The 143,057-nt window shown below is 34.0% G+C and overlaps 13 protein-coding genes across 19 annotated transcripts; 6 read left to right on the forward strand and 7 right to left on the reverse strand.

Moving 5' to 3' along the window:
* Positions 1 to 3,279: 3,279 nt before the first annotated feature.
* LOC25493413 (ATP-dependent zinc metalloprotease FTSH 2, chloroplastic) lies at positions 3,280 to 6,615 on the reverse strand. The gene is made up of 5 exons (XM_013601908.3): positions 6,454 to 6,615; positions 4,961 to 6,148; positions 4,572 to 4,885; positions 4,161 to 4,401; positions 3,280 to 3,814 (listed from the first exon to the last, which is right to left on the reverse strand). The coding sequence occupies exons 2-5, from the start codon at positions 6,146 to 6,148 to the stop codon at positions 3,473 to 3,475; spliced, it is 2,085 nt and encodes a 694-aa protein (XP_013457362.1). The 5' UTR covers positions 6,454 to 6,615; the 3' UTR covers positions 3,280 to 3,472.
* Positions 6,616 to 10,449: 3,834 nt separating this feature from the next.
* Positions 10,450 to 18,764, reverse strand: LOC25493414 (UDP-N-acetylglucosamine diphosphorylase 1). The gene is made up of 16 exons (XM_013601910.3): positions 18,624 to 18,764; positions 18,143 to 18,525; positions 18,011 to 18,065; positions 17,780 to 17,931; positions 16,356 to 16,395; positions 15,468 to 15,560; positions 15,279 to 15,391; positions 15,108 to 15,182; positions 14,281 to 14,320; positions 14,108 to 14,190; positions 13,922 to 13,999; positions 12,408 to 12,551; positions 11,640 to 11,707; positions 11,210 to 11,324; positions 10,947 to 11,103; positions 10,450 to 10,853 (listed from the first exon to the last, which is right to left on the reverse strand). Exons 2-16 carry the CDS (start codon positions 18,308 to 18,310, stop codon positions 10,756 to 10,758), a joined length of 1,479 nt encoding a protein of 492 aa, XP_013457364.1. The 5' UTR covers positions 18,311 to 18,525; positions 18,624 to 18,764; the 3' UTR covers positions 10,450 to 10,755.
* A 5,640-nt stretch (positions 18,765 to 24,404) lies between these two features.
* On the reverse strand, positions 24,405 to 28,589 carry LOC25493415 (SAL1 phosphatase). The gene is made up of 8 exons (XM_024782868.2): positions 28,282 to 28,589; positions 28,103 to 28,178; positions 27,563 to 27,636; positions 27,275 to 27,480; positions 26,966 to 27,176; positions 26,776 to 26,874; positions 26,506 to 26,659; positions 24,405 to 24,887 (listed from the first exon to the last, which is right to left on the reverse strand). The coding sequence occupies exons 1-8, from the start codon at positions 28,555 to 28,557 to the stop codon at positions 24,724 to 24,726; spliced, it is 1,260 nt and encodes a 419-aa protein (XP_024638636.1). The 5' UTR covers positions 28,558 to 28,589; the 3' UTR covers positions 24,405 to 24,723.
* Positions 28,590 to 32,267: 3,678 nt separating this feature from the next.
* LOC25493418 (protein RGF1 INDUCIBLE TRANSCRIPTION FACTOR 1) lies at positions 32,268 to 38,469 on the reverse strand. Its single transcript, XM_013601914.3, has 4 exons — positions 38,102 to 38,469; positions 36,295 to 36,369; positions 36,010 to 36,168; positions 32,268 to 32,758 (listed from the first exon to the last, which is right to left on the reverse strand). Exons 1-4 carry the CDS (start codon positions 38,321 to 38,323, stop codon positions 32,501 to 32,503), a joined length of 714 nt encoding a protein of 237 aa, XP_013457368.1. The 5' UTR covers positions 38,324 to 38,469; the 3' UTR covers positions 32,268 to 32,500.
* A 12,114-nt stretch (positions 38,470 to 50,583) lies between these two features.
* LOC25493421 (uncharacterized) lies at positions 50,584 to 52,969 on the reverse strand. 2 transcript variants are annotated; one of them, XM_024782539.2, is made up of 4 exons: positions 52,358 to 52,969; positions 51,701 to 51,949; positions 51,161 to 51,375; positions 50,584 to 51,008 (listed from the first exon to the last, which is right to left on the reverse strand). In XM_024782539.2, the coding sequence occupies exons 2-4, from the start codon at positions 51,932 to 51,934 to the stop codon at positions 50,921 to 50,923; spliced, it is 537 nt and encodes a 178-aa protein (XP_024638307.1). In that variant the 5' UTR covers positions 51,935 to 51,949; positions 52,358 to 52,969; the 3' UTR covers positions 50,584 to 50,920. The 2 variants fall into 2 exon arrangements, with proteins under 2 accessions (XP_024638307.1, XP_024638306.1); XM_024782538.2 differs by having other exon boundaries at positions 51,701 to 51,918; positions 52,358 to 52,866.
* A 197-nt stretch (positions 52,970 to 53,166) lies between these two features.
* LOC112421307 (pentatricopeptide repeat-containing protein At1g79490, mitochondrial) lies at positions 53,167 to 56,129 on the reverse strand. The gene has a single exon (XM_024782537.2). The coding sequence runs from the start codon at positions 55,965 to 55,967 to the stop codon at positions 53,535 to 53,537; it is 2,433 nt and encodes an 810-aa protein (XP_024638305.1). The 5' UTR covers positions 55,968 to 56,129; the 3' UTR covers positions 53,167 to 53,534.
* Positions 56,130 to 56,146: 17 nt separating this feature from the next.
* Positions 56,147 to 60,189, forward strand: LOC25493422 (thioredoxin O1, mitochondrial). 2 transcript variants are annotated; one of them, XM_013601918.3, is made up of 6 exons: positions 56,148 to 56,476; positions 56,558 to 56,608; positions 57,685 to 57,764; positions 58,201 to 58,245; positions 59,361 to 59,455; positions 59,891 to 60,179. In XM_013601918.3, the coding sequence occupies exons 1-6, from the start codon at positions 56,242 to 56,244 to the stop codon at positions 59,898 to 59,900; spliced, it is 516 nt and encodes a 171-aa protein (XP_013457372.1). In that variant the 5' UTR covers positions 56,148 to 56,241; the 3' UTR covers positions 59,901 to 60,179. The 2 variants fall into 2 exon arrangements, with proteins under 2 accessions (XP_039689632.1, XP_013457372.1); XM_039833698.1 differs by lacking the exon at positions 56,558 to 56,608 and having other exon boundaries at positions 56,147 to 56,476; positions 59,891 to 60,189.
* A 522-nt stretch (positions 60,190 to 60,711) lies between these two features.
* On the forward strand, positions 60,712 to 63,024 carry LOC25493423 (pentatricopeptide repeat-containing protein At5g27110). The gene has a single exon (XM_013601919.2). The coding sequence runs from the start codon at positions 60,712 to 60,714 to the stop codon at positions 63,022 to 63,024; it is 2,313 nt and encodes a 770-aa protein (XP_013457373.2).
* A 5,691-nt stretch (positions 63,025 to 68,715) lies between these two features.
* LOC25493424 (copper-transporting ATPase RAN1) lies at positions 68,716 to 74,596 on the forward strand. Its single transcript, XM_013601920.3, has 9 exons — positions 68,716 to 69,188; positions 69,295 to 69,915; positions 70,365 to 70,794; positions 70,972 to 71,297; positions 71,991 to 72,049; positions 72,156 to 72,498; positions 72,799 to 72,996; positions 73,219 to 73,476; positions 73,955 to 74,596. Exons 1-9 carry the CDS (start codon positions 68,922 to 68,924, stop codon positions 74,429 to 74,431), a joined length of 2,979 nt encoding a protein of 992 aa, XP_013457374.1. The 5' UTR covers positions 68,716 to 68,921; the 3' UTR covers positions 74,432 to 74,596.
* A 3,125-nt stretch (positions 74,597 to 77,721) lies between these two features.
* On the forward strand, positions 77,722 to 78,612 carry LOC25493425 (VQ motif-containing protein 22). The gene has a single exon (XM_013601921.3). The coding sequence runs from the start codon at positions 77,834 to 77,836 to the stop codon at positions 78,335 to 78,337; it is 504 nt and encodes a 167-aa protein (XP_013457375.1). The 5' UTR covers positions 77,722 to 77,833; the 3' UTR covers positions 78,338 to 78,612.
* Positions 78,613 to 79,497: 885 nt separating this feature from the next.
* LOC25493426 (6,7-dimethyl-8-ribityllumazine synthase, chloroplastic) lies at positions 79,498 to 85,250 on the reverse strand. The gene is made up of 9 exons (XM_013601922.3): positions 85,099 to 85,250; positions 84,818 to 84,990; positions 84,141 to 84,256; positions 82,823 to 82,918; positions 81,803 to 81,898; positions 81,585 to 81,663; positions 81,186 to 81,232; positions 81,024 to 81,083; positions 79,498 to 79,879 (listed from the first exon to the last, which is right to left on the reverse strand). The coding sequence occupies exons 2-9, from the start codon at positions 84,969 to 84,971 to the stop codon at positions 79,841 to 79,843; spliced, it is 687 nt and encodes a 228-aa protein (XP_013457376.1). The 5' UTR covers positions 84,972 to 84,990; positions 85,099 to 85,250; the 3' UTR covers positions 79,498 to 79,840.
* Positions 85,251 to 96,595: 11,345 nt separating this feature from the next.
* On the forward strand, positions 96,596 to 114,633 carry LOC25493427 (E3 ubiquitin-protein ligase UPL1). Of its 4 annotated transcripts, none has more exons than XM_024782297.2 (15): positions 96,599 to 96,859; positions 98,514 to 98,609; positions 98,703 to 98,909; positions 99,160 to 107,028; positions 107,124 to 107,435; positions 107,661 to 107,862; positions 107,958 to 108,519; positions 108,699 to 109,830; positions 110,006 to 110,152; positions 111,080 to 111,160; positions 111,340 to 111,565; positions 111,723 to 111,862; positions 113,520 to 113,626; positions 113,744 to 113,912; positions 114,047 to 114,633. In XM_024782297.2, exons 1-14 carry the CDS (start codon positions 96,827 to 96,829, stop codon positions 113,844 to 113,846), a joined length of 11,217 nt encoding a protein of 3,738 aa, XP_024638065.1. In that variant the 5' UTR covers positions 96,599 to 96,826; the 3' UTR covers positions 113,847 to 113,912; positions 114,047 to 114,633. The 4 variants fall into 4 exon arrangements, with proteins under 4 accessions (XP_039689425.1, XP_024638065.1, XP_024638066.1 ...); XM_024782298.2 differs by having other exon boundaries at positions 114,050 to 114,633; XM_024782299.2 differs by having other exon boundaries at positions 107,961 to 108,519.
* Positions 114,634 to 117,934: 3,301 nt separating this feature from the next.
* Positions 117,935 to 135,830, forward strand: LOC25493428 (E3 ubiquitin-protein ligase UPL1). Of its 2 annotated transcripts, none has more exons than XM_013601924.3 (15): positions 117,935 to 118,201; positions 119,640 to 119,735; positions 119,825 to 120,031; positions 120,293 to 128,218; positions 128,307 to 128,618; positions 128,833 to 129,034; positions 129,133 to 129,691; positions 129,870 to 131,007; positions 131,190 to 131,336; positions 132,084 to 132,164; positions 132,353 to 132,578; positions 132,656 to 132,795; positions 134,862 to 134,968; positions 135,070 to 135,237; positions 135,422 to 135,830. In XM_013601924.3, the coding sequence occupies exons 1-14, from the start codon at positions 118,169 to 118,171 to the stop codon at positions 135,170 to 135,172; spliced, it is 11,277 nt and encodes a 3,758-aa protein (XP_013457378.2). In that variant the 5' UTR covers positions 117,935 to 118,168; the 3' UTR covers positions 135,173 to 135,237; positions 135,422 to 135,830. The 2 variants fall into 2 exon arrangements, with proteins under 2 accessions (XP_013457378.2, XP_024637979.2); XM_024782211.2 differs by having other exon boundaries at positions 135,425 to 135,830.
* The last annotated feature ends 7,227 nt before the right edge of the window (positions 135,831 to 143,057 follow it).

Genomic DNA, 143,057 nt, shown 5'->3' on the forward strand with positions numbered 1-143,057 from the left:
TGCTGACGTGTCCAATAACCAGATACTTGGTACTTGAACAATAAAACTGAGAACCAACAGCGTATAAATAGAGTTGGTATACAATTTGTTGGTTTTTTGTAGTAATTTTTTTCATCTACCTTAGTTTCTGTGCATATCATTTTAAAGAGGGAAAGACATACTCCATCCGTTTCAAAATATAATTAAATTTTACTTTTTAAGTTCATACAATTAATGATGTATTATGGACCACATACATCATTAATTGCATGAACCTAAAAAGTGAAATTTGCTTATATTTTGAAATGGAGGGAGTAAGTTGTACTTACGTTATCAATAAATTAAGTTGTTAAAATATCAATCATCTAACAATATCCACCGTCTTGCAAAAACAATATCCATCGCTATTGTTCTATGAAAATGTTTTGTTCTATGAAAATGTTAAGGGTCATGTTAACCAGGCCACAGGTTAAGGAAGTGAAAAGTAGAAATTTTAAATAAAAAAAAACTTTTTAAGCTTTTAATGCAATGATAGTACAACTTTCAATGCAAGATACTATTATAATTAACTCCTTAACCACTGCCCCGGAGTACGGGTTAACATTTCCCAAATATTAATAACGACTCTTAAATCTTAAGAGTTAAAACATTCGATAAGAAGGTTAAAAAAATTTGGAAAATGTGCAAACACTTTTAAACTTTAAAAATTGATTTTTTCCACCTTAAACCTATCACCTATTTCCATCTTTAATTTCTTAACAAGGAGGAGTACCTTTGTTTTATTTCAAACCCACAAGTCATCTACATTTCTATTGGAGTGTATGTCATTTGACATCTATCATCGTTTTATTTTTTTGATACAGTAATCTAGCATTGGTGACATAATTCCAATCACATTTGATCATTCTCACATTAAATTTAAAATAATTCTTCATTATTTTTTAGAAAATACTAACCATTGCCCTGAGAGCAATGGTTAGTAAGACCCTTATTTTTTTGGTACAACCCTTTCTTCATTCTTTAACAAAGAACTTTTATATAGAAAATTACATATTTATAATTAGGACAATTGTTTGACTTCTGACTCAATTCCTTACTATTATACTATATATATCTTAAATAACACTCTTATGTCACTTATGATCCTTTTAGTAAATGAAACTTGTTTTATCATTAACACCAACAAAGCTAACAATTTTCTTAAGAACTAAACAAAACTATAAGACATTTATAATGAGACAGAATGAGTAATATAATTCATTATATTTCTCTAAACCATACTATCTCTACACGGTTTAGTGATGGACACTTTGGTCACTCATTAACGAGTCTTTGAATTCTCATAGTTTTCAATTTCAACCGCAAATTTTGTGCATCCAGGGAATCACACTAGGTTGGTGCAATACAACAAAAGTATGTTCCACGGAAGAATCTGGATCAAGCTAAAGTTCAAGCTGGGGATAAAAGTATAAATAGGAAAAAATGTTTCATTAGTTTTATAAAGTAATAATAATTAAGTTAAGATAGATAAATATCATAAATGAACAGTTATAATGAAACGAAAGGAGTGAATAGTTAGCTGTGTGAAAATAGGTTTTTTCAAGCACTAGTTTCCTTAAATAGACATGGTCAATAAAAAAAATGGCATAAAATATAGTCTACTATTTATCGTACTTTTTGAGAATTACTCTTCTCACTTATCAAATTTCTCTTTTTTCAACTATTTTTGTCTTACAACAGTTGATCGTTCGGCTTTTCAGAGATAGTAAAGTGTCGTTCAACACTTTTAATATTGATTAAACCGGTTTAAAATGTAATTGAACCACTCTAAAAAAATAATGAATGACACTTAAATGCAACTAAAATGTATGTTTATAAGAAATTTGAGAAGTGAGAAGGGAAATTTCCCTTTTTTTTTTTAGGTCTGATATGGGCCTATCCCGTATTATCAAATTGAGTAGCATAAATTCTAGAATTCTCCTCTTTATCCAAACGGTTTTGCTCATTCCCAAAATAAATGTCCAAAATACCTCTACGCATGTTAACTTACGTTGGTGTTAATTTTGCACGACTTAACTCACGCAGCGTGAGTTAAGGCACGCTGAAAAATTAACAATAAAAAACCCAGCGTGAGTTAACTCACGCAGGTTTCTTTTTACAATTCAAAGAAGCCACATCCACATGCTTATTCACAGCCATTATCAGTATCCTTTTTGGTCACAGTATCATCCATCATCAACAACAAGTAACAACACTTCCAAGAAGAAGACAAATTCAAAAAAAAATAATTCAGAAGCTTCAATTTGTTGAACATCCAACAAAAGAATAATAAGAATAAATAATAATTTAACAATTTAGAAGCTTCAATTTCATAGATTTTTGCATCTCATCTCTTTCATACTTAATTTGTTATCAAAATTAATAATTTTAAGACTCAACTCCGATTGTTAAAACTCAACAACATTCTATAATTTGAGAGAAGGAATTATGGAAGAGAGAAGGAAAGGACAAGCCAATAATTTGAGAGATATTATAAGTGGATGAAAAACAAGGGGAAGTTGCAAAAAGAAGAAGAATAGGTGTAGTTGTTGGTAGCTGATGGTAAAAAGAAGAGAAATCTAACTAACGTGAGTTAACTCACGTTGCGTGACTTAAGTCACACTAACATCATACTGGCGTGAGATAATTCACGCTACGTAAGTTAACATGCGCAGGGATATTTTGAATATTTACTTTGGGAATGAACAAAATCGTTTGGGTAAAGAGCAGAATTCTAAATTCTAAGCATATATATATATATATATATATATATATATATAATCAGTATAATTTGTACAAACGATATAAGCTTTTTTTAAGGTATAACTACCTCTTAAATTTTTTGACCAACATGATAATCTATTTTGTAACAAGGCATATAAAGCAGTCATAAATTTATGTCTAAATAAGCTTACAAATTTCAGTATTTATGTAGACCAACATGGTCAAATTATTAAAAATGACAGTGAACATGATTTTAATGACAATGTATAAGCTTTACTATAATAACGATGGCAAAAAAAAAAATGTTTTTATTAACTAAATAGACCGGTCTGGTAGGCTAAAAGACATTCCAAATTACTTAAAACATAGCCATCTTGGTTAAAGAGACTTCTAAAAAGTTTTGGCTTAACTTCAGCTTGAGGTAGGCTATGCCATAAGCTTCTGTAAGTCATCTCGCCTATTCCCATTCCTATTGACCAGTTGCGATTAATGGCTTGTTAGTTGTTACTCGCAACAAATTATACATTATAATAGATGTGTTGGAACAAATTATGGATTTCTGCAATCAAATATGTACTATTTGTATATATTGTATGTTGTCACTATCAACACTATAACAATTAAAATGTAAGATAGAAGCTTGTCATGCACAAATTTGAAGCATAATGGAGACGGTAACTTCGTATTCTGAGATGATACATACATTTTTAAATAACTACATACAGGCCATTCAAACTGGGACTGCTACTGGAGTTGAAGGAGGAACCCGATTTTCAACTGGAATTTCAGTAAACTCTGACAGTAGAGCGCGGAATTCATCTCCACTCAATGTCTCCTTCTCCAGAAGGACTTCCACAATCTTATCAATTGCCTCACGGTTGTTCCTTATCTGTGTCAATGCAATTTCATATGCTTCATCTGACAATCTCTTGACAGCGGTATCAATATCTTCTGCAAGCTTTTCTGACATTGAGTTCCTTGCCATCATTCTCATGATAACATCGCCACTTTGCGCTGACGAGTCCATAAGTGACCAAGGACCAATATCAGACATTCCAAATGTGACTACCATCTGCAAGAGTATCATTAACATTTATCTAGACATCAGAAGAAGATAAGAAAGGAAAATCAAAAGATATTATCGTAAGGAATAGGATCCTTCTAAATCTGCATCATCGTTGTTTCTATTAGAATAATAAAAAAATTAGTTAAAGGCATTGAAGAAATCATATGATTGGATCTTATTGCAAGTCTCACCAATTAATTGTAGTTGTATCTAACAACACAACTTAGACTAATGATAAAATGTTACTAAAATGAAATCAGATTATAAATATGTTAGAATTTTTCATGCCACAAAATAAAAGGAAGAAAAAATAGGAGATATGATGCGGCACAGAATTCTAATGAACAATTACCTGTCTTGCTATACCGGTGATTTGCTGCAAATCACCACCTGCACCAGTTGTAACCTCAGGCTCACCAAAAATAATTTCTTCTGCAGCCCTACCACCTAATCCTCCAACAATTCTTGCAAAGAGTTGTTGTTTTGAGATCAGAGTTGGGTCATCGGAAGGAATGAACCATGTAAGACCCCGAGCTTGACCTCGAGGAACTAATGTCACCTTTTGTACCGCATCATGACCAGGAGTCAAAGTTCTGCAACCAAGTACAAATAGATGTTACAAACCAACTTTGTGGGAATTTTTAGAGTGGAATAGCTTCTAATGTTATGTAACATAATATCATTTAGACCACAAAACCTTGCTTTCATTGCAATGTTACACAATATCTACTTGTGAAAGACGAAATGATAGCTAATTTCTTACCCACAAATGGCATGCCCAACTTCATGATATGCCACTAAACTTTTGCTCTTCCCATCGGTCATTAATGTTCCTTCCATTCCAGCGACAATCCTATCAATAGAATCGTCAATCTCTTTAGGTGAAATCCCTGTCCTTCCTCGCCGACCAGCTAATATAGCAGCTTCATTCAATAGATTTGCAAGATCAGCTCCACTGAAACCAGGTGTTCTCATTGCAATCACTTCAAGAGAAACATCATTATCAAATTTTTTATTGTTAGCATGAACCTTTAGGATTTCGGTCCTTCCCCTTACATCTGGAACATCAACCGATACCTGCAAAAACATTCTGATCAATAATTTAATCATTCATAAACATATAAGGCATTCCGTAAATATTCATATTCATACCTGTCTATCAAATCGGCCTGGTCTCAATAACGCAGAGTCAAGAATGTCGGCCCTGTTAGTTGCAGCAACAACAATGACACCGGTATTACCCTCAAATCCGTCCATTTCTGTCAAAAGTTGGTTGAGGGTCTGTTCTCTTTCGTCATTCCCTCCACCAATTCCAGTCCCTCTTTGTCTTCCAACAGCGTCAATTTCATCAACAAAGACAATGCAAGGAGCATTCTCTTTAGCCTTCTTGAACAAGTCACGGACACGAGAAGCACCAATACCAACAAACATCTCAACAAACTCAGAACCTGATATAGAGAAAAACGGAACACCAGCTTCACCAGCAATAGCCTTGGCTAACAAAGTCTTTCCAGTTCCTGGAGGACCAACAAGAAGAACTCCTTTCGGAATGCGAGCACCAACAGAAGTGAACCTCTCAGGCTTCTTGAGAAATTCAACCACCTCCATAAAATCCTGCTTGGCTTCATCCACCCCAGCAACATCATCAAAAGTCACTCCAGTGTTTGGTTCCATTTGAAACTTGGCTTTAGATTGGCCAAATTGCATAGGAAATCCAGGTCCACCGGGACCTCCCATTCCACCGGACCGCCTCGAGAGAAGAAACAATACACCAATGACAGCAGCAGGGAAAGCAAGATTCCCAATGAGATTAAACAAAAGAGAACCCGAATCTTCTTGAGCATTATGAGCTGCAAAGTCAATGTTCTTTTCCCTGAATTTCTGAAGAAGCTCTTGGCTAAGTCCAGGAAGTTGAACTCGAACACGCTGCAACCTATTTCCCAATTCAGGAGACACGGCCTCAACAATAGCTATGGTTCCATTCTCATATAGATCAACTTTGGTAACTCTATCCTTATCCAAATACTCAAGAAACCTCGAATACGACATTCTGGAGGATGACCCTTGTTCATCAGCAGCATAAGCTGTTCCATTTCCCAATAATGCCGGCAAACCAACACCGACATTTCCAAGCAACAATTTCAGAATCCCCCTTCTTCCTTCCTGCTGATTCTGTTCCAAGGATGCTTTTATGGAAAATGATTTTGATGCCTTATTATTCAAGGATGAAAATCTCCATGATGAAAAGAGATATCTACCATTCAAATCTTTACCAAGAGTAGTTCTATTACTGTTTGTGGATAAAGCATTACCAACAAGACATGCTGATGATGCTGCCATCTGAAACCAAATTATGAAGTCTTAATCTTAATTAACTACAACTAATTCTATGTTTAACAGGAAAATAAATAAATCCAATTGTGGTTGTGAATTAATTTATTATCACACAAATCAACACAGAAAGAAATAATAATATATAAATCTAGAAAGAAAAACATTTTAGATTAAAGGGTCCATAATATACAACTAAAAACAATGAAATTACTAAAAATAATGAAGGAATTGAAAAAAATTAAAGAAAGGTAAAGTAATATAACAGTAAAGTGATAACATGAAGAGCAACGTGAAGAGAAATAAGAACAGACCTTAAAAGTAAAAAGTGAGAGAGGAATGTGTGGAAGGTTTGAACCTCTGAGTGCAGAGGAAGGTGATGATGAAGAAGAGTTGGAGTTAGCAACAAGTGGATTTATGAAGGATTGGGTGTGGCTAGAGGAACACCTACGTGGCTTTCTATTAACGTTTGATTCGTTTTACATCAGTCCTAGATTCATGTCTTTATATTATTTTTTTTCTTCACTTTTCCTTGTATTATCTCCCCATGTTTTACCCCGACTTATTATTATTAGTTTAATTTTTGGGTTTAATTGTGGTGGGTTCACCGTAGACGATCAATTAAAATATTTAAGAACGTCATGTCAATTAATAATTTTAGTTTGTGTGGGCTAAACGTGATAATTCAGAATGTTTTAATTGGTTGTGCGTGCAAAACTGTTTTGTACTTTCAACCCACCACCATTAAACCCTTTATTTTTATATAGGGTTAATTTAAAATTGTTTTACACGTATAATTATTGTTATCACGTCAGTTAATAAATATAGGGAAATGTTAATCCTAATGTCCCGAAGCATTGGTTAAGGACTTTAAATAACAATTTTTATAAAAGCTTGTGTAATAAAGTGTATTGAAAATTGAAAACTTTAACAATTTTAAAGATTAATTACTTAACTTAAAATGTTTAAAAAGTGTCCCGATGGACTTGTTAACAAGACTCATAAATATAAAACAACTTATATTTCAAAAGAAAAAATATAACAATTTATGTAATTTCAAGTTCATTAAATAATATGACAATTAATTGTTGGATGCATGTAAATTAATTTAACATCCACAATGTATACAAATTAAATCCATAGTTATTATGATTTTCTATTTTAAGAGACTATAATATGTCATATGTGTGTAACATGAATTATATTACAAAGAAACCTTACATTAAATGTCTTATTTTATGTGTAATGGACAAGAAGTACTCCAGCTGGAAATTCATCAACATGAAAAAGATCAAGTTTATATTATTTTCAATGAAATTGAGAGTATAAAAAACATAAACCAAACTAATATTAAGACATCATTTCGAGTTGTGCAACAAAAATCAATATGATATATAATAAAAATTTACATATTGTGTGAAAAGATAAATAAATATAACATCTATAGACGCGTATAAGTTTTTGGGTAAATTGCTCGAAGCAGCGTCCTAGTGAAACACGGTTCTGCTAACGAGTGTCTTAAGGATATTCTTTAAGAATTTTTAATTAAGAAAATATTCATTAAAAATGTGTAATACTTCAATTTCTGATGCATCAAATACGCAAATTTTTATAAAAATTTAATATCTAAAGTTCTTAAAGAGTGACATTAGAACTCGTTAGAAAGTTAGAATTTCCCTTAAAAAAAAATAGTTGATCATTTTGCTTAAAATTTTATATAAATTTTTAAGACCACGTTACCATATTTTGATAATATTTTTTAGAACTATATACTTCATAGGCGCTTTTTGCAGGTAGTAATTTTTTTATTGAATTGGAGCACGAACTCTTTAACGTTGTATTTATATCAAATAAAAATTATTAAACAGACTGAAAACTCGAAACCAAAATAAGAAAAAAAAAATGGAAGTGTACACACCCAAGAAAGGTACCTTAGTGCTCAAGAAATATCCAGCACGTTCAAATTAAAATGGAATTTGGAAAAGTTTGACCATATAGGCATCGAAAAATCTCTAACACAAGTGAAGTTCTTGTCTTGATTCAAATTTGAGTGTCATATCATAGTGACGCGTAGCTTTATTTCCGTGGTTGATTGAGTTTGATTATGTGCCGCTCCACTCCAAGAATTAGATTAGACTTTAAACATTTCATTTTCAGTAAAATAAAAACATTGCATTTTATATTTTTACGTGATTATTTGTCAAACTGCATCCCTCATATGGGTAAACCTATAGTTATTCCGAAAGGATTGACTTTGATGTATTGGCATAGAAGAGCTCTATAAATAGACTAATTATACTGTCATGTATTTCATTATTGAATTAATAAATTCACCATTAAATTAAATATCATGTGATTAAGTGATCTAATGGTAAAAAAATAATATTTACGCATGATACAATAACACACTTTTTTATTAACAAAAAAATCGGTATCCGGCCAAAGGACCGACTAATCAAAAGGTTGCTTGAAAACATGCAGAAATTGTGATAAAAAATCAAAATGAGGTGCTTAAATTGGATTAAAAATCAAAATTGGATGGAACAATCCTGGACATGAGAAAAACAGAGTAACGTTTTGCAAAAAGTGAGGAGATAAATACTTATTTTGATCAAGAGGTTTTGAAAGATGAGAGAAGACATTTTTGGTGCATTGAAAATTTTATTTTATTTTAAGGATGTTTTGATCATTTAGGAGTATAATCATGTTTTAAGTGATGTTACTAGAAAATCGTCTAGGTTCACCTACAATTCTAAGTTACACCCCTTGTAAGATTTTAAAAGGTTTAAATTGACTAAATTATTCTTAGCTTTAATTCAAACTTTCATATCTTATATTCTAAAACAGGCAAGTCGTCAATGGTATGAGCGCTTGTCATGTTTACTCTTGGATTTGGGGGTTCAAGCGCGCACATGCTGATCACTCTCTTTTTACTCACATAACTTCATCTTCGTATATGGCTTTACTCATTTATGTAGATGATATTGTCCTTGTGGGTGATCATAAGGCAGAGCTTACCCATCTCAAGCAAATCCTTGACAGTAAACTTTGGTATTAAAGACCTTGGTGTTTTGAAATTTTTGTTGAGTAGGTTGCTCACTCTCCCACAGGAATTTCCATTTGTCAACGACAATATTGTCCTGGCCTCTTGTCTGATTCCGGTGTGCTAGGCAGCAAACCTGCTTCTACACCAATGGAACCTGGATCTCACTTACACAATGATGATGGTCCTCTATTTATAGGCGTTTGGTTGGTAAGTTGTTATCCACGAGGCCGGATATTACCTTTGCTGTCCAGCAACTGTCACAGTTTTTATCTAAAACAACAATCTGCCATCACAAAGCTGCTCATAGAGTTCTACATTACTTGAAGCATTCTCCAGGTCAAGGTATCTTCTTTAGCAGGTCTTCACCTTTGGACTTGCACGGCTATGGTGATTCGTCTTGGGCTGGTTGTCCATTCTCGACGTTTTATTAGTGGCTATTGTTTCTTTCTTGGCAACTCATTAATCACTTGGTGTTCCAAGAAACAAACTACCATTGCCTGTTCTAGTTCTGAAGCTAAATATGCCACCTGTGAATTGCAGTGGCTGCAATACATTCTGACAGATTTACAAATTGAATGCAATAAAACTCCTGTTCTATATTGTGACAGCAGAAGTGCTTTGCACATCGCAGCGAATCCGGTCTTTCATGAACGTACAAAGCACCTTGAAATTGATTGTCATGTAGTAAGAGAGAAATTAACCAATGGAGTAATGAAGCTTCTCCCTCTGTCATCTGCCAATCAAATTGCTGATATGTTCACTAAAGCATTGCTGCCTCAACCATTTTATCATCTCCTCTCCAAGCTTCGATTGCTGAAACATCTACCAATCTTCAACTTGTGACGGGGTAATACATAATACTGATAATAAGGAAGTTAGAGGGGTTACAGAATTAGCTATTACTTGAAACTAATTCTGTTACTACTTGTAACGAACTCAATTGTAAGAGTTAGTATAAACACAGTTTTACATTGTACAGTGAACTATTCTATTCAATACATAGAACCAGAATATTCAATATTCTCTCTTATCCAATGGAGATTGTTTCAGATCATAAGAGAAAGGATTTAAAATGAAACAAGACCTAAATCAAAATAAAATTGCGAATAGCCAAAACATTCAAGTGATTTATATTTACCCCTTCACATGTTTGTCTATTCTATTCAATAAATCATCCGCTTTTAAAATCATATGCCTCAAACCCGTTTTTTTTGTTTCCAATTTCCTTAGGGAGCGAGTAAAATACTATTGACAGTGCAGTATATTCAGGAAATATCAGGAAAATTGGACTGCGGATTTGATTCTGCACGGGCAAATAAATTGTCAATACAAATATGATACATGTACATTGATGAAACAGATTACATTGATACATATCAGGTGATAAAAAATTAAAAGTTAAAAACCAAAAACAAAAAAGCCAATCAAAAACTGATTGGAAAAGATACAGATAATCAGATACATTGATACATGTGAATGATGAGAGGCATACATAAATATATCTTCAGAAATGTATGGGACTGAGAAATCCCTCACTGCAATCGCAACAAGCCACACAAACAGGATAGAACTAGAATGAAATCTCACAAGGTGCGTGAAATGTTCTTCCTCGACATATAGGTTCCAGGTTTTCACCCGCATATGAACAGAGCGGTGACACTTCAACACCTGAATAAGAGGCAACCACGTATCATGAAAGGAAAGGAATAGTTATATAAAATAATAATTTTTCTAATGAAATATGTATGAGAGAGAACATACCTGTTGCATATAAGGGCACTGAATGTGTTAAGAAGCCACCTGCAGCAACTACCCAACGAGTATGAAGTCGAAAAACAAGCATTTTAGCACTATCTGGAGTGTCATAATTGGATCCATTTGCATTTTTTACAGGTGCGAATTCCTCCTCGCGTAATACCTGAACATGGACACATGAAAGAGGGAATAAGAGTAGCATCCTTAACCAAGCATCATGTCAGGAAAAAAATTGCATAGATTCATGTAATAATCAGAATTGTAGTCACCTCAAAAAGTGCAGTTGTAGGAGCATATGGAAATGCATCAAATATAAACTGTTCAAGTTTTAATCCCATTGTATATCCATGTATGGAAGGGATTTTCTTCTCTGCAAGGTGGTAACTGCATATAGAATTGATGTATGGATCATAAGACATTAAGACTATGACATCTGATTAACTAGTGATGTAACTAAAAAAAATTCCTGCAGCAAATTGATTCTTAGCTAGACTTTACTTACCACCCAACCAAACTCCGATTTCCTAGGGTCCCCTTCCCCTAGGTACCGGAGGGTAAACACCAATTTTTTATTTTTTTACTTTTTAGCTTGAATTTGGCTATAAGACAATAAGACTACAAGGTTGCATAATAAATTAATTTCTTAACACGTGGAATTCGGATAACACTGAGAATTGAGAAGCAAGATAGGTCTCTTACATGCTGTCCTTTTCAAGGCCATTTGCTACTTGATTTAGAAAATCCAAAGTAAACATGTGTAAGCAGACCTGAAATCAAAATTTTAATAAGACATCTGGAAGATAACTTACAATGCATACAACAGAAGTGATAGATCAATTTTTCAAATGCAGAGCGAAAAAAAGTTATCGTGGTTTATACATTAATACCCATTCTTATACATGATTACTGATCATTAACAATAGTATTAAAAAAAAGCACCAATAAGAACCGATCATTGTCCCATTAATGGGGTTGGTTAAATAGGTTGATTATCAAGACATGTAACCTGATCTCTTTCTATTTTTGTTTTGGTTGATAAAGCAAATTGAGTTATGGCCTATAAGATATTAAGGTGGCATCGGCAACCACATCAACCACATCGATGGATAGGAAAAGAAGGCCTGAAAGTAGTGTTTGTTTCAGATACTTTATGTATAGAACCTGAAGGCATTATGTAAGATAATAATAAGCAAATTAGATGATCACAAGGTTCCCATAGTTTCTAATTTGCTAACTGGTAATATATGAATAGAATCAAAGCTCCTGTTTGGATCTCACAATGTCACTATCAAAAGTTGATACTAGGTTTCCATTTAACTAGGAAGTGTAGAGTGCTAACTCTTCAACCCCTACCTTTCCATTTTATAAGACCATGTCGAAATTCAAGGGAAATGATCCTTAAATCTCGTACAAAAAAAGTTTGGAAAGCAGAAGACATTAGATGATTGTAAAGAAGAACAGACTAACGTTGCTCCAACAAAAACGAAGACGGCCAGTAGTTTGATTAACTGCAGAAGCTAGTGATGGGTCCAACTCGCTGTATTCAACCACGGTAAGAGGACCACCTTTACCTCTCTGTACAAACACTCCAACCTTTTCTTGCGGGTATGCCTGTCATATCAAATTAATAAGTATAAACTACGAGAGGCACAAAATCTATTAAATTATTGATTAATGTGAACACTACGAAACATGCGCCAAATATTATAGAGACTAAAACCAAATAACAATTGTCAACAAAATAGAAAAGATGACGATGACCAAAAAAAAATTTCATTTTTTTAGGGATCATGAGTTTTTTTTTTTGCAGTGTCCAACACCAAAATGAGTCATATTTGCAAGGAATAAAAAAAATTAAACTTGGAACTAATTAATGGATGCTGCCCTTATGTTTTAGTTTTATCGAATAAATGGATCCCTGAGATCCAGTTTACTTTTCTGATTTATTGCCCAATTTCCTAAATAATTGAATCCTTGAGTTCTACTCCCTCCGGTCTTATTTACAAGAGAAAGTTGACTTTTTAGATACATTGAATAATGTACGTATCTAGTCAAGAACCTAAACCAAATACATAAATTATTTAATGTATCTAAAAAGTAAATTGTTTCTTGTAAATAGGACCGGAGGGAGTATTTTATTTCAGAGTTGTTGCCCAACTGCCTGAATAATTGGATTCCTGAGTTCTAGTTCATTTTCCCGAGTTATGCTTGCAATAATTGCAGTGGTGGGATCATAAGTTGGGATCAAAATTATAATCTACGGAAATATTTAGGATAAAGTTTCTCACACCCTGATGAGGGATGTGAGAGGGGTAGGGAAGAAAAGTGGAGTAAAAGGAGTGCAAGATAAGCTGAACTGAAATATGTAATAAACATCGAATTGTTTGGAAGGGAATATCAAGAACATTCTAATGTGTTATTTTTCTATATAATAGCCAAATGTTGGTAAATTAATAGTTATGTTAGTTTCCAAAGTTTAGACTAGGACAACCTAGTTAGAAACTCCTTCAACATCTCTCAGCTCACCAACCGAACTTCCTACTTACGATATTCTAATATGTTCGTACAGTCTAATCTTCTTTCTGCAGATTTATAGAAGGACGCATAGCATTATATCTGTATAAGAAAAGGAGATTGTGAATGTAGCAACGGTGATCCAATCATTCAGAGAAGAAAACCAAAAGGAGGCATTCCAGCAAAAACAATTCATGCAGAATGATTATCCAACTCTCCCAGCCTATTTGCAGAATCCAATTGCACACAACCATAAGTTCATAACTTAAACTAACAAACAAAGGGTATTCGAACAATTTTCTTTCCTTGCACTGATCAGGAAAATACGGGTCATGGATAACTAGACCTCTCAAATTCAAATATACTCTACAAAGATGATAGTGAGGAAAAGAATAAGGCATGCATATTGTGTTCCTAAACGCATATTTGATTTGTTCTTAGCATGAGAGTGTTAAACAATCGGTTACCTTGCGGACGACTTTTGCTGCAGCAGTGACACCTTTATCAATGAAGTAACCTATAAAAGATGGATCAGCAACTCGAACCTGGTTGACAAGTCCAAGTCAATACTTCCTTAAATAAGAAGTAAGAGATGACCAATAAAACAGATTGATTCAACAATCAAAAGAGGAAAGGAAACAAAGAAAAATCACCAGTGCATTGTCAACTCCATAGCAATCAACATACTTGATTCCTTTTGAGGCCATATCCTCCAATAATTTGGTAGACTTCAGAGCTGAACACGCACAAAAAAATAGTGTTCAAATAGATCCAAACTTCCCCAACCAATATCATATAAATTGTAATAAAGGGCTCATAAAGGTACCTGAATACACTCCACCATTACCGTCAGGAGCTTTTGCTACCTGGTTTCAAAAGTTTAAAATAGTAATCAACCAGACAGAAATCAAATAGGGTCATAAAATATACAATTGGACAGTTCAACTGTAACAAGACAGACATAAAATAAGACAGGCAAAGCTATAAGTTGCGAATAAAGAATCTCATCCTCAGGTACTCATTCCAAATTAGATTATAGATGCTTCGCATGACTCAAAATAATTGGAAAAAATGGGTGAGGCGGAGAAAGAAAACAGAGTTTTTTATTTGCGATTTAATTTCCTATTATTAATGTCTGAATCAGTGATACATGCTGCTTTTTTATTAAAAATAAACAACATTGCACTATCAGAAGCCTAGCACGACCCTAATCATTTCAAGTTATAGACACACGAATGTTGGTTCCTGACAAAAGCAAATTTCTAAACCTTTTTTTAATCATATTCGTTATCTCATAAGATTTATTCTTTAATAAACTAAAAGTTGAAAAGAATAAGCTCCCTGCTGAGTTGGTAGCATGACAAAAGTATGTTAAACAAGTTCTACTAAATAAATCACCATTTGATTTTATACAGTAGTATGTTGTTATTATTCAGCTCTCGACTGCTGAAATATGTTTACCTTATAGAGAGTTCATATCTATGGCTACCAATAATTAGGACTTCAGAAGTTCTCCATCCCATGCTATTTGTTCTCAAAACCCTTTATTTGATTAGAACGTTTAATTACTTACTAGTTTACATTAATTTAAGAAAGCAAATAATGATAAGAAAACTTATTTGGCTTAAGCTCGGTAAAATAATGAGACCTTACCCTATACGGAGTCTCCAAAATAATTCTACCATCCTTGGAAACACACGGGATGGTCCCTTGCCGGAAAAAGGTAACCTATATATTAAAAAAGTGAGCCTAATGTAAGCAAATTAGCAAACTATTGTAAAACAAGTAATACTAATAAAAGAAGAATATTAAAAGACATCTTACTTGTTCTGCGTCAAGACCAAAATATTTATGACTTTCAAAGAATTTGCGTGTTGCCTCATCAGTGAATGGACTAGTCATTATATACCAGTGTATTTGCACCGAAGAAGCAGAACCTGCAATAGACAAACAGATGATGATAACGCATAAAATAAAGCATGAATAACCTGGACCAAGACAAATGAAACTTACTCTCATTTGTAGCATGAGCAGCTAATCTCTGCACACACAAAATCCTCTCTGCTTGAAGTTGAAAAAGTGATTTTCCAGATGGTAGTCCAATATCTAGAAAAAAATATGGAAACACATAAATAAAGATATATTTCATGATTTACTATCAAAGCACTATATAATGACAGAAATATCATACATTCACGATAAAGGAAGGCTTATGCAATCCCCATGAGCTTAGCTCACTTGGTAAGGGATAATGCATATTATATGCAGGGGTCGGGGTTCGAACCCCGGACACCCCACTTATTCTCCTTTAAGGTGAATTTCTCTAGCCGCTAGGCTACTTAACCAAAAAAAAAAAAAAAAGGAAGGCTTATGCAAATGTCAAAGGAATTCAAACTAACCTTCAGCTACTTTGATACAATTTACAAGTCAAATTTAGCATAAACTTTGGCAAGAGATAAGGAAAACAAATTTCAAGCATATTAGAGGAAAGCACTTAGTATTCATGTTTAGAATCAGTAAAAATGTCAGAGTCCTAGTATCAGAAATTTTCAAATGCCTTCTATTTCAACGTGCAAATATTAACTTGCTTGTAACCCATCCATGCCGAACATTCAACAACCACCTTTATGCTTTCAATGATGAGTATATTTTGCTTTCTTTCTAACAAATCGCACTTCGCATTTTTTTAGAAGTAGAAAAGAAATTCATCTATGGCCCAGAAACAAGCATCGGATATCTATCAAATGAAATTACTAATACACTGAGTAATGAATATTGATTATTTATCATAATTTGTTGAGAGCTTAAACAGGCAATAATTATTTTAACATTATACAGAATTTAATAAACTTCCTAGCAGGGAAAATACTTGAGCTTTCAATATCAAGTGAAAATACTCACTGAAACATCCTTTTGGATCTGAACTTCCAAGCCTAGTCCCCTGCATTTATAGTTTTTAGAAAACCATGTCATTCAAGCAAATCCATAATTTCCAAAACTGAAGATGGACTAAGAATACAATCACAAAAATATCTTATTAGCTTATAGCAAACACATACCCCTCTGCAAAATTAGTCATAATTTGATTGCAACAAATTTGTATAATCGTGACAATATTACTGTTTCTAATTATAGCTCATGATATGGGGAGGCAGCCAGGGGCTTAATTTTTTACAGTAAAAACTAAAGACATTATCTTGTAATGTTTTAATTGAGATAGTTAATCTCTCTTTTACAGGGTTCTCACAATCATTTAAATGTGTATTAGCAACTTCAGGAGGGAGATTGCATTAGATACTACTAGTCGATGATGTGGAATGTTTGTGAATGGAATATATTATATATATATTGAAGGAATATGTATATATAATTAAATAAAATAATAACAATATCAACGAAGATGACATTATACAATTTTTGTTGTTTGGTTAAAAACCAAGGAGATAAGAGACAATAGTTATTTCAAAAAAAAAAAACAGAGACAATAGTCGGTAACACCATAGCATAAAGCAACTTTATCTTAATTAATGATTACAATAAACCAAGAGCCAATGCTTTACATCATACCTAGTAGCATACACACACATACAGCAACACATGAAAGCAGATTATGTTAAACTTTTTTATGATTAAAAAAGCATCTGCTTTTACACTCTCACATCTTTACAGCCAATGATGTTGCTTTTTAGGGACAACAAAAACTGAAGATTCCCGAATTCTAACTTGTCTCTATGGAGTAAAAAAATCCCAAAATCAAACAAAAAGTGTAGAATTATAACAAAATAATGCCTATCTAAAAGAGGAAAAAGAAAGAGCAATCATTTTTCATACTGCTTATCTTCTTCTTTTTTTAATGCCCCTGTTAGTATACTAATAAAGTTCAGTTCACATAAAATATTAAACCAAAAAGCATCATTGCATGAATAATACTCCCTACGTTTTAAAAATGAGTGTCGCTCAAAAAAATTTGTTTTAAAATGAATGTCACTTTACATTTTCAATTAAACTTTAATTTTTTTCTCCCAACTTTTCTCTCGCACAATTTTCAATGCAACTTTAATTTTGTCTTTTTCTTGGGTATTTTAGTAAAAGTGTTATCTTTGATGATTATTTCATTTCATTCCTTAATTTATATGCAATTGGCTAAAACAACATTCACTTTAAAACGGAAGGAGTAAGATTCTAAAATATGCTAGTGCCAACGAATAATAATATTATTAAAATCACACATTATTACTGGTATATCATTTTTTATTTTATTTTTTAAAAAAAAGTTGTTACTGTGTTAATCTTCTTCATCGGAAACAATTTGAAAAGACGTGTACCTGGCCACCGGATAAAAGCAAAACAGCGACTTTGCCGTCTGAAATAGCTTTCAATCCCATTTTCCACCATCTTTCTCGTTCCTCTTGGCTTCGTTCTTCCACCTTTGAAACATTGCTCTCCGGCACCGGTTCAATGGCAGCTGCTGGTAGCCCTGGGAGAAAAAAATCATCAATGACGCAACAAAAACAAAATAATCAACATACAACGATTAAATTATAGAAGAATGAAACCTTGAGATCGCAATGAACATCGAATAATCCGGTCGATTCTGGAAAGATCTAAACTCTGCAGAAAACGAAATTGAATTTTCAATGATTGAGACGAAATTGAATTGCAAATCTAATGGTCAGGAATGAACTTACTTCGATGTCCTTGACGAGAAAATCGCGTTCCTCATTGGAGAGTTCATCCCATAGAGAAAAAACGTCTTCCTGACCGTAGTCTTTGAGTCTCTCAAGGAGTGCTTGAGGCGGCGGTGAAGAAACGCCGCCACCGTTGGTTTCAATTATCGCCGTCGATGGTTCTCTCATATCTCTATGTGAAATTGTGATTCGAGATCTCAAAAAATGTGAAATGAATGAGTTTGTTAGATAGAGTGTTGTTGGTGTTAAATTGGTTGATTATGGTGACAGGGGAACAGTGGGGAGGAAGACAAGAATCAAATCACTAACCACCCTCCTTCCTTCCTCAACTTCTCTAATTACCAAAATACCCCCTCCTACTCCTCTTTCTCTTGTTGGCAATGCTGTCATACATAAAATAGAAGAAAAATAAAATCAATCACTCTGTCCGAATACATATACGAAAATAACAGAGCTGATTGGGAACACATTTGTCGGTTACCTGTTTGGTTTTTAACCCATAGCATAGGCTCACCTTTGCACCTTCAACGCGGTTCTTGTTTAAATGATTCTAGCTGAAGCTCTGCGGCAATTATCGATTTTGTTTGGTTGGCTTCACCCTGAAATATTTTGCTCTCTAATTTGTTTAGCTGTGCTTCCATTATATTACAACACACTAATTTCACATCAAATCTTAACCATTCATTAAATGTTTACATTCTTGTTTAAATGATCCAAATTTTAATTTTATATTTTGGTTAATTACTTACCATTTTCGTTATATTTTGCACCAATATCCATTTATGATTTTAGATAAGTTGAAATAATCATTTAAAATGAGATTGAGATGTTTAGTTTTATATATAATTAAAAGTATAATTTGGTCATTACATTCAAAATTAATTTTGATTTAAATTATTCAAGCAAGATCAACCCATAAGAATCACTTTTAAGCGAGTGTATCCAAACATAAACTAATTTGCACTCAACTTACTTTTAGACAAAATCAATTCTTTTAAACTCAATCATATCAAAATTAATTCTCATCGCAGCGAATCCAAACTAGTAAAAAAAGTTGACTGTTTCATTTTGGATAGTATGTTATAGGTTCAGACTTGTTGCAATTTTAATACGCTCAAGACAATATATACGATATCATTATTATACTTCTTCTAGGCTGGCTTTTCAACATTTTAATATTGTGTAATTTTTTTTTTAGGGGAAATATTGTTTGACACTTGTTTCCTCATCTCTTATTTTACGTAATGTGCCCAATGATACTAAAAAATAGTATCTTTATTTCAAGTACCCACTAGGATGGAACATTTTGTATGTCAACACAAGGTTTTTTTTTGAATGATTTGTCAACACAAGGTTGTTTCGTAAGTAAAATACTAAAGTGGAAATTTTTATCCTCAAGCAACCTCATAATACCATAATAATTAAATTTTGACAGTTTACCTTAACATACCCAACCGACCGACCCCGACATATCATAGTAGAGTAACGAAAATCAATGTCACGGAGTTTGGCCTAACCATATATTTCAAATAGATATATATTCCCTAAAAAAAAATAGATATATGGAGATATGGTGCCATTTAATTTGGAAAAGGAGAGTTCTTTCCCAGCATGGAAAAGTTGATCATATTCATTAGATTAAATGAGGAACATATTCCTATCATACTCTCTCAACCACTAGATTATTTTTTTATATTATCTTTCACATGGGTGTGTGGGGACATGAAAGAGAGAGTGTGAAAGATAGTAGTATAAAAAAATAATCTAGTGGTTGAGAGAGTATGATATGAATATTTTCCTCATTTAATCTAATAGACATGATCAACTTTCTCATGGTGGGAAAGAACTCTCCTTTCCCAAATTAAATGGCACCAATAGATATGCTCTTTTGATTTATCAAATATTTTAGCATATTCCAAACTCCATATCTTGTCCCATATCATGACCCACTGACCTAAATTTCCATTACCCATTTCGTTCTCATGCTCTTCTATATCAATGAACATTTTTTATTTGTTTTACACACACGGGTAAGATACTCTCGTTGGACACTGTAAAAGCATAATTCAATTTATATACTATAAGAAAAGAAGAAAAAGCAATTGCAGATATATAGTAATCTTTTACGCATATAAACATCACAATCACAAATGTTTATACATAAAAGGAAAAGCGGAACATTGTATATTTGATACGTCTCATTCTTATATCGTATTCGCAAGAATTAATAGTCGCTTGCATAAATGCATCAACACTTTAGCCACTTGCATCAACACTTCAAGCCAAGCACAACTCTCGCATGTATTAATTTTTGGATTAAGTATATTTCTAGTCTTTACATATTATTACATATTAAAACCTTTGTTTATTTCTTACATAAATTTTATATTTAATCCATGTTTTACTTTTTAGGCTTAATAGGTTATTTGGTCCCTTAAATAATTTTCAATTTTCATTTTGATCCCATATCTAATAAAAATCATGTTTTGGTCCTTTAACTGTCTCTCCGTCTATCAAAAAAATCATGTCTATCAAGTAAATACACTTCCGTTAGTTTTTGCACACATGGACACTCCAACGTGGCAGGTATAAAAGACAAGGATTAGGGTTTAGAGAGAGAATGAGCTGGTTTTGCAAAAAATAGAAAGAGAGAGTGGGATAGGGAGAACGAAAGGTCTGAAGAAGGAAGGAATCGTTGGAGAAGAAGAAGGATCTGCGAAAAGCTTAACAAATTCAAAGATGGCTGCTAAAGACGAATATTTCGCACATGTTGATGAGGTATGTTGTTGTTTTTCGATGATTTCAAAAGTTAGGGTTTGTGTTCCGGTTTAGGGTTTTGAAAAAACTTGAATGTTTCTGGTTTAGGGCTAGGGTTTCATATAAAAATCACTTTTTTAATCGATTTTTAGCATGTTGCAAAAAAGTTGCATGTTTTGGTGGTTTAGGGTTTGTGTTTTGATTTGAACGATTTGAATCTTCTTCTGAATGTCTGTTTGAAGTTTATTGTTTTTTATTTTAACAGTTGGAGGGTCGTTTTGTTTTTGTGCTTCACCATGGGGGGGGGGGGGGGGGGGGGGGGTTGAACATTTCAATCAAGCTGACTATGATGGGATTGAAACCGTACCAGAGTGTGACCCAGATTATTGGAGTTATTTCTCCATGTTTTCAACCTTAAAGCGTCTAGGTTACCCAATGTTGAAGTCCCTTTTTTACTATGACCCTAGTCTACTGATAGAGCTTGTAAGATTGAGATATGACCAAGGTTGTAGAAGGATGAAGCATATTGCTGAAGATTTTGGTAGGGTACACCTCTATGTAGTCCATATTGTAAGAGAGCAACCACAATTAGCACCTCTAAACTCTTTGATTGAGTATCTTATACAAGCTGAGAATGTGGGAGTTGTTGTGGAAGAGATTGTTGAGGAGGAGGAAAATGTGGTGGAGAATGATGGAAATGCAGGGGAATACGTGGGTAATGAGGGTGTTGATGGTGCAGAGTTTGAAGATGTAATGGACTTTGGGGTTGATGAGGGAAATGAGGGAGCTGATGTTAATTCCTGCTAAACATTGGAGTAGGTCACAGTTCAACAATGGTCCATTGTGTGATTCCTTGGTGAATAATATGTCAGAAGCATTCAACTCAACTATCATCATTCCAAGATCAAAACCAGTGGTGTCTATGTGTAAAGACATTAGGGTGTATATGATGGAAAGATGGGAGGCAAACAGAAAGAGAATAGACAGGTATGAGGATGATGTGCTTCCTAACATAAAGAAAAGACTTGCCAGAGAGTCTGCTGAACTTGATGTATTGCCTAAGTGCATGGTCCAATATACCTATAATGGTTGTTTTGATGTATTGCCTTAATGCATACATGTTTTGATGTAATGGAGCATATTATGTTTAATGAATCAAATTCAGTTATATTGCCTGCTTCTTTATACTTATGTTATTGCTTCATACTAAAAATTAATTCATTCAGAATTAATCAAACAAAAAGCATAAACATTCATTCATTCAAAATTCAAAGTGCAAATTCATTCAAATTCAAAATAGAAATTCATTCATTCATTCATTCATTCATTTCAAACACAAGCACTAATCATCATTTCACCCATTCATTCATTACACAACATATCAGTACAGTCCCTAAGTATTTCATAAGCCAATAATCTAACTAATTCAAACACAAGCACTAATCTTGCATAGAAGTACAGTCCCCAACACAAGGCACAACCCAAAACATACTAATCCAAAAATAATGGACATCTTCAACCATCTCCTTGTTTTCTCCAATTCAATCTTCAACTTCAGATTTTTTTTCTCCAGCTTTGAATACACCAAATCCCTATCATCAACTTGTTCTTCATCAAGTAACTTAAAAAATCCACAACCTTTCTCATAATGATTTCTGTAATTTTTGCATCCCTAAAATTTCTTCCCACAATTCGGATTTGTGTAGTCAGTGACAGTGCGAGTTACTGGAGTTTCACCACACTTGCATTCACTCACAACTCTTCTTCTTATGCTTGAACCAACAGACCCAACAGATTGAGACATTTGATTTTTTTCAGAAATTTTCCAAATTTGGGGGAAATGGTGTTTTTTCCAGAAACTTTCGAAAATTGGGGGAAACAAAATTTTGCACCCAAAAATCGAATTAAGAGGATGAAGAAGAACGAAAAAGAAGATTATGTATTGGTTATGGAAAGATTTCGAATTTGGGAGATGAAGAATTTGAATTGGAGAGAAGAGTAGAGGCAAGAACCCTAATATCTCTCTATCTCACTCTCTCTTTCTATTTTTTAAAAACTCAGCTCATTCTCTCTCTAAACCCTAATATTTGCCTTTTATATCTACCACATTGGAGTGTCCACGTGTGCAAAAACTAACGGAAGTGTATTTACTTGATAGCCGAGATTTTTTTGACAGACGGAGACACAGTTAAAGGACCAAAACATGACTTTTATTAGATATGGGACCAAAATGAAAATTGGAAATTATTTAAAGGACCAAATGACCTATTAAGCCTACTTTTTATATGGACAACTTGTTTAGTCCTCTAAAAAAAAAAAACATGAGACGAAAATCCCCCATTTTAAGTAAATTTTTTAATTTACAAATACAAATTATATAAAAACTTAACTTGAAAGATCATTATACTTGATCTATTATTTATTTTTGGATTAATTAAGTTTTTGGTCCCTATAAATATCTGCAGTTTTGTTTTTAGTCCCTATAAAAATAAATCTCATTTTTTAGTCCCTACAAAATTTTCTGTTAGTGTTTTTAGTCCCTGTTAAATTAAAATTTGTTTAATTATGCTTAAACTTCTAAATTTTTGAAAGATTTTTTACATACATGTTCATAACATCGTAAGACACTCTTTTATAAAAAAAATTAGTTTTTAACATGCAATGAATTAAATATGAATTTTTCCAAAAGCCAAATTTTCAAGATTATATCAATGAAAATTTGGACCTAATAATAAAATTTTAAGTTACTTTTTTTTGGAGGAACTTTGTATAATATTCTAAGTAAGTATGTGAATTAAAAGTTTAAGCACAATTAAGCAAATTTTAATTTTACAAGGACTAAAAGTATGTGTTGGTCCCTATTAAATTGAAATTTGTTTGATTATACTTAAAATTTTATATTTTTAAATGATTTTTAACAGACATGTTAAGAACATTATAATAATCTCTTTTATAAAAAATTAGAATTTTTTAACATGTAATGAATTAAATATAATTTTTTTAAAACGTCAAAAATTCAAGATAAAACTAACGAAAATTTGGACCTAAAAATAAAATTTTGAGCTAATTTATTGTGGCGGAACCTTTTATAATGTTTTAAACAAGTATGGAAAAAATCATTAAAAAATTTAAAATTTTAAGCATAATTAAACAAATTTTAATTTAACAGGGACTAAAAACACTAACGGAAAATTTTTTAGGGACTAAAAAGTGTGATTTAATTTTATAGGGATTAAAAACAAAACTGCAGATATTTATAGGGACCAAAAACTTAATTAACCCTTTATTTTTTTACAAGAAATATCCACGGCATAATAAATAATCACTATATTTCAAGTCATATTCAAGAGTTGATAATTGCAAGCTTCAAAGTTACTAGCTACGAATCAAACTTTAGATACATATATTGTCACTGCCAACCTTTCTTTGTTATCCTAATAACACTCAAGAATTTTAAGGTTATTAATTGAACAATATATATTGAAATCACGTCATTTCTGGTAAGTTAATCTAAAAGTGTTAAATATCAAACAAAGTTTGAAATAAAAATATCTATTAATAGAAAAGAAAGTTGGGAGGAAAAAAGTACTTGCAAGAAGAAAAAGGACCTACAACTCAAGCTTAAATTACAAGAATCTTGAAGACAGTACACGCAAAAAGCAGAACAGGCATATGATTTAAATAAAGTGTTGGAGGAAGTCCAGTCATATGCTTAGCTTCATCAGATCGCGTATGAAATGTAGCACAATTGAGAGGAAGGTTCATATAACTGGCTGACAACAAAATGAGGAAGCTCAGTAGTAGAATCATACACTTGACAGATATTACAAGGATGATGCTTTCTCATTGAGTGATTCTTTAACTGCTCTCAAAAGCGAAGGCATCAAGTTCTGGTTTGTAACAATAATACCAGTATCAACATCAAGGAACTTTCCTTTTGAGAAGTCCAAAGGGTTTCCGGCAGCATCTGAGACAATACCTCCAGCTTCTGTAGAAGTACAATTGTCAAAGTTAAACAATCATGTATAAGATTAGAAGTTGAAGACACGGACTTGTTTTTACTGTAGGGAACTCAATATTGCAGCATGTTAACGGAAGACGCAATTTTCTGCTCCAATCTCAAGCATAGAAATATTAACCCTAGGCCTAGCCACATAAATTTCTGCACTATCAGTTTCAATTTATAGCCTGACACTTGTTTTCTTGAAAGCATTTTCTATTTCCCTTCAAGGTGTTAAAATTCATTACTGCAAATCAATTCCAAGACACTAAACTAGCTCCAGAGTCCAGAAAAATAATCACCATAAAGCCACAACAGTTTGGTTCTCTAAATAACCTTCACCACAGATCCTTACTTAAATCATAGAAAACCCATCTACCTTTTGTTTCTAATGATTCAGCATGAATAACATTGTGATCATATATAAAGAAAATGTGCCAAATGGTATATAGTAACTAGTGAAGAAGACATACTGAAGACTTATTGAAAGTTAAATGGAGAGTGGCTCGATTCTGTAAGCAATAATATTATGATGTTTAAGATAACAAAATTCAGGCTTCTAACATAAATTAAAGAAGAACCAATAAGGATTTAGTAATCAACATTTTTGTAAGAGAACAAGTGGAAATGGCTTATAACTTATCAACAAAGAAGGACGAAAAATAGTGTTAACTTCACATAATCACATGTAGAGTTCCTTGGCATCATACTCTAGATTCTTGTAGTCCAATACTACTAAAATCCAGAAAAATAATTTGACAAAGTTGCAGAATGCCTTAAATTATGTAAAGTATAATCTCATAACTACTAGAAAGAAAAAATTAGTTGATCAAAACATTTTTGGGAAAATAATTCGTAAAATATATTCCAAATAACTTAACCTATAACGATTTGAAAAGAGCCTAGATCTTTAGCTACTGAATCCAGCCCATACATAAATCTATACTTTGATGGTCTTGAATCTTGATAAATACCAAAACCCATTTAATTTTATTTTTTTTTAACGTGTTTGAGCGGCTGTGTTATCGCGGCAACCCAACACCTTCTACTGTCACTGCCAGTACTCGACACTATCCGCTGTTTCTTTCGTTGCCAGACACCCTCCATCACTAGTCACTACCACCACTTCCCAACACTCTCCACCACTTCCCTCATTACGATCTGTCACCCTCCACCATCTGTTTCACTGTCCAATAACATCCACCATTTCCGCCACCCGACAGCCTCCATTGTTGTCTCGACTTCCACCGGGCACCATTGCTGCTGTCACCATCCCTTTTCAAACGTGTTCTCACTTCTCAAAACAAATTCATCACACAATTTTTTTACGCTCTCACTTCTAAACAGTAAAACTGTTTTCAAATTACTTTTACCAAACAGAATTCTTTTGGGTTTTTTCAAAACTAATTCTTTAAATTGTTTTTTAGAACATTTTTTCATAACAAGGAGCAAAACCAAACAAGCCCTAAATCTGGTTTGTTATCGTTACTAACTTTAAGTGTTGCTTATAAAGAAAAGATGGGCCAATTTCTTGAACACACTAGCTGAAAGATGGGGTGAAAGGAAACAATTCTTAACCAAAAAGACATGAAAGGAAGAAACGCACCACTCACAACAATACAACCAGCAGCATGATCCCATATTTTTTCACGGTATCCTTTGTTGGGGAAACGCAAATATATAGCCCCATCTCCTCTGGATAGAGCTCCGTATTTTGCCTGGCTGTCAATTCTGACTGGCGGTGCTTTGACGCCGAGTTTCTGTTCATGAAGTGATAATGTTAAAGAAATGTGTGCAGATTAAATCTAAAATTGCAAGAAGTAAAATAAAAATAATGATAAAGGGGGAAAATGGTTGACAATAGAGATAGCATTACTACTGCAATAGTGCTAGACAAGTCATGTGAGGAGTGTGCTGCTTCATAAGATTCAAAAAATGATGCTTCTTCTGGATTGTCAACAGTACTAACATTCACCTGGATGATGATAACAAGACAATTGGTAATAATGCAACTGTCGAGGATATAAGGAAAAGTTTCAAGTAAGAAAACATTCTATGGGCACAACCTTAGTTTGTGTAGTACCATCCAATGCTTGCATATATGTTCCATTGCCAACTTTGGCAAAGAAAAGACACCCAACTTCATTAGAAGAAGAATGCGGTTGATTCGGGCCAATGGTTCCCAGCGGAAGATTTGGACAAGCCAAGACACCCAATACAACTTTCCCTTCATCTAGCAGAGCTAATGCTATGGCATATTGGTCTCCTCTTACAAAACTATAATGGCATCAGACACGCAAGAGCTACTCAGTGACTAAGCATAATGATTTTCAGTCAGTGCAATGTTTTTTTATTGTTTAAAGAAAGAAACATACCCTTTAGTACCATCTATCGGATCCAAAACCCAGTGCCGCCCAATGGAACCACCTTCGGACTTACCATTATCAATGGCATTAAGCACGTCATCTGTTGTTAAAGCAGAAATGTTATGTGATCCTTCATTAACAAGAGTATCATTGACAAGATCTGTAATGCGCTTCAATGTATCTTGGCCACTTTCCTTACGAAGATCCCCTGAATCCTAATAGAGTTTAAACACGGGATTTTAAGAAAAGAAATAAGATTCTGCATGTCCAAGAAATCTGTAACAGTTAAAATTTCACCTCCTCAGCTACTAATGAAAATGGTTCAGAAGGAAGCTCTCTCTGAAGCATCAAGCTGACCAAGATCTGCGAACCTGTCAACCAAAATGTAAGCAAAGTAACAGGGATGTTTGGACGGAGGATTTTGGAGGGGAGGACTTATTTTTCTTATCTACACTAAGAAAGCTATAAAATGCTTTTGAAAATAAATTAAGTGTGATTGAAATGCTATATGATCATTTATAGTATCATTCTTTTAATTTTTAAAAAATGCCAAACATATTAAAAAAAAAAAAAAAAAAATAGACTTATCACTCCAAAACCCTCAATCCAAACATACTTGAAAAGAACTTATGACATGTACATGAGTTGCTTTCAGCTTATTGAGATAATCTCTCAAGGATAGTTGATTATAATTTGATTATTATATCTCTAATCTCTAATGGCTAAAAAACTACAAGTTTACTTTGAATGAGAAAATAGAATAGATGTTAGGCCTATTTAGATTGTGAAACACTAAGATATTAGGTACTTTGCTTTGTATGAATGAATAATACTAACCATAATCAGCAACAGTGACAGGAGTTTTGTCAGATTTAGAGTGAACATCAGATTGAAGAAGAGCTTTTTGTACTTTCTGAAGCAAACAAGAAAGAAAGCATTAATTAATAATAATAATAATAATAATAATAAGATACTATAAGCAATTTGATGTTGTTGATTTAGGGTTATTGACATGCCTGGCAAAGACGAGCAGCGAGAGTGGCAGCTTTCTTAGCAGCAGCGAGTTCCTTCTCGTAAGAAGACATTAAAGAAGAAGAAGAAAGTATTGTCGTTAATGGTGACCAACGACGACAATACAATGAAGAGGATCTTCTTGTCGTTGATGATGATAATGAGAAACCAGAGACGGTGGTGGATTTTTTCCTGATTATTATTATTGTATTTATGGATTCGCAACAATCCCTTATTGCTACTACCGTTCTTGTTCCTCCCAACAAACTCTGCGTCCCCATTTTCCCTTTCTTTTTTTTAAATTAAATAAATAATTATATATCCATATTATTTAACGACCCAAGGTCGTGAATTAACGACAAATAAAAATATTTATTTTTATAATAATGTTTTCGATGAATAACTTTTATTTTATCCAATAGATTTATTATTAGTATCACATGATAGTTTTTTTGAATTAAAAATTTTGTATTTCTTTGTTCTTATTTTGTTTCAATCAATTCAAAAAAATATTATCTGCAATTTTTGTGGGCTCGATACTCTATTTATCATTATATTTGGCACACCTGTTGAAGTTGAAAAGAAGTAGACATCATAGTTGTATCTAAATGTGTAATTCAACATCAATAATATAAATTCAAAAGTACAAGCAAGCAATAGCTCCAAACTGATAAGTACGAAAGAAATACAAAGGCTTTTCAAACCGTATAGAATACAACAATGAAGAAATGATGCAATGCCTATTGAACACAAAGTATTTATGGGAAAGTGGTTGGGATTGAAGGAAGTGTTGGAAGATTGGTAGGAAAGCTAGGAAGTGGTGGCATAGACATAGTGAGCTTAGGTAGAGATGGAATGGTAGTAGGCAATGGAGGAAGATTTCCTTGAGGCATATTTGGAATTGAAGGCAAATTCGGTTGTGTTGTTGTTTGCAAAAGATGACGAGCTTCTAGGTTCATGCTTGACATTGTCACAACAAGAAGTAAATTAAGTTGTGATTAAGGATTTGCTTGATGCCATTTTGATGAATTTTAGGAGCTAAGGAATAGATTTGTATATTGCTTTTGGATTTTATGAAAAGCAAAGGGATAGTGGATGGTTTTATATAGAGTAGAAGAGATTTGAATCAAGGTAGCTTGGAGAATAATAAAAGCATTTGCAATCTTAAGTTACTTCAACTTCCTGTGTTTTACTTTCACAAAACCATTTTTGTGGTTAGACTGGTTGGCTACTATTAGTACGATGGCCAACTCTTTCTGTTTTATATGTTTTAAAGAGCTAAATAGGATAAAATCACAAGTGTTTTATAAATAAGGGTTAAATATATTTTTAGTCCCTATAAATATATTAACTTTTCGTTTTAGTCCCTCTAAATTTTTTTTTCAACTTTTAGTCCTTATAAAATTTTCAATCGCTACTTTTGGTCCCTATTTTTAAGTTAATTTTTGTATTTTTAAATGAAATTGTGCATAAATGTTAAGAATATTGTAAAAAAAATTCCCAAAAAATGCTAGAATTTTTTAGCAAAACACAAATTAAATATGAATTTTTAACCTTCAAAAATATAAAAATTCATATTAAATTCATGCTTTGTTAAAAAATTCTAATTTTTTTTGGGAGAGATTCTTATAATATTATGAATTTTTCTGGAAAATTTCATTAAAAAAATATTAATTCTATATATGAGTTTACTTTAAAAGAGGGACCAAAAGTGAAGATGAAAAAATTTTAAGGGACTAAAAGTTGAAGGAAAATTTTAGAGGGACTAAAACGAAAAGTTGGTATATTTATAGGGGCTAAAAACATATTTAACCCTATAAATAACGTTTTATTTTATAGAATTCATGCTCGGGAGAAAATATTATTGCAAATAGTGAATGAATTGTTTCTGGTTAAAAATAATTTATGTATTATTATATTTTCGTGTAAAAGTAAATTTAACAATAAATTTAAATATTAAAATTAATTCTATAATTACAACTTCTAACATTTACTATTAAGTAAAAATTAAATTTAAGGGAAGATAAAATATGTCAAAATTAATTCTAGAATAAAAAACTTTCTCCTCAAAAAAATCACCAAGATACACTTAATATCAAAAAGTTGGTGATCTATTTGGTAGGGCTAACATAAGGGGATGTCACTAAAGCAATGGCTTTAGGCCCTCAAGTTTTTTAGGCTTCTTATTATACCTCATTTTTTGTTTTTTGAAAATATTTTTGTTCGTCAAATTTTATAAAAATGTTCGCTCGAAACTTAAGTGATATTTAAATGATAGTTAAAATTCATGTTGCAAATTCAATTTCAATGCTAACTATTTTATTGGTTATTTGAATCTTAAATTCTTTTAGTCTTCAGATTCATATCAATCTAATTTGAACCAAAAAGAAAAATATTAACTTGTGGGCACGTATTAAGGAACTTATTATAGAAATATATGCATCAAAAATCGTGTAATCGACTTTTAAAAAGTTAAAATATTATATTTTTCAATGCAAAATTGCTCTATTTAGATTCCTTAACATAACCCTCTAAAAAAATGGTGTTTTTGGGTATTTATGATAAATTAGCTCACTTTAATGTAGCACAAACTAGACCATGTTTCCTTTTTCAAATGAAATAAACACATGTTGATTACAAGCGAGCATCACACTGTGAGTGGGTGCTTAATAACTTTTCATCGACTTTTTCAAAATCTTTTGAGTAATTTGAGAGGTTTATTGAGCAACCAAAGCTAAACTTGGGTACTCTGCAGTTTCAGAATTTGGCGAGGGCCGGACTATGAAAATGTTTACTCTTGAGGTGATTGCTTTTGAACCCCATCAACGAAGCTAAAATGGTGTTTTAGAGTATAAAAAATGTTTAAAATTAGTCAAAACAAGTCATAAACTTGTAAGAAAATAACGGTTATCAAACACATTTTTTTTTTTGGTTACAAACACATATCTTTTAATCATATGAATTTATCAGCTATAAGACAACTTATTGTGCTTGTTGGGAGTTAGGATCTCTCCATTTTTTAAACTTCCACCTTGTCAAGTACCACATCGAGTCATATGGAGTGCTGTTGCAAGAAAATTTTGGTTAATAAAAATTTATGTTTGTGGTCTAATTTTTTTTTTTGACAAAAACAAAATCATATTCATTCATTCAAATCGAGAGATTACATCATTCAACACCGCTAAAAACGTAAAAGATGAATCTGCGAACAAACTCACATCATCCAAGTTAATAGCATATAACGACATAATGTCTACAAAAATATATGATAAAATTAAAGTGACCGAAATATCCATGGCCTCCGGATTTGCAACGTTGATGCCCAAATCTTCGATTGAATAATCGATCTTTCAATATAAATCAAATTAACACCGCACGAAGACGGGAAATGAAACAACGCTGCACAAGACGACGAACAACAAACCACCACACTTAGATGATGAAATCACAAAGAAAAAAACCTAAATCTATGTGAAAATCACTTATTTAGATTGAAATAGAGAGAAAAAGATGAAGAAGGGTGATTTTAGATCAAGAATTGACCCAAAACCACCCCTCAATGAAGAAACAGTAAGAAAAAACCTAGAGAGAAAACTAGGACTAGCTTATTAGAGATGAGAGATTATTACAATGTGGTCTAACTTTCCCTAATATATAGAAGTAGCACTACCAAATATCATTTAGTCATTATTATAAATAAAAATCCACATTTTAGATTTATCAGATAAGTGATGTAAAAAGACCCCATAATCATTTATCTAATGAATTTAAATAATGGATTTTTACTTATACCAATGACAAATATATTTAGATTTTATGCATTGAATTTGTGATACATTAATTATTAAATAATATTAGCCTTTCGATTTCAAATCATTAAAAAATGATTTGATGTGACTCAATCAATCTCAAATCAACACTGAGATTTATTAGTACAGTATAAATACTTGCATTTATTAATGTAGGTAATCCGAACGCAGTGCTATGACAACTGAAGATGATAATGGAAAATCTTCATAAGATAATGCAAGGAAATCAGTCATAAAATCTATATACATATTATTATTAAAAATGATAAAATGAAACTCAAAACATTCGAATATTTATTTGGTCATAACCCAATGCTAATTAATTAATATATATTGCTATATTGAAATATAATACCACCTTTTCTTTGTCATGGTCTTCATTTGAATTTGAATAACATTGCATTGCACTAGTGGTCTAGATTAGAGGAGCTCTCTTAGGAGCACCCTTTCTCCTACTTCCAAGGGAGAGGAAGAAACCATTGGTTTTGTTGTTCATAGAACGGCTTGTAGCCTCCTCAGTATTGGTAGGGACAAATTGGGTATTATCTTCATCAATAACCTCTGAGCTATCTACCCTTAAACCCTCGAATTGCGAATATGAAAAATGGGATTCATGGAATCGATGTACCAATATGCTGGACAAGCTTTCACCTTTGTATACCATGTGATCAACCTGCATTATTTTATACAAATATATTAATGTTTTTATGTTGTGTTAAATGAAATATTTTAACACATTTTTATGCACATCCCAAAAAACAGAAAAATTAATTAAAGCAGCAAAGTTCTACCTGCATTTACTTATGTGGAGTATTACTGTCACATTTGAGGTTTTCATAAAGAGAAAGACACTTGGTTAGTTCATAAAGACATAGACCAAAAACCAATCCCATAGGTGTTTTAAGTTCCGAGGATAGATAGGCTAGCGGCTAGTCTTTTCAAGGAGTAATTATTTTTCTTTCAAATCTATCCTAATAAATACCTATTTTTATTTTTTATTTAAGTGGCGAAGTTAGACCATAGCTTAAGGTGTTCAAACCTCTTGACGTTTGTTTGGTTTGGCTTTTAAAAAGCAAAAAGGGCTTCTATTTCTCCCCTGTCGTGAAAACTAAGTTTTCCATTATGTTTGATTTGACTATCGAGAATCGCTTACATCCTCCAAACGCACTTCTCTATAATTTCTAACTTTTGAGTTAGCTAAAATCAGTTCTACATTAAACTAACTTTAATTTTCTTCACTATCCTCTTTAATTACCATCAATTTCTTCCATCTTTTCTCAAATGGACACACCGAAGAACGAAACACACAATAAGAACATACATAAGACATCATATTTAATGGTATAATTATAAATAAACTTCATTCAATATTTTAATATTTTAGTAACACTCCACACTTTTTATAATTATTTGAACAATTCAACTACATTTGCAATATATCCAAACCATCTATCAAAAATTACAAACGTGTCCTATTACACCCCATGATAATTCATCAAAACTCAAAATGCATGTATTATTATTAACTCTATATTTTTATAATCCAACCTCATAAAAAATCCTTGTGTTGCACCTCTTTTAAAAATAAAAAAAACTTTATTTTTAAAGTCCAACACAGCAAAGAGGATCGTAGTATAATTGGGCAACATTGTCCAGTTTTAGGAATGGTTTTACAAAGTCAAATATCCACAAAGATATTCATCTTCCATCTTCATTTACAATCCAAAGAAAAGCACGAAAATCACTACTCAAATTTGGGTAAAATTGCTTACCCAACCACTCAAACAACCTCATTTATTTTCTTTTCCTCATCCCTTCCCTCCCACTCATCTAAAATCTGTGATCTAGAATTTGAGATCTAGGTAACTATAAATATTGTTTTGAATTGGGTAATTTATAATAATGGTAAAGAGGAACATAGATCCACAAACATTATACCATTATATTAATTTTCGTAATAATGGTAATGAAGAATAAATTTATAGCAATGGATAATACTAGTACTCCTAATTCAATTTCATTTTATCAACAAAAAAAAATCCTATTAATCAGTGTGTTTCTACCTAAGTTTGGCTAGCCTTTTGGATTTTTATGTAGGGGGCTGCTGCTATTAATCAATTTCAGACTAATTGTGGCTTATTTTCTTGTTTGCATTAAACCTTTGTGTTTTACGTATACTTGCGCGCCTTGTGGTTGTTTTATTCTTCAATATAATTTTTGTTGTTGTTCCTTAAAAGAGCCTGTTTTTATTTTTATTTTAATTACATGAAGATGGGTTTTGGATTGTTCTTTGATTTTAATTTTCTAGGTTTTTTAAGAACAAATTGATGAAGATGTGTATAGATTGCAGTCTCTTGGTGGTGGTGAATTGCAGATTTGCATTTTTATCAAGTTGAAGATGATGATGGGAAAGTATATAGTGTGGATTGACCATCATAAAATCTATGTTTCTCTTTAATCTAATGGTAAAAAAAAAAAAAAAATTTCCATGGTTTCCCACGTGAAATGTCATCTTGTATGTTTTTCCTCGATTCATTCTTCCATGAATCGTTAAAAAAAAAGTTCATCAAAATTCAGGATCTAATAAATCGAATAATTGAAAATGATTCTTGAAATTAACGAATTTGTGAATCCCGAATACCCAACTGATTTATTTGGTTTATATGAAAAAATTAAGAGGGTCAAAAGCAATCAATGTGTTTGTTCTAAGTACTTTCTCTATTTCAGTCTCAAAATAACCGACCTTTTTACAAAGAGAAATTATCCTAAAATAATTGACTTATTCAAATTTTAACACAATTAATTTTTTTTTTTTCAATTATACCACTTTCAGCATCCTCAGTTCAACATTTTTTACTTTGCATTTATGGAAACAGATAATTACATCAATATTTTATATTAATATTAAAATAAAATAAAAAATTCTCTATTTTATTTATATAACTTTTTTAAGGAAAATGTTAACATATGACCTAAGAGTTAGGGCATATGCTAATAAACTTAAGATAGAAATAGTTGTCTTAATCGTGCATTTAACTATTTAAAGTTTTTTTTTTTTAATGTAAGATTATCATTTTTAGATTCTTTGACACATACCTTGAGACAAAATCCCTTCGAAGTACAAGAAAAAAAAAACAATTTTTAAATTCATTGAATAACTTATGCATCAGTTATTATTCAATGAACCTAAAAACGATTTTTTACTTATAATAGTGGCGGAAGTAAGTTAATAAGAATTTTTTCTTAATATGTGTGAAATGACAAATTAGTTAATTTGAAACTAAATGAGTACAAATTATTGAAAATGTTGAAAAAATGTACTAATATAAAATTAGTTAATTTTAAGCATCTGTTCTTTTGCAATTTTTCACATCTATTACAGAAAAGCATATAAAATTTATTTATTTATTTTACATATATGAATCTGTTCAACCCTAACTTAGAATTATTCACAATAATTCTAATAAATATTGGTTCATTAGAATATAAAAAGAATATAATTAAATTAAGATTTTGATCCCCACCGTCAACACAAAAATGCATCCATTTTAAAAAGAATAACACGGACCACGTATTGATCCACACATATATGTGCATGTGGATAAAACATAAAGTCTTGAAAATATGACCTCAAAGGTGTAACAGAATATTTTAACGGTATATATTTTAGTTGATCAACGTTATACCGAAAGTAGTTTTAGTCTTCCCAAATTATATAATTTGAGAATAATGACATAAAACTTCATTATCTGATAATCACCAAAGGATATATATATTTGTACTATATTATTACAAAAGTTGAAAAAAAAGATTTGGATCTTGACCGGTAATTTGTACGTGAAAGTAAATGGCCAAAAGGAAATGATAGTATATATGTAGAAAGACATAAAAATGAAAATGAGACAAAAATTAGGCATAGATTACCTTGCATGAGAGAGAACAGAAATGGAAGGGATCCTGAAGAATCCTGTCACAAGTGCAGCAGAAAGAGTTGGCATTGGCAGCAGTAGTAGTACCTTTGCATGACCTTGACTGCACCCTCTCATTTAAGAATATCACTTTCGCACCGTTAATCGTATATGCCTGCATCCATTCCAAACCAACTCATATATTATTTCTACCTATGCTAATAATTAATCAATTAATATTGCTTAATTCTAATAATTAATTTTCATTATTTATTGATTGAGTAGTAAGTATTTGTTTGACCTGAATATTCGAGCAATCGATGAGCTTTTCAAGATCACCCAATTGAACCACGTCATGGTAAACATACCTTCTCACCTGCACAATTATTGTCGCACATTATTGCTCATTCATACAAATACTACAAAATTATAAAAATGAGCGTACGAGTACGAGTAAGCAGGCAAAAAAACAACTTTCCATATTTACATATCATCACAAAATTGTTTACCTAACATAGTATTCTATTTCTATCCATCTTATAAACTTCTTGTTGAAAATCACATACATTTTGAGTTTTAGTTTTAATTTATATACGAAGAACTCAAACTAAAAATATGAATGAAATGTGACAGTTTCTGAGATGAAAATAATGTCATCCAATGAAATATTATTTATGAAATAAGTATTCAATACAAGACATTATTTTTCATTAATAATAGCATGAGAAAAACAAATAATAAAATTAAAAGAAACAAAAATCATAAATAGAGTGATAGTAGGAAAGTAAATACTAATTTTTCATTGTTAGGTCAATTATTTTTTGCAAATTGACTTCTAATTTGAGACAAACTTTTATAATCTGGCACGGGAGGAGTGCAAGAGTAACCATTAAATTATTCTTTATTACAACAATTATTGAATTAATTTAAATTTTCATTTGGAGATAATTAAAGGTGGAGAAAAACCTAAAAAAGCTATAAAAAAATAAAATTAGAGATCAATAAATTCGATTCAAATGTCCTAAAAATAAAAACCATATTTGATATGGGATAAAGTTTTGGTTAATGTTATATTGGAACCATGCACATGTCCTAAAAATAAAAACTAGAGTTGGGGGAAGTAGGGCTTTCCAAACTTGAAGTAGAAAGACAGAAGAAGAATTTGGGTCAAAGCTTTCGCTTTCAATGAAAGGAACGTTGCAGGGATCTTCCATTAATGGGAAAGAAACCAAAACATAAAAGTAGAAATTAATCATACAAGACATGGTGAACCCTCCTGGAAAACAAAAAGTGGAAAACTGTGTTTAAGCAGCATCAACAGTGATATCTGGGAAACATCAAACACAATGAGACAAAATTGGTCACTAGTGTCTAGTGGTGGTGGTGACTTCAATTTACCAAGCCCTTGTCAATTCTAGAAAACCAAAAATTAAATTAAAAGAAAGAGTATAGAACTAAGGTATTGAAAATACTATAATAATAATAATCTAGCAGAGGGAATAACAAGATACAATTGAACCTAGAACTTTAAAATGAGTAAATATTAGAAACACAATTTCTAATATTATTTTTTTAATACAAACTATGTTATGTTAGAATCCCACTGAAAAGAAAGAAAAAAAAAAAGCAAATCTAGTGTGATTTGTTTGAATTTTATACAAGGATATATAGATAGTGTTTTCTTATTAAAAAATAATAATGTTATGTATCGATAACATTGCAGATTTCCAGATGTTTAAACAAAAAATCCCTGACTCAATTATCCTCTTCCCAAGAATTTGAAGGAAGTATTCAGAAATAGGCACCAAACAAAGTATAAATCCATATCAAAAATGAAAAGTTCAGCGACTAAAATCATCATCAACATATTGAAAAAATACTTTTAAAATTGTTCAAAAAACTTCATTAATTGAAGAACATATATATAGGTGAATCTGAATTTAATCATTTATAAGAGAATAAAGTAATCCAAATCCAACACAAAATGATCAACCAGCTGAAAGGAAAAAAAGAATGTTAAGTTACTACAACTACATGAATTAATTTGCAAAGACCCTTTAAAATTTTGGAGTTGATAAGGTCCATAATAGAAGTTAAGTTACTAGTACCTGAAGGAGGGGGTGAGAGGGATGAGAAGGGAGACAGTGAGGGCAAATGGTGAGACAACAGTGCAAACAAAGGATGTTCTTTTCGTTCTTCCTTTGGTTCTGGTGGACCCCACAACCCCCAAAGAATGTCTCACCCATTAACCTCTCTAACCATGCAGGTTTCTGATTCACTTTCATGTCTCCCTTTGCTTCTGATGATGGGTCACTTCCACTTCCTCTCATGTCTCACTCTACAACACCACTTTGTTATGTCTTTTCTTTTCCAAAGTTTCTCTGTTTCTATCACTGTGTATGTCTAGTTCTATGGTTTGGTTTGTGAGGAACAAAACTGGTTATTTATGAACTAAAGTTTTCTGTTTATGTCAACTGAATGGTTTGGTTAGGTTAGGTTAGGTTAGGAGGATTGTTTTTCATTTTTCTTACTCATCATTACTTTTGTAAGAACCCTAAACTAATGAACCTATATATTTTATCTATTTTTTGGAAATTAAGAAATAATCGAATTTTCAAATTAGTTATAAAGTGGTTATTGATTTTATATTAAGTTATATATTACTTTCGAAATTTTACACAAATTAAAAAATGTCATTAAAAGAAAAAATTATAAATTATTTTATAAAATTATCATTTTTTAATAATACAAAAAGAGAAATTAAAAGAATTGGTAAAAATAGCGAGTAATAAATAGTAAACTATCCTTTTAAAAAAATAAATAGCAAATTATATAATAAAAAAATAAGAACGATAATATTTCATTGATATTTGTAAAATGATATAAAACTAACAATGTTTTTAGCTAAAATAACATATATTGAAAAAGACGTAGAGAGTAATAATTTTCTTCTTCAATTTTTTGAAATAATTTTTTTTGTCAAGTTTTTTTTAAACAAACTAAAATGAGATATATTATAGACAAAGTTAATTTACCATGCACAAGACATGCAAAAAGTAAACCAACCTACCAACATACAACATAGAGGTGCTGTTCAAATAGGAGCACCAACAAAAAGTTAAAGCACATTACACAATAACACTCATGCAAGGGACCGGGTGTTTCCACCAATCATGATAATCATATATAAAAGTTGTCTGAGATGATTTCAGCCACATGAAAAAATTTAATTTCACTTTTTTCGGCTAAAGTAAAAAGGTCACAACTTGTATCTTGGAAAACGCGGTTGTTTCTTTCTTTTCAAATAGTCCAAACCGAAGCTAACCAAATTACTTTCAAGAAATGGTGAGTGGCTCTAGGAAGTCCAGCCAAATTAGTGAATTTTTGTTGTCAAGTTCTTCTTCAATTTTTAACAAAACATAAACAAATTATAGTTCATTTGAGTTTAACAAAATAAAATTTTAACAGTGATGTTGTAAAAATTAAAATCAAATGAAGCATTTGCAAAAATTTACTTTGACACACTCATCTCGTTCGACTAAATTAGCGTGAACAGTTTTTTTTTTTTGTACAGAAAAGAGGGCTATACCAAAAAAAATTAAGAAATTAAACAAAATACTCTGCAAAACAGTTTATTTAGGGGAAATTAATGTGAACATAACATGCAATTAGTAGTGGTCTATGGTTTCAACACAATAAGGCTTTTCATAATTTCTTGTAATAATCACCGTGTACGTGTTTTTTGAAAAATATTTGGGTGACATAGAGTTAGGTGATATTGGCCAATCACAATGTCATAATATTTATGTTTCTATTTCTTTCACAAACATTGTGACATTGAGATTGGGTAATATCACCAATGTCACCCATCTATATGTCATCCAAGTATTACCCGTGTTTTTTTCTTGTGATAACTTAACTTGTAATAATCACTTTGATGTTTATCATTTTGGATGACCGCATAGGCAATTTCCAATGAACAAAAGAGCATGAGCATTATTATATTTATATTTGTTTCGAAAAATTGCTGTTCGGTTTGGATCAGTATAACTTTTTTTTTTTAATATAAAAGGATCAGTATATTTTCTTTTGATGAACTATAAATGGGTAATAATAACTTTGAAGTAATTAAAGTGGAGATTAGTCAACGTGAGTTTAGGGATATTGTACAGTGAAATGATATTTGAACATTTATTTGGTGATAATTTTTGTGACAATTTTCTCTCATACTCACATAATTTTTTATTTTTTCTCTCTATTGCTTTGGTTTCCGTGCAAATAACTACCTTTTCTTTATAAATTATAGTTGTCACACAAGTTGTCAACCAAATTGATTGTTCAAATAACACTTCTCTATTGTATAAGACATTTGAGTTTAAACCCTGTACGTTTCGCTTATTTACTGTCATCGACTTTCTTGATAAAAAAATGTAGATTAAAATTAAGAAAATCAATGTCTTAGAAGCATTAGTAAGAAATCAAATACTCATTTCATCCTACAATAGATGTTCTGTTTGAAATTGTGCAACATTGATCTAACATATTTTGACCGTATTTTTCTACTAATATACAAGATAAATAATATCATATAAGATGTCGTTGGATTCGTCTATATGCATACTTTCAAAATATAAAAAATTTATAATTTTTTCTAAGAGATTAGTAAAATTATTTAAGATCAAATTTATGCATTGATATGTACGGCAGTATCAACTGTATTACTTAATATGAGACGGAGCGTATATAACAGTATTACATTGGAAGTTGTGCGTCAATTTTTCAAAAGTTTATAAAATATCATTTTTAATTTAAAATTTCTTTTTTTAATATCCTTAGGTAATGTACTAGAAACACATGATAGCACCCTAAAATGAAAAACAAGACAAGATACTCTAAGATGGTCTTCTTATCAATTCAATTAACGTGTATTTAGATGTTATCAACTTCTTTCAATTGTTACAGGCGTATAATTATATGTAAATATAATTTAGCTATTCCTCTTCCTCTATCAAAGAAACTGACCCAACTCTAGGAAAACGTCTTGATGTCATTGTTTTGTAGTGGATTTATGATACTATATTCATTGACCTTCTTCATACCATTATTGAACGTGACTCTATCGTACAAACAGTATGGGCCTGTCTCTTCAACATTTTTTTGACAACAAAAATTCTCTTGTGTCACCATGGAGCAATTCCTCGATGCCTCATCATAATGCCAACACATTAAGTTTCTTTGTGATCAATTGTCTGATGTTAGTGCACTTGTTTCCAACGAACATATAGTTCTTCAACTCGTTTTTGGGAATGTATGGTATAATTAATTGAATGAATCTAAAATGTAAATTTTTGTTTATAATAGTTCATAATTAAGAGACATAGTGGAGTGTTGGCTTCACTTGTAAATGAGTTATAAGTGCTTTTAAAGCGGCAAAAGGAATTCTAACTTATGTTTAACATTTTTTTTAAAATCAATTTTGGAGATTAAAAACAATTCTAGTTGAAGCTACTATTTGTAGCTTTTGATTTGATTCTAACTTACAAATTTATAATTCAACTTTTGTTACTTGAATGTATCGAAAACATAAATCACTTTACATGTGTATCGAAACATAAATTATTTTACCTGCAACTCACTCTTAGTCAGAATCAATTTACTCAAAATTATATTTTGTCAAAACATAACCAACCATGCATTTAATTTTGGAGGGTCAAAAGTGATTCTAGAGATTGTAAAATTGATTTTATCAAGTTTGAATGATTTAAAGCAGAATTTATTTTGCTTGCATAATTGATTCTACTTAAAACTATACTCCCTCTGTTTCAAAATACATGTCCAATTTTTGCAATGTGCACTATTAATTGACTTACTTTGACCATACTTTTTAACTAATGTATAAATACAAATATTAGCATGTAAGATGTTGTTGTTTGATTTGTCTCGACAAATATTTTCAAAATATTAAATGAGTAAATAGTCAAATACCCCCCCCCCCCTCTCCCGAAATTCACGAAACGTCAATTACCCCCCCGAAATTACATAACGTCAGTCAATTTCGTCTTTCTGTTAAGTTGTTCCGTTAAAGGTGATGATGTGGCTATTTGATGCTGATGTGTCACTTCTTGCTGGGAGGGGGGTAAATGACTTAATGTGAAAAGTTACTTTTAATATTTTTTATTATTTTCCCCCCAATTACATCCCTAATTTCACACCCTTGCAGTTCCAAAATAACAAAACCCTTACAATTCCAAAATAACGTTGTCCTTTTCTCTCCCTTTCAACCGTGTACACCAAAAGTCACCGGAACCACCGTAATCGTCGTCGTTATGCTCGTCGCCGTCGTGTAAAACTGCTTTTGCTCGCGTTTGTTCTTGCTCGTGTCACCGTCGTCATTCTATCACCGTAAGGCAACACGTACGAAAGGTACACTTGTCATAAGTTCTAAACTTTGTTGCTCTGTTTTTGCTTTAAAAAAACCTACGAAAATGGTGAAAATCTTACTGTTTTATATCTTAATCTTACCGTTTGAATGAGTTTGCATGTTAAAGATTAGATTTTTTTTACAAATAAGGTTGATATGGAAATGACCTCTTTTACCATTTTAATCATCCTATTATTGTTTATATGTGATATTATAGAATTTGAATGTTATTAATTTCTTTGATTTTGCATGTTTATCAGATGTTTGTTTTTTTAGGGTTAAGTTGTTATTATTCTGATTGAATGTTATTTTTCTGGATGTATAGGATGAATGGGGACATATCACTTATCATGTATCATGGAGGGAGGTTTGTAAGAAATGGAAGAGGTAACCGTGAATATACAGGGAAAGGAAGACGTGTGTGGGATGTAGACCCAGACCTCATTTGCATACCTGATCTTAAAAAAATGGCTGTGGAGTGTGCTAATTATGGGAATGTTGAGGGTATGCAGTGGATGAGGAAAGAATTTGGTGAAGATTATGATTTGGGGTTGAGGCCATTGTTCGTTGATAGTGACGTTATCAACATGGTTGACGCTGCAAAGCTAAATGGAAATTGTTTTGACGTATACGTTACACATTATGTTATGGAGGGTGTAGAGGTGGAGCATATCAATGAAGCTGAAAGGAAAGAGATTGAAGAAGCAATGATGTTGACTGAAACTCAAACAAGTGCATGTAAAGTATCCAAAGAGCCGGTGAAGAATGGTGACATGGAATTTGTCGAAGGACTTGTTAAGGAAGTTCAAACACGTACTCAAACAAGAGTTGATTTAGAGCCAAAAGATGTATTTGGTCAAGAGTCTCAAGCAAGGCGTATACATGTTTCACCAACTAATCTGATTTTTTTTTTTGTAATACATGGACTGATTTGACTAATAATTTTCAATTTTGCAGAGATAGACTTACGGCTTAAGGGGCCCATTTGTAATTCCTGATGGATTTGGTGCAAGACCACCCCCAATCAGAGGACCACCACCACTTCAGCCACCTATAATTAGAGGACCTCCAATATTTCAGCATTCTCAAATGAGAGGACCACCACCACTCCAGCCATCTACAATGAGAGGAGCATCACAAGTTCGGGCATCCACACACATTATGGCAACATCAAGTTCGGGAATACCACCAATCAGAGTTCCATTCCCTAAGTCGGGTCTTAATACAAATGAGCCTGATTACATGTTCTTTATCCCTAATCCAGGAATGCGACATCAAAATCCATCACAGTTGCTATTTCAACAACCATTGTGCCTTTTTGGAATTAAGTACCTAGTGGTATTGTGGTTTAAACTTATTTTGGAAGTTATAATATTTTGATGATGTATTGGGTACTTTATGACCTGATGGTTATACCTTATATTTTGTAAGTTATCATGTATTAAGTACTTCAACAACTTATGGTTTATGAGCTTCAATAGAAGTTTTATTATAAGTTAAAACTTATGCTTTATGCGCTTCAATAGAAGTTTTATTGTAAGTTAAATATTGCAATACCCTGATAACATCAGGTGTCAACTTGATTGTAAGTTAAATATTTCAGGGGATTTTTGACCATTACTGATAAACTACAGGGGTTTTTTTTTGACACGAACTTGTTGGAACAATAACAACACAAACAACTTGGAATAATAACAACAAAAACAGCTTAGCATAATTGCCTCTTACATTTGTTTTCAGTACACATAAGAAAATACTTAGAACAACAATACATATTTCATATAACTATTGTGAACAAAGAATTTTATTCAAAACTACCAAGATACACAACAATACAATCATATACTTCAATAACTTGACTTCATTCATCAATGCATCAATTCTATCGAGCAACTTTGTCTTCCACACCTCTTCATTGTTTCTATCTTGACTTAAAATTTGCATTTTCTCCATCAAAGGTGCCTTCCAAATATCATCACCACCATTTTGACAATCATTACATGCATCTCTTTTCTTCAAATTATCCTTCTTCCTCAACAGTCCAACCTTCCAGACATCTTGATCAAGTGTCCCATTAAGCAGCCCCAAAGCCTCAGCCTCATCAACCCATACAAAAAAATTACAATTGTACTTATGATCCTAAAAATCAAAATCAAAGTTACCCAACATATCAAAATTACCCAACAACTTAATAAACCTCAAATTTGGGTATAATAATGGGGTAAATCCCTAAAATTACAGAAAGGGAACGAATTTGGGAAAAAATGGAAAAACTAAAATTAGGGTTCAATTACCTTTGGAAATGGGCATGAGAAAAATTCTCTACCAAAATTATATTCAGTTCCAGCAACCCTAACCACACAGTGGCGGAGCCAGGAAATTTATGGAGCCCGGGCGAAAAATTAATCGTAAATTCACATGTGATATAATATATAAACAATCATAAATCGAATTTTTTTTTCCTAAAAAAAATCGAAATAAAAGAGGTTTATCATTTTGTCAACAAAAGTACAATTTAAAATAGGGTTATTAATTGAAATTGACAACGTAATATACGTGAAGTCTGAAAATTGACCATGTAATTAAATAACATGTATTATGAACATGTAATTCAAGATTTTTATTATTTATAACTTGTAATATACGCGAAGTCCAAAAAAGCAACCGAGAGATTGAATTTTTTCATGATTTTCTAGAGGCGAGTTAAGAACGTTAAAATATGGCTTGAACAAAAAAATTATAAATTTTCGACAAACGATAAATTAATTATGAATTTTTAAAGTGTCAAAAGCTCAAAAAACAAAACAATGGAAATCTCGATCTATAAATCGAATTTTGAGTTCATTATTTGCAGAGACATCTATAAAAATGCATAAAAAGGATCTGTAAAGTTTCATAGCATATCGAAGTCGTTTAAATTTATTTTGATTTTTCAACTGAAACGTGCAAAATTGAAATTTTGTTCCGCGTAAACGTATACTCACAAGTCAAATTTAATTCCCTAATTTTGTAGGCATGACTAGAACATGACAAGAACCTTCACAATAAAATTTTGTAATTTTTAAACGAGATACAAATTAATTATAAATTGTTTAAGAAATTCATAATTATGAGGGAATAAAAATTCATAATTAATTTATCTCCGGTCGAAGAAATTTAATATTGCGTAAAGCTATATTTTAACGTGAAAAAATTCAACCTGTAAGTCACATTTTTAGACGACACGTATATTATAGGGTGGTCAAAATTAAATAAGAAGAAATTCAAGTTACAATGCTAGAATATATGTTTTGTATTTTATTAGGTTATTTTTCAAACATAAAGTATATTACAAGGTCAATTTGAACAATTAACCCGTTAAAATAAGAGACATGAACCCGTCAATAGTGTGCTAAATAAAATTCCAAGACCTATTTGTGTGTGACAAATTTCAGATTGCCCAAATTTTTCTTTTTGTAAATGTGTTAATGGGCTTTTGGGTTGAGTCTAATGTGCAAAAATTATCGATCGAGCCCGAGCGACCGCCCGGGATCGCCATACGGTAGAACCGCCCATGTAACCACAAATACTCGTTCACAGTGACATTTTAGGGTAATAAGGTTCATGCTTTCACCCATGGAATGAGAACTTTTTGTTTCTTTCATTTTCCTTTGATTTGTATATCCAAATCCACCACCCATCATTTTCAAACGATTTAGAAGGAAGAAACTGAATTGAGATGGAGAAGAATGAGGAAGAAGATGAAGTTATGGTTATGTATATAACAAAGAAGAAGTTACCGTTAAAAAAAACTTAAAAAAAAAAAAATCAAAACTAGGCAAAAACCCCCCTATGACGTGTCTTAATCAAGTGTCTCACGTGGATGTGCCATTTGGTCAGTTAACGGCCACGTCACCATTCAAACGGCAGAAATGGACGACTGGACGAAATTGACCATTGTTATGCAATTTCGGGGGGGGGGGGGGGGGGGGGGGGGGGGGGTTGACTATTTACTCAATATTAAATTTTTATAATTTTTTACTTTAAATAATTAAAGATATTAACGATCAAAATTGTGCATTGGCATATGTGAAGTGGTTGACTTGAACATGTCTTTTGAAACGGAAGGAGTAATTTGCAGGCTTTGACTTTGACAATTGATTTTACATAAATACATCTAAACATAAATTAATTCACATTCAATTTATTTTTATCGAGAATCAAGTTTACATAATCTATTTACTCAAAGTCAATTCTTTTCACTGTATAACTAAATATATGCATGTATGACTTTGTAGTTTGAAGATTTTATTTTTTTATTTTTTTTCAGCTATTGAGCTGGAGATAGAAATATTATCCTGTGGTATATTTATATTATTTTTTACTCGGGATATTTTCATACATTGAAAGTTTAAAATTTATTTATTTTATTCTTCAACGTATGCCCTTATTCCTTAAGGCTATGTTTGGTTTAGCGAAGAAAATTAAAGGAAAGAAAGTGAAAGGATAGATAGTAGAAGGATAGAATGGTTGAAGAAAGTGAGATGATTATTTGAGCTGTTTGGTATAAAAGAAAGTGAATAGATTGTGAGAGGAAAGAAAGATATGTATATTTGTAAAATGACAATTATAACCTTAAAAGCTTCTAACTAAATGTGTTTATTTTAAATTAATTATTTTATCTACACATTTTAAAAAAAAATTTTGGGTACATTTAAATATATTTTATTAATAATTTTTAATTTACCTAATATTTGTTAAATTTTTTGTTCAAAACATCACGCTAAATAATTCAGAATCACAACTTGTCTTACAATGCTTGTTCAACAAAGTAATATAATTATTATAGCAAGGGTATTTTTGACTTTTCCTTCTAAAAGTTGGTGTTCCTTCATCTTTCCATCTAAAATAGTGAGGAAAGGTTTTGAGTGTGGGTCCCACCTCAAAACTTTCTTTCCTCTTTTTTTTTTTTTTTTTTTGGTACAACTTTCCTTTTCTTTTTGAAGTGTTGCCAAAGGGTAAACCAATCTTTCCACACACTTTCTTACCTTCTTCTATCTTTCCTTAATTTTTCTCTAAATCCAAACACAGCCTAAGACTTAGCAGCACCTTGTAATTATAATCTACAGTATAATAATAGAACGTACCATATGTATATATTTTTTTGGTTACAACGTACCATATGTATATGGCCTGCCCCTCTATATTTTTATTATCTTTGAAAGATTTTCTGTAATATAATTCCAAACGATTCAACTGTTTCAATTATTTTTATCCTTTAAGTTCATTGAAAGACTAAAATGAGTTATGTTCTATTTATTGAATGACTCAATACCCATTTGCAGTGTTGATGTATACTAATTTTTTGAGGTGGTCTCATTTATTCGTGTCTCGACCAGTTTCCCGAGGCGTTGAGTCAGAGTTCACGCCGCCCGCCCCGAACAAATAGGAGGCATTCGTCCTTACCTGTGTTCTATTCTATTGATCCAGTTTAGGCAGCTTTTTTGTTCGTAACGAGGGAGAGATAGAATGGAGTTCTGATCTAGCGGACTCCTCCCAGGCATCTCCTGCCCAGCGCGTAACCTTGTCTCCCCTACTCCTCTTCTGGTTATGCCATTACCAATTCTTCCTTGGTAGTTCCACGGATCCGAACTTGATCTTTTTCAGCTCTTCTTACTATGCTTTCCGTGGTAGCAAGGCTTATATCAAACCAGACTAGTTCGGTTTCGCCCCTGACTCCTTTACTTATTGATGTCGCTGATCCGCCGTTATCGTATCAGGAAAGTGAAACGTAGATCATCGCCGTTCTTAACCGAGACTCAGGTTAAGCTCCGTCTCGGAACCTAGTGGGGTTAGGAGTAAAGCATCCCGAGGTTGGCGCATCTCGTTGGGCGTGGAGAAGCATTGGGAATCTCCATTTCTTTCTTCGGAGCGTCAGCTCCATGTTTTGGGCGGCCCATCTGGTTAGTTCAGCTATCACTGCTGGGATATTAGTTAAAAGAAAGAAGGTATGAAATCCTTAGCTGAATTCTACTGAACGGGTCGATCCTCCCCTCCCGTTTGTTTTAGCAACTTATCCGGAGCGAGAGCAAAGCAAGCCCTAGCGGTGTAAATATTGAAGACATTCTGCAAAAATTGATACTGGTGATTGATTTAGATTGAAGCTTTATTTTATAATCTGGTCACTCATATACGAGAATAGGTTCACAACTTTTACTATTTTGTAACTTTGGTGTATTTACAAAATATATGGACAATTAAAACAAATTATTTAGTTGAGAGAAGATGATTTATTAAGATATAAACAGAAACAAAACATCCAAAGATATAGAATCTCTATCTCTCATGTACAATAACTAATATGACAAAAATCAAAAAAGTGGCTGGCAAAGAATCCAATGCTATATATAGAGACTCTTGGCTCCTTCTTTTTTTCATTCTAACCGACCGTGAGTTTAAAATTCATCTTTATCGAGCTTATCTTTATTTATCTCAATCCTTCCATTTATAGGACGAGATTCTAACTAAATCTGAGACTTGTTGAACAAGCTTTCTACACAGTTAAAGCTTATCTTTATTTATATAAATAAAATACTGATTTCTAAACCGTTTAGTTCTGAGATAAGTTCTCTAAAAAAAAAAGTTCTAAGATAAGTAAAACCTAATCATAAATTATTTCAATTAGATATGGAACTCAAGTATTCCTCAAGTATAAATGATTAATTTGACATTAATTGAAATTTATTAACGACTTTATTATTATTTTTAATTCTCAATACTTATAAGTGTAAGAATTATTCTCCTTAAAGTTCATTCAATCATGAACTTAAAATTTATGGATTTTTATTAACTTAAAAAACCATCTGATATTTCTATTTAACAGCTGTCACTTGCTCATTGGTTGTTTAGAAAGCTTGCTCAGCAAGACTCACAGTTAGTTAGAATCACACCCTATAAATAGAACTAAGTTACATCATTGTAATCAATAAGAACATTTACCCAATAGGCAATACAAGAGAATGATTTCTCTAATCTCTCTAAAATTCAAACATTTGTAGATTTACAATTCTTTTTTAGACTCTAGAGTATGCCTAAATGAAATTCAATATTGAACTTTTAGTTAAGCTGAGATGTTACAGACATATACTTAGCTTGCTTAGTCAGTTTCAACCTACTGAAGCTAGATAACTAAACCAATTAAATTAAGGTAACATTTGACTAAGCTCTTTTGGAGCATAAATAAATACTAGTTAAAGTTGCACACAAGGACTTCAAAAGAATATTTGAAGTTATTTGACAATTTTCCAAATTTTTCAGCTTAAAACTTATTTTTAGGCTGAAATCCATTTGATAAAAATATATTTGTAAAAAGAAAGATTCTACACAGGTCGATGTTTATATAGGTTTTGATACAACCTCTCATTCCTTATGTTAGTTTTTTTAAAAGCTACTAGACGTTTGACCGGTGCTATTCCACCGATCTGTTAGAGTTTAAGACTATAATTTTTTTTAAAAGATATTGAAGTTGTTATTATCATCATATTAAGTTATATTATATGATATTCACATTATGGTTGTAAAAATGCAATCAATTATGTTGATATGGACCCGAACAAATATATCACAACCATAAATATTATAATGAAAATTTTATGCATTTTAGTAATTAAGTAAAGTACATTTTAAAATATTTATTTATTTTGAGGGAAAAATATTTATTTATTTATAAACTACATTTAATTTGATGTTACATTTATATCTTCACCTTCATCATTGGTCCCTAATATCTTTAGGCCATTCTTTGAATTAACTCTCGACATAGCATCAATATAGAGAATTGGTGGTTGTTTCATACTTCTGAATTAGTTAGTTGTTTACAATACCTTTCTCATTGGTTGTTTAATACTTCTGAATTAGTTGTTTCCAAATTCAAGCGTGTCTAGAGAATTAGTGGCATAAGGATTTCTGCTATACTGTTATACCATAGTTGGCATAAGGATCAGTGGCATAAGAGTTTACTACTTCTGAATTAGTTGTTTCCAAATTCTGCTATACTGACATGTTATAGTTGGAATTAGTGTCATAAGGATTTCAAGTGTGTCTAGAGAATTTTTGGTAGGAAACTATTGCTCATATGCAAATTTTCTTGACAACAAGCGCAACAACAAAGTTTTTAAAAAAGGCCATCACTGATAATTCATTTAAGGATAATATCATGCCAAAAAGGCCATAATCCATGCATACCCATCAAAAATTAACAAAACAAAGGGCAATCCGAAAAGAAAAGAAATCCTAACAATGATCCATATTTGGCCCTTACATACTCAGATAACCAAAAAGACATTTAGATTAAGAATCTTTCAAAATAACAAAAGGACAACAAAACACAGAACTGGAGCTACAGCCACTATCATATCCTCCAAATGCCAAACATTTAATTTCTTCAATCTTGACACATGAAATTTTTGGCTCTTTAGTGGTTGATGTTTCGCCACCATGAAGATCATCTTCGTCGATTGAATCCAAGCTATAGGCTGATCTCTTCCCCCAATGACTTGTCCGTTGGAGTCTGTCCCGAGTCAGTCACAACCACCTCATCCTTATGATTAGAAGCACTGTTTGACATGATATTAAACAAAATGGCCCCTTTTCACAAAAATAAAATAAAATACGTGGCCCCTTTTCACCAAAAAAAAGAATGGCCTGTATTGTCTTATCAGAATTTTAAGCTTGTGTCAGAAATTTCTACTCAAAGGAAATTTCATACCCACTAATTAATGCTGCAAGCTGAGGCTGTAATTCTTCATCCCTCAGTTTATGTATCCTCCCTAATATAGTTTCAACACTTCTGATGCAAATGTTTATCTTTGTTAGCAATTTTCTTATTGATGACTCGGTAGCATTAGATTCGGCACCTCGATTATCTAATGCTTTCAATCTCTTGCATTGCTTCTTGTAAATAGCTCTTAACCTCTCTTCATCCTGAGAACAGTGTTAAATACAAATAAGCACAATTTGAAAGGAACCCTACAATATTTACTAATTTATTAATACATGCAGGACATACTGATCATAAGAGAGTACATGTTATTGATTTCTGAAGATTCAATTTGTATCATCTATCCAACAACGTAAATGTATGAAAGGGAAACTATATAGAGGAATTTCAGAATCCTACGTCCCCTAAAAGAAGGATACACAGAAAATCAGCTAGATGGATACCAAATTATCAATAGCTCTGACAATTTCTAATTTCATGAACAATTTCTGCTAAAGAATCCAAACATTTAACTAATTTCATGAACACCTTAACTTCCTTGTATAATTTCTTTCTTTTCCCATGCATAAAGTTTCTCAAATGTGGATGAAGGTTTATCGGATTTGATATTAACTCTTTCTCGGGCTCCCCACAGTATGCTTTGGGCAATTTCATTGTCCTGGAAGAAAATTGTATTGGCGGCCCAGATGGAGGATTCGAAGGTGGCTTGGAAGGTGCCGGCATCTCCACTATCCTTGAATAGATAACTGCATAAAAGCACATGGCAAGACATTAAACCTGTAAACAGTAATATTCACATCATTTAGTTTATTAATAATTCAAAGAAGAATGCATTTTAATGTTGTAAAGAATCAACAAAATTGGCAATAAAATCCCACATAAAATTCAACATATGTGCAGTAGAAAATTCATTAGAAGTATGCATTTTACTTTGACCTTCAAATTAAACTGCATCTGCATTTTCCTGAAGCACAAAACTGGGAGGCTGCAGTATGGGAACACAAACCCAAACAATGCATAATGAAAAATGTACCTACCACCCCCTTATTCTAATGCTTAATTAATATTGTAAGCAAATAAACTTTCTCCTATATAACATGCATAACTCATGTTTGTTCTAGCACAACTATAGCACCACAATGAAGTCAAACCCAAAAAAGAGCTCAAAGGAAAAATCTGTGATACCTCTAAATGCAGCAAGCCTTGACTGATAAGGTGGTTTGTAAACCTCAAGAAGAAACGCAACCTCTTTTCCATGATTAGAAGCAGTCTCAAACTCATCACTAATTTCCCTAACAACCTCTTTTATATCCCCTAGTTCCATGTGGAGACAAAGTGCTTAAGCTACTCAACATAGAAGACTCACCGTCAATCTCCACCGTTGTAACAGTTGCATCTTCATCACCCTCAATCTCAAAACTCACCCCTTCCTTTCTAGGAGGAGATCCTTTAGGAACAACATTATCAGGACTCAGTTTTTCACTAGAAGAAACCAAATCACCACTACCTTTGCTACTATGAAACCGCGCCTTTTTGGAACATCCCTCTCTACTACTCACCTGTTGCAATGATACTTCCTTCGAATTCGAAGTACCTGAACAAGATTTTCGCAAGCTCTTCACAAAAATATATGATCGCGAGAGATTTTACAACTTTAATGGCCATTCAAGTCTCAAGATATAGAGAGATATTGAAAGGGCGGATACTGAGAAGAGAAAACCGGGGTTTACATGTCAGGTATCTGATCTAAGTCGTCATTTTGGCACTTGAACTGGGTAAGTAGGTAATTTGATTCATTTTTCCTCCCAATTCGGGAGAGCTCCAAATTACAATAATTTTTTTTTTTTGGAGGGTTTTTAAAATCCCCCATTCCCAGTTCAACTGCCACATTCTAATAAAAAAAAGAAAAAAAGAAAAAAGACGTTCTCATGAAAAGCCATTACACAAATTAAAAGAAAGAGAAAAATTGAAGAGATAGTTGGCATAGAACAAGATAAGGTGAAAAGAGGGTTAACAATACCTCAATAATAACATGATTTTTTTTAATGAATAATAACATGATTTAAACCAAGAAATAAGTGCATAATGAGCAACTACACCTATCCTAATATCACCAGGAGAGAAAACCGTGATTTGACATATATGAATACCCTAATCAGTTTGTCAAGATAATAAGAAAAACCTAATCATGACAACGGATATGAGCTTTTATGCATTACTCCACAGCTTTTGAGGGAAAAAGAATATAAATCTTGAAAGATTTTATTCCAAATTCTTAGACAGTACATATCTGTTATGGTATAATTTTCCCAAACATATGAAGAGCGTACACCTCAAAACCTATTAGATATTAAGCCTGTGTTTACATTGCCCTGCCTGCAATTAGAGGTTTAGGAGGGGATAGAGATCTGATTTCGGGTGCAGAATTGGGGAAAAGTATGTTCAGCTTGTGCATCAGGATATCAGCCCTAGATGGAATTTCATTCAGAAGAAACTGCTGAACTATTGGTTTCTTAAACCACTCCATGACAGAATCTCCCGGCGCCCTAAGAACCACTTTACTTACCTCAAACGGAGACTCTACTGAGCTTAACATCTGCGCAATCACAATCTTTAAAGTTGGTCCCGTCACCAATTTAATCCGTCTCGGGACAATGCCATAATACAGCATGCGCTTTCTGAACCTATGAAGAGTGTGCACCGCAGCTATAAGGGCGGCTCCAACAGACAAGTTTCTAACATCAAGGGACCAAGCTATGTGCTGATCGAAAACTATAGCCTTTGGGAAAAGTTTATTCTCATAAGCAACCTTCCAAACACACCGAGCTCGATTTATCTGTCCCATAAGAACTAGATAATTGAGAAGAACATTGACAAAGTACTTTGCAGCACCTTCCTCCAATTCATAATCAATACTTTGAAAGAATTCTCTTACAAATGTCAACACCGGCTGTCCCCTCTGTTCGGGGCCTGTGAATAGTCCACACATAAACGAGTGCGCCTTATGCTTTGTTGCACTAAGGATAGACATCAAATGCCTCTCATTCTCTTCATCCTGACACCTAACAAGATGCGCTAAAATCGAAGTGTAAAGTATCAAATCAACTTTTGCAGCGGAGTTCACATATGTTTCAAGAAGAGGCTTGGCTGATTCGTATATCCCATTTTTCATGCACGACTCAAACAACTGCCTGATTATAAAATTATTGGTTCTGATCCCTGAGGAACCCATGAAACGTAGCCATCTCAAAGCAAGATCGACTGAACCTTCCTTGATATACACCATCAAAACATCACTAGCTGTCACATCCACAGAATATCCCATTGTCTTCATTTCAAGTAGAACTTTGGCAGCAACATCCACCAGCTTCTTATTAGCAAGTAGAGATAAAAGAACAGTATAAGTGCTCAGGCCTGGCCTTAAACCTGCATTAGTCATTGAATTGTACAGTTTCATAGCATGATCGATTTGTCCAGACGCAGCATGCATTTCCAAGAGACAAGCATATGTAGATGGAGTTGGTAGAAATCCAGCTTTCTCCATATCTGAAAATGCAGACATAGCAATATCAAGCTTCCCTGATTTTGCATGTGACTCAATGATCAATGTATACAAGCCAAAGTTTGGTCTGAACCCTGCTAATTTCATCTCGTCCCAAAGCCTCAAAGCAGTTTCTAACTTTCCAGATTTGACATAAGATTCAATCAAAGAAACATATATAGTAGGGGGAGGCCTGTACCCATAACCTCGCATCTCCATGTAAATTTTCATTGCACTGTCCAATCTCCCCGCCTTCCCCATTGAATCAACGAGTGACGCAAAAATGTTTAAACCCGGCCGAAAGTCTCTTCCTTTCATTTCTTGAAAGAGTTTGAAAGCAGCATCAAGACGGCCCGACTTAGCCAAATTCGGAATCATCAACTCATAAGTTGAAATATCCAATTTACAATTAGCTTTCTCCATACTCTCATATATCTCAAACGCCTTATAAGGCAAACCCTTATTCAAAAACAAAGTAATAAGCGAATTATACGTCTCAGTATCAACTTCACAACAACCATCCAGTATCTTCTTAAAGCAACAAAAAGCAACCTCCAACCTCTCAGCCTTAGCCAAATACCGAATCACTCGATTACACGAAACAACCAACGAAACCCCACTATTACCCGGATCACCAACCATCTCATCAAACAACGACTGTATCCCATCGAAATCATTCCGCGAATTCATACCATCAAACAAAATAACATAACAGTCATCACTAACTGCATACCAACACTGTCTCTTAGCCCACCTAAACAAACTCAAACAAGCATCACCATCGTTAATAACTTTCAAAGCTTGAGCCACATGAGTCATATTGGGCACAAACTGAAGTTTATCCAATTGGGTCTCCAATTCTGGACCCCACTTCCATCTCTTAACAACTTCAACAATTTTAGCCACAGCTAATGCATTCAAAAAAGGTTTTTTAACCTCACCCACCATAACATGATCATCAATACCTGGCTCAACTGACCTAACACCCTTACCCTTATAAATAACACTACCTGATTCATCTAAATACTCAATTTCCTCAGTCCATTCCTTAGACCCAGAATTATTATTACAGTAAAATCTTATAAAGTTTGGATTTTTGAACGAACCTGGGAGTTTCGACGTGGAAGTGAATTTGGGTGTGGATGGTAAAAAGGTTAACTTTGGAGCAAAGGGTGAGCGAGGAAGAAAGGGAAGATGATGGGTGAGTTTGTAGAGATTGGAATAAGTGAGAAGGAATCGGCGATTATGAATCATTGAATTGGTGTGAATTATTGTTGGCGTCAGGTTTAGGAATGGAATGCTAAAACTATTCTTTGTTGTTCGAGAGGTTTGTTTATGGATTCAAATTTATGGAATCATTGTACACCGTTAGATTCATCAGATGGTTTTGAATATGACACGTTTTCTATTCACGGTAAATGAAATAAAACCAAACCTGAACCCTAAACAAGAAAAATTCATTTGATCTGAGACTGAGAGCGAGTGAGTTCAGAAATAGGTTGGAGCCAGAAACTTGTTCGTTCGATCAATGGCACTTCGCAATGCAATTAAGAACAGTGTTCGTCCTTTCTTAACCAACACCAACAACCTTCCTTCACGCATTTCCAAATCGTCTCTCTTCGCCGCCACACTCGCTTCTTCCTCTTACTCCTCTCACCTCTCTTTCCATCAATCCCGTTCCCTTTCCTCCGCCTCAGCTTCTCCTGGTTTTATCTCTGTTAATTCTGAAGAAGAGTTTAATAAAATTCTTACCAAGGTTCAAGGTTTGTTATTTATTTCTCTTTCATGATGTTTAATTTAGCTTCATTCTTTTTTTTTTTTATTATTATTATTTTTTTTAACAGATGACTCGTTGAATGCGGTTCTCTATTTCACTGCTGTTTGGTGTGGACCTTGTAAGTTCTTAACCCCTTTTGCTTAGTCAAATGAGTTCATTTCAACAATTTCTAAATTCAGTTTATAAAGTAGAATCTCAGGCAAACAACACTAACCTTTGATTTATTATGATTCTTCGCAAATGGTATAATATAATATAAAATTATAAATATGAAAGCATAAGACACTTATTTATGAAATATATGTACTTAAGTAACATGCTAATTCTAATAGCAATAATGATCGATCATTGTGGAGGTTAAAATTATGTACCAGATAATATGATTTTAAATCATTAAATATCTAGGTAAAAAAAGTCTGAATTTTTATTTTTCTTCTCTAATACTTGTGAATTTATATTTTAGTCAAATACCCGAGTTTCATATCCTGGAAGGAACTCTAAAAATAAGAAAACAGGAGAAGTGAAAGCCAAGCATGTATAAAATTGATGCATTTCTTTGCGTAATTCCTATTTCAACCGCTTTAAACATGCAAGGTTCCTCTTCTGTGGGTATATCTATGTTTCTTTTTTTCCACATGGATCTTTGGATGTGTCTGCTAAACTCAAATGCTGTTTTATATGTATATGATGTTCCGTGTTTTTTCTTCTTCGTGTATTCCATTTCTATCTCTTTAATTCTTCTGTAAAGTAGTTGAACGAAACAAAAGTTCCACATTTGGTTCTGAAGTAGAGACGTTCAAACAATATAATGATTGAACGTCAACTAAGTAGCACGTTTGTGATCTAGTAGGAACTGGTTCGATTAATTCTAATTTCTAATCTACGTGTGAAATAGGATTAGGATATTAGGCTCACCAAATTCCCTCATGGATATTGAATATAATATATCAATTATGTCTCAAATTGAATATAGAAAAAAAAATTACAAAATAGATTCCTGCCGTTTTTCTGATTGAAAGGTTAGTCGTATGTTAAAATTGCCACATACTGTGTAAAAATATTGCAGGTTACGGTCTATGCCCGTAGACAATCTGCTAAGAGCCGGTGTTCATGTTTCATTCTTCATTTATTTTTCTTAGTACCAATATATTCTAAGAAAATTTCACAGTTTTGCTATTGTGTATTTCTGTTTAGGCAGGTTCATATCTCCTATAGTTGGGGAGCTCAGTAAGAAGTACCCTAATGTGACGACCTATAAGATTGACATTGATCAGGTATGGAATATAATTGATAGTATAATGTATGTTTTTGAAATTTTAACCATATTATGGGTTAAAATATTAGAATTTGGCAGACCATTTTTAAAATTTTATATTAGATTATCTTAAAATTATCTTAAAATTCACAATTCAAATTTATGATCTATGTAAGTCTAATCATATAATCAATTGTTTATAAAATGTTAGCCTGATTTCTACCTATCTTCACTTTACATTTTGGTTGGTTTCTGCTTTTCAAATTTTGCTACCTTGGTAACAACTAACAACTATCTGGCCATTTCCTTATTGGGATCTGGTGGTTTCTCCCCTTTGTTCAAATTTTAGAAGCATTTATCTGTGATGACTTGAAATATTATTGCTTTATTTAATGCTATGCATCACAGTGGCAAAGTGGACAAAATATTTACATTTCCCTCCTAATATATTGCAGGAAGCAATTCAAGACACGTTGAGCAGGTTGCAGATTACATCTGTGGTAATTTATTTAAACCTCTTGTCAGAAATTTATTTATTTAAATATTATTTGTGGAGATGAAAACTTTCAAGTATGTCGCACAACATAATCTACCTGCTTGTACTCATCAGTCGTGCTAGCCATCAGCCATTCATAAGAAGAAGAAATGGCTGTGCATTGGAAGTTTTGCTCCAGTTGGACTGTCATCCTTTTTATTAATCCATATCTCTCTTATTTGATTCACTCTTTCTAGTATTGGTTCAATAATTTCATAATTTTTTGTTTTGTTTCTGTTGCCTTCCCTTAGCTCCTTTGGTAGAACATTACTTCATTAAAAAAGCAAGGAACATAAACAAATTCACAGTAGACTTCAATCATAGATCCGTAGTTATCAGCAGCTCTATAGAAATTGAGCGGCCTCAGGCTGCTGCAGGTATTCTCTTAGGTTATGTTTTTCAGTAGCGGTATCTATCCTTTATGGGGGGAAAATAATTTTCTACCCCTTTTTGAGCTATAAGACCCTCTTCTTTTGGTTATGTTTGCGATTTGCCTTCATTTTACATTAGGAACATACAGATTTCTGTTTCCTTGCAATGCTGTTCAGACTCAATTAGACGATGTTTAATTGTGAACTGATTTTGCTATGTCTGTTAGTTTAGACATACTCAGATTTATGTATTATTGAACACGTGTGCTGTACCTTTGATTTTGACATTTATTTAAACTGTGTACTCAATGATTAACAAAAGTACCCAATGAGGATCTTGGCTAATGTAGAACATACGTCTCTGCTAGTCTGGTTAATGTACAACATACAGCTCTGCTGTTTCTTTGTAAAGTGAATTTGTGACTTGAACTCAAGATTTTATCTCCTTTACTTGCTCTAGAATTAAAATAGTGGATAACTGATGATTATGACTTGTTTTTTCTATGATGAATGAAATGCACTGGTTGAACTAGACCGGTTCAATTGTGTATATCCAAGTATTTCACACATTTCTCTTCGTTTTTTAATTCATGGATGTACTGCACTTTGCTATATAATTCACCAGTAATCTTTTACCTTCAAAATATACTATATATAACCCTGCAAAAGTGAGATGGCGATGGCATAACAATGATTTATCTTGCTGCAGCCAACACTTTATTTCTTCCAAAATGGGAAAAAGACCGATGAACTTATAGGTGCAGATGTTGCGCGACTAAATCATCTTACGGAGAAACTCTTCAAGTAATCCTTCTTATTTAACTTCATGTTATGTTTTGTCATTTCCCTTTAGGTTTTACATTTGGTGCCATTTTAGGTCGTAATATTCTACCCTGTTCTGGATGTGGTTAGTGTTACTGATCAGTTGTATATTGCTTCCTAGATTTGCTTTCCAAATACAAATTTTTTATACGGACAGATCACACACAGATTTATCTAAACATATATAATTACATTCATCACTTTGCTTTAGTGTTGAAGATCGAGTAACCTTGGACTTCTACAATTTACACCCCACCTTGACCCATTTAGTTATACCTATGTAGGTTTACCCCTCCCCTCCCCAAAAAAATGGTTGACAATCATTTGAGAATTTTCTGCTTCTTCAATGGATTTTTAGGTAGCATACAATTTCTGTTGCTAATGGAGTTTTGGCTAACCAAGTGTTCTGTATTTCAGGAAGGACTGAATCTGATCTTGAGCTGGGACTACTGATGGCTGATTGAGTACAAAATGAGAAAACTGCAACTGCTTAGACGTTCTTTAGGCGTCACTAGTTTGATTGCAAATGGCATGACCTAAACTTTGATGTGTTCTTTATGGCATTCATTTGATAGTATTTTTAAATCTCTATGAGACAAGATAAATAATTTGCATACTTGTGTAGGACACGGGATATTCGTAATATGTTATTTCTTATGTACATACGAAAAGAATACTATGAAGTTGAAAAATCTTGAAACCCACATTCTGAGTAATTGTCTTATACGCGGAATAGAAGTGATGAAAACTAGAGAATAAATTGATGGCTTACAAAATGATTTATCGCCTGTTTGAATCTGCATCGGTGTTCACCATATGCAAGTGTGTGGGGATACCCGAGGTAAAACTGCCGTAACAAATGCAGTCCATTTATATACATGCTCTTTTGTGTTATGATTACTACAGTTGCACACGTTTGGTAGATATACTCTTCAAGTTTGGTCTCGAGGGTTTGAGTCTAGCATGTTGTGCAATAATCTTAAGGATTAAATGAATTTCAAAGGCAACAAATTATTCTCCAATAGAAATTTATCAACTAAAATTAATATTATTAGAAATTTTGAAGGAAAAAAATAAAATAAAAAAACTATCATATCAAAATCAATTATTTTGTGTAAGAGGAAGGATATAAATATAAAAACATTTTTTAAATCTTATATCTTGAATTTTCAGAATCATTGCAAAAGCAGAACGGGTAAGATAAGACCAAGAGAGAAATAGACATTCTAACACAGAACATGGTTTCACACATGGTGCACCAACCTTGTAATCTCCCTCATGCTTCCACAAACAAAGTAAGCACAATTCATCATCGTACAAACCACTACCTTATCCCTATTCATTTTATGTCTGAAAACCCAAAGCCTTCAAAGGACCCACATGGAAGAAGATTAACCAAACCCCTTGCACTTACAGCCACAGAAACACAACAAAAACAACCCAACATTCAACCACTCATTGATCTCTTAAAATCCTGCGAACAAAACGGGTCTCTGAAACAAGCGAATTGCATTCATGGGCATGTTTTAAAATCTGGTTTTGGTGACAGAGACAACTTGGTGTTTTTGAATCATGTAGTTCATGCTTACTCAAAATGCAAGGATTATGATTCTGCTCGTAAGGTGTTTGATGGTATGTCTGAAAGAAATGTGTTTTCTTGGACTGTCATGATTGTTGCTTCAAACGAACATGGTTACTATCGTTACGCGTTGGAGCTTTTTTGTATGATGTTGGAACAGGGTTTGTTGCTTGATGGGTTTGCTTTCTCTGCTGTTTTGCAGTCTTGTGTTGGGTTAGATTCTGTTGTGTTTGGTGAGATGGTTCATGCCCAAGTTGTTGTTAGGGGTTTTCTTATGCATGCTGTTGTTGGGACATCTCTTCTTAACTTGTATGCGAAGTTAGGAATGTGTGAGTGTTCTGTTAACGTGTTTAACAACATGACAGATGTAAACGATGTTTCTTGGAATGCAATGATTTCTGGGTTTACCTCAAATGGTTTATACTTACAAGCATTTGATTTTCTCATCAACATGATTGAAAATGGGGTGTCGCCTAATAAAACCACCTTTTTATGTATATCCAAGGCAGTTGGGCTTTTAGGTGACATTAACAGGTGTCATGAAGTTCACAGGTATGCTTATGAATGGGGATTGGATAGCAATACTTCAGTTGGAACAGCTCTTATTAATATGTACTCTAAGTGCGGGGTTCTGTGTGATGCGCGAGTTCTTTTTGACTCGAAGTTCGCGAATTGTCTGGTTAACGCACCTTGGAATGCAATGATCACGGGTTATTCACAAGCTGGTTGTCACCTTGAAGCTTTGGAAATGTTCACAAGAATGTGCCAAAATGATGTCAAACCAGATCTTTACACATTTTGTTGTGTGTTCAACTCAATTGCTGGTTTGAAGTGTTTGAAATCCTTAAAGGAGGCGCATGGGGTGGCTCTAAAATGTGGATTCGATGCGATGGAAATTAGTGTATTGAATGCCCTTGCCGATGCATATGTCAAATGTGAGTCTCTTGAAGCTGGAGAGAAGGTATTCTATAAAATGGAAAAGAAAGATATAGTATCTTGGACAACCATGGTGACTGCATATTGTCAATGTTCTGAGTGGGGGAAAGCCTTGGCTATCTTCTCACAGATGTGCAACGAAGGCTTTGCACCGAATCATTTTACTTTTTCTAGTGTGATTACAGCATGCGGTGGTCTTTGTTTACTAGAATATGGCCAACAAATTCACGGTCTGATATGCAAGGCTAGCTTGGATGCTGAGTCATGCATTGAAAGTGCTCTAATTGACATGTACTCTAAATGCGGCAATCTAACAGAGGCAAAGAATATATTTGAAAGGATATCTAACCCTGATACTGTTACTTGGACTGCAATTATATCCACTTATGCTCAACACGGTCTTGTTGAAGATGCCCTTCAACTCTTCAGAAAGATGGAACAGTCAGCTGTGAAAGCCAACGCTGTTACATTGTTATGTATCCTTTTCGCCTGTAGCCATGGAGGAATGGTGGAGGATGGTCTGGAAATTTTTAATCAAATGGAGGGCACCTATGGTGTGGTACCAGAAATGGAACATTATGCTTGTGTTGTCGATCTGTTAGGCCGCGTTGGCCGCTTGGATGAAGCAGTTGCATTTATCGATAAAATGCCGATTGAGCCGGATGAGATGGTTTGGCAGACTTTGTTAGGAGCATGTAGGATTCATGGAAATGCTGAATTAGGGGAGACTGCTGCTCAAAAGATTCTATCGACTCAACCAGAACCAGAACATTCTTCTACCTACGTTCTTTTGTCCAACACTTACATTGAATCAGGGTTACTTGAAGACGGAATTGGTTTGAGAGATGTCATGAAAGAACGAGGCATTAGAAAGGAACCAGGGTATAGTTGGATTTCTGTGAGAGGTGAGGTTCATAAGTTTTATGCTAGAGATCAACAGCATCCCCAGAAAGATAAAATCTACACAATGTTAGAAGAGTTGACTAGGCGTATTAAGCACATGCATTGTGAACCTGAGTTTAGTTTAATATTCTAACCTATGAATTAAATTTATTGTTATAATAGTGCTTAAAACAATTAAGGAAAATATTGGGGTGGATAGAGGGGTCATCCATGCTTGTGATAAAAATAATAGCATGATTGAAGTTGTGACAAAAACTGAGGTAACATGTGGCCAGCTATTGGTACAAATATAAAAATCAACTTGAGAAAACAGTGGTATTGCAATTGGTGTTTTACGATTTGGAAAGCAACATATGACAATCATTTTTTGTGTGACAATGTCATAGATGTGAGTGAAGAATTCACTGATTTTGCTTAAAGAAGTGGTCTTTACTTTGAATCTTCTTCTTCAATTAATCTCTCCCACTATTTAACCTATTTAACACTAAGTCATGTTGTGACAATGAACGTTATGTAGTGTAAAACGTACTATTTTAGTTTCATGCTAAGTCAATAAGAAGTTATGTAACAAAGTTTAGCAGATAATTTAATGAGGGACAACTTTGGAGATACGTGATCATTCACTACAGGAAGAAAATAAAACACCTTTTTCTAGTGACATGAACACTCTTTTCATTTTCGTTACGTGCACGAGACATGTGATTGAGGGAAAGAAAGCAAATACACTAACGATTCAAATGTATGATTGAGAGAAAGGAAGTTATAATAGACTAGGCACATTGTATCTATAGAAGCCAAACTAATTCACCGAAATTTATACCGGTGATTTTGAGAGAAACACAATAGTTATTAGTCATTACTTTATATTTAACAATGTTTATGTTGCTTTAACGAAGTAATTGGGTTCAAGTGGTTAATGAAACGGTAAAGGACAATTCTTGGTCAGACTTTACTTACCTTTCAGCCAAACTTCAAATCATTAGAGTCTCTTTGTCCTAGAAATCGGAGGATTAATACGAGGAAAAAATATTTAGTTGTCTTTGCCAAAAAAATGTTTATGTTAGATCAACAGCCATGCTGCTTCTATTGTGCCTAAAATAGTAATCCCAACAAAAAAATGTGTAATTTTGAGCTATGAACTAAAGCTCATTTAATCATCATTTTGTGAGATTTATTACCTCCTCTAATGTTAGCAATTTACTTTTGTTCTCTTAAAAGTAAGCAATTATTATAGTATAAAGAGAGTAATATCAATTATTAATTTTAGGCTTAAATGCAATTTTACCTCCCATATTTTGATTGAATCTGAATTTTACCCCTCCTATTTTAAAACTCGGAATTTTACCCCTTCTATTTTGATTGAATCGGAATTTTGCCCCCTTTATTTTAAAACTCGGAATTTTACCCCCTCTATTTTACGTTTTTCAGAATTTTACCCCCTATTTTAAAATAAAGAACCAAAAAATACTAGAAAAATAAAGAAACGATTAAAAAATATTAATTTGGTAAAAAAATATAAGGAAAACAAGAAAACACAAAAAAAAAACTAAAAAATAGAAAAACAATGAAATTACAAGAAAAAAATCAATTAAGAATACATGAAAAAAACTAGTTTGCACCTCTAAATATTTGCTATTTTCATGTATTTTCATACTAGTATTTTATTTTATTTTTAGAGATCATACCAATTTTATGCATTTTTTTCTTGTATTTTTTATTCATTTTTTTTAGTATTTTTTTGGTTTTATTTTTATTTTTTCATTAAAAAACATTTAATACAAATAATTAATTATGTGGATAAAATAGGGGGAGGGGGCAAAATCCTGAAAAACATAAAATAGGGGGGGTAAAATTCCAAATTCTAAAATAGGGGAGGCAAAATCTAGAATCAATAAAAATAGAGGGGGTAAAATTCAGATTCAATCAAAATAGGGGGGGTAAAATTGCATTTAAGCCTTAATTTTATTTTTGGAACGGAATATCAACTATAATGTAAGTATCAATCAAAGTATTTCTCAGTAACCAAAAAAAATCAAAGTATTTCTTAACTCCATAATAGAGAGAGAAAAAAATCATATGTCGATCCTTAACTACAAGACAATGCTGAATGTGTAAATTCAAGTCGTTGTTCTAATACGTTTATCAACATCGTGATGGTTGTGCCATTCAAACCACTAAAATCAGGCGTATTTTGTCCACTCCACAAAAATAATAGAGGGGCACAATTTAAAAATATGAAAGAGTTCATTATTTCCCACATAAATGTTAAGAACCCAAATTACAAACAACTATTAAGTGTGTGTTTGGTTCCACGGTGTATGGAATTGATTTTGAATGAATTGATTTTGTAAAATTGATTTTGGATAAAAGTGAGTTGAAGTTGAAGTGATTTATGTTTGGATACAATTAAAAAAAGTGATTTTAGTTTATTAATGTTGTTTGGATAGATTGGATTGGAATTGCTTTTCTGTGAATAATTATTAAAATAAGTATTGGTGTAAGTTTTTTTTATGCAACAATATAGTGTATGCATTTCATCTATAAAAAAAATACTCATTTGTGTGTGTGGATTTTTTATGTAGCAATATTTGTTAGATTATAGTTACTTTAATTTATATTGACTAGCGAAAAATTGGGTACTCATGTGTCCGTCTTTCGGCTCTTTTTATTGCATTAACTTTTAGAAATTATTAACGATGTTTTTTAATGAAATTTTAATTTGGATTAAAACTAAAAATATAAATGTTTGTTGTTTTCAACTTATAACAAACCAAACTAATCATAATTATATATCTCAATGACACCAACAATATAAAAAAATATATAATCTTTTTTTAGTGACAAAAACGACAATCTTTATTATAGAAAAAAGACAGCAAAAAAATGCTGAGAGATGTTGTTTTCTTTATATATTTATATTGACTGTGCTCCTCTTAAGGTCTCAGGTTCGATTCCCTCTGGTGTCAATTTCGGTGGACAGGTCTATACAGAATTTTGCTTTGACTTAAAACGGACCTCCCGCAAGCAGGCGGTGGGATTGGTCCCCTTAATTGATCCTTGAATCGGATACGAGTTTTTAAAAAAATGACAACAACAAATTGTGCGCATAGCTCCATTAAAAACTTGAAAATAGATTAAATTAAACAATAATAGCATTAAATTATTATAGTTATTAAAATCAGAGTATTTAAATCATAAAAAAATATTAGTGTTTAAATAAAAAGCCAAAACTAATGAAGGAGAGAAAATAGAACGTGAAAAATAAGAACACACATTTCATACATGAAATAAAAATATCAGCCATTGTTTATTAAATATTGTGAAATTTAATGGAATGATTCTCAAAGAAAATAATAAAATAATCCAGCAGTATCAATAAAATGGAAACGCAATTCTCAGAAGCTACTCCCACCAACTTCAGATAGACGCAAGTTTAAAATCAAAATCACGATAAAACATGAATAGCCAAACATATGAATTTAATGATAAACTTGAGTTTGACAATTTGAACTCACGTTTGATGGTTTCTAACGTGAAACCAAACGAGTGCTAAAAAGTTATAACTCCTTTTAATTTTCACTTTTGTTAGGATTTTACAAGAATGACATCTTATCACCTCCCTTTTCACATAATGCTACTACCTAATCATCATTGTCTGGGATTGAGTTGTTAGCCTTCTTCTGGTTTTGGTTAACTAACTTACTTACCTATGCTTTCAACTAACTTGCGGAAAGATTAAGCATGATGTGTTTAAAGCATTCCTATATTGACATGGACGTTATACCTAAGTTGATATCTTGCTAGCTACCCCTAACAAACAAGTCCATATTAGTTCAACGAGGAAAGCAATATTGTAATATTTACTTATTTATTACATACACATATAAGCTTGCCTTGAACTGAAATTACTCTTGTACTACAATTGAGAGAGTTTGTGCAGTACAACACTTTGACATGGTGTGGCCTGAAAGGGATATACAATCGGAAAACTAAACTTATTTGTATTTGACATTTCAGAAGCTTCGAAACTAGATTCAAAGTTTGTTTCGGTCAATGTAATTATTATATTCTTAGTCAGTTTTATATTTGGTTGATCATTAAGTACTACTCCATAATTTAATATTATATGAACATAATATATTTTTGTTTGTCATGAACTTAATATATTTATTAATTCTATAGTTAGAATATAGATTATGTAAAAATATTACCAATGTGTCTACCTTTTAATGGTCCTATTTTTCCATTAGATCGTCCACTTTTTTGTCCAAATTGTATTGAAGTTCTTGTAAATCCAACATAAAAATGTAATATAAAGCATGAAAATAGTTAAAGTTATTGGGTGGAAAAAGTTGTTTTTATGTGGATACCACATCTGATAGTAAATTGGGTGGAAGATAAAATAGCCCATAGTTTTCTTTTATCTTTCTTTTAAAAAAGAAAATAGTTGTTTTCGTTTAGGTCAGTCCTTATAAGTGGAGTGTGTCTTCATTATCATTATCGATCATACTGCCATTGTTACGATAAGAGTTAGTGGAGAAAAATGTCATATTTCCAACAATATCTGTCTTGTACAATATAAAAGTATTTGGCTTTTATTCACCTTTCCCACTTTGACCAAAATAATAGAAGCTTGTTCATTCATTTATATATTATGATTGTTTACTTTTAATAGCAATTTTTTTTTTATTATGGAACTTTCATTAACATTATGCATTCCACACGAAATGAGATGAAGACCGTTGACGTAAGTTATTAAAAAGAACATATGGAAAAGATATACTAGTGCTCAATATTTTCTTCAAATTAAGATATTGAACACGACAATTTCAATTGATACTTTGGCAGCAACATCCACCAGCTTCTTATTGTCTTCATTTCAAGTAGAACTTTGAAAGAAAGAAAAAAATCATTTCGTGTGGAATGCATAATGTTAATGAAAGTTCAAGGACCTAAAAGAAAGAAAAAAATCAGTAAACTCACTCGTAGGTGTTAGTTCCATCTTATATTATATATATAAAAATAAAAATCTAAGCATAAGTAGAAGAAACAATAGTATAGGTGTTTGTCAAACTTGAAGAAAGAAAAAGTTCACATCAAAAGAAGGTTTGAGTTTCAGTTTCTGCTCAAAATATGTGATTATGATGATTAATAAAATCTCATTTATTTATAGTTAAAAAAAACAAACCGAAACCTTTTTTCCTCAATGAAAAAACTAACTGAATAATATGGTGTCAAAAGATTAGATAGTAACTGATTGAAACTTCTTTTCCTAAAAAAGAAAAAAAAATTAATGGATAGTATTGAAAGTATTATGTATAGTTTGTTGAGATATTTTAGCTACATAAAATATTAGAAATTAAATAAAATATTGATTGTGTTTGTTATACTACAAAAAAAATATTATGCTTGCTACATTTGTTAATATTTAAATTTATTCTTATCTATTTGTTATTTGTTATGTTATTATTTATATTGAAAATTAAGTGCATTTTTAGAAAGTGAATATTGATTCCATACACAAGTATTGACCTTCGTTTGACCAGCCGGAACATTTCAACAAAAAAGACGTATTGGTTACGCTTTTTCACATCAGAATAGGTTTGACGAAAAAACGATTAACGCGTGCGCTGCCTATCCAAGCCAAACACGCCCTCCGCCACAATGCAGTACAACAATACCACGTCTTATAAAAAGTAGTACAACGAAACGAACCCATTAGTACTTCAATACCCCAAGGGTATAATAGGAATTACATACCACAAAATCTCCCTCCATCTCAAATAATCCAATCTGTATCACCTTCCACTTTCGTTAAAAAATTGCTGTCTCCACCAAACACAATAATCTTATTCTTTTTTTTTTTTTTTTTAAATATTAGTCATATTGCTGTTTCACCATCTCCATCGGAAAACTCTTTTTTCTTTTCTTCCTTTTTTCTCTCCATTTTCTATTCACTTTTTTCTTTCCTCTTTAAATACATCTTTCTTATTTCCTTTCTCTCGTATTCACATTCTCTCTCTCCAAATCATGGCGCCGAGTATTCAACTAACTTCCGCCGGCGCCGGCGAAGATTCCGGCGATCTCGAAGATGTTCGCCTACTAGATTCCTACGATAAAAACGACGTCAACGACGACGGAACCAACCGGATTCAGGTCAGAATCACCGGTATGACATGCGCCGCTTGCTCTAACTCCGTTGAGGCCGCTCTCATGTCCGTCGACGGTGTAATTCAAGCCTCCGTCGCTTTACTTCAAAACAAAGCCGACGTCGTTTTTAATAGAAACCTCGTCAAGGTTTAACGCTAATTTTTCACCTTTTTTTTTTTTTTTTTTTTTTGAAATTGTGAAAGTGTTTGTTTAGTTACTGATTTTGGAAATTGTTGACTTGTTTAAACCCTAGGATGAAGATATTAAGAATGCAATTGAAGATGCAGGTTTTGAAGCTGAGATCTTACATGAACCGGTTTCAACCGGACCCAAACCGGTTGGAGATAGTACGGTGGTTGGACAGTTCACGATCGGTGGTATGACATGTGCGGCGTGTGTGAATTCCGTTGAAGGAATTTTAAACGATATCACCGGAGTAAAAAAAGCGGTGGTGGCTTTAGCTACTTCATTAGGTGAAGTTGAGTATGATCCAATCGTGATAAGTAAAGAAGATATTGTTACTGCAATTGAAGATGCTGGTTTTGAAGCTTCGTTTGTTCAGAGTACTAGTCAAGATGAGATTGTTTTAGGGGTTGTTGGTGTGTGTTCTTTGGTTGATGCTAGGGTTTTGGAAAGTATGCTTAGTGGTATGAAAGGGGTGAGGCAGTTTCGGTTTGATCCTTTGTTGAGTGAGCTTAATGTTGTTTTTGATCCTCAAGTTCTTAGTTCTAGATCGTTGGTTGATGAGATACGTGTAGTTAGTAATGACAAATATACGTTGCATGTTAGAAGCCCTTATGCGAGAATGGCTTCTAAAGATGGTTCAGAGAGTTCGTCTATGTTTCGGCTTTTTATTACCAGCTTGCTTCTTAGTGTGAGTATCCCTTTAATCTATAGCCATATCTGTTCTTGTTATTTTGTTTCTTTATTTGTTTGATCGCATTATTTTGCTTCTCAGTGTAGATATAGAGATATAGTGAGTAGAGTTAAAAAATCATGTAGTTAGTAACTGCTTTAAACTCAAACCTTAAGGTGTTAGTGTAGAATGAACCATCCTTTCAGATTCTGCTGATGTAAGACCTCTACAGATTTTTATGCTTCACAAGGTTGCATTAGTTCATACTCCATACAGAAATTTCATCTAAAGGAAGTAGTACTGTGTCATCTTTTTCTTCATAGAAACATGTAACTGAAGCTAAACAAGACTCTTCATTTTTAGAATTTGAGTGCATGTCTTATGTTGTTGTCCCTTATTTTTGTTTAGTTTCTTGTTTATTCTTTCCATGCTTTTGCATTGATTTGTGTTTGTTGCATTTGTGTCAGATTCCCCTCTTCTTCATGGGGGTAATTTGTCCTCATATCCCATTCATATACTCGTTATTACTTTGGAGATGTGGGCCTTTCCTCATGGATGATTGGTTGAAGTGGGCATTGGTGAGTGTCATTCAATTTGGGATTGGAAAGCGCTTTTACATAGCAGCTTTCAGAGCTCTCAGAAACGGTTCAACAAACATGGATGTCCTTGTTGCTTTGGGAACTACAGCTTCATATGTTTATTCTGTTTGTGCTCTTCTGTATGGTGCTCTCACTGGATTTTGGTCTACAACATACTTTGAAACAAGTGCTATGCTTATAACATTTGTATTGTTGGGAAAGTATTTGGAATGTCTTGCCAAGGGAAAGACATCTGATGCCATTAAGAAGCTAGTAGAACTCACTCCTGCAACAGCTTTACTGGTTGTTAAAGACAAAGGTGCTTGACACTTTGATTTTATGTGCTTTGTTTTCTTAAGAAAATGGAGGGGAAACAGCTTATGTCCTGATTGTCTTATATTTAGGTTGAAATTAGTGATGGTTATTTAATTTATCATCTTAATTTCATCATAACATGAAATTATAACTTGCCAATATTTTTTCTTTTCTTTTCTAGATGGCAGACCTGTGGAAGAAAGAGAAATAGATTCCTTGCTTATTCAACCTAGTGACACATTAAAAGTTCTGCCTGGTACAAAGATTCCTGCTGATGGTATTGTTACCTGGGGCTCAAGTTATGTAAATGAGAGTATGGTGACTGGTGAGTCTATACCTGTTTCGAAGGAGATCAATGCATCTGTCATTGGAGGTACCATCAATTTGCATGGTGTCCTTCACATTAAAGCTACCAAAGTAGGATCCGATACAGTTTTAAGTCAGATAATTAATTTGGTGGAGACGGCTCAGATGTCAAAAGCTCCCATTCAAAAGTTTGCTGATTATGTAAGTATTGTGGCCGTGCTCTTGGATGGTTTTTATGTTTTGTTATTGTTAAATGATAGTGTAAGCATTTTCGTGCACTGCCTACATTGCATAATATAGCCAATCCAAAGCTTGGAGAAAGAGGAGGGTTGTGATTAAAAAGTCTGCACCTAATATAAAACTCTGTTGAATCCTTGTGACATGGACTAGCAATGTGATGGTGTTCCCCGCCTAGTGGAAAATACTTCCATTTTTAGTTATTGTTGTTGTACCATGTATGCATTTTTACTTAGTTTGGATTCCATTCTTTGTGGTAAAGAAAGTTTTAGCTCGTGAATCAGTTTTGAAACTAGTGAAATGTTTTCTTGTAACTAAAAGACACAATGAGTTGCAAAGAGTCGGCATTTAGTTTTCCTGGACTGCTGTTCTGGAAAATGAAAATCTGAGTAGGCCTGTAGAGTCGGAACAATATTTTGATGCCTTACCCCTCTGATCGTTGGAGCTCCTTACATAAAATTATTCATAAATTTTAATTGTTATTGATACCAATTATTTCAGGTTTAGCCTTCAGCCATAATTCAAACTCATGTTTATTTGCTTGCACATTATATTCTAATAGTAGTCAGTATATTAACATTATAAGTTTGCTAGTTGATTGGCACAAATGACTTGAGATATATTAACGAACTCAGGTACCATTCTTTTGGCTTGCAGGTAGCAAGCATATTTGTTCCTACAATTGTAGCTCTGTCATTATTGACACTATTGTGTTGGTAAGGTTTTTTTGACTAGTTTTTGCATATTGATAAAATTTGATTTCTAATGCGTGATTGGAATGCTTATCCCTACTTGTGTGTACATATTTTGTTTAAATTTTAGGTATACTGCTGGGGCTCTTGGAGCTTACCCCGATGAATGGCTGCCGAAAAATGGAAACCACTTTGTTTTTGCCCTTATGTTTTCTATATCTGTTGTCGTGATTGCATGCCCATGTGCACTTGGTTTGGCAACACCAACTGCTGTCATGGTGGCAACAGGTGTTGGGGCTAACAATGGTGTGTTAATTAAAGGAGGAGAATCCTTAGAAAGAGCTCAGATGGTGAAGTACGTTATATTTGATAAGACAGGAACTCTAACTCAGGGTAAAGCCACTGTCTCTGTTGCCAAGGTGTTTGCAGGAATGGACCGTGGAGAATTTCTTAAACTGGTGGCTTCTGCTGAGGTAACTCCCAATGATGGTTACTCTCTGCTTCTCATTGTCTGTCTTTTGTATTGTCGCATACGCACAGTTTGAATCTAAATCCAGCTATAAAAGACATAGACCAATATTTTCTAAATTTCCTTCCACCTTTTTGACAATGAGCTCAACTTTCCTAATAATGTTTTGGCATTTTATTTTATTTTTACCTTGAAGATGATTCATTTTATTTTTCTAAATCAACCTTACATTTTTATGATGCCTATTAGAGGAATCAACTGTATTTTTGTCAATTATTTTTTAATATATTTTATTTAAATTCAGGCTAGCAGTGAACACCCGCTGGCAAAAGCGATATTACAATATGCACGCCATTTTCACTTCTTTGATGAGTCCTCTCTTACCAATGGATCCCAAAATGATGCCAATGAATTAAAATCAGGGTGGCTTTATGATGCCTCAGACTTCTCTGCTATTCCAGGAAGGGGTGTGCAGTGCATTATAGACGGACAGCGTGTTTTGGTAATTTTTTTTGGCCATTCTTGTATGATTGTCATTATCTTTAATGAATGGAACTAGCAGTGACCCGTGCAAAAACACGGGTCTTTTGAACAAAAAAGCGAAGGAATATGTTTTGTGGAGAGGGACACATGTCTCATTAGAGGAAGACTTTTCTTAGAGTTGATAAATGTGTTTTTTATTTGTCCAAACGATTGCTTATTTGAGGTAATATGTTCTGATCAGGTTGGTAATAGGAAGCTGCTGGTGGAAAGTGGCATAAGTATTTCTACTGAAGTGGAAAATTTTGTTGTAGAGCTTGAAGAAAGTGCCAAGACTGGGATCCTTGTAGCATGCAACGGAATATTGATTGGAGTCTTAGGGGTTGCAGACTCACTTAAGCGAGAAGCTTCTGTTGTTGTAGAGGGCCTCCAGAAAATGGGAATCACGCCTGTAATGGTTACAGGCGATAACTGGAGAACAGCTCGAGCTGTTGCCAAGGAGGTTTGTATATATTTCTATAATATTTTATTTTTGGTTGGAAATAGTCTCGTGATAACTTTGAGTGCAGTCCAAGGCTATATACTTCTTAGTTTATGCTTTAACATTTGGGCTTTTACTAGTACCTTGAAAACCAACATCTTTTGCATGGAACATGGTACTGGTATAGTGTGTTGATTATAAAAAACAAAATTGAGCCGTGGATAGGGATAGTTTTATACTATGAATGAAAGAGAAGTATGATTAAAACCATAACTGGCCTCGTTTTCAAGCTGCCTGTTGATTTTCTTGTGCATAAAAGGCAATAGTAATGTTTGAAGTCAATGCTATGATTTTAAATTTATTACTACAAATATTTTAATCTTCTCTCTGTTATAAATCACATCGAATATCTGTGAATTCTTCATGACAGTTATAACAAATTTTGGGCAGATATTGATGTTATGGTCAAACTTGGCTAAGAAAATGTGTTTTCTGACAGGTTGGCATTCAAGATGTTAGGGCAGAGGTTATGCCTGCAGGAAAGGCTGATGTGGTTCGTTCATTCCAAAAAGATGGTAGTATAGTTGCAATGGTGGGTGATGGTATAAATGATTCTCCTGCATTAGCTGCTGCAGATGTTGGTATGGCAATTGGAGCTGGGACAGATATTGCAATAGAAGCTGCTAATTATGTGTTGATGAGAGATAATTTGGAAGATGTAATCACAGCTATTGATCTTTCTAAGAAGACATTTTCTCGTATTCGATTGAATTATGTATTCGCCATGGCCTACAATATTATTGCCGTACCGGTTGCTGCCGGGGTTTTATTTCCTTCACTGGGAATCAAGCTTCCACCATGGGTTGCTGGTGCATGCATGGCTCTCTCATCTGTCAGTGTTGTATGTTCTTCTTTGCTTCTTAGAAGATATAGAAAACCAAGACTTACTACAATACTTGAGATAATTGTAAATTAACTAGCAATAAAGAGTAGTAACTTACAAAGGGTGCAAATGAGTTGGACCCTTGTGATTCCAATTTTGTGCATTTTCCTTGAGCTCCTCTCACCTGCACTCATTGTTCAAATGTAATTGTAGCTGCCAATTTAATTGTAAATTTACTTGTAATTGCATAGCCCTCTACCTATCTCCATGAACAAACTGACGGGTCCGTTCATGGCTTAAAATGAAGTTCTATGAGTCTATCTCATATGTGCGTTGGAAGCACAATGTTATTGACGCCTCAGGTTCTATCTTCCACGTTGAAACACGTTTGGATTTGGTTTGAGGCTAATTTCAAACACACTATAAGTCATGTGTAACAACCATAAAGTCTGACGAGAGGTGTAATGATAAGATGGGTGTTTGTAAAGGGTTTACTTCAGTGGGTTGGTGGTCGGAGTGTGAGACAACGGAATGTGAGACAACGTAGTTTTGAGACATAAGGGACAGGGTTTAAATCTTACTCTGCACTAAGTCTTACAAATTTAGGTTAATTTTATCATTTTTCTTTCAAAAATAAATAAACATGTTTATGTTAACTTTTCATTCAAAATATTTTAGAGGTATGCTACATGCATAAACCATGTACAACAAGCAGTGCCAATAGTTCTGGGCAGATGCCACCGAGAGTTGAAAATGAAACCATCAAATGGTACTAAACCAATACCATGAGCTTATTTGACATTCCTGAGTTGCCAGTAATATATGGACTTCTGTTTTGATTTTAACAGCAGTAGTAGAGCTACAAGGATTTCTATCACTTAACTGTCATTTTTGTTGATTTTGATTCGAACAATAAGAAAGTAATGATTGATCTAGATTAGATTAACTTTACACTTAAAATGTATATTCAACAAGGAAATAAGGGTTTTGCCTTTGTGGGGTCGGTTCATTTTTAATTGAAAGGTGATTAACGTAGTTGTCAATGTTGCCAATTTTACATGTAAGCAATTCAACCGTTATCTCGTTGCATTGACAAGAGCTATTCATTTTCAAATATTACCGGTACAGCTCAATTTGCGAGTGTAGCGTAGAAGTTCCCCTTTACTTTTACCTATTTTTCCATGCTGACCATAGTTTGGAAAAGTACATCTACACTTGGTTTTCATGATGTAAAGGTAAATATTCGTTAATTAATTATTAGTATTATTATTATGTAGGTTTTCATGGTTTGTTCTAAATGTTAGTTTACCAATCGAGATGTCTACTTGGGATGCCATGGCCTGCACTGTGTTCTTTGTGTTTGTATAAAACACACATGAACATAGTTTTCTTGAGGTAAATGACTTAAATTAAGTTTGTGTGACTCCAAGGATGTCCTCCAAGCTTCCAAACATGAACATACCTCAAATTTTTGTTCATATTCCTCTATGTATGACCATGTCTAAACGTAAAGCTTAGCTAAGATTATAGTGTTTGTTTTTCTTAAGTCTAAGTAAAATATATTAAATTTTCGGAGTGCTTAACATGTACAGTACAAGGAGTGTAAGATTAAACCTCAAGAGTAGTTATAAATAGAGTTACAGACCAGTCACCAACAATAAAAAAACAACAAAACAACATAACACTAGCTAGGACATAAAACAAGCTCCCTGGCCAAGATCCTAGTATTTAACTAAGCACTAATTTTTGAACCCACTGTATATAGCAAACTTTTCTTTTATGAATTAACCACTAATTTTTATCTATAAATAAAATTTAATTTAAGCAAGAATAATTTTTTAAATTTATTGAATAGTTAATATGTATAATCTATAACATAGACAAGATACATAAATTATTTAATAAATCTAAAAAAGAGAGTATTTTTTAGTGCATGAATATATTCAAACACAACCTTTTTAATTTGTTCTTAGCTCATGCATGATGATGGTGATTGAACCCAACTTACAAATCTACGCGCTTAAATCCATTAAAGCATATATATGTTGAAGAGTTCAATGTCATATATCCTAGTTTAACTTCAAAGTACTTCTAATAACCTTGCTTCTTTATATGCAAACCAGTCCCTACACTCTGCATTGGTAATTAGTTGAAAGAGTCCATATACAACGTCATGGATGATTTTAGGAAAATGTATGTTGGTAAGAAGACCAACCACACGAATATAGGTTTTGTCAACAAAAAAAAACACATGAATATAGGTAAATTGTTTAGAATCATCCTTTTTTTTTACTCAATAAATCATCCTATGAAACCTATATAGCATTGCTCTTTATTGGTATTTTTGAAATGATAAATTATGAAAGAAAAATAAGTATTTTAAATAAATGACTTAATATGAGACCTAAGTGAATAGTGTGTTCCTTAAACCCCTAACACAAGGAACAACAAGGAGTCCAAAAAGTGATGTAACTAAATCACATTTTGTATTGTATCACTTATATTGAATGGACACACGTTACTTCCTCGAAGCAACCTTCTTTGGCATTAAGACTTGAATATATCTACTTTGATCAAAGATAGCTCCCATTCCTCTAACTCTCTCGATCGCCCTATTACTTTTCTTTGTTATAAATCACTTTTTAAAATATCTAAATATAGTCATACACATGTTATAGACTAAAATAATACGATGAATTATCAACCAATTTTTTAGTTACATAATTTTTTTTTAAGTTTAATCTCATATATAGCGCAAAATTGCATACATACATTAAAATAATGTTACTTGGTAGATTGAGAATAGACTAAGAAGTTGGAGGTTTGGGTTCAAACTCAGACAAATGAATAAATATTAATCTAATAACTAACTGTTAAATTTGTCATTCAAAATAAAGATAGAGATCTGAAAACATGAAGGAATATGAGAGACAAAAATTGAGATGATTTATTCTCCATCCTCGACCACTCCTTCTCTCCACTCGCTTTCTCCCTTTTCTTTTCTCCTAAATATGGACGAAGCAAATACACTTTCAATCAATTATATGAAATTTTTACTCTAAAAATACACAAAAATGGTATTGACATCCATCTCATCTAATGAGCATATAACTCCATATAACAGGTCGAAATATGAGCTGAAAATTATCTTTTGCACATATGTCATTATTATCCTACGGGACAAAGTTGACATGTATTTTTGTTAGCCACATGGTACATAAATAAATATCGACGACAAAAACTAAAAATAGTCATTATGAAGGAAAAATGATTTTGCAAGAACTAGAAGAGAAAATTATAATAGTTAAACGAACTAAAACTAAAAACATATTTTAAGTTTTTTTTTTTTAACTCTCATCCGTATCACATGGTGTGACATGTGAGGAGGCAAACAAAATATTTATGCATACATATAAACCAAGCTTCTGCTTTCTTGCTCTCAGAATAGGGCATTCTTAATTTGACATAAGAGTGATACCACCACTTGTTGAAACCATGAATGGTATTGCTACTACTACTGATGATCAGTGTATGCAATTCTATCATCATCATCATCAACAACCTTTCATGGATATTAGCATGGAAGGATTCTCACATGCAACTATGGTTACAACAAGTCCCACCATGTCATCAAATGGTCACTTGACCCCAAAGAACAACACATTCAAACCAATCAGAAAAAGATCTAGAGCTTCAAAGAAAACTCCAATCACTCTTCTCAATGCCAATAGCACAAATTTCAGGGCTTTGGTTCAACAATTCACAGGTTGTCCTACCATAAAATCTGCCATGTCATTTGCAACACACAAGGGACCTATCACCTTGAATTTCCAACAACCTCATCATGTACCTGTGCCACAACCACATCAACTGGTTCCTAAGCAACAATTGATGCAAGAACAGCACCAAAGTCAAAGTAATTTTCTTCCAACTGGCTTGGAGGTCTCTGATTATGGTTTGCATATGAATAATGATTTGTCCAATGTTTTATATATGTGATGAAAATTTCTATAAAGGATTAATCAAGTATATGCAATAACTCCATAGAGTTGTATCATATAGCTATCTTAGGAAATAAAATAAATTCTTCTCCATTTAAAGGCTGTATTGTATGAATCCAATTTTTAATCTTGTCCTTTTTCTACGGTGAGTACTACTTCACATATTACAACAATTTCTTATTCTTGTTATTGACTCTTGTTCTTTTTGTTGTACTTGTATATGGTATACAGATTTGGTTATTTGTAATGTGACAGTGCTTCCATTCTATCTAATTTGTGTTAATTATGTTTCACTAGTTCATATATGATTATGTAATTAATATTATGAAAAAACATCGTTGACCTTGAGTTCTGAAGCCTAAATAATTAACTGGACTAGTTTTATTTGTCCACAAAATGCTGTTGAGTAATTACCCCTGAATAATAATGGACCGTAATAGTTTTCAATTTTCAGTTTTTTAGGAGTTCAATTTCAGAGTTTTTTACTATAGAGAATCTCGATTAATACATTGCAGAATTAGACGAAAATGTAAAACAGATCATATTTATTCTACTCTTGAAAAATAATTCATCTACGCCTAAAGAGTGTAGAAAAATTCATGATATTTCTTACATATCTAACTAATGATAACAAGGTAATGGAGTCTTGGTCAATTGATTACTTAGAGAGGAAGTTGCATTGCAAGGTTGGATCGGAAGCTCGTTTTGGCTCTATACGCACATCATAAAATAATTTGGCTTATACCACAAGTCTATCCTTATCTTATCTCCATTACTTTTTAATTGAAAAAAATCATTTCTAAGTGTATTAATATTCAATGTCACGTGCAATATTGAAGGTATTATATTTATATAAAAGCATACATTCTAATGCTCCTTTGACAGCTGGGATATTCTTGACATGGATGTTTTTTGGTACAAACAGATTACACATGTATGATTTATATGCTCCAATTAATAATTTTGAAAGAACTTGTTTGAATGAGTTATCTTATTCAAAGTATAGTATAATTTTACTTCAAAGATAACTTATTTGCGAAGAGTAATTCAATTTGTTACTCAAAAAAAAAAAAAACGATTTGTTGTGTTACTTTCTATTTCAATTTCAACAGCAAACCTACTCAATTGAAACCATAACACAAAAATTCAGGTTCGAACTTAGATAAAGAAGATGATTCATTATAAATGAGGAGATGAACTTTGCTCTCTGGTATATTCGTGAATAGAAATTTTAATAACAAAATGGCCAAAAACATAAATAGTAGACGAATTTGAGCAAAAAAAGAAATGCTATTCTACAATGTTATTGTTACATGAAATTTCATCCCATCCCTGAACACAAAACAGTGCCCATTCAAACACAAACAATGGGAGGAAAAAGCACTAATCCTCTGCTTATTTGTAACCAACTGTAGTTTGAGAAGATATTGATACCGTTGAACAAGAGCATAACCATTCTGGAGATGAAAATATGGATTAGCCCCGCATTCCAACAATATGACTAATTCAGATGATGCTCGAACAAAGATGCCATCTCAATCTGTACCAGACAAAAACAAATGAAACATGATTCAATTAAACAGTTCAGTCAAGCAAAAACTGTAGAAACACTCTCAAAAAAATGAAACACAGGGTGCAACTATAGACTCATATTTATTCAAGCTATAAACAATACAATGTGCATTTTCCTCTATAACCAAAATGTTTCTTTCTTTCTATTACCTACATACTGATAACAGCTGCAAACTGTCATAACCAAAATAGCTACTACTGTGTGTTGGTTAATTAACAGAATCAATATTATATGTTGTAGCTACTAACTAAAATTAACAGCATCAAGACAATCTGTAAGTGATATCTAAAAAGAAAACTTCTATGAGACACATTCTGAAAACTTGTAAGATGGCGGTGGGAAGCAGAAACTAAAAAGGACAGTGAGTCATTTGATAAGTGCATATTAGCATTTCTCATTAGGATCTAGATACCATGTTGAGAAAGAAAATACAAGTCTTTGAGAGAATGCTTGTCTTTCAATTACCCACTGGAGAATATTATATAGAGTCATAGATACGGGGATTCGGAACTGCTGTAATTACTGCAAATACCCTATTGACATGACAATAACTTTAACAATATATATAGTATAAGCAGATGACTATAACTCTCAAGTGTACATTTGGACCATTTTTCAACTGGTCCAAGTTAGAAGGACCGCTGTTAGAGATGTACTAAAGCCACTCGTGACTGCACTTGTACGTAACAGCTTAAGTTTTGGTGGGTAATTGGCCCATGGCATGGTCTCAGAGCCTCTGTAATATCAAATAGTTAGGATTTCAATCTGTCATATCCATTCTTTTACATATGAAGTTAAATTCAGTACTAGATAGGGTAAACAACAAAATTTTGTTTAAGACAAAGACCAAGGCATGTCCATGTGAGAGCACATTATACTTATAAATGTAATGAAGTCATTTACGACCCTTAACCTGATAGCTTAAAGGGCAACCCGGTGCACTAAAGCTCCCGCATACGCAGGGTCCGGGAAGGGGTCCCACCATTATTAAGAAGGGAGGATAAGGCATCCTCCACAAAAACACTACAACAGTCAATGCATATAAATTTTTAGATAACTCCACATGAATTCTTGGATGTTGTATAATAACTTTGCGAATTTGTTAACTTACAGCAGTCAATGCAGCCTCAGCACCCTTATTACCAGATTTGCCACCAGCTCGATTTATAGCCTGCAGATGGGCAAAAAAAAAAAAAAAATTAAACTGATGATATTGCTCATTAGAGAAGAAAAAATCACAACTTTAATAACAACTGCCATACAATAGGTTTACCTGATCCATGTCCTCGCATGTTAGGACTCCGAATATGCATGGAACGCCTGCAAAGACATATCAAAATTTAAGGGATTTTTGTCAATAAATTAAAAAAGAAAGTCAACTAGAGATACTGGTAAATGTTATTTTGTCGTGCGGTGACTAGATTAGAGGAAATAAAAGGTTTTGGTATTTAGCCGGTGAAGACCAGTCTTTAACTTACATGTGTATAATATTACTTTGAGAAAACTAAAATTCACATAAATATAATCTTTAAAATTCAAAACTTTCTTCTTGACCTTGGTGCTACTCTAAATTCTATTTGTATTTTCAAGGAAACAGAAAGATGCCGAATACTTAATCAAGTGCAATCTGTTGGTATCTGGAGATTACTGTTGACAATAACATAATATAAACCTGAGTTTAGACCAGCTGAAAGTACTCCAGATGCTGCTGAATTAGCAACTGCATCATAGTGAGTTGTATCCCCTCGTATCTGTTAACAACAAATATTGGTCACAATAGACACACAAATTAAGTCAACATAAATACAGATGATTGGTGATCATTGGCTATATAGATTCTATAAAAAAATAAAAAAATAAAAATTCTATTTGTCAAGATTTTTATCATACCACAGCTCCTATGCATATGACTGCATGATATTTGCCTGATTTACCAAGTCTTGTTGCAGCGGCACCAATTTCAAAACAACCTGGAACCCACACAACCTAAAGGAGAAAATAAAGCGACAAATCTGTAAGAAATTGTTGCAAAAGAAAGTGAAGTAAACGTTAAGACCAAGGCAAAAACTGCCACAGTTCATATATCTTATAAGTGATAACAGTGGTACAAAAGAAACAGTTTGAAACCATGATCTATGGTGACATGAGACACCAAAGTAGACACAAATGAAAAATGCAGAACGTAATGTATTAACATAGAAATGGTAAATGTTTTCGATTTGAAATTTAAATTCAAACTGTCAGTCACCACACGCTAAATGTTTTCAATTTGAAATTTAAATTCAAACTGTCAGTCACCACATGCAATGGAGTCAGTGGAAGCAACAACTTCATCTAGTTGGTTACCAGTACAAAAAAAACTGTTAGTTTGAGATTCCAATAGTTAGTTTAATATATTAGATGGTTAGTTTCTGCTGCATGACACATAGCAATGCACTCCTTGTTACACCTGTATTTTTCTCTATAATCCATATAGATGTACTACTTCAGTATTTTCAGAATGAATGAAAAGACATTTTTCTCTTCATGCCGTGATCATAGAAGCAACTGTCAAGTGATGGATATGTATGAGAGCAGGGGAAAAGGAAAAGCTATGCATAATTTTGTTTTACTTCATATTTCAATATAAGCAAGGCAGTGAACACCTTGATGCATCATGAACAGAAAAATGAGTAATAAAATATAAGTTATCAGAATCCAAACGGTAGAATACAATCATTGTAAATTCTTCAAAAAAGAAAATAGAACCATTGTAATAACGTCTGAAACAGTTAACATTAAGTCCACATGGTACTGCCGAATACAAAAGTAATATAGCATATAGATTATTAATAAGTCATTTTCCATTAACATATAAGACAGATTACTGTTGTTAAAAAAAAAGAGAGAGATACAAGACAGATTACTTACATCAACGTCTTCATCTTGAACCGAATAATTCTTGAAAGTACCCAAAGCTCCCTCCAAGAGTGGCCTAGTGATTATTTCATTAAACCGTGCAACAACCTAAAAGAAAAGTGTTTAGAAAGAAACTAGCAAAGAAACATAAAACGATAAGAAAATCTTCATGATTATAATCCATTTTTAAATAGAAAATAAATGAAAAATCTGGAAGCAGAATATGATAACTTCCTCAAGGTAGACATTTTAAGTTATTTCACTACTTCATATCTCCACCTTTTTTGTTTATCCACTACGTATAGCAATCCCATTAGCAACTTCCTTGCAGTACAAAATCCTCTCATGTCTGGAAAACGGGATTTGGGCACTAGACTCTGTTGGAGTTTCAACATTCATTCTCCAAAAAGACAACACAACTTTATTATTGGAATTCAACTCTAGAAGGCCAGACCCAAGATTCCCTCTAACACAAAACCATTTATATGGCTAGTTGTACTTAATAGTAATAATACAAATGATTGTTACAGGTTAGTAGACCACACAAAGCTCTCTCTCCCCTAAATCCCGTGTTGTGACCATAATAAGATATTTGTGGTGCATAATTTTCAGTATTTTGGAAGAAAACTAGAATTGTCCAAACATTTGGATCAATTTTTTATCTGCCACTTAAAAGGTTTGGCAGGATGAAAGATAGAAAATCCTTTGGTGATGCGTAACTTGTTCTTTAGTTTGATGACTATAATTGGAAAGAAGGCCAGAACTTCAACGATAATTTCATAGCATTGTTGCTTCTATGGAACAAAGTGGTCTTCCCGAAATTTATGTGGTGCTTGGCTTCTATGCTTGATGAGTATTTTAGAGGGTACTTTTTGTCAAATGCATAGAGATTGGCGTGCTTGCTGCTCTCAGACATCATATTTGAATGCAATGAATTTCCCATAAATCAACTAAAAGTAACATGGAAATCCTAAGTTCAAGACATGTACATCATTCATATTGGTAGTGTGGTCTGTTTTTTGCTTTCTGTTCCTAACTTTACGCAAGCATTTGGAAAAGCTTATTTAACCTCGTCACATGAATAAGCATTTGAACTAGTGTTTGAATACACTTATAAAAACAACATAAGACATAGCATATACCCTTTTTAGCTTATTTCAACAACTTCCCCATAATAGCTTATTAAATGAGTGCTTTTATCTAAACACACCCTATTTGTATTCTTATCGAAATTTAAAAAGCAGGGAAATAATATAAGACTCAAAAAGGCTAGTGTTTGTCAAAAGCATTGCATGAAATAGATAAGCATCAAATTTTGTAGCATACTTACGATGGCAAAACGAAGTCCCTCCGTTCTAGTAACAGAACCTGTCAGATGCTTCACAGCATCTGTTTGTGCAAAAGATGATCGGCCCTTGCTCTGAGCGTGTGGCTTAACTTCTAAAGCTATATAAGGAAAGCAGTGAAATGTTCAGCCACTAAATAAAACATTATCAAAGCAAGAAAAGAAATTGCCACAGTAAGGAGCATGATAAAACATGCTGAAAATATATTTACCATTCATGAACAACAATGATTATCACAGTATTAAGGCTCTGTTTGGCAAGACAGTTTTTTAGCTTATAAGCTCGTATGATCAAAATAGACCAATTTGGTAACAATTTTTTGCCGCGAGCTTGTAGTTTCTTTTATATAGTTTATAGCTTTTTTTATAAGCTACTTCAAGTAGTGTTTGAGCTTATAGCTTATAACTTATTTCATTCTCAATTTTACCCGTTGGTATTTTATTTGGAAAAATATATATATCTATTAATTAAAAGGGTTAAATATTTTTTTAGTCCTTAAATTTTGCGCCTCTTTGAAGAATAGTCTATACATTTCATTAAATGTTTTTAAAATCCTCAAATTTTATCTCCGTTATCAACTAGTTCAACTTCAATTAATAACACAGCATATTCAATTCACTAAGTTAACGAACTTCAATTTATCAGCTATCAAATAGCTTACCTCGCATAGAAAGCGAAAAGGAGAGGGAAGTGGCGGTTTTAGGAGCTTTTTGAAGATTGAAGAAGTTAGTAGGAGCAGCAATACGATGTTGGGGATGATGATGAACAAATCCAAGTGCGGGAAGGAAACAATCGGTGGAAACAGATAAAGCCATTGATGATAGAACAGTGTACCTAGAATGAACGAAGGAACACAATGAATATGTAATGTTGAATTAAAATAGTGGAAATGCTTAATCGATGTAATCAAAATTATTAGAAAAGAATAAGAAGATTTCTCACCGGAAATGGAGATGCAACTGTTGAAGCGTTTGACTCTGATTGATTGAGATGAAGAAGAAGGACTGAACTGAAAAGGATTATATATAGTAGCCCCAAGGGAACTCCAATGGCAAGCTGCACGCACCATCAATTAACCAATGTATTTACAAATAAGTTGCGACGCCGAGTTTGATAACGCAAGCTTATGACCTAACTAAAGTTTAAGATATTGAAAGGTCTTTGATGTGTGCAAAAAAAATCAAGTTGTGGTGAAAGTTGAATCGACAATTTACGGGGTGAATCTTCCTCAAACAAAAAAAAAAACGTTATGAGTGAATCATCTTTTACCAATTTAATCGAATATAAACATGTATTAATTCTTACTTTTATTGGAAACTGAAAATAGTAAAAAATAAGTCATGTCGAAAGAAAGGAAAAAAAAATTGAGATTAATGGTTAGACGAAATTTTTAGATGTTTGTTTTCTCCTCATATATTCGATTTAAAATCTTTTATTTATTACGATATTTTTTTAAAAAATTTACAGAAACAGCCAATCCTAATATTTTATCAACAAAAGTTTTATTCTGTGCGATATAAAAAAAAAATTGAGAGGATCAAGAAAAGTTTTATTAATGATTTCTTTTTAAAGAAAAAAGTTTTTGTATTAGAGTTTTTTTTTTTAAGTAAGTTTTAGTATTAAAGATGTGAAGCACGTTTTTATTTTGACAAAAGATGCGTGCATGTTGCAGAGGTTAAATCTTAACGATGAAATTTCCTTAAAAAAACCGATGAAAACTCCTTAAAAATTAGTAACCAAAAAAAAAACTCCTTAAAAATTAAATAAATTTAAAAAAGGGCATGTGACGTGGTTTTTTGGACTAATTGAGGCATGGAACATTTTATTATTTTACAGGGCAAAAAGGCATGAACCATGATAGCTTAACTAACACAAGAAAATATTTGAATAGATACTTAAACAACAATGAATTGATCAATTGAAGCATAATGTTCATTTTTTATTGTTCAAAACAAATTGAAGCATAATTTTTTTTTTAGGGAAAAATTGAAGCATAATGTTGAGTATAAATGAGATAACATATACACCGACTCATTCATTGGTTGAACGCATTGAAATCGTACCTTTTAACTTCTTCTTTTTTTAGCAAAGTAAAATTTAGTGCATTTCATTCATAAATAAAGAGTACATGGTAGATGGTACATCATTGAAAACATAGAGGCTAGGGTGAGATAAGGATGCTCTAGCAATACTATGAGCAACCTTATTAGCTTGCTTCTTAACAAACGACACTCAATAGTATACGTTCGGATATTATATTTGTTGGTGATTGTTGTTATAAGAGGTAACCCTGATAGGTTATGTTTGTGGTATCCTCCGTTTGATCATATCAAGAAAAACTTACCGTGTGGAAGATAACACATACACCAACTTGTTCCTTGGTTGAACACGTTGAAATCCAACTTTTTAACTTATCAAGAGCACATGTATAAATATTATGTTTGGTATAAGAGTCTTTCTTTAGGAAATCGACGGGTTCTTCTTAGATTTATCTTGTTATTGTTACTTGACTACTCCCTCTGTTTCACAATAACTGTTGTTTAAGATTTTGACACATGGATTAAGAAATAGAATTAAATAATTAATAGACATAACACTTTTACTAAATCACCCTTACTTTATTAGAGAAAGACACACTTAAAGTTACCTTGAAAATTGTGAGAGAAAAGTTGGAGTATTTATTGAGGTTAAAGTTGAAAAAATAAATTAAAGTTGAATTGAAAATGTAAAGTGACACTCATTATAAAACGTGGGGAGTAATTTATTTCATTCTTTGTTCTTTTTAACTGATTTTTATGGAAGTAGGGGTGAGGAAGCTAGAAAAATTTATTGGATAAAGTGGAGTAAGGTGTGTCTTGTCGGAGTAGACGTGGTTTAAGGGTGCATATAGCTTGAGGGCTAAATCATTTTTATGTTAGGTAAATAATGTTGGAAGTTGCATGTGGATTAAGGAGTTTGTAGTGTATGGTTTAAATGGCGAGTTGCGATATGGAGGGTGGTCAAGTGAAAGAAGGGGAGTAAGGCGTTGATGTGGTGGAACAATGTTATTTTGCATAAGAGGGGGTAGGATTGGAGGTTGGTAATCTGATTGACGAAAACTTAGTGAGCAATGAGGTTATTTCACTTTTTTGGTTTGATAAGTAGTTTATGGCAAGACTTTTATGTGATAGATTTAAAAAACTTTTTGAGTTAGCCGAGAATCACTTTGTATCAGTTGAAAAGACATGTATATTTGGCTGCAGCGGGGAGGGTGTTGAGGGAAGGTCGAGTAGGAGGTTTCATGCTTATGAGGAAGATAATGTGGAATAATATTGTTCTTTGTTGTATAACATTTTTTGTAGGACAATGTGTCGGAAAAGTGGAATTAGAAACTTGACTTCGACGAAAGATGCTCTGTCAAAGGAGTATATCATGCGTTGACTCGTATGAAGATTAGTGATTGTAACGCCCTATTTCTATTAAAGTGATAAAATACGCGAATGATATAAATATTCAAGAAATAGTCGTCACGTCAATCACAAAATCCAAAATAACATGCATGTGTAAAATTCTTAACAGTCACGGCGGATAAAGATCATACATCTCAAAGGTATACATGTCATGATATAAAAAAATATCTCAATATAAAAATTCTCCAAATCCCGACAAGTGGGGAAACTTCCAACACATAAATAGTCCGCAACAGATAATTTAGATAATCATAAACAGACACCTAGAGTCTATCCTAGACTCTAAGAAACCGATACCGGAGATAGCTCCCGATATTCGACCAAGCACCAAGCAACTCACCGAAGCAACTAACCCTGCACGTCGTCTACCCATCCATACAGACAGGTAGGCGGTCAAAACCACTGGGGGTAAGCTTTACATCAATCATAATCAATAAAATAGATTTGAGCATATATGAATTAAAGTCAATTCCGAGTATTTCACATAAACAGTTAATTCAATATACACATTCACATAACAATTTCAAATATCATGATCAAGTATTCACCAAGCACACTTATCATCAACAATTATCATTCACAATCTCATCACAATCTTCAACAATTATCATTCACATGCAACAATTACAACTCATGTTAATTATGCAATGCGCCTAATTCCGACACATATATGCATGTGGTACCAAATAACAACAACAAGATGCCAACCGCACATCTTATGTAAGAGTACACCTCATCTTACGCACAACTATGTAAAAGTACACCTCCTTTTACATTTCACATATGACATGATATGACAATGATGCATGGACATAAGCAAAGACCCAATAATGCAAACTACTCAACATACAACAACACAATGTAAAAGTACACCTCCAATTACATTGCTCAACTTCAACAACAATTGCATTATCAAGCATTTACATCCACACAATCAACATGCCATTATTCAATTAAGAGTCATCACCAAATATCACAAATTCATCAACATGTATTCATTAATCCACTTCAACTATATCATATAGTTCAACAACTTCATACAACTTTTCATAATACAAGTAAAGGAGGAAAATACAACACCTAATGATAAATATCATATTTAAGACCTCACAATTACTCACATATCTTCATTCAATCGTATCAAACTAATCTCAAAATATTATAAGGTATTTGGCTCAAAGAATCATTTTTGATAAAGTCTGTCTCAAGTGGCAAACAGCCAACATTGATAATTCCCAAAATAAAGTAACTTATTCAAGTTTGAAGACTCACAACTCAATCTTAATCAATTATGTAATCAAGAGCTTAAGTCACTTACAATATTAGACATTAGTTCAGAGTATAGCTTAAGTTCGTATGAGAAAACCCAAGTTCACATTTTCCTCATTCCCACCTGAAATATCAAGTTTAGCATGATTAAGATGTTTGACCAAGATTACAAGTCTTGTCTAAGTCTATATGAACTGTAGACCCAACTTATAATCCCATTTAGTTCACAAAAGTTCATTCCGACAAAAATCTGAAATTCCCAAAAATTCAAGTTTCAATCTTAAAACATGTTCCAATAGATTTAGGAGTTCAAACAGTAGTTAAACAAGTTGAAAGAAGCATTTTACAAAGTTCGGATTGGCTCCCTAAAGTCCGGAACGAAAATCAAAGGTTGCTGAAACTGAGCATGTTCGCTTAAGCGACCACCTTGTTTGCTTAAGCGAACAAAGTTCCAGAAGCTACAACAAAAGTTCGCTTCCGGTTCGCTTAAGCGAACCAGTCACAAAACCTACTGTGATTGTTCGCTTACTCGTTCGCTTAAGCGAACAGTCATAATTCTGCAGAAAAATATTACGGGTTTCAACCCTTTTTCACCCAAAATTCCCAATTTTGATCTCCCAATGCCCAAATATGTTTCCAAAGTTTGTTTACAGGTCAAAACAACTAAAACACATCAAACATGAAAACAATTGCCATATGAACATAATTCACCAAATCAACCCATTTTTACAAAACCAACAACAACAACAACTTATTTCTCATCGTCAAATCATGATTTATGAACACCCAAGCCATGAATCATCAACAACAATATTCCTTAACAACAACAACATCAATTAAACATGATTCTCATCATAATTGAACAACAACATCGCATAATTCAACAATTTGAGCACAATTCACAATATAACATTTTCACATACTATGAACATGCAATTTCACCAACAACAATTCAATTATCACCAATTTCATTCATTCAAACATATCCCCATAATTAAAGCACGAATTTCAACAACTATGAAAAATAATCAATTATTCAACTAAGCACTTTATCATGCAATTAATGAAAAATTACAACTAATTGATTATGGTTGAATTCTAACCCTCTTACCTTAATTAGCACAAATCATAGCCCAAACTTCAATTTAGCTCCTAGAATCACCACCACCTCTTAGGTCTTCAAGTCTCTTCTCTTCTAACCTTTTTGCTCTTCTCTTGCACTTTCTCTCTCTACCTCTCTCTAAAAATCTTGTGAAATGAAAAATAAATGTTATTTTCTCTTAAGACAAGGTTTATATAGACTATTCTCAAATGGGCTCAACCCTAATGTCGTAGTGGGCTTAACCCACTCAATCACAATTCTAAAATGTTTCTACACACTTAACGGTAAAATACTAACAACGGTCACTTACCGGCTCACAACTATTTACCACACTAGTAACTTAGTAAAATAATGGTTCTCACTAAAACACTAAAAATAATTCTCACCAAAAATTACTAAATTACCCTCCGAACACGAAAACCCAAGAAAATACACCCAATGATAATTAATCACATGCAAGCACAAAAAAATAATATTAAAACAATTAAAAATAAATGTAGCGAAAATCAGGTTGTTACATTGATCATTCATAAATTTGGGATATCATTAGACATAAAACAGCTTCGTTGAATATTTATTTGTTTGGATGAAGGCTTCTGAACAATAGGATACCATCTAAGAACAACTTGGCTCCACATGAAATTTTACAACGTGCAAGAGGTTGTGGGAAATATGGAACAACAATCATTTGTTTTTTATGTTAATTATTTGGAAATATTTGGTTTCAAGCTTTCATTTGGCTTAGTATTTATTGTGTTCTTCCATGTTCTTATTTAGAATTTGATCTTCGATTTGGCGATTTTGTCTTATGCTATAAAAATATGTTCTCTTCTCGGTATTTGATTTGGTTTGCTTGTGTTTGAATTATTTGAAGGGAAAAAATTTCTCAAGTATTCTATCACAAGGAGTTATTATTGTCGCATAAAGTAAAATTTATCGTTTATTGGTGGTTGAAAACGAACAATTCGAATTTACCTTTTGCGTTGAATTTTTGTTGGCATAAACCTTTGACATGTCTACTCAAGAGCGCTTAGATGAGATGGAACGAGTCTCTTCTAGCTTAACCAAGGTCCTGGGTTTGAATCCAGCCTTGGGCATGCAGCAGCGTTAAAACTCTTAGGGAGAGTCTGCCGCCCATTTGGGTCTCACAATGCTCGAGGGATTAGTCTCCGCAGTTGCGCGCGGAGGATACCCGATTTATACAGAGAAAAAAAAAACCTTTGACATGTCTTGGAATGTCCACTTTGTAATCTGTTGCTTTTGCTTGGAAACTTCTATATAATATTTTTGTATCTTGACATTTTGTTAAATCTATTTTAGACACATCTTGTGCTTGAATGGTGTCATTTTATTATCAATATTATTATCTTGTCTTCTTAAAAAAAATAAAAGAAATCCCCCAAATCTCTTTACTACCTACAATTTTCCGCAAAGTTGAATAAACATTATCAGATGTCAGACCATTCATCATCTTTTAGAGTAATTTATGCAATTATTCTAAAAAATAGTAATACATTTATGAATATATAATCAAACTCTTGTATAAAACCTTAATACATTCAATGTATAGTTTTTGTTGTTGTTGAAGATATCAAGTCTCGAATCGAGGACCTTCAGGAAAACTAGCATTCAACGTAGAGTTATTAAACACTTTATCATTTATTCCATAATAGTTAATATTTTTAAAATATAAAATTAGAAGATTTTTCCCTAAAAAGAAAATAGAAGATTTTGATTTGTATTTATCTCATGACATATAAATATTTCTAAAATTACATTATCAATTATAAAAAAACTAATACATCCCATCTTTGAATCAATTTTGACACAAAATACTCATAACAAAAAAATAAAATAAAATTCATACATGCATTAATAAGTGAATGGGCATTGTAGATACACTCGTGAACAAATTTTATAATAAATTGTTACTTTTGGAGATCTATTAGTATAAAGTAGTGATGGTTTTTTTTTGTGACGGTCGGAGTTTGAACCCCAAACCTTACATATGTTATGCATTGTTCCTACCAACTAATTTAAACTCAGGAGAATAAATAGAGGTGATAATTGAGCATGAGTTATTGCTTTCTAAAGACAATAAATCAAAACCTTAAATAATTTTGATTTCTCATTTTCAAATCAAATCTTAACATTATAATATAACCAAAAATACATCTATAACAATAACAATATATGACATAACGATATATAAAAGGAATATATTCTTGAAAAATAAATATAAAAGGGATACATGATTTTTTTTAACGGACCTTTTCATTATTTCAGTTGTACCCTTAAATAAATTTGCTTTTAAAACTACTATATCAGTGATGTTATTGAAAAAATAAGACTTATTATTATATTTGTTATGTTGTTGGTAAAAAAATAAACATAGCTTGTTAATATTTAAAAGTCACAAATAATAAACATTGATTTAATATTAATACATTATTTTAGGGTTAGTTTGCGATTTTTTTTTGTTGTCAAATAACCTAGTAGCAAGAGCTCACACATTTAAATATGGAGAAGTTGAGTGTTCAAACCCCTACATATAATATAATATGTAATATCCCTACCAACTAAACTAAGCCCGCGAGAATAGTTTGAGGTTACTATACGTAAGCAAATAATAAACACCCGATTTAATATTAACATTCATTTAAGAGCCTGTTTGTTTTTGCTTTTCAGCACCAAGAAGTGATTTTAGAACCCTCAAAAGTGAAAAATTAAGTTTTCAATGGTGTTTGGTTTGACTTTTAAGAATTGCTTCTATCCTCCAAAAGCAATTATCCTTGAAGCTACAAAGCCTAGTTTTTGGCTTTCCAAGAATCAATTCTACATTAAATTTTATATTTTGATTATTACAACCTATTATTTTCCTTTATTTCACTTTATCAATTCTCCTTCTTTTTGCTTTGTAATTAATTTGATGAACAAAATTTAATCGGAAAACTTAGCGAACCAAATTAGCACCTGAAAAATGTTTATGGTCGTGAGTTACCAAATTTTGAATTTTTCTTTACGGTGTCCCCATTCAGATTTACTGTATTTTTTCTTTTACCTTTTTTTTACGATATATTTTATCATTTTTGGCAACTAACTCTAGTATTTTTTAACTTAAAAATATTTTATCAAAAAATATAAATTATATGAACAAATATTTTGTAAAAAAAAAAATTAGTTTAATGATCGTATTTATTATTTTTAAATTAATATATAGAAAATTTATTTATTTAAATTAAATAATATATCTACATTTAGTATTGATCTACATATACATTCAACTATGCACATTTACCTGAATTTAGCTATGTCCATTTTAGTAATTATACATTCAAAAGCAATTTTGATAATATCCAAACAACATTCATTTTGTTTAATCAATTCTGCAGTATTGTATCCAGACATAAATCAATTATCTCAAAATCAATCTGTCACAATCAATTCTATCAAAATCAATTCTGTCAGAATCAATTCTATCCAAAGCTGAACCAAACACACACTTAGTCCATTGGTTGGGACATTATTTAAAAGTCACAAATAATAAACATTGATTTAATTTTTTTTGACAGGAACAAAACTATCTCATTTCATTATCAATAAGATTTTCAATACAGTCAAACATCTCAATAAACAGATGGAAACTAGGTAAAAATGTGGCCACCCTAGCTAAACTATGAGCAATATCATTTGCCTGTCTCCTAATAAACTCAACCTCGGAGTTTGTAAAAAAAGACGAGAATGATCAACGACATTCTCTGATGATAGCTCCAATATCAGATTCATCTCTACGATTACTATGGTAGCTATCCACCACTTTCTTAGAATCAAGTTAAAAAATTACATTATTTATGTGCAAGTCCTTCAACCATCGTATTGCTAATAACAAACCCAAATCTTGACATTCATCAACTTTAAGAATAGGTGAAAATCATTCAATTTTGGCTAGCACGAAGCTTCCTTGCTCATCCCTGATGCATATACCAATACCGACTCTATTAGTCGCCGTTGAGAACGCAACATCAACATTACATTTAAATCTACCAACGTCCGACTTCTTCCAGGTATGATTTTCATTAAGTTGTTGCTGAACTATCGTTCTATTGCGGCAAACCTGCGCATTTTGCCAGCTATTTAGCAAATTTGTACCCCTTGCACAAACTGCCACTCGTAACATTGACTCATTCCTCCATATCAGATCATTCCTTTGCTTCCATATTGACCAAATGGTGCAAGCAAACACAACTTGATTATTCTTGCTTAATTTGTGCAAAGCTTTGAATATTACAGAACCCACACTTTGCTCGTTTTGTATCAATGGCTGAATACTTGACCAGAGGCCGACGTGTTGCTAACAAAATTTGTTGTTAGAGCACTAAAAGAAAATATGCACATTGTCTTCCATTCCATCATCACACATAACACAATTATACGAACAATTAACACCTCGATCATGAAGCCTTGCGCTTGTAGGCAAACATGATTACCTTTCGGTGGAGCTTGAATGTTCCATATTTGATTTAAGTTGCCTTCTACACTATGATCATTTGATGCAAGAACTTGCTGCAAACTAAGATGGTAATCACTCTTAACCGTATATATACCATTTGTCTCGAATTTCCATATTCTCTTGTCAGTTTGAACTAATTAAAAAACAGGTGTGTGCAGAATTCGCTGCAGATCAGAATTGGTTACTGTTTGTTGAAGAGCTCCCACATTCCAAATCCTCAAATGATGATTCCAAAGGTCTGCAACTGTCAATTTGTCGAGCTCTTCCGGAAGATCTGCAGGTTTGTCAATTACATTACCATCAACTAGCCAATTTTATTCCCAAAATGCAATAGCTTATCCCGAACCAATACTCCACTTATAGTCGTCCTTAACAACACCTTTCGCACCCCAAATACTACGCCAAGCATAACTTGGGGTATGTCTACATCTTGATTACAAAAAGTCAAAATTTGGAAAATATTTAGCTTTGAATAATCTGATGATTATATTATTTGGTTCCGTCGTGAACTTCCAAGCTTGTTTACCTAACATAGCATGATTAAACGCACAGAGATTTTTAAAACCTAATCCTCCATTCTTTTTATTGATGCTTAATCTTCCCCTTAACATCCAATTTATCCCTTTCGTATCTTGTCTGCTGTGACCCCACCAAAAGGAATTCATCATTCTCTCTATTTCCTCAATAGTGGTTTTTGGAATAGAATAAATACTCATGATGTATGATGGAATTTCCTGGAGAACTGACTTTATTAAAATTCCCCATCCTGCCTGAGACAAACACTTGTTGCTCCAAGAGTTAATTCTTTATCCACACTTTGTCCTTTATAAATTTGAAAGTTGATGTACGGCTTCTTCCAACCATTGAAGGAACACCTAGGTATTTTGTTGCGCCAAGGACCCGTTGAACACTCAAAATGTTAGAAATTAAGCTCTTCATCATGTTGTCCACATTTCGACTACAACAAAATTCTAACTTCTGAAAGTTTATTGATTGGCCTGAAGCACTTTCATAAATCGTTAAGATGTCTTTCATTGTATGTGCCTGACTTTCCTTAGCTTTGAAGAGCATAAAACAATCATCTGCAAAAAGCATATGCGTGATAATTGGAGCATTTTTGTAAATCTTTGCTCTCTTAATATCTCCCTTACCTTCAGCTTTCCTAATGAGAGACAGTAGTCATTCAACACACAATATAAATAAATAAGGAGATAATAGATCCCTTGTCCGAGCCCTCTACCAGGCACAACAGGTCCAACTTTCTCACCATTAAACAACACTGAATAGTCTACTGATTCAACACACATCATAATCCAGTCGACCCATTTTTGACTGAAATCCATTTTAAACATATCTTGGAGATACTCACAATCAATTCTGTCATATGCCTTGCTAATATCAAGTTTAAAAGCAACTTCACCTTCATTACCTTTGGTCTTACATTGCATAAAATGAACAATTTCGATTAACCAGAACATTATCAAGGATTTAGTTCCGTTGTTTGGGACATTACAATATTTTTTTGAAGGAGGGACATTACTATATGTAAAAGTAGAATTTAAACATGGGATTTCACATTTATCCATCTTAAAAGGTGAAATTATTGCCACTAGACCACTCGACAAAAAAACCCGGCTTACTCGACAAAAAAAAGCCGACTTGATTTTCGATACACAGTCATCTAAATTATACTATTTTTAAAATAAAATATATTTTCTAATTTTTTTTATCTCTAATTTAATTTCGAAAATAATCAATTTAGATTGAAATAAATTATCCTTAAAATTAATTTATGCTTTTTAAATTTAAAAATTAACTTATACTAAAATGAAACTAAAAATTAATAAAAAAATTCGATGGATAGAATCAAAGTAAATATATATAATTGATTGAGATATTTTGCTATATAAAAAAAATTCCCTTTTTTCCTTTCTCCTTCAAAAAAAAATTCCTTTTTAATTATAAAAAAAAAACTAATCCATTTTTTTCATAAATAAATAAATTTAGAGATTTGAAAAATAGCCTAGTTTATTTTTTGACAAACTATTGATAAAAATCTATTAGAATTCTTTTAAAACAAAAAAAAAAAGCTATTAGAATTATACTTCCTTCTTCTCTTCTCTTTTCTTCCTCACTTGGTTTTTCTCTCTTTCTCTCACTACTTTCTCTCTCTACCTTCACTCCATCGATAAACCAATCCTCTCATTCTCCTCAAAAACTCTGATTATTCCTTCTATCAATTTGATTGAATTGAGCGATCAATTCTCGATTTTAGGTTTTGGGAATTGATCAACTTTCTCAATTATTTCCTCTGATTCCTGCTATGCTCTCACTTCCCCAATGAAGTTAAAGAGAAAACGTGCACTCGAAGTGGTTAGTTTTTTTTCCTCTTCATGGATCAAATTTTCACTTTTCACCCCTTTTATTAAAAATTCAGTTTTTTTTTTGTTATACTTATGGGGTTTTATGTTTTTTCATTCTTTCTTTCTGGAGAGTGATTTTCATTGTTAATGAAGTTTTAATTGTTGCGGAGAGTGATTTTCATCATTAATTAAGTTGTAATTGTTGTGGAGAGTGATTTTCATTGTTAATTAAGTTGTAATACAGTGATCAATTTGCTAATTGTTGTGATCATGCTCTTTTTGAGACTTGCTATTCCTCTGTTGCATGGATTGAAAATCGAATGCATAGGTACGGGTAGGGCATCGGGTACGTCAACAAAAAGATGATTTTTTTTTTTTTTTATATAATATTAACATGCAAGAGCTAAGTTGTTCAATTCACAACAAAAAGATCACAATAAACCAATATTATACTAGTGTATGAGAGAGTCACAAATTTCACTCGCGATGAAATAATGAGAAAATGACGTAGTATTGGACACGTTCCATACACATACCTGTACCAGATACATACCGGGTACAGGTACTTCATCGTTTTACATGTACCTATGCTTTAGAGTATATAACAGTCACACCTCTAAGTTCCAATAAGAAATTCTCCACAATCTTAGATAATCATCTTAAGCTGGTGACAAGTTTGTACAAATATGTATTTCCTCATGCAGAACTTATAATTTTGCTTAAACTGGATTGTAGATGAGAATTTCAAAGAAGCACTGTGTAATGTTACTTTGGGTTATTTTATTTGAATTTTCCTTAAAAACTTATGATGGGTACCGATACCGTTGTTTGATTAGCTGATTCCGACTAGTGGTGTTAGTTCAGGGCAGGCCCAATGCATATTGAGGACTAAGACAGATTTTAAGATGAGACCTTTATAAAGTACATACTAATATTTTTGTGAAGTTACTTTATTTTTGTTTGTGTTGTTGTATTTTTTCAGATGTTTTACAATGCAAATCCATTTCTTTAATTATTGTAACCGATTATGTTATTGTTTTTTCAATTGATGAGTAATTCAATCCACTTAATTTTTGTTAAGATATGTTTATTTTAGATAAGATTTTTTTAATTTTAGTTTTGAAAGTAGTAATAGAATATAGAGAAAAAGGGGCCATGGACTCATGGGAGGTCCACAAGAGGCCTTTTTATTTTTTTCGGAAGCCTAGAGCGATGGATTTTTTGGTCTTACCCTTAGCCTGCCTTGGGTAAGGCTCAGACATTGTTGGTGCATGTTGTTATTATAGTATTTTATTTCATCACTGTGATATTGACCGAAACTCATTGACAATGTAGCATTCATCATTTACCAATGGATTAATAATTCGAGGAGAGATTTGCTTCGCAACCTAGCACTCGGCATTGAACGAGTTTTCTTTAAGTAAATATGCATTTCAGTATTATAGAACCTTAAGCATAAGTTGTATTGTCATCTGGAAATCAGTTTCAGTTGTTTGTTTATGGATACTTGCTGAATTTATATTGTTTTATATACTCTTGTCTTTTATTTTGTACGTGGGTTAAGTTAATTGTTTACTCCTTTACTTCACCAGCTGTGTATTTTTAGCTGTTTATGTTAACCGAGTTTTTAGCTAATTGATCAATTTTTCTTTGACTTGTCGCAGCCTCCAAAAATTAGATGCTTCATCAACTGTGTTACCGCAGTTCCACTTGAAAACATACAAGAACCTTTAAACAACTTTGCATGGGAGTTTGATAAGGTGGCTTTATGGCCCTTTTCTTTTTATATTAGTAATTCATATTTATTTTTTTTGGATGTGTTCGATTCATTGGTATTTCTTTTCTCTGCACAGGGAGACTTTCATCACTGGGCTGATCTTTTTAATCATTTTGATTCATTCTTTGAGAAGTATGTAAAACCAAGGAAGGATCTGCAAGTTGATGACGGTTTTTTGGACTCGGATCCTCCTTTCCCAAGAGAAGCCGTTCTTCAAATTCTTCGTGTCATTAGAATAATTTTGGATAATTGCCCAAATAAGCATTTCTACAGTTCATACGAGGTATGACATCTTTCCATCAATCATCTTTTTTCCAATCCGGTCAACTTAATAAAATGAGAGCTAAGAATGTTTTGATGTCGGTATGTATGTTGGTCTAATTTTTCTTTTATCTCTTTTTTGGTGACTTGGAATGTTTATGATTCAATTAGTTTTAAAGTTTAAACTGTGTTACTGTTAGGTTTGTATATCTTGCTTATTTATCCTTTAGTGACCAACATTGATACTTATAATGGTTTCTTCGAATCTGCAGCAACATCTTTCATTATTGCTTGCTTCTACTGATCCAGACGTGGTTGAGGCTACCCTGGACACTTTCGCCACTTTTTTGAAGAAAACAGTTGGAAAGTACTCGATAAGAGACACTTTTTTGAATTCAAAATTGTTTGCTCTTGCACAAGGATGGGGTGGAAAGGAAGAGGGACTTGGACTAATTGCATCAGTTTTGCCTAATGGCTGCGACCCTATCGTACATGAAATGGGCTGTGCCCTTCATTTTGAGTTTTATGCAGTAAATGAGCCAAAAAGTGACATCAAAGGGGCTGAACCCCTGGTTGAAGGGTTGCAAATCATTCACTTAAGCGACGTCAACAAATGTGTGGAAACTGATCTTGGACTTTTGCACAAGTTGGTTACAGAATATAAAGTACCTTCCAGTTTAAGATTTTCTTTGCTTACAAGATTGCGGTTTGCTAGGGCTTTTGGTTCTTTGGGTTCTAGACAGAAATACACATGCATTCGCTTGTATGCTTTCATAATTCTGATTCAAGCCTGTGGCGACGCTGATGACCTAGCTTCGTTTTTCAATGCTGAGCCCGAATTTATCAATGAATTGGTCTCACTACTGAGCTATGAGGATGCAGTTTTGGAAAAAATTCGTGTTTTATGTTTACATTCATTAGCTGCTCTTTGCCACGATCGTTCCCGTCAACCTTCGGTATTGACTGCTGTTACATCTGGTGGGCATCGTGGCATTTTATCTAGCCTGATGCAAAAATCCATTGACTCTGTTGTTCATAATACATCAAATTGGTCAGTTCATTTTGCTGAAGCTCTTTTATCTCTTGTAACTGTGTTGGTTTCTTCATCGTCGGGATGTTCTGCTATGCGTGAAGCAGGATTCATTCCTACTCTTCTACCTCTACTGAAAGATACAAATCCAGAACACTTGCTTCTGGTTGAAAAAGCTGTGCGCATTTTAGAAGCTTTTATGGATTACAGCAATCCAGCTGCTGCATTGTTCAGAGATTTGGGAGGTTTAGATGATACCATCTCACGCTTGAAGATTGAAGTATCCCATGTTGAAAATGGTGGAGAACAGCCAGATGAAAATTCCAAGTCTAGTAGAAGTGTGCATATGGTTGGAGATTCTTCAGTTTTGCTAAATGACATGCAGCCATTGTATTCTGAACCTTTAATTTCTTATCACCGGAAATTGTTGATGAAAGCTCTATTGCGTGCTATATCCCTTGGAACCTATGCCCCTGGAAATACTGCCCGTATATATGAATCTGAAGATAATGTGTTGCCTCAGTGCTTATGTATAATTTTCAGACGAGCAAAATATTTTGGTGGTGGAGTTTTCTCGCTTGCAGCTACTGTCTTGAGTGATTTAATACAAAAAGATCCTACTTGTTTTCCGGTTTTAGATGCAGCTGGTCTTCCATCTGCCTTCTTGGATGCTATAATGGATGATGTACTATACTCTTCAGAAGCCATTACATGCATCCCCCAATGTTTGGATGCTTTATGCTTAAACAGTAATGGCCTTCAGGCTGTAAAAGATAGGAATTCTTTGAGGTGTTTTGTGAAGGTGTTTACTTCCAGAACATATTTGCGAGCTCTTACAGGGGACACACCTGCATCTTTATCTAGTGGATTGGATGAATTAATGCGCCACGCTTCTTCGTTACGTGGGCCTGGAGCGGATATGTTGGTTGAGATTCTAGAAACTATCTCAAAGATTGGTTCTCCTGTGGATCCCTCATCTTTGTGCCCCGATCCTTGCTCTTCAAACTCTGTTCCTATGGAAATGGATGGTGGGGACAAGAATGTGATCTTGCCTGATAATAAGGAGTCATTGAAGGCAGATGACACTGAGCTGATCAATGAGGAGTCTTATCTTCCGGATTGTGTGAACAATGTTGCTCGTCTGCTGGAGACAATTCTTCAGAATGCTGACACATGTCGAATATTTGTTGAGAAAAAGGGGATTGAAGCTATTCTCCAGTTATTTACGCTGCCTTTAATGCCTCCTGTTTCTGTGGGGCAGAGCATCTCTGTTGCCTTCAAAAACTTTTCTCAACAACATTATGCTTCTCTTGCCCGAGCTTTATGCTCGTTTTTAAGGGAACATCTGAAATCTACCAATGAACTTTTATATTCAGTTGGGGGGACACAACTTGCTTTAGTTGAACCCACAAAGCAGACAAAGGTGTTGAAATGCATATCTAGTCTTGAAGGTGTCTTGGCTCTCTCTGTATTTTTGTTGAAGGGAACAACTGCCGTGGCCTCTGAACTAAGCACTTCTGATGCTGATGTATTAAAAGATATTGGGAGAACATACAAAGAAATAATTTGGCAAATATCTCTGTGTAATGACTCCAAGACAGGGGAAAAGAAGAATAATGATCAAGAACATGATGTTTCACAAGCACCTTCATCTACCGTTGTTGAAAGAGAGAGTGATGATGATACAAATATGCAGACCGTTAGGTACACAAATCCAGTTTTTGGTAGGACTGGTTCACGTTCCCTGTGGAGTGGAGGGCGTGATTTTGTTTCTGTAGTTCGTTCTGAAGAAGGTTTGCACCGCCGTACTCGGCAAGGGATAGCCCGCATGCGAGGTGGAAGGACTGCTCGTCGCTTGGAAGCTTTAAACATTGACTTTGAATCATCTTCTAGTGTACTGGAGGCATCTTTGTCCCAAGATTTGAAAAAGAAAAGCCCCGACGTTCTTGCCTTAGAGATTCTTAACAAGCTGGCTTCAACAATGCGCTCTTTCTTCACTGCTCTCGTAAAGGGATTCACTACACCAAATCGTCGTCGAGCCGATTCAGGGTCACTTAGCTCAGCTTCAAAGTCCCTTGGAACTGTTTTAGCTACAAATTTTCTTGAGGCCCTTAGTTTTTCTGGACATTCTACTTATATTGGGCTTGAAACTTCACTTTCTGTAAAATGTAGATATCTTGGGAAGGTTGTGGATGATATGGCATCTCTCACATTTGACAGCAGGCGCAAAAGTTGTTATACTGCAATGGTTAATAACCTTTATGTACACGGAACGTTTAAGGAGTTATTGACAACATTTGAAGCTACTAGTCAGTTGCTATGGACTCTTCCGTGCTCGATCACATCATCAGAAATTGATCTTGGGAAGATAGGAGGAGCCAAGCTGTCCCATAACACATGGTTACTTGATACATTACAAAGCTACTGTCACTTGCTTGAGTACTTCGTAAACTCTTCTTTGCTGTTGTCCCCAACGTCGGCATCTCAGGCAGAGCTTCTTGTTCAGCCAGTTACTGTTGGTCTGTCAATTGGGCTCTTTCCAGTTCCAAGAGACCCAAAGGTTTTTGTGCGTACGCTGCAATCTCAGGTTCAGGATGTAATCCTACCAGTCTGGAATCATCCCATGTTTTGTAGTTGTAGTCCTGGTTTCATTGCATCAATTATTTCACTTGTTACACATGTATATTCTGGTGTTGGAGATGTGAAGCAAAATCGAAATAACATTTTGGGAAGTACAAACCAACGTTTCATGCCCCCTCCACCTGATGAGGCAACCATTTCCACTATTGTTGAGATGGGTTTTTCAAGGGCAAGGGCTGAAGAAGCACTGAGAAGAGTTGAAACAAATAGTGTTGAATTGGCTATGGAGTGGCTGTTTAGTCATGCTGATGATCCTATCCAGGAGGATGACGAACTTGCACAGGCACTTGCTTTATCCCTTGGAAGTAGTTCTGAAACTACTAAAGTTGATAGTGCCGAGAAGACTATTGACGTGCCAGTTGAAGAGGGAGACATTAAGAAACCTTCAGTGGATGATATACTTGCTGCATCTGCGAAGTTGTTTCAGAGTAGTGATTTAGTGGCATTTAAATTGACAGATTTGCTCGTAACACTTTGCAACCAGAACAAAGGTGAAGTTCGTCCCAAAGTAATATCTTATCTTCTGCAGCAGCTAAAACTTTGTCCATTGGACTTTTCTGTGGATAATTGTGCATTAGGTGTGTTAGCACATATTTTAGCATTACTTCTTTTTGAGGATGGAAGTGCAAGGGAAATTGCATCTCAGAACGGAATTATATCTATCACCATAGATATCTTGACAAACTTGAAAGACAGTCTCAAGTTACGGAAAGAAATATCTGTCTCTAAATGCATCAGTGCTTTACTACTTATATTGGATCAAATGCTGCAGTCAAGGCCAAAAATTGAAAATATGGAAAGAGGAACCCAAACTGGCTCCATGCCTGATTCATCTGGGGAGCATGGTTCCCTGCAATTTACAGATACAGTTGCGCAGGAAGAAAAGAAAATAGATGGGAGGGAAAAAGAACCTGGCATGGATTTTGAAAATGTATTGGGGAAACCTACTGGCTTTGCAACTATTGATGAAAGTCACAAGTTGTTGGATATTACATGTGATTTGATAAAACAAGATGTCCCTGCTGTGGTCATGCAGGCTGTTCTACAATTATGTTCCCGGTTAACAAAAACACATGCTTTGGCTATGAAGTTCCTTGAAAATGGAGGTCTGGCTGCTCTTTTTAGTCTTCCAAGGAATTGCTCTTTCCCTGGCTATGACACTGTTGTATCGACTATTGTTTGGCATCTTCTTGAAGATCCTCAAACACTACAAACAGCCATGGAGTTGGAGATACGACAAACTTTAAGTGGTAATCGTCATTCAGGGCGTGTTTCTCCCAGGTCATTTTTGACATCTTTGGCGCCAGTTATATCTAGAGATCCTACTGTTTTCATGAAAGCTGCCGCTGCAGTTTGTCAGTTAGAGACATCAGGGGGAAGGACAGTAGTTATGTTATCAAAGGAGAAAGAAAAGGAAAAATCTAAATCATCGAGTACTGAGGCTACAAATGAATGTCTCCGAATATCTGAAAGCAAGTCAAATGATGGATCTGGTAAATGTCTGAAAAGCCAGAAAAAGGTTCCAGTAAATCTCACTCTAGTAGTTGATCAACTTCTTGAGATTGTGCTGAAGTACCCACCAATGGAAGGCCGGGAAGATTTTGAGTGTGACTCTACTTTAATGGATATAGATGAACCTACTACGATGATCAAAGGAAAATCAAAGGTTGACGAGACAGTGATATTAAAGCCCGAGTCTGAAAGGTCTGCAGAATTGGTGAAGGTGACTTTTGTCCTTAAGTTATTGAGTGACGTTCTTCTAATGTATGGACATACAGTTGGTGTCATACTCAGACGCGACTCTGAAATGTGTCAATTTCGTGGATCTAATCAACAATCTAGACATAATGGCATTATCCATCATGTATCACATCGGTTGCTACCACTTTCTGTTGACAAATCTGCAGGACCTGATGATCAGAGAGGTAAGTTGTCTGAGAAGGCTTCATGGTTCCTGGTAGTTTTGTGTGGTCGATCTGGTGAAGGTCGTAAGCGAGTGACTAATGAACTTATTAAAGAAATGACGTCCTTTTCAAATTTCGAGAGCAATTCTTTGAAAAGCAGCTTATCCCCAGATAAAAGGCTTTTTACTTTTGTTGATCTTGTATATTCTATATTGTCGAAAAACTCGTCATCTGGTAGCCTACCTGGTTCTGGATATTCACCTGATATTGCAAAAAGCTTGATCGATGGTGGAATGATCAAATGTTTAACTAGCATCCTGCAGGTGGTTGATTTGGATCATCCTGATGCACCCAAATTTGTGACTCTTGTACTCAAAGGTTTAGAATGTCTTACCAGAGCTGCTAATGCTAGTGAGCAGATTTCCAAATCTGATGGGATTGAAAAGAGAAGATCTGATGATCAAATAGCAACTCCTTCTGCAGTTGAAACCGTGGCACATGATCAGAATGCAAGCAGTCAAGAAGCACTCAGAGAAATGATAGTTAATGCACATAATCAAAGAACTTCTCAAGGTGATCATCATGCTGATAACTCAAATCAGTTAGTTGAACGAGATATGAGTGTAGAAGAACAGGAGACAATAGCCCAAAATACACTAGTGGAACTAAGAATGGACTTGATGCGTGAGGAGATTGGAGAGGGAAGTGTCTTGCAGAACCCAGAGCAAATTGAAATGACTTTCAGTGTTGAGAATAGGGCCGATGATAACATGGGTGATGAGGATGATGAAATGGGTGATGATGAAGATGATGATGGAGAGGATGAAGATGAGGATATAGCAGAAGATGGTGGGGGCATGATGTCTTTGGCCGATACTGATGTTGAGGATCATGATGATGCCGGCTTGGGGAATGAATACATTGATCAAATGATTGATGAAGACGACGATGATTTTCATGAGAATCACATCATTGAGGTGAGATGGAGGGAAGCTCTTGATGGATTGGATCACTTCCAGATACTTGGGCAACCTGGAACTGGTGGTGGCCTTATGGATGTGGTTGCCGAACCTTTTGAACGGGTTACTGTTGATGACTTTTTTCGTCTTCAAAGTTTTGAACGTCGCCGCCAGACAGGTAGATCTTCCTTCGAGAGATCTGTTTCTGAAATAAATGGTTTTCAACATCCTCTTCTTGTAAGGCCACCGCAATCTGGCGATTTTGTCTCTATGTGGTCATCAGGTGGTATTTCTGCATCCCGGGATTCGGAAACCCAGTCATCTGGGAATCATCATGATATGACCCATTTCGACATGTTCGATGCACCTATTTTTCCATATGATCACATGCCAAGTAGTCTGTTTGGAGACCGGTTGGGTGGTGTAGCACCACCACCTCTAGCAGATTATTCTGTGGGTATGGGTTCATTACATCTACCTGGAAGAAGAGTGTTAGGTAATGGTAGGTGGGCTGATGATGGTCAACCACAAGGAGGCACTCAAGCGGCAGCCATTGCAATAGCAGTGGAGGAACAATTTTTAGCTCAGATGGGTTCCATAGCTCCTGCAAGCAGTCCTACTGAACAGCAAGTACATAATTCTGAAGAACAAGAGAAGCAATCTGATGCTATTCCATCACGTGATGCTCCAGTGTTGACTGTTGGGACCGACTCTACTTGTCAGCAGTTTGCAGGTCAGGATCAGGAAAATGGTATTGAAACCATACCTCAACAAATAAACCTTTCAGTTGATGGTGCTCCTTGCGAGGAGGAGATAAATGTAGACTCCAGTGTTCAGGATCCAGGCGAGGGCCTGCAAACTAACGAGCCTATGTCAGTTCAACCTCTTTCGCTGAACCTCATGACAAATAATCTTGATTGCCCTGAAAATGAAATAAACGCCGCTCCCAGTGAGAATGTAGAAATACCCCAGGAATTTATGGACTCGTCTATTGAATCTTGTACTGATGTACGATGCGGACGGGATCCTGATGTACCTACTAACAACCACAATGTGCCAGTTGTACCAATGGGCTGCAATGGGACATCAAATGTTGATGGGCAGCCTACTAATATTGAGTTACCGGACTCTGGTTTTGAGACTACTAATCCTAGTGATTGCCGTGCATCGTCAATTTATGCCAGTGTTGATGTTGATATGGGTGGTGTTGATGCTGAAGGAAACCAATCTGGGCAACCAACTGTTTCTGAAGACATAAGGGATGAGCTCTTATCAACTCAGAACACAGAGGTTGCTCTGGATGATACTCAGGCTGAACAAACTAGTGCAAATACGATCGACCCTACATTTTTGGAGGCTCTTCCTGAAGATCTACGAGCAGAAGTTTTGGCATCCCAGCAAGCTCAATCTGTTCAACCTCCAGTGTATGCACCACCTTCTGCAGATGATATTGATCCCGAGTTTTTAGCTGCTCTTCCTCCAGATATTCAAGCGGAGGTTTTGGCCCAACAAAGAGCTCAAAGGATTGTCCAACAGGCTGAAGGACAGCCAGTTGACATGGATAATGCTTCTATAATTGCAACTTTTCCAACTGATTTGCGTGAAGAGGTTTACATTTTACTTTTCTATCATGCAACATATTAGGTGATTTATTTAGTGGAAATATGACTTGATCGTAATGCTTGTACTTGGCTTTATGCTAGGTGCTATTGACTTCTTCTGAAGCAGTTCTGTCAGCACTGCCGTCTTCATTGCTTGCTGAAGCTCAAATATTGAGGGACCGAGCAATGAGTCATTATCAAGCTCACAGCCTTTTTGGGAACAGTCACAGGCTTAACAATCGAAGAAACGGCTTGGGATTTGTTCGGCGGCCTGTGATGGATCGGGGTGTCGGAGTTGCAATAGACAGGAGTTCTGCTCTTACGGATACTTTGAAGGTGAAGGAGATTGAAGGCGAGACACTAGTTGATGCAAATGCATTAAAAGCTTTGATCCGACTTCTACGATTGGCACAAGTAAGTTTGGTTCTCTTCACGATGGTAGTCTTAGTTATACAAGCCTCTGTTGCTAGGTGTGAAAACACATTCCTAATTTTCGTAATTGTTTTGGACATTGAGTTCTATGTGATTTTCTTTGCAATACGTTTTTTGTGTTATCGTACACATATATTGCTTTGTAATGTGTATCTATGTATCTTTCTGATTATAATAACTTGCTCTTTTTATGGATCATCATGTCAGCCCCTTGGAAAAGGCCTCCTGCAGAGACTCTTGTTAAACTTATGTGCACATAGTGTAACAAGGGCCACTCTTCTTTATCTTTTGCTTGATATGATTAAGCCGGAAGCTGAAGGTTCTGCAAGCAGGCCAGCGACATTAAATGACCAGAGGCTTTATGGTTGTCACTCAAATACAATATATGGCCGATCTCAGTTGTTGGATGGTAATTTTTGCACTAGTGTAGAACATAATTTTCATGTGTATATCTCAATATTTATAGTTTATTGCATGCTGATCTCTCGTTTCCTTTTTTCATAGCAGGTCTCCCTCCCCTAGTGTTCCGCCGTATTCTTGAGATTCTGACTTACTTGGCCACAAATCATTCTGCTGTTGCAAAAATGTTGTTTCACTTTGATCAATCAATTACAGATTTTTCAAATTCATCCACGATACCTTTGAATGGGAAAGGAAAGGAAAAGGTTAACGAAGGGGGATCTTCACCAAAATCCTTTGGAGATCATGCAGGGGCCGTTCCTCTTGTTCTCTTTTTGAAGCTCTTGAACCGACCATTATTTTTACGCAGTACTGCTCATCTTGAGCAGGTCATGGGTCTGATTCAAGTTGTAGTTGATACTGCTGCATCCAAATTAGAAAGTCAATCTCAATCTGAAAAAGCAATAGCAGATACCCAAAATCTGTCTGTTAATGAAGCTGAGAAGGATCCTCCTTTAGTGGAGATGGACTCTAATCGACAAGATAACCATCCTGATCCGAAAACATGTCCTTCCAACGGAAAGAAGAATGTTGATATGTACAATACCTTCTTACAGTTACCCCAATCTGATCTGCGGAATGTGTGCAGTCTTCTTGGTCATGAAGGGTACTTTTTTTAGCCTTGTCATATTTCTCCTTTCTTTTTGTTAAATATTCTAATTATGAATACATGGTTTGAAAATTTGTCTTAATACTGCCATAGTCACTTGTTAATTTTTGTTCCTGTCAGTATTTTTGTAACCTTTTGAGTTGTGATGTAACAGTGACTAATCTTATATTTTTTAGGCTTTCGGATAAAATGTATATGCTTGTTGGCGAGGTTCTGAAGAAGTTGGCTTTCATTGTTCCCGCTCATAGAAAGTTCTTTATTTTAGAGCTTTCAGAATCATCTCAGGCATTGACTGGTTCAGCTGTCAGTGATCTTGTTACCCTGAAGCAAACAAATATGCTTGGCTTGAGTGCCGGTTCTATGGCTGGTGCATCCATTCTACGTGTGCTGCAAGCTCTAAGTTCCCTCATTTCATTTAATACTTCAGGTGATAAGGATATGGAAAGTGATGTAGATCAGCATGACGACGAAGCAATTATTTGGAATTTGAATACTGTACTCGAGCCACTGTGGCAAGAACTCAGTAATTGTATAAGTGCAGCTGAGATGCAACTTGGCCAGAGTTCTTTTTGTCCTAACATGTCAAATATAAATGTTGCCGAAAATTTGCACGGTTCCTCTACTTCACCACCACTTCCTCCTGGAACACAGAGACTCTTGCCTTTCATTGAGGCTTTCTTTGTTTTGTCTGAGAAGCTACAAGCAAACGAATCTATCATGCATCAAGACCATGACAATGCAACTGCTAGAGAAGTCAAGGAGTGTGCTGGTGGTTCAGCTTCAGTGAGTGGAAAATTTTGTGGAGATTTGCAGCGAAAGCTGGATGGTGCTGTTACATTTACAAGGTTTGCTGAGAAGCATCGCCGACTTGCAAATGCTTTCATTAGGCAGAATCCGGGTTTGTTGGAGAAATCTCTTTCCATGATGCTGAAGGCACCAAGACTTATTGACTTTGATAACAAGAGATCCTATTTTCGCTCAAGAATCAGGCAACAACATGACCACCAATTGTCCGGGCCACTGCGTATAAGTGTAAGGCGGGCTTATATTTTGGAGGACTCGTATAATCAATTAAGGATGCGTCCTACTCAGGACCTCAAGGGCCGATTGAATGTGCAATTTCAAGGTGAAGAGGGTATAGATGCCGGTGGTCTGACCAGAGAATGGTATCAGCTACTATCAAGGGTCATTTTTGACAAGGGTGCTTTACTTTTCACAACTGTGGGGAACAATGCAACTTTCCAACCAAATCCTAACTCTGTTTACCAGACTGAACACCTTTCATACTTCAAGTTTGTGGGCCGAGTGGTATGCACTTTAACTATAAGGGTTTTTTGTATTTGGACCCAAAATATTCCCCCTACTTCAAAAAAAAATTGGGGTAGATTTAGAAATATAATGAAAGCCTTTTGCTGTCATATTACATCTTGTGTTTTCAGGTTTAGTTGTTCTTTGACAGTTGTCATTATGATCTTACATGCAGGTGGGGAAGGCGTTGTTTGATGGACAACTATTGGATGTTTACTTTACCCGATCTTTCTATAAGCATATACTCGGTGTTAAGGTTACATACCATGACATTGAAGCGGTTGATCCTGATTACTATAAGAATTTGAAATGGATGTTGGAGGTGAGTACTGATTTACAATATTGATCACTTTTGTCTCTTTTCACCTTAGGCACTGTGCTTACCGAACTCGGTCATTCTTAGCATTATACCATTTTTATTGAGCTTTGATTCTGTGCTTTAATGATTTTCTGGCATATTAGATCTCTATTTTTGAAGGTTGTAGATTTATGTAAGTAGACAGAGGAAACATGAGAAAATAAACAAAATAAATGTTAGGAATGATTAGGACTTTTACTTGGAATGAAACATATAATTTGTGTAGAAGGAGAGGTGTTTGTGAATGGAGAGAAAGAGAGAGAGAGAGGGGGGAGAGAGAGAGAGAGAGAGAGAGAGAGAGAGAGAGAGAACTTTTGAGCAGATTGACTTAAAGGATGGGGGTGTGCGCGCGCGTGTCATGGCAACATGGGTTTTTTTCATTTGTTTAATCCGCTTTTTGTACTGCCCAAGATTATGCACTTATCTTGAATTCACACGTATTATAGAATTATATGACAATCACTGTATTGAATGGAAATTTACACATATTATAGAATTAGTGAATTACTCCCTCCAGTCTCAATTATATGCAACTTTTCACTTTTTAGGTTCATTGAATAAATGATGTGGTCTATAATATAGACCACCTACATAATTTATTCAATGAACTAAAAAGTGAAAAGTTGCTTGTAATTGAGACCCAGAGGAAGTATATCACAATCACTGTAATGAATGGAGACTCCTAAACTGTCATCCTTTCTGGTATGGATACTGTTATTGACTCTAGGAAGTTATTTATTACTATAAGCCAGTATAAGCTCTAAGCCCTGCTTGGTACTCTCTTCCACGATGTGCTTAAAATGGCCATATAATTTTATTTGAGTTCAGGGTGCACTTATTTTCTGCATGTATTGCTTTCTGTCTAATTTTTTTTTGGCATGTGCATACCAGAATGACGTGAGTGATATTCCTGACCTGACATTTAGCATGGATGCTGATGAAGAAAAACTCATACTTTATGAAAAGAATGAGGTAAGCAAGTATATTATTTTGCCTAAAAGTGGAACTTACTTTAATAGCTTGCTAAAATGTTAATGTGACAATTTTGAATATTTTTTTCCATGACATGATTCTAATATATTCACTCATGATAAATTCTTGGGAGTTGTCCTTACATTTGTTTTGTCCATCCCTCCAAAATTGTGAAATAGGTCACTGATTATGAGCTTAAACCTGGGGGAAGGAACATAAGGGTTACAGAAGAAACAAAGCATGAGTACGTTGACCTTGTTGCTGAACATCTCCTGACTAATGCCATCCGTCCTCAAATCAACTCCTTTCTAGAAGGTTTTAGTGAAATGGTACCACGGGAACTTATATCAATCTTTAATGATAAAGAGCTTGAGCTACTCATAAGTGGTCTTCCAGAAATCGATTGTGAGTTGGTTTCTTTTTTAGTCGAATTATGTTCTAATACACCAAATGGTGGGACCCCTTCCCGGACCCTGCATATGCGGGAGCTCTAGTGCACCGGGTTGCCCTTTTTTTATGTTCTAATCTCATATGTATCTGAATGATGCCATTCTCCTTGTAGTGGATGATTTGAAGGCAAATACCGAGTATACAGGCTATACTGTTGCATCAAATGTTGTTCAATGGTTTTGGGAGGTAGTCAAATCTTTCAGTAAGGAAGACATGGCCAGATTACTGCAGTTTGTGACAGGAACATCAAAGGTAATTTTCTCAAAATTTTAACGTTCTAATGTTACTTATTTTTTTTAAGCTTCTAATTTTGCTTAATATTAAAATTAACAATCATTTGATTTATATTGAAATCGTGTAACTATATTTGCTGCATATACTTATAATTTTACTGTATGAAGGGTTAAAATAATGGGATGAAGATTAACTTATCTGGAGTACAGACATACTCATGAAATTAATGGTCATAATCGGTTGTCATCATATTGTATTAATGATCACGATGCCAAACTTTGGAAATATTCATCATTCATAGCTATGTAATCATAGTTGATACTTATTTTTGATTTTATTAAATGTATTGTTTGTTCAATTGAAGAATGAAATAGTTTTGAATTTTATGAAAATTTGTGGAGTTGATCTAATAAATAAGTACCTACAGTTTGATGGTTGAATTGTTAAAATCCAATGCCTATAACGAGTTCTTTAGCTAAGTAACTATGCCAAGAGTTACTCTTGGAATAGCTGCCCAAAATAAATTAATGGACACATTATACATAAATTGATAACATTATTTAACATATTTATTATAATAAAAGAAACATTTTCAAGTTTCAACTAGTACGCAAATCATATGTTTATAAACTATATATTAATTATTATTTTGTTCCAGAAATATCTTATTTTATTTATATGCATTTTATACCCAAAAGCACTTGCATGAGATGGTAAGGGATCTCTTCTAGCATAACCAGAGGTCCTGGTCTCGTATCCAGCCATAGGAATGTAGTGGTGTTAAATCTCTTGAGTGAGAGCTTTGCCACCCATAGAGTCCTATCCTACCCGGCTTGAGGGATTAGTCTTTGCAGTTGCGCGCAGAGGATACCTCACACTGAAAAATTTATAAGCATTTTATATTAACGAGTAGACTTTAATTTCTTGTTGACAAGAACTATAGGCATTTGTTTTAGATAAAATGTGGGAGTTTACTAACCTCCACGTGTTTAAATTCATGCATATTCATTATGTTTAAAAGTTATGCTTTAATAAGTATCAGTCTGGACTCGAGTATAAACAGAAAAGTAGTCATATTTGGTGGACTAAAATATAAGCAAAACCTAACTAACTTCACTCTATTTCATACTATTGTTCTCAAAATTTCCTTCAATGAAACAAGTCCTCATACAAAATTAAATAAAAAGTAAGAGTAGTTTAGGGATGATTCTCTAAGTATTTGATAGAAATACAATTTTTTTTTTAATTACATCAAGAAAAGCAACCGAGGTTACCTACTTTTGTTAACCTCTGTGTAATTAGAGGAGTACTCAATTTATTATTTGCAATGGAAAGATACTCGTGCTATTAAGTAGTTCTTAATCATGAAGTATTAGAGAAAGTTAGCATTGTTCTTGATGTGATATCTCATGAAACCCATTAAGGATATATGCGCTCGTATGCTATATATATATCTCAGATGCATGAATTTTTCCATATGGGTTGCACTTTGCAGTAACCGGTTGTTGTGGCATATGCTTGAGTTTTTTTTTTTGTTTCATTAATTTTTGCTTGAACACGTCTCCTAGATGTTATGGTTGTCAGTTTGTTTTCAGCAAAAATAGAAGCCTTGTTGAATATGTAATATCTTATGAATGTGTTTGGTAACAACTGTGGCCTTCCTAATTTGTTTCAGGTTCCTTTGGAGGGTTTTAAAGCCTTGCAAGGCATCTCTGGTCCCCAAAGGTTTCAGATTCACAAGGCATACGGAGCTCCTGATCGACTTCCATCAGCTCATACTTGGTGAGTAATTATATTTTCAAATTTATATTAGTATGGTTACTTGCTACAAACTACGTCAATACATCACATTGAAATTTCAGCCATCCTAATATCTTATCTTGTACAATTGCTCTTCAGCTTCAATCAACTAGATCTTCCTGAGTATACCTCTAAGGAACAGCTTCAAGACCGTTTGTTACTTGCCATCCATGAGGCTAGTGAAGGGTTTGGTTTTGGTTGACCCATAATTTTATGCAATGTTGTTGTACAGCAGTTCTGCCATCATGTCTTTGACGTGTCATCTAAGGTCAGACATGATAATTGGAAACACTTTTTGAATGTTAAATAAGTTAATTTTCTCGTCTATCTATGATTTTAGTCAAAAAAATTATAGATCAAATTCCTTATATACCTCACTTAGTCTTCCCTTTGTTTGTTCAGAAGATGGGGAAGTCATCCCGGCTGTTATTATGTTGAGGAAGGCTCTATTAGTATCATAGCATCGCAATGAGACATTCTCTAATGCAAGTGATAGATTCATTCTGATGCTCAACCAGTAAAATGGCTAGAAATTTTGTTTTTCCTTGTACGATTCTGCCATGACTAGATTTGGGAGATTTCAACTTGACAATGGATAGCCTCCATACTGGTGAGCTGTTGAAATATCCGCCAATATGAATTTATATGTAATCTCTAGGGCCAAACAGCCTTCTTTAGCTCTACAATTTCCCTATAAGATTTAGGATGTACATAGGTCTATAATTTTTCCAATAAGATTGAGAATGTACATATTCTGGAGTACAAAGTTGATACCTTTCTTTGGAAAGAAATGGCTTCAATGATCAAATAAGAGTTCGAAAGATGGCGTCTTTAGTGCACAGAACCAGTGATGGCATGATGGATTAGGTTATTAATTCCAATATACCTTGATTCAATTTTTCTAATACAACAACAACCAAGCCTTATCCCACTAAGTGGGGGGTCGGCATTCAATTTTTTTAATGGTCTAATAATTATCCAATTTGATAGGGATCAGGTTATTAATTTTATTTCATTCATTATTCTGTGTTTGCCCGTGTTATTTGTCAATTTGGTTTCTTTCACTAAAAATGACAAATTTTTGGCTTTGGGTGAATCTGTGTCACAAACAATTTCGATGCACCAATTTAACATGACATTTTTCCCCTTTGCGAATCTCGAATTCAGTTTGATGTATTTGGAGTAAAAGGTAAAATTGTTGACTCGTTTAATTGATCATTATTTTTACCACTGAGCCAATAGCGGTTCTGATGGTTTATTGTTGCTTCCAAAAATGATCTTTAATACTCACGTCCTTTTGATATGTCATACACCGGCTTTTCCAACGGCAGTAACTCTCTTGTTAAATTTGTAATTTTTTAAATATATTAATTTATATTGTTATGAAATTCATGTCATAAACATTCTTTTTTAATTTTTAAGATAGACCGGTCTAACTAGAGTCATCTGATTCTATATAATTTAATACATGTATATATATATTTTCATAGAAACAGAGTTAAACAACCAGGTCATCCGGTTCAGGCATGCGATTCTACCGGTGATCAAATGGTTTGACCACTAAACCAATACCTTGATCGGGATGATCATTAATTGGTTTTTAAAACTGTTGTATTCCATTAGTGTTCCATTAGTGTGTGATTTTTGATAACCAATTACAATGTGGTTTCTGTTAACAATTTTATTTTTTTTGGTCTAACCTGAATTATCTAATTCAATCTAATTTTTTTATATAGAAATCAAATTAAACAACCGAGTCTCTAGTTAAGGCATGCGGTTCAACCATTGATTCAGTGGTTTGACCAATAAACGAATGACTTGGTACTTTGATCAAGTCGATCAATGATCCAGTTTTTAAAACACTGTTGTATTCCATCGAATGATAGTAGATGATTTTTTATAATCAATTAATGAATGATTTTTAAAAATATAGGCAATTTGATACTTATATATGAACTTTACAAAACTTATGGATCACACGGTATTCCATTAAATGATAGTAGATGGTTTATGATACTCGGTTAATGGATGATATCTAATAATATAGACAAATTGATTCTTATATATGAAACTCTACAAAACTCGTGCATCACGAGTTAGAGTCTAATGAATTTTATATGACATTGTTGAAATTTTAACCAGATAAATAAATCATAGATTTAAGTTATAGCATATCTACAATACCAAAGATAGATTATGAATGACACATCTTAATAACATTATAGTGATTAATGCTAAGGAAGAGTAAGTGGAGTGGGATGATTATCCTTGTTACCGTTTAAGTTTTTTTACCACTATTGACCGTCTAATTGGGCAAAGTTTAAATAGTTAGTGAGCGAAGACATAGATCTTTCATAGGGCTGAAAATGAGTCGAGTCGAACATGTTTGAGCTCGACTCGATAAAAATTGGTTCAGCTCGTTTAAAGTTCACGAACAACTCAATTTCGCTCATTAGGTTCAACTCGTTGCTCAAATAACATAATTCAAAAGATTTTTTTGTTTTTGTCAAAATGCCATATCTTGACCTTTTACTTTATTTTAAAAAAAATTGAACTAAGATAAAACTATAGAACATGTTTGTTTTAAAGACTACAAAGAAGAAAATAATATGTAGTCATTTACAACTGCACTATAGCGTACTATGCATTAATACAAACGCTTTTGTTTTATAACCACCACTCCTCACTATTGTTTTCAAACTCCCCGATGTGGGACTAATTGTAATACACATATGTTTAGTTAAAATCCTGCAAAAGTATGTTACCCCATTTGCTTCTTTTTTTCCTCTTTTTTTGGGTGATATTATTTCTCTATTTTATTATAACTATCGTTAATTGTTAATTAAAATAGAAATAATTTCTCTAAAAACAAGTACATAAATATTAGAGGAAGCTTGTAATAATCTTGTACTTTTATTAATTTTTACTAAACTAATATAGATATTATCGAAAAAATATTTATATTATCGATTATCGAGTCAGCTCATGAACCAACCGAGTCAAACTATATACAGCTCAAGTTCAGCTCATTTGGTTCATGAACCAAGTTCAACGAGTTAATTGTCGAATTGATTCCAAACTATTGTCGAGTTGGTTCGGTTCATTGCCAGCCCTACATTGAACTTAATAGAATGGTTCAACTCATCATGCTCCATTCAAAAACATAGTCTAATCAAACTATTCATCAAGAGTTAGTGCTTAGTAACAATATAACATAATTTATATTAATAATAAAATACTAATAATTGCTTATTGTCGATCCATTATTGATTAGTTAAATAATTAATCTAACATCTTTAAGCTTGTAGCAATTTTATGCACGTGTTTATCATTTACTTCATCTTTATTTACAGTTCTTTAGAGAAACACATGATAACTTAGATTGAATTCGTCACACTGGTTTAATTGTCTTTTTTGTCTTTCTATGATGGCTGTCTTTGATGATACATCAATTTAATGCATGCATTTAGTATCTATAAATGATTATTTTACTTTTGAATTTGAATGTGTGTATATATATTTATGGGTTATGCTAGAAGCCATCAATAAAGGTGTTTTTTAGCAACCCATATCTCAAGGTGTAATTTCCACCTTTTAGTTATAACTTTGCTAAAAGATACCTTTATAAAAAGGTGTCTTTTAGCAAAACCATATATATAAACACAAAATTGTTAAACGAATAATGACTTGAATTGAGTGTATTACAATTCTTTTATTAGAAGTTTACTGAGATAAACAAATAATGTTGTTTATATTTTAGTTAAAGAGACATTATCGTGTTTTGTTTATAATTTCATGGTCATGTCATCTTGTATTATGACGACAATTACTAATGGAACGAAACGAAGTATTAGACTTAATAGAGGATAGTAAGCAACCGGTATGGAATTATTTTACACATACATTAAATAATATATTACTCTACTAATCAACCAATAATATGAAAATATACGAAATGAAATTACATGAGTTGTTATGTTCATTCATTAACGTGACAAAATAATAAATTATAGTCTTTTCTAATTGGTGTTTGAAAGTGAAAAAGTTATACTAGTATAAACTACGAGCAATGTTATTTATGTTATTTGAACATCAATTTGGTTGACAATCATATTTTTTACAAAGAAAAGTATGTGTTGGTACAAAAATCAAAGCAATAGAGAGAAAGTAAAAATATAATGTGAGTATGAGAGAGAAAGTTGTCATAAAATTGTTAGAAAATGAATGTATAAATATCATTTCTCATAAACTACCACACAAGTACTCATTCACTTCTCTTCTCCCTGTACTTGTTTTTCTCTTCTCTTCTCTTCTTCAGTTGGGTTTTTCTTCATTCTTCTCTCTCTCTCTCTCTCTCTCACTACTTTTACTTCATCGATAAACCAATCTTCTCATTCTCTTCCGAAACTTTGATTATTCCTTCCTTCTATCAATTTGATCGAAGGATCAATTCTCGATTATACCTTCTGGGAATTGATCAAAAACTCTCTCAATCCTGATTCCTGCTATGCGCTCACTTCTCCAATGAAGTTAAAGCGAAAGCGCGCTCTCGAAGTGGTTAGTTTTTCTCTTCTTCATCGATCAAATTTTCAATTTTTACCCGTTTTATTCAAAATTCTGTTTTGTTTATCGGGGTTTATGTTTTATTGGGGGTTTGCAAGCTGTAATTGTTCTTGAATTGTGATTTTCATTGTTAATTAAGTTGTAATATAGTGATCAATTGCCAATTGGTGTGATCATGCTCTTGTTCCTTCTGTTGCACGGATTCATGGAAGTTTTTCTATTATTTTCTTTTGCATTGAAATTAGAGGTAATTGAATTGAGAATTAGGGACACAGAATGAAGTTTCTTTAGTGTATTTTAGGGGTTAAGGTGTATTTTCTGTTGCATTCCGCGCACACACACATGTTTGATTCTCAAATTTAGTTTTTTATTTTTTTTTATTTTTTATTTTTTTATAATTAATGTTCATAGTTTATTATTAATTATAAGAAATAAATATGAGAAATGTTAACTTGTGCCCTTAGGACTCATGTTAAGAATTCCACTAATAGTAATTGTGTATTGTAAATTGTGTTAATTTATTGCTTAAGTTGTTTAATACTCCTTCCGTCCTAAATTGTATGACGTTTTGGGCATTTCACACATATTAAGAAATGTAATTAATAGTGTGGGAAAGAGATATTATGAGTTGTTTTACAAAATTATCTTTAATAAATGATATGGGAAAGATAAATGAAAGAATTGAAAAAAGAAAGAGTAATAAATAGTTAAGGATATAATAGGAAACATAACATTAATGTTTCATTGGTATTCTAAAGTGACGACAAATATTTTTTCTAAAGTGACGTACAATTTGGGACGGAGGGAGTACTACTAATTTTTTTCCATTAAATTCTTACTATTAATGGAATGAAATTAATGCTTAACATGGGCCCTAAGGGCACAAGTTAACATGACCCAATAAATATATATGTATCCGTGTCATGTTTTCTACATTAAATTAACATTGTCAACGTGTCTGTGTCATGTGGTGTCTGTGTCGGAGTCTGTGCTTCTTAGGTGTTGCATTGGAGCCAGGCTTGGATATTGTTGATGCATGTTGTTATTGTAGTAGTACTTCATTTCATCTCTTGATATTGACCAAAACTCGTTGAAAGTAATATTCATCATTTACTAGCGAATTAAAAATTTAAGCAGAGGTTTACTTCGAGGCCTAGCACTCAACATAATGAGTTTTCTTTACGTAATTTTGCATTTCAATATTGTAGAACATCAAGCATTAGTTGTATTGCAGCTGGAAATCAGTTTCAGTTGTTTGCAGATGTTCTAGCTTAATTCATTGTTTTATCTTCTCTTTCGTCTTTTAATTTGCGTGCAATTTAAGTTGTTTGCTCTTTAACTTGACCTGTTGTGTATTTTTATGGATATCTTAATGCTACCATGATATAAGAGATTTTAGCTGATCAATCAATCTTTGCGTGATCTGTTGCAGCCTCAAAAAATTAGATGCTTCATCAACCGTGTAGCTGCAGTTCCACTTGAGAACATACAAGAACCTTTAAAAGACTTCACATGGGAGTTTGATAAGGTGGCTTTATGGCCCTTTTCTTTTTACATTAGTAATTCATATATTTTTTGGATGTGCTTGATTCATTGGTATTTCTTTTCTCTGTACAGGGAGACTTTCATCACTGGGTTGATCTTTTTAATCATTTTGATTCATTCTTTGAGAAGTATATAAAACCAAGAAAAGATCTGCAAATTGATGACAATTTTCTAGACTCAGATCCTCCTTTCCCAAGAGAAGCCGTTCTTCAAATTCTTCGTGTCATTAGAATAATTTTGGATAATTGCGCAAATAAGCATTTCTACGGTTCATATGAGGTATGCCATCTTTCCTACAATCATCTTTTTCCACCCTGGTCAGCTTAATAAGATGAGAGCTAAGAATATTTTGACGCCTTTATGCATGTGGGTGTGTTTGTCTAATTTTTCCTTTTCTTTGTTTTTTGGTGACTTGAAATATTTTATGTTTCTATTAATTTTAGAGTTTAAATAAACTGTTTTTGTTAGGTTTGTATATTTTGTTTATTTATCCCTTTGTGATCAACATTGACACTTAAAATGGTTTCGCTGATTCTGCAGCAACATCTTTCATCACTGCTTGCTTCTACTGATCCGGATGTGGTTGAGGCTACCCTGGACACTTTGGCTACTTTTTTGAAGAAAACAATTGGAAAGTACTCCATAAGAGATGCTTCTTTGAATTCAAAATTGTTTGTTCTTGCACAAGGATGGGGTGGAAAGGAAGAGGGACTCGGACTAATTGCATCAGCTGTGCCTAATCGCTGCGACCCTATTGCACATGAATTGGGCTGTGCATTCCATTTTGAGTTTTATGCAGTAAACGAGTCAGATAGTGACATCAAAGGGGCTGAACCCCTGGTTGAAGGGTTGCAAATCATTCACTTAAGTGACGTCCACAAATGTGTGGAAACTGATCTTGGACTTTTGCACAAGTTGGTTAGAGAATATAAAGTACCTTCCAGTTTAAGATTTTCTTTGTTGACAAGATTGCGGTTTGCTAGGGCTTTTGGCTCTTTCAGTTCTAGACAGCAATACACATGCATTCGCTTGTATGCTTTCATAGTTCTGATTCAAGTGTGTGGGGCTGATGACCTGGTTTCGTTCTTCAATGCTGAGCCTGGATTTATCAATGAATTGGTCTCGCTACTGAGCTATGAAGATGCAGTTTTGGAAAAAATTCGAGTTTTGTGTTTGCATTCATTAACTGCTCTTTGCCAAGATCGTTCCCGACAACCTTCAGTATTGACTGCTCTTACATCTGGAGGGCACCGTGGCATTTTATCTAGCCTGATGCAAAAATCCATCGACTTTGTTATTAGTGATACATCAAAATGGTCAGTTCATTTTGTTGAGGCACTTTTATCTCTTGTAACTGTGTTGGTTTCGTCGTCGTCAGGATGTTCTGCCATGCGTGAAGCAGGATTCATTCCTACTCTTCTACCTCTACTGAAAGATATAAATCCACAGCACTTGCATCTGGTTGAAAAAGCTGTGCGCATTTTAGAAGCTTTTATGGATTATAGTAATCCAGCTGCTGCATTGTTCAGAGATTTGGGTGGTTTAGATGATACCATCTCTCGCTTGAAGATTGAAGTCTCCCATGTTGAAAATGGTGGAAAGCAGCCAGATGAAAATTCTGAGTCTAGTAGAAGCGCACATATGGTTGGAGGTTCTTCAGTTTGGCTAGATGACATGCAGCCATTGTACACCGAACCTTTAATTTCTTATCACCGGAAATTGTTGATGAAAGCTCTATTGCGTGCTATATCCCTTGGAACCTATGCCCCTGGAAATACTACTCGTATATATGGATCTGAAGAGAATGTGCTGCCTCAGTGCTTATGTATAATTTTCAGGCGATCAAAAGATTTTGGTGGTGGAGTTTTCTCGCTTGCTGCTACTGTCCTGAGTGATTTAGTACAAAAAGATCCTACTTGTTTCCCCGTTTTAGACGCAGCTGGACTTCCATCCGCCTTTTTGGATGCTATAATCGATGATGTTCTCAACTCTTCTGAAGCCATCACATGCATCCCCCAGTGTTTAGATGCTTTATGCTTAAACAGTAATGGCCTTCAGGCTGTGAAAGATAGAAATTCTTTGAGGTGTTTTGTGAAAGTGTTTACTTCCAGAACATATTTGCGTGCTCTTACAGGGGAAACACTTGCATCTTTATCCAGCGGACTAGATGAATTAATGCGCCACGCTGCTTCCTTACGTGGGCCTGGAGTGGATATGTTAGTTGAGATTCTGGAAACCATCTCAAAAATTGGTTCTGCCATATATTCCTCATCTTTTTGTCATGATCCTTGTTCCTCAACCTCTGCTCCTATGGAAATGGATGGCAGGGACAAGAATTTGATCTTGGCTGATCGTAAGGAGTCATCAAAGCCAGACGACACTGAGCAGATCGATGAGCCATCTCCTGATGCATCAACAATGAATACTGAGTCTTTTCTTCCAGATTGTGTGAACAATGTTGCTCGTCTGCTTGAGACAGTTCTTCAGAATGCCGACACTTGTCGAATATTTGTTGAGAAAAAGGGGATTGAAGCTATTCTCCAGTTATTTACACTGCCTTTAATGCCCCCTTCTGTTTCAGTGGGGCAGAGCATCTCCGCTGCCTTCAAAAACTTTTCTCCACAGCATTATGTTTCTCTTGCCCGAGCTCTATGCTCGTTCTTAAGGGAACATCTTAAATCTACCAATGAGATTTTAGATTCCGTTGGGGGGACTCAACTTACTTTAGTTGAATCCGCGAAGCAGTCAAAGGTGTTGAAGTATCTCTCTAGTCTTGAAGGTATCCTGGCTCTCTCTGTGTTTTTGTTGAAAGCAACAACTGCCGTGGTCTCTGAACTAAGCACTTCTGATGCTGATGTATTAAAAGATATTGGGAGAGCATACAAAGAAATAATTTGGCAAATATCTTTGTGTGATGACTCCAAGACAGATGAAAAGAAGAATAATGATCAAGAACCTGTTATTTCACAAGCACCGTCATCTACTGTTTTTGAAAGAGAGAGTGAGGATGACACAAATATGCAGACCGTTAGATACACAAATCCAGTTTTTGGTAGGACTGGTTCACGTCCCTTGTGGAGTGGAGGGCGTGATTTTGTTTCTGTAGTTCGTTCTGAAGAAGGTTTGCACCGCCGTACTCGGCAAGGGATAGCCCGCATGCGAGGTGGAAGGACTGCTCGTCGCTTGGAAGCTTTAAACATTGATTCCGAAGCATCTTCTTGTGAACTGGAGGCTTCTTCATCCCAAGATTTGAAAAAGAAAAGCCCCGACGTTCTTGCCTTAGAAATTCTTAACAAGCTGGCTTCTACAATGCGCTCTTTCTTCACTGCTCTTGTGAAGGGATTCACTTCACCTCGTCGTCGAGCTGACTCAGGGTCACTCAGCACAGCTTCAAAGGCCCTTGGAACTGTTTTAGCTACAAACTTTCTTGAGGCCCTTAGTTTTTCTGGACATTCTACTTGTGCTAAACTTGAAACTTCACTTTCTGTAAAATGTCGATATCTTGGGAAGGTTGTGGATGATATTGCAGCTCTCACATTTGACAACAGGCGTAGAAGTTGTTACACTGCTATGGTTAATAACTTTTATGTACACGGAACATTTAAGGAGCTACTGACAACATATGAAGCTACTAGTCAGTTGCTATGGACTCTTCCATACACTTATCCATCATCAGATATTGATCTGGGAAAGAAAGGAGGAGCCAACATGTCCCATTACACATGGCTACTTTATACATTACAAAGCTATTGTCGCTTGCTTGAGTACTTTGTAAACTCTTCTCTGCTTTTGTCCCCAACGTCAGCATCTCAGACAGAGCTTCTTGTTCAACCTGTTGCCGTTGGTCTCTCAATTGGGCTCTTTCCAGTTCCAAGAGATCCAGAAGTTTTTGTGCGCATGCTACAATCTCAGGTTCTGGATGTAATCCTACCAGTCTGGAATCATCCCATGTTCTATACTTGTAGTCCTGGTTTCATTACATCAATTATTTCACTTGTTACACATGTATATTCTGGTGTTGGAGATGTGAAGAGAATTCGAAATAACATTTTGGGAAGCACAAACCAACGTTTCATGCCCCCTCCACCTGATGAGGCAACCATTGCTACTATTGTTGAGATGGGTTTTTCAAGGGCTAGGGCTGAAGAAGCATTGAGGAGAGTTGAAACAAATAGTGTTGAAATGGCTATGGAGTGGCTGTTCAGTCATGCTGATGATCCTATTCAGGAGGATGATGAACTTGCACAAGCGCTTGCTCTTTCCCTAGGAAGTAGTTCTGAAACCACTAAAGTTGACAATGTTGAGAAGACTATTGATGTTCCAATTGAAGAGGGACACACGAAGAAACCTCCAGTAGATGATATACTTGCTGCATCTGTGAAGCTGTTTCAGAGTAGTGATTCAGTGGCATTTCAGCTGTCAGATTTGCTCGTAACACTTTGCAACCAGAACAAAGGTGAAGATCGTCCAAAAGTAATATCTTATCTTCTGCAGCAGCTAAAACTTTGTCCATTGGACTTTTCCACCGAAAACTGCGCATTAGGCATTTTAGCACATGTTATATCATTACTTCTATTTGAGGATGGCAGTACAAGGGAAGTTGCAGCTCAGAATGGAATTATATCTACCATCATAGATATCTTGACAAACTTGAAAGACAAACCTGAGATGGGGAAAGAACTACCAGTCTCTAAATGCATTAGTGCTTTACTGCTTATATTGGACCAAATGCTGCAGTCAAGGCCAAAGACTGAAAATATTGAAGCAGGAACCCGAACTGGCTCCATGCCTGATTCATCTGGGGAGCATGGTTCCCTGCAATTTACTGATACAGTTGCGCAGGAAGAAAAGAAAATAGATGGTAGGGAAAAAGAACCTGGCATGGATTTTGAAAATGTATTGGGGAAACCTACTGGCTTTGCAACTATTGATGAAAGTCACAAGTTGTTGGATATTACATGTGATTTGATAAAACAACATGTCCCTGCTGTGGTCATGCAGGCTGTTCTACAGTTATGTGCTCGGTTGACAAAAACACATGCTTTGGCTTTGAAGTTCCTTGAAAATGGAGGTCTGGCTGCTCTTTTTAGTCTTCCAAGGAAATCTTTTTTCCCTGGGTATGACACTGTTGTATCAGCTATAGTAAGACATCTTCTTGAAGATCCTCAAACACTACAATCAGCCATGGAGTTGGAGATACGACAAACTTTAAGTGGGAATCGCCATTCAGGGCGTGTTTCTCCCCGATCATTTTTGACTTCTTTGGCACCTGTTATATCTAGAGATCCTATTGTTTTCATGAAAGCTACAGCTGCAATTTGTCAATTAGAGACATCTGGGGGAAGGACAATAGTTGTGTTATCGAAGGAGAAAGAAAAGGAAAAATCTAAATCATCGAGCACTGAGGTTACGAATGAATGTCTCCGAATATCTGAAAGCAAGTCACATGATGGATCGGGAAAATGTTTGAAAAGCCACAAAAAGGTTCCTGTAAATCTCACTCAAGTAATTGATCAGCTTCTTGAGATTGTGCTAAAGTACCCACCAATGGAAGGCCAGGGAGATTCTAAGTGTGACTCTAATTTAATGGATATTGATGAACCTACTATGAAGGTGAAAGGAAAATCGAAGGTTGAAGAGACAGTGATATTAAAGCCCGAGTCTGAAAAGTCTGCAGAATTGGTGAAGGTGACTTTTGTCCTTAAGTTATTGAGTGATATTCTTCTAATGTATGGACACGCAGTTGGTGTCATACTCAGACGCGACTCTGAAATGTGTCAATTCCGTGGATCTAATCAACCATCTGGAAATAATGGCATTATTCATCATGTATTACATCGGTTGCTACCGTTTTCTGTTGAAGAATCTGCAGGAACTGATGATTGGAGAGGCAAGCTGTCTGAAAAGGCTTCATGGTTCCTGGTAGTTTTGTGTGGTCGGTCTGGTGAAGGTCGCAAGCGAGTGACAAATGAACTTGTTAAAGAAATGATGTCCCTTTCAAATTTTGAGAGTAATTCTTTGAAAAGCAGCTTATCCCCAGACAAAAGGCTTTTTACTTTTGTTGATCTTGTATATTCTATTTTGTCGAAAAATTCGTCATCTGGTAGCCTACCTGGTTCTGGGTATTCACCTGATATTGCTAAAAGCTTGATCGATGGTGGAATAATCAGATGTTTAACTAGCATCCTGCAGGTGGTTGATTTGGATCATCCTGATGCACCCAAATTTGCGACTCTTGTACTGAAAGGTTTAGAATGTCTTTCAAGAGCCGCTAATGCTAGTGAGCGAACCTTTAAATCTGATGGTGCTGAAAAGAGAACATCTACCAGCTTGAATGAAAGACCTGACGATCAAATGGCAGCGCCTTCTGTATTTGAAACTGAGGCCCATGATCAGAATGTGAGCAGTCAAGAAGCATTAAGAGAAACAATAGATAATGCACATCACCAAAGAACCTCTCAAAGTGATCATCATGCCGACAATTCAAATCAGTCTGGGGAACAAGATATGAGAGTAGAAGAAGAGGAGGTACTAGCCCAAAATCCACCAGTAGTAGAAATGGACTTTATGCGCGAAGAGCTGGGTGAAGGTGGTGTCTTGCACAACCCTGAGCAAATTGAGATGGCTTTTCATGTTGAGAATAGGGTAGATGATGACATGGGTGATGAAGATGATGGTATGGGTGATGATCGTGATGACGGTGATGATGATGAAGATGACGATGACGATGGAGAGGATGAAGACGAGGATATAGCAGAAGGTGGTGGTGGCATGATGTCTATGGCTGATACTGATGTGGAAGATCATGATGACGCTGACACGGGGGATGAATACAATAATGAGATGATTGATGAAGACGACGATGATTTTCATGAGAATCGCGTCATAGAGGTGAGATGGAGGGAAGCTCTAGATGGATTGGATCACTTGCAGATACTTGGGCAACATAGAACAGCTGGTGGCCTTATAGATTTGTCTGCTGAACCTTTTGAAGGGGTTAATGTGGATGACCTTTTTCGTCTTCAGAGTTTTGAACGTCGTCGCCAAACAGGTAGGTCTTCCTTCGAGAGGCCTGCTTCTGAAATAAATGGTTTTCAACATCCTCTTTTTGTAAGGCCACCACAATCTGGCGATTTTGTCTCTATGTGGTCATCTGGTGGTAATTCTGCATCCCGAGATTCAGAAACCCTGTCATCTGGGAATCTTGATGTGTCCCATTTCTACATGTTTGATGCACCTACTCTCCCACATGATCACACACCAAGTAATCTGTTTGGGGACCATCTTGGCAGTGTAGCACCACCACCTCTGACAGATTATTCTCTGGGTATGGGCTCATTGCACCTACCTGGAAGAAGAGTGTTAGGTAATGGTAGATGGACAGATGATGGTCAACCACAAGGAGGTGCTCAAGCGGCTGCCATTGCACAAGCAGTGGAGGGACAATTTTTAGCTCGGATGGGCACCATTGCTCCTGCAAGCAGTCCTACTATACGACAAGTACATAATTCCGAAAAACAAGAGAAGCAGTCGGATGCTGCTCTTCCATCACACGATGATCCATCATTGAATGTTGGGGCTGACTCTACCTATCAGCAGTTTGCAGGTCAAGAGCAGGAAAATGTAGCTCAGCAAATAAACCTTTCAGTTGAAGGTGCTCCTTGTGAGGAAGAGATAAATGTAGGCTCCAGTGTTCAAGATACGGGTGAAGGTCTGCAAAATAATGAGCCTATGTCTGTTCAACCACTTTCACTGGAAATCATGCCAAATGGTCTTGATTGCACTGTAAATGAAATAAATGTCACTCCCAGAGATAATGTAGCAATACCCCAGGAATTCGTGAACTCATCTATTGAGTCTGGTGCTGATGTACTTACTAACAACCAAAACGTGGCAATTGTACCGATGGTTTGTGATGGAACATCAAATGTTGACAGGCAGCCTACTAATCTTGAGTTACCAGGCTCTGGTTTCGAGACTTCTAATCCAAGTGATTGCCCTGCATCATCAATATATGCTAGTGTTGATGTTGATATGGGTGGTGTTGACGCTGAAGGAAATCAGTCCGAGGAACCAATAGTTTTTGAAGACAGGAGGGATGAGTTGTTATCAACTCAGAACACAGAGGTTGCTCCAGATGATACTCAGGCTGACCAAACTAGTGCAAATAATGAAGCTTCTGGTACTAGTACGATTGACCCTACATTTTTGGAGGCTCTTCCCGAAGATCTACGTGCAGAAGTTTTGGCATCTCAACAAGCTCAATCTATTCAACCTCCCGTTTATGCACCACCTTCTGGAGAAGATATTGATCCGGAGTTTTTAGCTGCTCTTCCTCCAGAGATTCAGGCAGAGGTTTTGGCCCAACAAAGAGCTCAAAGGGTTGCTCAGCAGGCTGAAGGACAACCGGTTGACATGGATAATGCATCCATAATTGCTACTTTTCCTGCTGATTTGCGTGAAGAGGTTTAAATTTTACTTTTCCGTTATTGAGTGATTTCTATTTAGTAGAAATATGACATGATTATAATGCTTATACTTTGCTCTATACTAGGTGCTTTTAACTTCTTCTGAAGCAGTTTTGTCAGCTCTGCCGTCTACGTTGCTTGCTGAAGCTCAAATATTGAGGGACCGAGCAATGAGTCATTATCAAGCTCGCAGCCTTTTTGGGAGCAGTCACAGGCTTAGCAATAGAAGAAATGGCCTGGGATTTGTTCGGAGGACTGTGATGGATCGGGGTGTTGGTGTTACGATAGACAGGAGGTCTGCTCTAACGGATACCTTGAAGGTGAAGGAGATTGAAGGTGAGCCACTATTAAATGAAAATGCATTACAAGCTTTGATCCGGCTTCTACGTTTGGCTCAAGTAAGTTTGGTTCTTCTCATGACGATAGTCGTCGTTAACAAGCTTTTCTTGCTAGGTGTGAACATTTTCCTAATTGTTTTGGACATTGCATACTATATAGATTTTTATGTAATAAGATTCAGTGTGTTATCGTACATATACATTTTATTGAAACGGGTATCTTAATATCTTTCTGATTATAATAACTTTCTCTGTTTTTGGATCATTATGTCAGCCACTTGGAAAAGGCATTCTGCAGAGACTCCTTTTAAACTTATGTGCACATAGTGTAACAAGAGCCATTCTTATTTATCTTTTGCTTGATATGATTAAACCGGAAGCTGAAGGTTCTGTAAGCAGAGCAGTGACATTGAATTCCCAGAGGCTTTATGGTTGTCATTCAAACACAGTATATGGCCGATCTCAGTTGTGGGATGGTAATTGTTTACGCTTATTGCTGAACTTAATTTTCATATGTTTATCTCAATATTATAGTTTATTGCATGGTGATCTCTCTTTTCATTTCTCATTGCAGGTCTTCCTCCCCTAGTGTTCCGCCGAGTTCTTGAGATTCTGACTTACTTGGCCACAAATCATTCTGCTGTTGCAAAAATGTTGTTTCACTTTGACCAATCAATTGCAGATTCTTCAAATTCATCTATGACACATATGAATGGGAAAGGGAAGGAAAAGGTTATTGAAGAGGGACCTTCACCAAAATCCTCCAAAACCCTTGCCGAGGCTGTTCCCCTTGTTTTCTTTATGAAGCTCTTGAATAAACCCTTATTTTTACGTAGCACTGCTCATCTTGAGCAGGTCATGGGTCTGATTCAAGTTGTAGTTGATATTGCTGCAGCAAAATTAGAAAGTCAATCTCAATCTGAAAAAGCAATAGCAGATACCCAAAATTTGTCTGTTGGTGAAGCTGAAAAGGACCCTCCTTTAGTGGAGTTAGATTCTAATCAACTAGATAAGCATGATTATACAAAATCATGTCATTCCAATGTGAAGAAGAATAATGATATGTACAATATCTTTTTGCAGTTGCCCCAATCTGATTTGCGGAATGTGTGCAGTCTTCTTGGTCGTGAAGGGTACTGTTTTTAGCATGCTCATATTTCTTCATTCTTTTTGTTAAGTATGTTAATCATGAACAAGTGATTTGAAAATTGTCTTAGTGCTGTCTTACTCGCTAAGTTTCATTTCCCTGTCAGCATTTTTGTAATCTTTTCAGTTGTGAAGTAAAAAAGTGACCAATCTTACATTTTTTAGGCTTCCGGATAAAATGTACAAGCTTGCTGGTGAAGTGCTGAATAAGTTGGCCATCATTGTTCCCTCTCATAGGAAGTTCTTTATTTTAGAGCTTTCGGAATCATCTCATGCATTGACAGGTTCAGCTGTCAGTGAGCTTGTTACCCTACAGCAAACAAATATGCTTGGCTTGAGTGCTGGTTCTATGGCTGGTGCGGCAATTCTGCGAGTGCTTCAAGCTCTAAGTTCCCTCATTTCACTTAATACTTCAGGTAGTATGGATATGAGAAGTGATGCAGATATAGATCAGCACGACGACAAAGCAATTATTTGGAATTTGAATACTGCGCTCGAGCCACTCTGGCAAGAACTGAGTAACTGTATCAGTGCAGCTGAGATGCAACTTGGCCAAAGCTCTTTCTGTCCTAACATGTCAAACATAAATGTTGCTGAGAATTTGCACGGTTCCTTGACCTCACCGCCTCTTCCTCCTGGGACACAGAGACTCTTGCCTTTCATTGAGGCTTTCTTTGTTTTGTGTGAAAAGCTACAATCAAACGAATCTATCATGCAGCAAGACCATATCAATGCAACTGCTAGAGAAGTCAAGGAGTCTGCTGGCTGTTCAGCTTCAATGAGTGGAAAATTTTGTGGAGATTCACAGCGAAAGCTGGATGGTGCTGTTACATTTACAAGGTTTGCAGAGAAGCATCGCCGGCTTGCAAATGCTTTCATTAGGCAGAATCCTGGTTTGTTGGAGAAATCTCTGGCCATGATGCTTAAGGCACCAAGATTGATCGACTTTGATAACAAGAGAGCCTATTTTCGCTCAAGAATCAGGCAACAACATGACCACCAATTGTCTGGGCCGCTGCGTATAAGTGTAAGGCGGGCATACATTTTGGAGGACTCATATAATCAATTAAGGATGCGTCCTACTCAGGATCTCAAGAGCCGATTGAATGTGCAATTTCAAGGTGAAGAGGGTATTGATGCTGGTGGCCTGACCAGAGAATGGTATCAGCTACTATCAAGGGTCATTTTTGACAAGGGTGCTTTACTTTTCACAACAGTGGGGAACAATGCAACTTTCCAACCAAACCCTAACTCTGTTTACCAGACTGAACACCTTTCATACTTCAAGTTTGTGGGCCGAGTGGTATGCACTTTAACTATAAGGGTTGTTTGTATTCGGGGACAAAATAGATATTCCCCCTACTTCAAAAAAAAATTGGGGTAGATTTAGAAATATAATTCATGCAACCTCTTGCGGTTATATTACATCTTGTGTTTTCAGGTTTAGTTGTTCTTTGAAAGTTGTCATTATGATCTTATATGCAGGTGGGGAAGGCGTTGTTTGATGGACAGCTATTGGATGTTTACTTTACCCGATCTTTCTATAAGCATATACTCGGTGTTAAGGTTACATACCATGACATTGAAGCGGTTGATCCTGATTACTATAAGAATTTGAAATGGATGTTGGAGGTGAGTACTGATTTACAATATTGATCACTTGTCTCTTTTCACCTTAGGCACTGTGTGCTTCCAGAACTCTGTCATTCTTTTATTGACCTTTCATTCTGTGCTTTAATGATTTTCTGAAATGTTAGATCTCTATTTTTCAAAGGTTGTAGATTTATGTAAGTAGACAGAGGAAACATGAGAAAATAAATAAAATTAATGTTAGGAATTATTAGGACTTTTACTTGGAATGAAACATATAATCTGTGTAGGAGGAGTGGTGTTTGTAAGCGGAGAGAGAGGGGGGGGGGGGGGGGGAGGAGAGGTTTTTGTGAGTGGAGAGAGAGAGAGAGAGCTAGTTTTGGAGCAGATTGACTTAAAGGGAGGGTGTGTGGGTGCATGTGTGATGGCAACATGGGTCTGTTTCATTTGTTTATCCCTCTCTTTGTACTCCCCAAGCATACGCACTTGTCTTGAATTCACGCGTATTATAGACATATATATCAGTATATGACAATCACTGTATTGAATAAAAATTCACACATATTATAGAATTATATCACAATCACTGTATTGAACGGAGACTCCTAAACTCTCATCCATTCTGGCATGGATACTATTATTTACCATAAGCAGTATAAGCTCTGCTTGTTACTCTCTTCCACGGTGTGCTAAAAATGGCCATATAATTTTATTTGTGAGATCAGGGTGCACTTATTTTCTGCATGTATTGCTTTTTGTCTAATATATATTTTTTTCCAAATGTACCAGAATGATGTGAGTGATATTCCTGACTTGACATTTAGCATGGACGCAGATGAAGAAAAACTCATACTTTATGAGAAGAATGAGGTAAGTGAACGTATTAATTTGGTCTTTCTTGTCTGTGTAAACGGAAAACTTACATCAAAAGCTTGTGAAAACGTTAATGCGATAATTTGGTTTTTTATTGTGAGGTGATTCTAATTTATTTACTCGTGATAAATTCTTATGAGTTATCCTTACTATCCTTTTCCATCTCTCCCGGAATGATAAAATAGGTCACTGATTATGAGCTTAAACCTGGAGGAAGGAACATAAGGGTTACAGAAGAAACAAAGCACGAGTATGTTGACCTTGTTGCTGAACATCTCTTGACTAATGCCATCCGTCCACAAATCAATTCCTTTCTAGAAGGTTTTAATGAAATGGTACCACGAGAACTTATATCGATCTTTAATGACAAAGAGCTTGAGCTACTCATAAGTGGTCTCCCAGAAATTGATTGTGAGTTTGTTTCTTAATTTGTTAAATTATGTTTAAATCTTCTATGGAACATCTGAATAATGTCATTCTCCTTGTAGTGGACGATCTGAAGGCAAACACCGAGTATACAGGCTACACCGTGGCATCAAATGTTGTTCAATGGTTTTGGGAGGTGGTCAAATCTTTCAACAAGGAAGACATGGCCAGATTACTGCAATTTGTGACAGGAACGTCAAAGGTAATTTTCTCAGAAATTTGACCACATACTAATTTTACTTACTGTTTTATCGGCTACTAATTTTGCTCAATATTACTAATTGATAATTATTTGATTTATATTGAAATCATGTAATTATATTTGATACATATCCCTGTAGTTGTATTGTATGAAGCAATGTTGTTAGAACTAGACCGGAGATTGAGCTTGTGTGATTTCTGGGTTATGGTTCAACCGTATTTGAACCAGATGACAATAATTAAATAATAAATTTAAAAAGGTTTTTTTTAAAGAAAAAAAAAAGGGTTGAACTGCAGTCAAACCGACCGATTTCTGAAGGACAATGAATCAACCGTCGTCGAATTAACTGGAAGACTGACCAATTTTCGGTTGAACCAATTTAACCGACTGGTCCGATTTTGACAGCATTGGTATAAAGAGTGAAATAAATAGGTGAAGATTAAGTTACTCTAGACGTAACTGTTGGCCTAATAACTGTACTTAATAACTCACTATAGGAATTGTTTTTCAACAATTAAACTGTTAAAAATCGACAAATTGTCATATAGTAAATATTATTTATTTTTATAAAATGTTTGTATGTTCAATTGAAGTTATTTGATGAAGTACAAAATAGTTTTAAAATTTATGAAAAATTGTGGAATTGATCTACTCTCATTTATTATCATACACATGTTTCTTGTAGAAATAGAGGGCAAAATAAATCCAGTTATTTCGTTCTACACTCTTTATTTTTAATAAAACTTTAAGTTTTAGTTTGACGGTTGGATTGTTAAAATTCTTGCATGTAACGAGTTATTTAGCTAAATAACTATTAGAATTAGGGTTGGGCACAACTCAACCCTCACAAAATCGGCTTGTAAGGTGATGACTGCCCCACTTATAAACACAAGTTCAGGCCTTATCTCATCCAATGTGGAACCCTTAACACACACAACCTTCATGCCCAAGACTGGACATTTGAAGCGTAACCCGATAGCGGTGACCTAATAGCAGGTGGCCCAACGAATCTTGGATGGGCTCTGTTACCATTTTAGAATTAGGGTTCGGCCTAACTTAACCCTTAACTCTGTTACCATTCTTGAACTGACTTGTAAGGCGATGACTACCCGCATTTACAAACACTTGCTCAGGTCTATCTCTTCCAATGTGGAACTCTTAAAAATAACTATGCCAAGAGTATACATTTACTTTTATTTTGTTCAAGAATCGTCTTTTTGTTTTGTTGTATTTGCATTTTATATTAACGAGTACACTTAACAATAGTGATCATTCTTTCTTTTTACAATACCAATAACAATATTCCAATAGTGGGATTGGCCACTTGGATTAACAATTTTGTGTTCTATTCATTTTTATTATATTGAAATGAATAAAGTAACTAACTAAAATGTCAATGAGTTCAATATCTTCTAGACAGAAGTTTTAGGTATTTGTATCAGATAAAATGTGGGAGTTTGCTAACTTCCACGTGATTATATCTGTATACATGCTTATTCATCGCATTGAAAAGTTGTGCTTTTTGTCAATTTATTAACCATGGTTGGGTAAATTTTGTTTTCTCGTGCTTTGAAGTAGTTCTTGAATCCCAAAAGCATCAGAGAAAATTAGCATTGTTCTTGATGTGACGACTCATGAAATCCATTAATGATACATGCGCTATTGTGCTGCATATATCCTCAGATGCATGAAATTTACCATTTAGTTTGCGGTAAATGGTTGTCATGTCGTATAACAACAACAGCGAAGTCTTATCCCATTAAGTGGGGTTGGCTATATGGATCAAAATATGCCATAATGTTCTACCATGTCGTATACTTGAGATATTTTTTGTTTCATTAATTTTTGTTAGAACATACATCCTAGAGTTACGTTACTCAGTTTTCGGCAAATATATGTTCTACCATGTCGTATCTTTGAGATGTTTTTTGTTTCATTAATTTTTGTTAGAACACACATCCGAGAGTTATGTTACTCAGTTTTCGGCAAAAATAGAAGCCTTGTTGTGTATTTAAGATTTTTCTGATGCACTTGGTAACAACTGTGGCCTTCCTAATTTGTTTCAGGTTCCTTTGGAGGGTTTTAAAGCCTTGCAAGGCATCTCCGGTCCTCAAAAGTTTCAGATTCACAAAGCATACGGAGCTCCTGATCGACTTCCATCTGCTCATACTTGGTGAGTGATTATATTTCTATTTCATATGGTTACAAACTACGTTGGCACAGCACATTGAATTTCAGTGATCCTAATACCTTAGTTGTGTAATTGCTCTTCAGTTTCAATCAACTAGATCTTCCTGAGTATACCTCAAAGGAACAGCTTCAAGACCGCTTGTTACTTGCCATCCATGAAGCTAGTGAAGGGTTTGGTTTTGGTTGATCCATATTTTTATGCAATGTTTTTGTACAGCAGTTCTGCCGTCGTGTCTGATGTGTCACCTAAAGGTTAGACATCCCATCCCTTTAGTTTACCAACACACATAAGTGGCTACTATATGATAATTGGAAAAATTGTTGATATGTTAAATAAGTCGTGACTAATGTTCTCTCACAAATCTATGCTTTTGCTCAAATACCTTATAGATCAAATTCCTTATTAATCTTACTTAGTCTTCTCTGTTTTTTTTAGAAGATGGGAAATCATCCGGGCTGTTATTCTCTTGAGGATAGGCTCTGTTGGTAGCATAGCATCACAATGAGACATTCTCTGATGCAGGTGATATATTATTTTGATGCTCCAGCAGTAAAAATGGCTAGAATTTTGTTTTTCCTTGTATAATTCTTATAGCTACCTAGATTTGGGAGATTTCAAATTGACAATGGATAGCTTCCATAGTGTAGTGAGCTGTTGAAATATGTTCCAATATTAATTTATATATAATCTCTAGGGCCAAAACAGCCTTCCATAGGTCTACAATTTTCCAATAAGATTGAGAATGTACATATTCTGGAGTACATAGTTGTAGTTGAGCAGTTTGAATTGCTTTTCTACGGAAAGAAATGGCTTCAATCATCAAAGAGGAGTTTGAAATATGGCATATTTAGTGCATAGAACTAGTGATGGCATGATGTAACACAGTCAAATTGTTGTTGCATCTCTGCTATAACATTTACATTTACATTAAACTATTCAAATTGTTGTGAATTTGGTAACTTCAAATCTCAAACCAATGAAATTTAGATTCGCGGGGCAAGTATCAATGACAACTAATGATCAAAATAACCACAAATCAACAACATATCTATATCTAATCTAGCAACCAAATGTAAAGTAAAACCAAAATAAACAATATAAAGAGAGTAGAGAAAAGAGAACAACACCGAAGAATTGTTTACCCAGTTCGGTCCAACAATGACCTACTCTTGGGGAGAGAGATCTCTCCGCTTCACTATCAATGAGTCATTTACAAAGAATACAAAATGGTCACTAGAAATTAAATTCAACAAACTCTCCAAGAACAAACTTAATTTGTACCCATTTCTCAATCTCTTTCTATGAACAAGAGACTCAATGATTTCACTCACCCAAGGTGTTTACCAATTGACTCTCCACTTATGTGTTTCCTAACCTCATGAATCTCTCCGCAAAAGACACCAACCCTTTCCCAAGAGCCCCTCTTTGGGTTCTCCAAGATTCACATCTTAAAGCTTTGAACCTCACCCAAATACCCTCAACCTTTAGTATCTAAGTACCCTAAAAGTTCCCTCCTTTAGTTTCCATGAGATTCATGATAACCGGCTAATAAGTTGGTTATCACGTTGCACTTAGCCCCCGTAATGGACAAGTAATTGAGTGATTATTGCATTGTCTTAAACATCTAATCAGTGCCTATTTTAGATACTATCCCACTTTCACTCAGGCACAAACAGCGGTCGCATCAAACCCAGCGGCTTCTGATGTTCAATCTTCGATTTCTGACAAACCAAACAAGTATACACAAATTATGATATGGAAAATTCTATGGTGAAGTCATGAGAATGATTTTTCTGGTGAAGTTAATCCTATATGAGTTAAATATGAATTTTATGATGCTAGAGGTGTTTGTACCTCTCGACTTGTTGGTTAGTTGTCTCCTTTTAGTTTATGATTAGAAGACATCCATATGTTGAAATAATTTTTAACCTATTAGTTTATGATTAGAAGACATCGTCGGTTTTGATTGATTGGTTATATTTATGTTGAACCTGGATAGGTGGCTTTAACCTCTTGAACTCTGTCTTGTTTCATCTGAATCAATTTGTGGTTGCACCTTTCAAGCACATATTGATTATTGCATATGTTTTCATGAGACATCATTGAAAGAATTTGGAATCTCAGATAAGGAATAAATACATTTTTGGATTTGTTTTTAAATTATCAAAGCAAACTTTAAGAAGAGAAATAGATTAGTCATAGGATTAACTTCACCAGAAAAGTCATTCTCATGACTTCACCATAGAATTTTCCTTAACTTAAATGTGTTTATAATCCCCATAGGAAATCTTCAATTTTAATCTGACCATTTTTAATTTCTCAAATTTGTTCCGGAGATAACTCCCGTTTGATGAGTTTCTGTGTGTTTGGTTTGCAAAACAGCAAGTACCGGACAAAACAGTACACGACAGAACAACACAGGATAATTTTTTTATGACAATGAGTAATTTTTTGTTTTATACGATTTTTGCGGAACAAAATGCTATTTTGGTATTTTAGACAACTTGTACGTGGGACAAAAAGTTGTGTTGTGGTTTGGTGAGGGACAAAAATATGAGTTTTTGTCCTGTCCCTTGCCTCCAGTTTGTCCTGTACCTGAAACAGTTTTACAAATCAAACACTGGACAACTAGAGTTGTTATGTCCTGTCCTTTATTTTTTAGCAAATGAAACGCACGGATTATGTTTATATGTTAGAACAGAATGACAATCTGCCATATATGTTTTTGGTGGTTTAAACTTTTGAAACTTTTTTTTTAACAATCAAAAATGAATTTTTTTTTTTTATGGTGGTCGGGTTTTAACCTGGATCTTGCATATATTATGCATTGTCCCTACCGACTGAGCTAAACTCACGAGAACAAAATATATATATATATATATATATCAACACCAAATGAGACGCCTCATCAGCACAATGATGTCCTAGTTTAAACTTTAAGAAGAGCAATAATATTCCAATAAATTGATTCATTATTTCTAATGGTCCTCTAATAATTTTGGGAACTATATAGTTCCGTCAAAATATGGTCCTCTGAAAAAACATTTTATGTTCTCACATGAGTAGAAGAAGAATAGTGCATCAAGCATGTACCTTGATGCTGGTTTACAGTAAAGTGCAACATACAACCATCCTGATCGACGACCTAACTTTACAACCTCTTTAACCTGGTGATGAACACCAAGCATGTATTGTTGGGGTTAATGCTCTCAATGGTGAATCGATCATTCGATATCCTCCTTTTATTCCTTTTGTTGTGAAAACGGAATGAAATAAAAGTGATGAAACCTGCGATGGCTATCATTTTGTGTTGCATGTGTTATTTATGATTTGTCAGTTTGGCTTATTTTTATAAAATACCAAATGTTTTGATTTGGATGAATCTATGTCAACAAGGCTTGTGTGGTGCCATCAAGTAATTAGCATCACAAACAATTTTGATGACCAATATAATATGACATTTCGCTCTTCACAATTCTTGAATTATGTTTTTTCTTTGGCTTAAATATGCTTTTCATCCCTGTAATTATAGGCCGTTTGATTTTTCATCCCTGAACTTACTAATCCTTCCATTTTGCCCCTGTAATTACTAATAATTTGAAAGTTCGTCCCTCTTCCCGGATAATCACTGCCACGTCTTCAAATTAGCAAAATGACATGGGAATTGACAAAAATATCCCTGGCTTATTTTTAAAAATTTAAAAATATGAAAATAATTTAAAAAAATAAAAAAAATTTAAAAAAATATAATTTTTTGAAATATGAAAAAATATAAAATTATATAATTTTTAAAATCTGAATATATAATTTCAAAAATTATTAAAAAATCTGATTTTTTTAAAAATCATAATAATAATTTCGAAAAAATTTACGATTATATAATTTTAAAAAATATATTTTTTGAAATATGAAAAAAAAATGGAAAATTATATATTTTTTTTTAAAATCAGAATATATAATTTCGATAATTATTAAAAAATCTGATTTTTTTTTAAAGATTTTTTTAAAAATCAGAATATTAATTTCGAAAAAATCTGATTATATATTTTTTAAAATTATGTGAAAAATTATTTTATTTTTTTTCGAAAAAGTTATTTTCAAAATATTTTTAGAATTTTTTTATTTTTTAAAATTATTTTCAGATTTTTTAATTTATAAAAACAATTTTCAGAATTTTAAAAATAAGCCAGGGGTATTTTTGTCAATGCTCATGTCATTTTGCTAATTTGATGACGTGGCAGTGATTATCCGGGAAGAGGGACGAACTTTCAAATGATTAGTAATTACAGGGGCAAAATGGAAGGATTAGTAAGTTCAGGGATGAAAAATCAAACGGCCTAAAATTACAAGGATGAAAAGCATATTTAAGCCTTTTTCTTTTCACCTGAGACTCATTTTTATTTTATTTTTCATATAAAAAGTTAACTCTTGCGTCTAAAGTTTTGAATATTATACTTAAATAATATTGATCTCTTTAAAAGTAAAAAGATGTTAATATATTACTTGAATTAAAATTTTAATTCTATCCACAAGTCCTAACTCAATTGGTAAAAATGCCAAATTTGTTAGGTTGGATGCCATGACCGGGGTTCGAACCCCGATACCTCCACTTGTGTGTGTGAGTTTAGGTGTCGTTTAAGATAGGAGACGTGAATAGGTCTCCTACGGTAGGAGACGATATAAAAGACTTTTTTTTTTTTTTTTTGCTCCTAAAATAACTTGTGTTTGGAGGTGGCTGTACATTGGTAACTTGTTGTTGGAGGTAAATTCTATTTAAATTATTCATTTAAGTGCAGGGCAATCTTGGAATATCCTCTTAAATAAATAAAAAAAAAATATTTTCCCACCAGATATGTAATGATTACAACATCGTTGCTATTCAACGCCATTAATATAATGACTTCATATAATGAGGAAGTTGAAAATATATTCACGTTTTTACTATAGATTGAATATTATGATTTTTTTTTAAAAAGTAATTGAATATTATTAATCGAATGGTCAATAGACAACAAGAGTTAAATAAGTTTTTAGTCTCGATAAATATATTGAATATTGTTTTTAGATCTCAAAAAAAAAATTACATGTTTTAGTCCCTTTAATGATAAAAACTACCCATAAATGAGAATCCTGCATTTTTCAATAATAATTTGGTTCAATGACTAAATCACCCTTTGTAAATGATACCATCAATTCTATAATATTTTCCAACAATATTAATTTAATCAGATCACCTCAGCTGTAAATCACTATCATCCAATTAAATAAACTACATCCTAAGGTCCATATCCATTTTGAAAAGGAAAAAAAAAAAAAGAACAAGCTCTCTCACGGTAAGAGACCTATACAGGTCTCCTACCGTAGCTTAAGCCGTGAGTTTATATTGACTTTGTCATTTCGTCTATCTACAACAAAAAAAAAAAATCTCGTGCACAAGGTTATATATATATATATATATATATATATATATATATATATATGCGAGAAAGTGAGTTTAAAATAAGGAGATGAACAATGAGGGTTGATGAATGATATAATAAGGAGATGCAAATGTGCTATTTAAAATGAACCTTTAATCTCATCCATCTGTCCATTTCTTATCTAATGGTTGAGATTCATTTTTATTAAAAAGTCCATTCTCACTTTTTTTTTTATAGGGAAAGATGCTTATAGCATTTCATTAAAGATAATACTGTTTATACAATGTGGGGGATTAAAATAAATAGTGGGAAACCTCATTTGCTTGTCGCCGAGTAAACTCAACCCGAGAGTTTGTTAAATGGTTGTTGAAAAGAGATCGACAAGCTGAGATGATATGCCCGAATTCAGAGACATCATCTTTATGAGCATGAAAAGCATCATGAGTGGTTTTAGAATCCGTCTCAAAATCAACATTATTGAGTTGCATATCACTGAGCCATTCCATAGCATGGTACAGTCCCAACGCCTCGCCAACATGAATTGAGTGAACCACTTCAAAGGTAATAGTTTTGGCAAGCACAAACACACCATCATCGTCTCTAATGCATATATTGATCCCTGTTCCGTTCATGGCAGTCGAAAAACCTGCATCCACGTTACATTTGAGATGTCCAAGGGGAGGACGCTGCCACTGAACACGCGTAGCAGGCAGCTACGCATCTGTGTTGGGCTGCTGCAAAATTGGAGTAGTAGCAGTGCCTATCTGATGCACACCAGTTCTGACATCACAAGCTTGTTGCCATTCTTCGATCATTATGCGCGCTCTTTCAACAGTCATGGCACACAACTCATCCTTGTTTTTCCGATACCTTTAAATTCCGACGTTTCCAAATACTACAAATTGTTGCAGCAAATCTTTGGCTTTGTTCAACTGTGAGACGTTGCAGCAAGTAGAAAACAACATTAATAGCAGAATTTTCTGTTGGTGTAAGCCCTAGAGGCCAATAGTTTATGTTAAACCTATCTTATGTATCATGACTTTTATTATTGGATAATATATGGCACTCTTTATTATATTTAGATAATGTTAATAAAGTCCTTAGAATAGATAGTTCGTGTAATAATATATTAAGTGTGACTTAATCATGAGATTACATTATCTTATAGAACGCTATTCTTAAATGAATCCGTAGTCAAAGCTTTAATATGAATAAAGGATAATAATAAAGCGTCGAGACTATTATGTATGTAGACTGATGACCGCATCTCATGGGTCATAGATATGAGATATCAAGTCTATACATAGATATAAATATTAGGAGTAATATTTATATTGGATTGACCCACTGTGAGAATACTACATAGTAAGTTATGAAATTGTCATAAGATATTCTCACAATGATAATAATGTATATCGCTCTTAGACCTGAAACCACTATGATCTCTAGATGTGGACTCAAGTGTTTTGTTGCCATTCTAACGTTGTCTGTAAAAGGATAACAATAACGTTGGTTGATGGGCACTTGATGAATCATGCTGAGGGTCATGAGTGTCCTAGATGGGATTTGTCCCTCCTCATAAACAGGAGATATATCTTTAGGCCTCTTGATGAAATATGACTATAAATATGCATGCCCATGCTGAACTAAGTCAATATAAGATATTGGACTTATTCGTTAAATAGTACATTTCGGAATCAAGATAAATGAACATTGATCTATACAAGGGTGACACTATCTATGCCTTGAGATCAATGAAGATATTAAGACAAAGGAGTAATTATACACATATGTATTATCATGAAAGGTTTCGTCAGATCACTTGACATTCTTGTCACTTGGGTAGCAATGATGTGTTGCTAGATACCGCTCATTGTTTATGATATTAAATGATGGATTTAATATCATTGCCAACGTGACTAGAACCTAAAGGGTCACACACAAAGAGCAGTCAAAAGAGATATGTATAAGTACGACTTATATAAAGGGTGCGCTTAGTAAATAATGCTAATGATTTAGCAATATTTACTAAACTCGTATTGGGCTTAGTGAAGTCAAAAACGAGTTTGACTTGCAAAGCACATAAGGAGTTCTATAAATAGAACCCTAGTGCAATAGTTTGCGGTTACGTTCTTTTGCAGAAACCCAAGCTCTCTGACTTCCGTCTTCTTGGCTAGCACCGAGGTTTTGGAAGAGCACTGTTCGTGTGGACTTGATAGAGGCTCTGCTAATTGCTTGGCTGTGATCGTGATACCGGTTCGCAGATTCCACCGCTCGTTTTTCAGACCAACCGAATTAAGGTAACAATCGAATCACTGGTTCAAGTTTTAATTCGTAATGATCCAAGGAAAGTAAATCGAATTTTTTTCCGCTGCTTATTATGATTATGTCGATTTACCTTCATTTTCATGAGTTTTGGCTTGCTGAATGTCTTGCCACAAACCAGAAACCTGCCAAACCTGTACAGCAGTGGGGCAATCAATTAAGATATAGGCTGCATCTTCATTTTCTGCCAAATAGTGAACACATGACGTCAGACATTGAACCCCTTTATCACGGAGTCTTGCTCTAGTAGGCAGCACACCGCGACACACTCGCCATATGAGATTCTTTACCTTCAGAGGGACTTTCAGCCGCCAAATGCCAGACCA

Source organism: Medicago truncatula, chromosome 4 (assembly GCF_003473485.1).
Source record: "Medicago truncatula cultivar Jemalong A17 chromosome 4, MtrunA17r5.0-ANR, whole genome shotgun sequence".
NCBI lineage: Eukaryota > Viridiplantae > Streptophyta > Magnoliopsida > Fabales > Fabaceae > Medicago > Medicago truncatula.

What these genes read in the sequence shown, in the direction of transcription:
- LOC25493413 (XM_013601908.3), bottom strand. Translation starts at nt 6,148, where the DNA reads ATGGCAGCATCATCAGCATGTCTTGTTGGTAATGCTTTATCCACAAAC. An exon ending in GTTGGGCATGCCATTTGTGG is followed by an intron (nt 4,402 to 4,571) that starts GTAAGAAATTAG and finishes ACTTGGTTGCAG; the next exon opens with AACTTTGACTCCTGGTCATG. An exon ending in TCACCGGTATAGCAAGACAG is followed by an intron (nt 3,815 to 4,160) that starts GTAATTGTTCAT and finishes ATACTCTTGCAG; the next exon opens with ATGGTAGTCACATTTGGAAT.
- LOC25493414 (XM_013601910.3), bottom strand. Translation starts at nt 18,310, where the DNA reads ATGAGAGAACCATCGACGGCGATAATTGAAACCAACGGTGGCGGCGTT. An exon ending in TGCTTTTATCCGGTGGCCAG is followed by an intron (nt 16,396 to 17,779) that starts GTACACGTCTTT and finishes CTATAAATGCAG; the next exon opens with GGGACTAGGCTTGGAAGTTC. An exon ending in GGCCTTGAAAAGGACAGCAT is followed by an intron (nt 11,325 to 11,639) that starts GTAAGAGACCTA and finishes TTCTATATGCAG; the next exon opens with TTACCACCTTGCAGAGAAGA.
- LOC25493415 (XM_024782868.2), bottom strand. Translation starts at nt 28,557, where the DNA reads ATGGGGACGCAGAGTTTGTTGGGAGGAACAAGAACGGTAGTAGCAATA. An exon ending in TCGCTGCTCGTCTTTGCCAG is followed by an intron (nt 28,179 to 28,281) that starts GCATGTCAATAA and finishes TGTTTGCTTCAG; the next exon opens with AAAGTACAAAAAGCTCTTCT. An exon ending in TGTCTAGCACTATTGCAGTA is followed by an intron (nt 26,660 to 26,775) that starts GTAATGCTATCT and finishes CTTCATGAACAG; the next exon opens with AAACTCGGCGTCAAAGCACC.
- LOC25493418 (XM_013601914.3), bottom strand. Translation starts at nt 38,323, where the DNA reads ATGAGAGGAAGTGGAAGTGACCCATCATCAGAAGCAAAGGGAGACATG. An exon ending in TCGATTGCTCGAATATTCAG is followed by an intron (nt 36,169 to 36,294) that starts GTCAAACAAATA and finishes GAATGGATGCAG; the next exon opens with GCATATACGATTAACGGTGC. An exon ending in TCTGTTCTCTCTCATGCAAG is followed by an intron (nt 32,759 to 36,009) that starts GTAATCTATGCC and finishes AAAATAATGCAG; the next exon opens with GTTGATCACATGGTATACAA.
- LOC25493421 (XM_024782538.2), bottom strand. Translation starts at nt 52,496, where the DNA reads ATGGAACTAGGGGATATAAAAGAGGTTGTTAGGGAAATTAGTGATGAG. An exon ending in AAGGCTTGCTGCATTTAGAG is followed by an intron (nt 51,919 to 52,357) that starts GTATCACAGATT and finishes GCTTTTATGCAG; the next exon opens with TTATCTATTCAAGGATAGTG. An exon ending in CTTGCAGCATTAATTAGTGG is followed by an intron (nt 51,009 to 51,160) that starts GTATGAAATTTC and finishes CATGTCAAACAG; the next exon opens with TGCTTCTAATCATAAGGATG.
- LOC112421307 (XM_024782537.2), bottom strand. Translation starts at nt 55,967, where the DNA reads ATGATTCATAATCGCCGATTCCTTCTCACTTATTCCAATCTCTACAAA.
- LOC25493422 (XM_013601918.3), top strand. Translation starts at nt 56,242, where the DNA reads ATGGCACTTCGCAATGCAATTAAGAACAGTGTTCGTCCTTTCTTAACC. An exon ending in AATTCTTACCAAGGTTCAAG is followed by an intron (nt 56,477 to 56,557) that starts GTTTGTTATTTA and finishes TTTTTTTAACAG; the next exon opens with ATGACTCGTTGAATGCGGTT. An exon ending in TGCTGTTTGGTGTGGACCTT is followed by an intron (nt 56,609 to 57,684) that starts GTAAGTTCTTAA and finishes ATTTCTGTTTAG; the next exon opens with GCAGGTTCATATCTCCTATA.
- LOC25493423 (XM_013601919.2), top strand. Translation starts at nt 60,712, where the DNA reads ATGGTTTCACACATGGTGCACCAACCTTGTAATCTCCCTCATGCTTCC.
- LOC25493424 (XM_013601920.3), top strand. Translation starts at nt 68,922, where the DNA reads ATGGCGCCGAGTATTCAACTAACTTCCGCCGGCGCCGGCGAAGATTCC. An exon ending in TTACCAGCTTGCTTCTTAGT is followed by an intron (nt 69,916 to 70,364) that starts GTGAGTATCCCT and finishes CATTTGTGTCAG; the next exon opens with ATTCCCCTCTTCTTCATGGG. An exon ending in TTATTGACACTATTGTGTTG is followed by an intron (nt 72,050 to 72,155) that starts GTAAGGTTTTTT and finishes TTTAAATTTTAG; the next exon opens with GTATACTGCTGGGGCTCTTG.
- LOC25493425 (XM_013601921.3), top strand. Translation starts at nt 77,834, where the DNA reads ATGAATGGTATTGCTACTACTACTGATGATCAGTGTATGCAATTCTAT.
- LOC25493426 (XM_013601922.3), bottom strand. Translation starts at nt 84,971, where the DNA reads ATGGCTTTATCTGTTTCCACCGATTGTTTCCTTCCCGCACTTGGATTT. An exon ending in TCATATGCATAGGAGCTGTG is followed by an intron (nt 81,664 to 81,802) that starts GTATGATAAAAA and finishes TGTTGTTAACAG; the next exon opens with ATACGAGGGGATACAACTCA. An exon ending in CATGCGAGGACATGGATCAG is followed by an intron (nt 81,084 to 81,185) that starts GTAAACCTATTG and finishes GCCCATCTGCAG; the next exon opens with GCTATAAATCGAGCTGGTGG.
- LOC25493427 (XM_024782297.2), top strand. Translation starts at nt 96,827, where the DNA reads ATGAAGTTAAAGAGAAAACGTGCACTCGAAGTG. An exon ending in TTGCATGGGAGTTTGATAAG is followed by an intron (nt 98,610 to 98,702) that starts GTGGCTTTATGG and finishes TTCTCTGCACAG; the next exon opens with GGAGACTTTCATCACTGGGC. An exon ending in TACTTTATGAAAAGAATGAG is followed by an intron (nt 111,161 to 111,339) that starts GTAAGCAAGTAT and finishes ATTGTGAAATAG; the next exon opens with GTCACTGATTATGAGCTTAA.
- LOC25493428 (XM_013601924.3), top strand. Translation starts at nt 118,169, where the DNA reads ATGAAGTTAAAGCGAAAGCGCGCTCTCGAAGTG. An exon ending in TCAAGTTTGTGGGCCGAGTG is followed by an intron (nt 131,008 to 131,189) that starts GTATGCACTTTA and finishes TCTTATATGCAG; the next exon opens with GTGGGGAAGGCGTTGTTTGA. An exon ending in TTGTGACAGGAACGTCAAAG is followed by an intron (nt 132,796 to 134,861) that starts GTAATTTTCTCA and finishes AATTTGTTTCAG; the next exon opens with GTTCCTTTGGAGGGTTTTAA.